Consider the following 144179-nt stretch of genomic DNA (forward strand, 5'->3'; position numbering starts at 1 on the left):
CTTACACATAGCTGACTTTCTCCAATACATTTTTGATCTACAGCTGTCCTCTTTTCTAAACTCTTAGCAATCACTGCCTTGGCATGCACACCACACACCGGCCCCCGCTACTCTAACTCAACTGCTCTTTTACCATTGTCACAAGAGTCTCAAATGCCTTTGGATGGCGATTCCTGGGTGGCAATTCTACTGTAGATTCAGGTCTACTTTTGTTTCTAATACGCTGTGTGATCACTTAAGATTCCTAGGGAGTCGCATTTGGTAGACCATGCAGAGTCTGCTTCTATTCGTAGTCCAGCACCCTCCTCTTCCATCCTCGAAGGCTGCTTAGCAGAACTGGGTTTGAAACACTGCTCCCTGTAAGTTCCCCCATCCGATAGCCTGGACTTTGGCTCTGCCAAATGCTATCACCTATTCCACATCCAAGAGGACTATCAGTGAGCCAGCCCCAATCTCTGGTTCTAAAAGAGGAAGACCCATCAACACTTCAGAAGAACCAGCTTTCAGAGATCAGGGGGGAAAAAGGAGGATAATAAGGCAGGGAATCTTGAGGCCTTTTGTCTTCATTGAGAAATGAACACTGCGGTTTGGACAAGTGGGTGTGCTGTGTTCCTGTCTTATGGGTTCAAGATTATATGAGTGGGATGCATCTAAACTAGACCACGAGTGGGTTGCCTCCTTGCTGGCAAACATGTATTTAGCTCTTTGCCACAAACATTTATGGATCCATTAAGCATCATAAGGAAGAGAGGGCTGCGGGATTTTTTTTTTAATAAGCAGATCATATACCCCGGACTGGGACAAATGCTGTCAAAAGGACAGCCAACACAGAGGAAAGTTTCATGTTCCTTGTGGGTGGGAACTTGACTTAGGATATGCTAGGTATCTAACGGCAGCCCAAAACCAAATGCACAGCTCAGAAAAGCAATCTGGGCAGGCAGGTACGCTGAAAGAAGGAACTGTTTCCAAAGCAACTCTTGATCTGGCACTTGGTTTTTACAGAGCCGTTGGGGGCTTTCGATGCAGACATACATTTCGGTGCATGGATAAGCATCCCAGCAGTTCAATGAGGGTCAGATTAGCATTGCACTAGAGATGGGACAGAAATATTGGGGGCGGGTCTACAAATCCACATCCCCCATTCACCCTGAACATTTCCCCACTCACTGACCATATGGGTGTTTGAGGTTTCACTATGGCTACAAAACACAGGAATGTGCACATTTACTTAAAAGTTAATTTCCTGAATTTATGGGGATTTCCTTCTTGGTAAGGACTGCTCTCTTAACCGTAACTAAATTTTACAGAGTTGTATCCTGGATTTCTTTGCTTTTTTTTTTTAAACTGAGTGCTGGAGATAAAATTTAGGAAGCTAGGATACTCCTCATTTCATATAAGCAGTAAAATAAACTTGGTAGCTAGTTAACTACAACTTCTTTGATCTCCCAAATTAGCTTGGGTTCAAATCCCCATAGTTTGCTGCTCTGTTTTACAGCTTGAAGACAATGCCCAACCAAGTCAAAGGTTTGGCATTTATCTGTTTTAAAGTCCTGATATCAGGATTTACTAATTTTATTTACTTTATTAAATTAATCAATGATTTTTAATGATTTTAATAAATAATTTAATTAATTTCAATGCTGTTCCTACTGTTTAAGAAAACGGAGACCCTGATTTTAATGATTACACCTGAATGCCAAAGCTATGACAGGGCTGGAAAGCTAACTCATGTTTTCATTACCTGCTTCAAGTTTACACTAAAGGCAACATAACGTAGTCAAGCCTAATCCTTGGTGTTTATTTTCTAACAGGTTTCCGAGTTAGAGTCTAACAAAAGGGAGTTTTTAATTTTACTTTCTTTGATTACTGCTACATTTAAAAATGGCCTCATTCTAAAGGTCCTACAAGCGCAGACTAAATTTTAATCTAAGAGTTGAATAAACCCATCAGATCCTTAGTTGCCATCATCAAATGCCTAAATATCTAGCATATTTCCCACTCCAATCTAAAATAGGGAGGGGGAAGGAGTGCTTGGAGGTGACTGAAGTTAAGTCTATTAACACAAGCCAGAAGAATCTTAATTGTAAACATATCAATTTGTAGGAATCAAATTTAAGGATCAGGAGATTCTGTGGACATCACCCTCTTTTTTTAAAAAAAAAAACATAGGTTTTACTAACCACCCACTGTTAATTATTTTAGCAAGATCTTGTAGCGGATTTGGACAAGCAGCTAAGAATCCTAACCTAGCAAGAAATTTGGCAGCACGAATCCTATCAAAACAAGAGGGGGAGTGTGTGCCTTTCTACAGATCTCACCCACTCCCAAGAAAATTTCATAGGACACCTTTCCTCAGCTTGGTGTCTTCCAGATGTGGAGCTGTGCTTTAACCCACCTGGAATGCATAAGAAAGAGTCCTGGGGATTAAAGAGAAAACTCAGGGTACCGAGGGTATCTGCTATAACCTTCCTAAAAGCTGCTAAAAAAAAAAAAGCTGGGGGGAGGGAGGCAGGAGAGTGGCTTGTTAAGGACCAGGTGTACCCCGATGTAGTCGGAGGTTGCAGCCCATATTTGGAGCAAACCTGGAACCAATTTCTCAAGTAGAATCCTTTTACAGCGTGCATTTACTCTGGGTGCAGATGCGAGGGGTTTCAAAGTTTCCCTGTAGTTTGGCCTGTGAGCTCTGCAGGCAAATAACGAGGGAAGGGTGGGTAGGTATCAACCCCCAACCTAGCTGGGAAGTTCTTTTACTAGTCCTGCAGAGACTGTGTGCTCCTTTGCCTTTGCCCCCCAAATAGTCTGAGTTAGTTGGAACCAGAATCTCAGTTACTGGTTTTTTTTTTTTTAATTGTTTCTCTAACTAGCTACCCCAACCCATTTTGGGACCCGACCCTGCAAAACTCCATTTGGCCATGGATAACGGCCCATTGAAGATCACATAACATAAAGATGAAGGCAAGCTTGCATGCCCCAAAAAAGGCACTTCAGTTTCTCTCAGCATTAGGGGGAGGGGGTGGTGGTTAGGCCAACCAGGAGGGTCTGGCCAGGCTAGAGAAAGGGGCACCAAACGTAGCCAGCCTTTGGATCCACTGGGCTCCTGCATTGTCGGTCTTGTCTCTCTATTCTGGGTGGCATCACGGTCGTGTCTGTGGGTCATCCCTCGTCACGAGCAATGCGGGAAGGTATCTAAACTAGTCTAGCTGAAGGATTATGAGGATACTCAACGAACTCAACCCTCCTCAAATCTCCAACAGGAAGTCAACCTGCCCTTGCTGGGTCAGGACCATGCTTTCAAAATGGTCAAGACGACAAAAGGATTCTGAGCAACGCACAAATCCAAATGACACTCGATATATTTATGCCACCTCCTCCAACGTCACCCCTACCCACAGATCTGTCTCCACTTCCTCAAAAGACATGGATGGTACGCACACAAACCAAGACAGATAGGGACCACATGCACACATACTCTCGCTTTCCTAGACTCACGTGACACCCGTATGGCCTCCGCCATTGCTCCTTCCTGATTGTCAGCTGCATAAGAGCCATTTCTTCAAAGGAAGGGGCCAGCAGGGAGGATGGGGGAGGAGAGGAAAGGGGGACAAGGTGATCACAGCCCACGGTGGGAAAAGCAAACGTCATCGGAACAACAGGATGGAAGGGTCAGCTACATGGGCCAGCTGGGCTGGGCTGGGGGTGACTTTATGGTGGAAGAGAGGATGACTTTTAGCACCATCTGGTTGTGGGGGGGAGAGGGGAAGGGAACATGCAGAGGTGTCTAAAGCACTTCAGGAGGCTCTGCAGGGAAACACAAGGTAGGAAAGGCTGAATTATTGCACATAGTCTCCTCCTATTGCAAATCTCAGGGCGCAGCCAGCAATCAAGGGCTGGGGGAGGGAGGGATAACGTGCATAGTAACTAGGGTCTCCGGAGGGGAAGTGGGAGGGGAGACAGACAGCGGGGAGCTGGGACATCCCCTGCAAGGTGCTCGATGCTCCTTGGTTGCTTGGTTCACAGCAATCGGGACGGGCTTCCTGCAGTCCCCACCAGTCGGAAGGAGAAGCACCTGTTCCCAGCTGAGTTGGTCGAGAGAAAACGGATGCATTGTGGACCTGGGCTTGGCAGGCATGCAGGAACTGGGGGGCGGGAGGGGGGGGGGGCTTACGGCAGCACAGTCCGGACCGCAGGCAGCAGAAGGCACTGTGTGTGTGTGTGTGTGTGTGTGTGTGCGTGTAAGAATGTGTGTGTGTTTGTGTATCCCGGGGATGGGGACGGGGCGAAGCACTGCTGCTGGCAACGTGTCCATTCAACGTCCGAGAGTCCAGAGGTGACGACGCATCACTGGCGGCAGATTCCTTAGTCCGTTTATTGTTCCCCTGGTCCAGGGCAGGACGGGGTAGGCGAAGGGGGGAAGCCTCCCCATGGAAGCAAAGACAGGTCTGCACAGAAGCTCAAATCAGAGTCCAAAACATCCAGCAAAAAACAGTCCAATTGGACAGAGGGCAGAAATTGAGGTCTGGCGCAAACTCTGTTTTTCTCTCTCTCTCAGCTGAGGCAAAATTTATGCCAAAAAACAAAAAAAGAAAAAACCAGGATTAAGTTCATCCGATGCCTCCAGCCGCATCATTTCATTCCAACATGACAAGCATTAAGCAGACCCCTCTTGCTGCCGCCAAAGTTCAACTTTTTTTTTTAAGATTTCCTTTTTTCTGAATTTTTTTTTTGTAAATTTCCTCTTTTTTATTTTTTTGTAAATTTGTCTTTTTTAGAAAAAAAATACCCTCTTGAAATAATAAAATAATCCTTTCAAAGCAAAATTCCCTCCCCGCTCCCACCCCAAGGAAGAAGAAAAAGAAGAAAAAAAAAAAAAGAATTCCGCACTGATTTTTTATCCTACAGCTGTGAGGTGGGGCTTTTCAGAGCATTTTTTTCCTTATAAAACAACAACAAAAAAAATATTCAAACACTTTTGCATATTTGTCCTTTAAAAAATCTTTTACATGACCAAAGAAAACAAAATGAATTCAAAGGAGCAAAAAAACCTTCCTCCCACAGAGGTACCGAACCAGCTTTCCAAAAGAAGGGGAAAAAAATTCATTTTCTTCTCTGGGGAATTCTGGGGCATCCAAAGCGTTTGACTTTGCTGTTATCAAGAAAATAAACACGCACGCACGCACACGCACACACACGCGCAAACATACACGCACAAATGTTCTCGTATTAAAATAGTCCTTAGTCCATCTGTACATCTAAGGGTTGGGGGTATTATTTTTTTTTGTACCCCCATTCTAACCTCCTTTGGTTCCTCGGTGACAAAAGTCTATTGCGGTTATTTCCTTTTTTAAAAAAACAAAACAACCTTTTTCTTTGCCAAAAAGAAAAAGAAGAAAAAAAGAAACAAAAATGGTTCCGACATCTTCTAAACGCAGCACAAAATTTTAACCAAAAAAAAAAAAAACCACGTTGTCTCCCTCGAAGTGATTGCTCAGAGTTGAGCTGCTCGGTGGCACTAGAGGGACGAAAAATAGAGGGAATTACAAGAGTGGGCAACAAAGACCATGGGAGAGGTAGTTAGCGTGGCACACAAAGTAGTAAGCAAGAAGAGAGACCGTCCCATTCCCAAGCCTTCCTTCAGCAGAGGTCTTCAAACTTGGCAGCTTTAAGACTTGTGGACTTCAATTCCCAGAATTCTCCAGCCAGCATAGCTGACTGGAGAATTCTGGAAGTCCACAAGTCTTAAAGCTGCCAAGTTTGGGGACACCTGTCCTTCCGCCTCTCTTTCCCCGCTTCTGGCAGCCGTCCTAGTGTCCAACATGTTAGGAAGCCTTTGAAGGATTTATCTGCGCACACACGACCTTCTCAGCCACTCGGCTTCAACCTTCAGCCACTTACCTATGTGGGAGAAGGACTTTGAACTGAATGGGCAGATATGGTTAGGTCTGAATTAATTAGGGCAGCTCTACACTGAACAGTTGCTGCAGGAAGCCGTGCCCTGCATTTCCTGCAGCGAACAAAGGAGACGCCCCTCTGAGGCACAGAACCATTGACCTCCTTCAAGTGTTCACTGTGGGAAATGTTGATGTCACACTAGGAGCACCTTCAAAAAAAAAAGGTCATTCTGAGAGTTGATCTCAGAATTCCAAACGGAGGGTCATATTAGCCTGCTTGGGAGAACCAACGAGTGTTGTGACACCTTAAAGATTAATATATAATATAAGTCTCATTGCACAAACGAGGCTGGCATGCAAAAGGTTCAGCAGGTGATCTTCAGTTGTTCCTGAAGGTCACCTACCTTTCAAGATCACTGGGTCACAAATTGCCAGGCTATGCAAAGGCGAGAATCTTTATTAGTCTCATTAACAATCCACTTTCTGCTCACTCAGTTTGTGGTTGTGCCCCAAGGTTCAAATTTGACGATTCTGATAGAAAAAACTGAAGCCAACAGAGACACTGGGCCTGTTCCTGGGACAAGGAGGAGATTCTGCATCCTATCTCAGTGAGAAGTTGGATTCTTCTTCATTCTTGGAACTTGGGAGGTGGGACAGCCTCCATCAACCTAGGTGATTTCCAGATGTGGAGACTTCAACTCCCAGAATGCCCCAATTACCACAGCTACCACTAAGAATTCTGGGAACAAAGGCCACACACTTGAAAAATGTCCGGCTCGTTCCATAAATGCTCTGTGGAACATGAGGTGGAGACTCAAGTCTAGCCTCTTGGCTTCCTTTTCTCTTATTTAGAGTAGTAGTTCAGAGTAGTTCAGCCCCCTGTCTGTCCTTAAAGCATCTCAAAACCCTCTTTTAAATTAAGCAGCAGGAAGAAGCACGGGGCTCTGCTACAAGCCTTCTGCTTGGCAACTCTCTTGTCTTCTTTTTAGAAATTAAAAAGCACAAGTCCACAAACCGGTTTCCTGCAGTTACTTGAATCACATGGGGTGGATTTTGACTTTGGGGAGTGTGTGTGTGTTTAATTTCCAAGCCACACTTGCTGTCCCTCTATGGTAAAGAACAGGGAGGGGAGGACCCTGGATCTCATTTTCCAATTGACCATGACTGGATGCTGTAAAATAGCGATCGAGGTTCCTCTGTCATCCTCCTCTATGACATATTCCCAGTTCTAGTCAATGTCCCAGTTCTCAAATGCCACGTTAACCTCCTTTAAGGAATCTTCCTGGCATGTGGATGAGACAAATCCAGGTTTCGGGAGTTGCTGGAGAAAATATCTTCAATGGACTCCTAACTCTTGCTTTCTCTCATCTTTTTTACTCTCTGCACCTCTCCTCCTCCTCTTGGGAGGAGACAAAAGGGGGTGAATCTATTCAGATTGCTCAAATTACCCTGAGAGGGACCCTCCTGTGCTCGAGGGCCAATGCCCAAGGCACCAGCCATGAGCTCCAAATTCAGTTATTTTCCGGAACTGGCAAAGGATCAAGTAAATGAAAAGAACGGAGCTATCTCTGGGAGAAGAAGACTAATATATCTATCTATCTATATATATATATATATGCCAGTGCCCCCTGCTGTCCTTACCTGTTGTTACTTGTTGTACTGATACGAGTAGGCAGCATGATCCGATGGAGACTCCACTGTCACGTGGCTCTGCTGGCCACTGTTCTCCTGTGACAAAATACCCATTGGGGGAATTGGGATGGTAGCCATATCTTCCCCAAACCTTTCAGCCCCACTAAGATGAGCAAGGTCAAATCGCTACGTGGCTCGGTAGGGAATGTGGACCTCTCCACTTGCCTCCTTAAGAGCTCAGCAGCTTGCCGTGTGCTTTTTCTACCAACAGGAAACTGGTCTCCAGAGACTCCTCATCTTACCCACAAACACAGACCCCCCCCCAACCCTGCGATGGGACTCAAGAGGCTTTCTCCACGTTGCCTTTTTAACGCTCGACATAGAAAGACGCTATGTGGCTGGGAAGGAAAACTTTTCAAGGGCCTCTGTGGGAAGACACCAGTGGGTAGAAGGAAGAGCTCATTTCAGAATAGGACCTATTGAAGATCAGCGGCTGATCGAATTCCCAGACTAACTTAAATTAGTTTGGTAAACGTCATTATCCGAAGCATGTATATGCCATAGCTCCTAAGGACAGAGCGGTGGTGGTAAAGAAGAAAAGGTCACAAAACTCATGGCAAGGGTGGCAGTGGAATATGGGAATCCTCTTCCATTCCTGAGCATTTAAGGGATGTCATTTCAAAAATCTATAAAACATGCTCTGGGTTTCCACCCACCCACTTACCCTCAGTAACCTGTTCCTCTTTACTGGAAACACACAAAACCAAAATGTGTATCAGTGCAAGGTGAGCAATCTCTGAATAGGCATGTAATATACCCCAGACAATATACAGTCCAGAGGCCGAGTTCACACAACACACCAAATCCCAAACCCAAGTTAATAAACCACGCTTGCTGTGTTCACATAACATGTTATGTGATTCACTCACCCACCCACCCACACCCCCAAATGGCTTAACGTTAAGAGCCAGTTGCCATGGCTAAGGTTGAGATTCCGGAAGAAAATAAGCCACGCATTTCCCATCCCCATTTTAGCTTACTCAAAGTTATTATGTGAACTCAGCGTGAGGCGTTTTTGTTTAAAGGCATAAATCTGTAACCAAGGAAGCATTCCTAATTTAAGCAGGAAGGACCAAAGGGCCTCTTACCTCAACTGCGACACTAGAGGAAGGCACCGGTGTATACTGGGGAATATAGGCTCCTTGCATAGCTGCTGCCGCTGGCATATACTGGCAAGAAGGAGAAAAAACATCAAGAGGCCGCAGCAGGACTGGGTCTCAAGCCCCACAAAAAAAGGGAAGGAGAATCCTTACTGTGCCAGCACTGCTGAGGGACAGATGGCCCAGCTGTTGGGTGAGAGGCCCCATCATGGAAGTGGGCTGGATGGAAATGGCGTGGTCCATGGCAGGTGTGAGCACCGTCCCCTGCTTGGGAACAAAATACTGAGTAAAAGAGGGCACCATTAGAGACAAAATGGAAAGTAATGAAGGGATGAGCCTATAGCAGGGGTGGGCAACTGTGGCCCTTTTACAACCTGTGGACTTCAACTCCCAGAATTCCTGATACAGCCAAACTGGCTCAGGAATTCTGGGAGTTGAAGTCCACAGGTTGTAAAAGGGCCACAGTTGCCCACCCCTGGCCTATAGACCAATAGAACAATGTGCATTACAATGGTATGAAAGTACTACATTTCCCAAAAGTTCAAATCGGGGGATAATTAGAAAAGGTGAGACATGCTGACCAGCACGCTAGGCCACACAGGACTTTGAATTAAAAACAAAAAAGTTTTTCCCACTGAGTAGTAAACTATATTAGTTGTTATTTTAACACAGATGACACATAAGGTTTTTTTACCCTCCTGGCCCAGGAAGACAAGCAAAACAAAACAAAAAACAATCACACAATTTAATCACTTTTCCTGTCATTTGGACTAGAAAGGAAGAAAGTCCAAGGTCTCACAAGTTTCCAAAAAAAACCCCCCAAAACAGCCATCAAGTCCAACTTTCACTGCTCCATCTGAATTCACAATTAAAAAGACTATTCAGCACCATGAGAACTTTGGCAAAGTTTTCCTTAATGAAGGATTCCAGGTAGGTAGGTAGCAGGTAGGTGGCAGGTAGGTAGGTAGTAGGTAGGTAGGTAGGTAGAAGGCAGGTAGGTAGTAGGCAGGCAGGCAGGCAGAAATAGCTCTCACCGTGGGCTGCATGAGGTATGACTGATGGTGCATCCAAGATGGACTGTGGACCTAGAATAAGACAGCAAGTTTTATATATGGTCTCTTAGCTAAACAGTAGATCCTAAAAAGAAGATTGAGTTATTCATCCCCATCCTGGAGAAACAATATCCAAGTAATGCAGGTAAGATTTCAACACAGGACTTCTGGTTCACAGCCCACACCAGTGGTGGGTTGTCCCCGGTTCGCACCAGTTCTATGGAACCGGTAGTAAAACCGGCGGGAAGCTCCACCCACTGACCCTGATGTCATCAAAATGCTTCTGTGTGCGCTGCCCCGTTGCGAACCGGGAGTAAAGGTAAGTAGAACCCACCCCTGGCCCACACCCTTGTAGTTTTTTCTGCTTTTTTTAAATTATTATTTATTTATTTTTATATGCCGCCCTTCTCCGTAGACTCAGGACGGCTTACAATGCGTTAAGCAATAGCCTTCATACTTTTGTATATTTTTATACAAAGTCAGCTTATTGCCCCCACAAACTGGGTCCTCCTGCTTAACCTGTCTTGCCCCACTCTGAGTTCCCTCCTAAAAATGGGGTTTTGGACTACAACTCCCATAATCTTTGATCATGGGTCATGCAGTTTGGAAGGCCACTTTAATAAAGGCAGATCTTCCCTGTCACACACAGAGTCAGCAGATAGAGGTGTTTTTTTTTTTACCATTTTCTCTCCTTAAACTACTTTTTTGTCTAGACGAGGTGACATCTGCTAGCTGAATAGAAGATATAACAGGAAAGTCAACCAGAATTACCCTCCATTTGTTCTAAAAAAAAAAAAATCAAGACATGTGTTCTCATTTTTCTCTGCTGGGGAAACACAAGGGATTGGACAAATGCATCAGCCCCGGCCGTGTTGGCTCGGTCCTTCACAATATTGTCACATCATTTCTTGCCATTTCTGACTCGTTATTAGTGGCCCCAAGCCATGTTAATCACGGAATCTTGTTATTGTATGTGGCCGATGCAACAATCCATTAAAGCCCTCTGAAGCAGGGGTCTCCAACCTTGGGCACTTTAAGACTTGCGGACTTCAACTCCCAGAATTCCCCAGCCAGCCATGCTTCTGGGAGTTGAAATCCTCAAGTCTTAAAGTACCCAAGGTTGGAGACCCCTGCTCTGAAGGGAAGAAAAGAAAGGTTGCCTCCTTCTCCTTCCCATTCTTAGTACAACTGTTTCCAAGCTCCGTCTTTTGTACTGACTCAGGTCCTGGCTTGTCTTTTCCAGTATTAGCTGCAAAAGCAACACACCTGGTAAGAGGAAACAGGTGATGGGAGATAAGGGGAGAGCGCAGTCTGGGCAATCATCCTGTTTGGGGCCAGGCTGTAGGGCGTTGTATAGAACCTGCAGAGGAAAATAGAAGTAGGCTGTTAGAAAAGTCTGTCCATAAACCGAGAGAGGTCTCAGCAGACCTCTCTTCCCAATGGTTGCCATGCCAGTTTAATTCTGCCAGGCCCCATTTTTCTATCATTTCTAATGGAAAATATTACTGTACCAATAAAAAGGTGAAGGCACAAGAGCAAAGACATACCCGTTTTGTAACGCTGTTGTAGGGTCATAAGTCAAGGTCATCCCACCCTGCAGGAAACAATAGTTAATTCACATATGGCTCATGCCTTTTCCTCTTCCCCAATGCACCACATTCTCAGCTCAGTGAAGCAATAGTTATGATTTACTCAAAAGCAGTAACTGTGAGAGGGATCTTGGAGTCCTAGTGGACAACCATTTAAATATGAGCCAGCAGTGTGCAGCAGCTACCAAAAAAGCCAACACAGTTCTAGGCTGCATAAACAGAGGGATAGAATCAAGATCACGTGAAGTGTTAATACCACTTTATAATGCCTTGGTAAGGCCACACTTGAAATACTGCATTCAGTTTTGGTCGCCAAGATGTAAAAAGGATATTTAGACTCTAGAAAGAGTGCAGAGAAGAGCAACAAAGATGATTAGGGGACTGGAGGCTAAAACATATGAAGAACGGTTGCAGGAACTGGGTATGTCTAGTTTAATGAAAAGAAGGACTAGAGGAGACATGATAGCAGTGTTCCAATATCTCAGGGGCTGCCACAAAGAAGAGGGAGTCAAAGCACCTGAGGGTAGGACAAGAAGCAATGGGTAGAAACTAATCAAGGAGAGAAGCAATTTAGAACTAAGGAGAAATTTCCTGACAGTTAGAACAATTAATCAGCGGAACAAATTGCCTCCAGAAGTTGTGAATGCTCCAACACTGGAAGCTTTTAAGAAGATATTGGATAACCATTTGTCTGAAGTGGTGTAGGGTTTCCTGCCTAAGCAGGGGGTTGGACTAGAAGACCTCCAAGGTCCCTTCCAACTCTTGTTATTCTAATTCTAATTTCACCTTTCCAGGAACAAGTTGCAAGCCTTCTCCAGGCCAGCAGAGAGCCTGTTCTCTCAACCAGCTTAGTGGCATGTCAGTAGAGCCAGTCAAGCCGTTAGGAAACGTTCTCCTGCCTCTGAGTTTAGCCTGCACATCTTGTGGCCAGTTCACAAAATCCAAAGGGAGGGATGGCAAACCAGTTCGCTTAGGAAGTTCCATGCCAGGGATGCAGCTGTAGACTTCCCGTGAGGAAATAGTACACTGACCTACCACGGAGCGGTGGGAGAGATTACAGTTGAAAATGGTAGCGGGATGTGGGATCCAAACAACCAAAATTTCTCCAGAGAAAGGAGACATTTGAGATTACTCATATGTATTCCAGACAGCTATTTTTTTGTGAGTACATGGTAGAAATCAAGGATTTTGCCACTGCTTGCTATCAGCTGGCAGTCATGGGATTACAGGTAGTCCTCGAATTATAAGCACCATTGAGCCCAAGGTTTCAGTTGGTAAGTGAGGCAGTTGGTAAGTGAGTTTTGCCCCCATTTTATGACTTTTCTTGCCTTAGTTGTTAAGTGAATCACTGCAGTTGTTAAATTAGTAACATGGCTGTAAAGCGAATCTGGCTTCCCCATTGACTTTGCTTGTCAGGAGGTCACAAAAGGGGATCACATGACCCAGGGGCACTGAAACCGTCATAAATATGAGCCAATTACCAAATATCCCAATTTTGATCATATGACTAAGAGGATGCTACAACGATCATCAGTGTGACTAACAGTTGTAAGTCACTTTTGGGGGGGCTTTTGTAACTTTGAACTGTCACTAACAAATGGTTGTAATTTGAGGACTATATGCACGTGAGCCAGAGACTTTACTGTAGCCTTTCCTAGACTCAAGGTTCAACAAAACCTCACATCTTAATCACTTTGGACTGTATTTTTTTATTGCTTTTTAAAGATTGAGAATCTTCAGAACCACAACTTTTATTGTATTCACTGGGTCAAGGGTTTTGTTCTTGAGTTTTCTTTCTTTTCTTTGGGAAAATCATGAATTTAAGATTTGAAATCGTGAATGTATGATTTCATGAAATCATGAATTTAAGAGTTTGTAAAAACTTTTTTTGAAAATACAGAAAAAAGTGATTACAGAAAATACAGAAAAAGGTGGGTTCTAGAAATTTTCAAATAGATTAAAGAGATGAATTTGAATTACTACTTTGAAGTTAATTAAAAGGATTTTCCTATGGGAAACATTCCATGTTTACTTTTGAAAACAAATAACTGATGACTTTTGAAGGCACAAGGAAATTAATGTATCAATAGATTAATTGAGTGAGCTACAGTATATGACTTTTGGGCGCAAAAATAACTTTAAAATAATTTGCCAGGATAGATAAATTAGATGGTGTTGCAGAGGAGAAACTGATTTTATTGACTAAAGTTGAAATTTATCTAAATGCAGATTTAAAAATGTATAAGCAGATGAAAAAGGTGAATAGTGGATACAAAAAAACAAGCTGTTGGACATACAAGTGAAACTGATTGATTGGGGAAAAAAAATGGAAATAGTAAACCAGAAGAGTGATGTGAATAGTCACTTCATATGGGATTTGTAAAAGGAATTTGTTAAAATTGTCAACATTTTTCTGTGAAGAAACATGGAGAATATGAAGAGTGATGTGGATAACCTCTTTACACTGGATTTACAAAAGGCCTTGAAAAAGATGCCAATGATTTGGTGAGAAGACATAAAGAGAGCATAAAAAGAAAACAGATGTTCGGATATTATCTGAGGAGACTAAAGGTTGTTAATGAGAAAGGGGAAAGATTATGTATTTGGTTTATTTGATCAAGGTTAAAAGAGATGGATTGCTAATTCTGATAACGTTTGATAGGTTTATATGGACTGGAACTGGACAACAATGTTTTAAAAGTTTTGTTTATTTATAAGCCAACTTGGTCTAGGCACGAGGTTAGAAAGCAGGAGGCCATGAATTCGAGTCCCAACTCAGCCATGAAAGCTGGCTGGGTGGCTTTGAGCCAGGCATTCTCTCTCAGTCCAATCCACCTCACAGGGTTGTTGTTGGGGAAAACAGGAGGAGGAAGGTGTGTTGGATATCTTTGCCATCTTGAGGTATGTGTAAAAATAATAAAGATGGGATACAAATAAATAAATAAATATTTGAAGAACTAAGACGGGGAGATTTGTTTAAAGAAAATCAGGAATAAATGTGAAAACGAAGAATCAAAATGGGTTTATTGAACATAGTTTACAATAGTTATGTTGCTACTTCTTAAGCCTTAATGGACTTTTGCTGGGGGAGATGGAGTGATGAAGTTTTAAAGATTTGTTGATAGAGAATGGGATGGATTATGGGATGAAGAAATTATTGGTTGTATTTTAAGAGAGGGTGAAAAGTTGTTAACTATACTTAACTAACTGGGCTTTAAAAAAAATCTTTTGTAGTTTGTATTAGTTTTATTTACACAATACAAATCTTAATAAAATTATTGCAAAAAAATGAAGTTCCATGCTAGGAGCAAACATGTCAAATAAACTTTTTATCAAGTTCTCGTTGGGCCACCGTATATGACCAAAGGGTATTCTGTGCCCACTGAAGCCCTCTAACCCCCTGCTGACCCCCCCACCCTTACCGTATCACTTTCCCTTGGCCAGGCTCGTCCATTTTGCACGTATTTGCCCTGATTCTGGCGCTTCTTCTGGCCACCATCAGCAAACTTGCAAAGCAGTGGATCTGGAGGAGCTGCAGGGGGGGAAAAAAACAAAAACAAAGCTGGGATTAGCCTTGGGACATTTTGTTATAACGTATCTGGACGCTCCTAGTATGAATGATATTCCTATGTCTCAGTATTCTCTTGATGTACTTGAATCTAAACCTACACCTTCTCTTCACTGACTGGATACACTGAATTCCACTCCACACACCGTTCCACTTGTGATGTACTCATTAACAGGAGGCTATTTTGCTTTGTAACAATAACCGCTATATCCAACCTGAAGATCTAAAATGGACATCCTTGGCTGATCACATTGGATACAGAGTTGAGTTGCTCCTTGTCTCTTCTTCTCCTTGACTTCATCCTACCTCTGAACCACAAATGATACCCTTCCTTCCTTCCTTCCTTCCTTCCTTTCTTTTTCTTTCTTTCTTCTTTCTTCTTTCTTCTTTCTCTTCCTTCCTTCCTTTCTCTCTCTTTCTCTTTTTTTCTTTCCCTTCCTTCCTTTCTTTTTCACCCCTCATGGCTAGAAAAAGAGAATGAAACCTTCTGCAAATTGTTCAGGATCCAGCCGTGCCAAGGGGCAGTCAGAAGAGCGAGCTAGCATCAATTCTGTGACTTTTATGAGACTATCTGCAGACTTTTATTTTAACATCAGTGCTAGGCCTATTAGCATTTTGTAGGGAATGCTACAGCTTCCGTCCACAGTGTTTGTGTGTGTGTGGCCCAGTCAGCTTTCCATGTAAAGACTTGCAGACTTCAGTGTCATGCTACTGCTTTCCTTGAACTCTTGTGGTTAACCTTCCTTTTTGTTGCCAAGCAACTGCTCTCTTCTCCCACAACTGGGAGAATGTACAGAGCTACATAGCATTCTGAATTACTACCACATGAGTAGCACTTATGTACAAGAGGACACTCCTGCTTCCCTCCACTGGGCCCTTGGCCAACAAGTCAGAAGGGCCAGCTGATACATGCACTAAAACCAAAAGAGCCTCTATTCTGTGAGTTATGGGAGGAAGGGGAGGGCACAAGGTATGGCCACTTTGGAAAAAGCACATTATTAAAATAGCTTGTCAAAAAGAAGGCATAAAATAGTTGGGAAAGAGACTATTTTTTATGGGTCTGCCCCAATCATATAAGCTTCCTCTGAGTAGAGGGGCTGTGTTCCCTCTCCCCAAATTCAGTTTCGTTATGCAGCCTAGTTTTATCGCAGCCTGCACTGAGAGAGTCTGTAGCTGTAGCCATTACAGCATCGGATGTGACTTGATCAAGCACTTCTCTGACACAAAGACTGTTTAGGTGATTTGGAGATAGCCATCTTCTCTAAGCATAATCCATCTTTATTGTTGTGGGAATTAAATTAAGGTCAGTCTCCATGTAAGCTCCTGGAGTGTTCAGACAAAATTGGGGACATAAATGCAATGAATAATAACAACCTCACCACCACAAGGAGCAACCTATAAAGGGAAACGAAGGGAAACGAGTGGAAGACAATGCAATATTGTATTTATCGGACATGATCAATTGATCACAACCTGGAAATGGCAAGAAACCCTTATTTCTTTTGGTAGATTCCCCTACCTTATTTGAGATGTGATGAGCTGGACACAAATATGAAAATAAAAATATCCCTCTTATAAATATAAAATACCTTTGTTGGAGTGAAGTCTAACTATTCCACAAGAACCACGCTGTGAAATGTTACTCCAGGGAAAAAGTATGATTCCTTAACTCTACTGCATATAAGAAATGATCCCAAATCTTCCCCCACACATTCCTCTTAGAGCAACCTACTATTCCAACTTGTTTATCTGCTGATTTATCCAATCCTGTCTTTTCCTGGTTGAAGTGTTTTACCCCTCCTCTCTAGGCCACAATTTTAGCACTGGGTCAGATTTAGATTATTTAAATCATACTTCACAGGAAGAGGCAGCAACCAAAATAATTTTAGCAGACCCATTTGATCAGAATAGCCATTCTGATTCAATTCCCTCCTTCCTTTATTTACTACTATTTACTTTCTCCCCGTCTCTTCTCATTAGGCTGGTAAATTGTTCTTTTTCAGTAGCTCTCAGTTCCTTCCCTGTCTCACCGTCAGCAATCTCATGGACCTGTTTCAATTGGGTTACATACAACAACTCGTTTTTACGCATTATAAAGGGAGAACTATCTAGCTCCAGTTTCAGCGCTGTAACTTCCTTCTGCTGCATTTGACCATTCAGCCACGCTGCCCTCTTCTGAAGTTATCTCCAAGGAACTGCTCACACTGCATTTCAATGGTTTTATTCCTACTTATCTCAGGACACTTTTTCTGTGATGTGAAATGGTACCATATCCTAGCTTTTTCCTTTGTAAGTGAGGGCTCCCAGGGTTCTTTTTATTAACGTTGTCAACTGCTCTTTTGGCTCCATTGATTTCTTTTAATCAGCTTCACTATGACAGATAAATGGTAGATAGATAGATAGATAGATAGATAGATAGATAGATAGATAGATGGATGGATAGGAACAGGGACAGAGAGAGACAGACAGACAGAGACAGACGGAGACAGAGACAACACACAGATGTACTTTTGAGTGAAGCAGCCAGGGGGGTATCTTTCCAAATGCCTTGATGGACGTTGATGTTGGGCTGGATGGTTCCCTCCATCTCAAACTAAATGTGAAGATTATTGTATTTTACCCCTTCTCTCTCTTTCTGGTTTTGGGCAGCCAGTTGCCACTAATGAGTCCAACTCAATGATCCATTTTCATTGAAAAAAAAAACACTGATAATTTTGTTCTCGGGAAAAAAAATTGTTCTCAAGGCTGGACTTGAATTGACCAAATTTTTAAAAAGAGAATAAAAATCAAAAAAAAAAAAAAGATTCACTAGAATATCTGTAAAAATGACCATGTATCAATAATGAAAAATTGGTGGGAACACAGAGGTGAAAAATGAGTTGAAAATGAGCAGGTTAAAATATTGTGACACTTCTGAGTACAAACTGACAATGATTTAACTGTGGTTGAGAAGAAGAAAATGTGGATAACTGATGTGACAATACCAAGGGATAGTAGAATAGAAGACAAAGAACTGGAGAACATTACAAAGTATCAAGAACTAATAATCAAAACTGAATAAATGTGGCATAAAAGTTGTGTCCCAGTGATTATTGGCACACTGGGTACTACACCAAAAAAAAACTGGGCCAGAACTTAAAAATCTGCACTTACCCAAAATTTCCACCTGTCATTTGAAAAAAATCACTGCTTGAATCCACACATATACCTATCCTAATGCTTTATGACTTCCTAGGTTCTTGGGAAGAACTCTGTGTATGAAGGCTAACACCAGTTTTAAAAAACTGTAACTTCACATTGTTGTGAATAGGCAATAATAAAAAACTTGGGAGTTTGCATTTAAAGAATATTCATTGGCTTTATCAGTTCCTCATCACAGAAACAGGAAAGCAATTGCTTCGTGCCCTGATCATCCCTTAGCTGGATTATTGCAACAGTCTCTTAGCAGGTCACCTAACATTTTTATTTATTGGATGATCTGGATAATGTGTGCTATTCTGGACCTTTCCTGAATTAATCCTTCCTTTCCTCTATCAGTGGTTATCCTGTTTTCCCCAAAATAAGACATCCCCTGATAAACCCAATCGAGCTTTTGAGCTCATGGCAATGAGGCCAAGTGCTTATTTCAGGGTTCAAAAAAAATGTAAGACAGGGTCTTATTTTTGGGAAAACATGGTAAGTATTTATGAAAAGTACCAACTCTAATTGCTGGCTAACTCATTGGATCTTGCCTTTTGGCTGTCAGGTTTTCCCAGGCACATCTACCATATTTTTCGAATATAAGATGCACCTATCTTTTTTGGTGAGGAAAAGAAGAAAAAAAAAAATCTCCCTCTGCCTCTGAGCAATTTTGCCATTGCAGCAAACAGCAAACTGCCTGCTTTACTTTCATTTTCGTTTTCAGCATAGCTTGATTAGCACAAGGAAAAAAAATATCTGCTCCAGCAATTTACCTCTTTGCAGCAAGCAGCAGAGCCCTGCACAAAACAGCTGAGAGCAAATCAGCTGAGAGTCGGGAGGCCGATCCAATCAACTTGTGCTAATTAGGCTGTGCTGAAGTTGAAAGGAGCTGTTTTTTCTTGCTGTTTGCTTGCAAGGAGGTAACTGCTCCAAGGCAGTGGCCAAAGGGTGGGGGCCAGTGGGTGGGTGGGACTACATTTAGTGTATAAGATGCACCTAAATGTTCACCCCCTTTTAGGGGGAAAAAGGTGCGTCTTATACTCCGAAAAATACGGTACTTAACTGGAAAATCTGATGGTAGCTCCTCTCTGTGAACATTTAGCTATGGGTGAATGGTACCACTTCACACTAAAATTGTGACATCAGATTTGAGATTTTTTTTTCTCATTTGAATGCCAACCCTCTAGAACCAACTGCTGCCAGAGCTATGCCCAGAAGTTTAAGCATTTGAAACAGTGCTAAAACCTTCCTTTTTTATGGGATTTTTTTCAAGCTGGTTTAAATATTAATTATTTGGGCAAAAATGTTTTGTTATTTAGATCTGACTTCTAATGCCTATTTTAACAGATATGGGCTAGTTACTGAGTCTTTATATAGTAGTTGTGACCTTAATTGCAGGATAGGGAGTTACCGTACTAATGTCTCGACATTGTTTTATTATTTTGTATGGTGCCCTTTTTTTACAGGTACAAGAAAAACACTACTATTCTTGCTGCTGCTCCTGCTTCTATTACTTTACATTTTTGTTCCTCTGGAAAGGGACCAATTCACCCACACCGTTATAGTATTTTCTCACCTGGAACCCCAGGAGGTGTCTTGATATATTTGCCATTGAAGTGGGTGATGATAGCTTCACACTTTTCTGTAGACTCCATCCTGGGGAAGCAATGACAAGAAATTGTCCATGAAGCTGGAATGGAGAAAATGCCAAATGTTTCTGTTCAGGAATAAGTACCCTGTTTCCCCCAAAATAAGACATCCCCTGATAATAAGCCCAGCCGGGCTTTTGAGCACATGGTAATAAAGCCAAGCGCTTATTTCAGGGTTCCAAAAAATATAAGACAGGGTCTTATTTTCGGGGAAACACGGTAGGGAGAAGAATGTGCTCGGTAACAAATGTTGTGGAATTCCAAGTCCCTCAGACATGGGCAACACCCAGGAGGGATGATTGGACAACCTCAGCAAGACGTCTAGATCACCTGCTCCTAATCAATGGGACCTGCAGCTCAAAATATACTAGATGTGAGCATTACCGACTCATAATTCCTATGGAGAAATTAATCCATTTATATACTTTGCTGAACTGAAGAGGAGCTGAACTGAAAAACAGCTCCATGTCAATTCCAATTCATGTCAACACGCATCTTCAAGTTGTCAAGATTGAGAAGCAGTGCTTTAAATGGCCCTGCTTCGATTTGAAGAAGCATTTCCCAATCTCATCAGCTTTAAGATGAGTGGACTTCAACTCCCAGAATTCACCAGCCATCAAGCCAGTTGGGGAAATCTGGAAGTTGAAATCTTCAACTACACATCAACACAAAGTTGCTGAGGTTGAGAAACACTGATTTAGAGGACTTTGCAGAGAGGAAGAGACAGGGACATTGGGATGAGTCCTTAAGGGAGAACCCTGTAATCAGAAATCCAGGTACTTAACTTTCTGTTATGCTCAGAGACTTGTGATAAGCATCAGTGTTTGGAAAAGGTAGATAGGAATTAACAATCCGCGTGATTCTTCTAGAATCTCCTAATCAAGTTTCATCAAAGCCAACAGATCAAATTTGGAAAATTTATGTGATAGCTAAGCTATAATTCTTTGGGGAGATTTACAAAAAATGAATCCAAGTATGCAAAATCTGACATCAGAATTAACCTGGACTTGCAAACCAATCCACTGGTTTTGAAATGTAGCCGTTTCCCAATCATTAGCGGGATATTAACTTAGGACTCCAAGTACTGTAGTTCCAATATTTCAAGGAGCTTTCAAAATGCTGGCCTGTGTTTCCACATGGCTCTGCTATGATGATTAGACACCTCATTTTCTTGTTATCCCTTTTGGCTCTCAAATGCTTCATCTAAGGACTCAGGAAAAATATTTTAGAACTATAGCATTTGATAGAAAGCGGGGGCGGGGGGGGGCAAAGCGGCTTTGACAGAGAGAGAAATAAGTGTTTTAGTTTCTCTCCTCTCTTGATGAGGACCAACCTCATCCATTACAACCAGCTGTAAGGAACAGGAATACGTAATTAATCAACCGGTGCTGATTCTACCTAACATCCAAGTTTACTTCTTCAGGTAGGAAGGAAATAAATATGGAGGAGCCAGGAAGTGTCTGCTGCAATGTGACAATCTACCAGTAGGGGGCAATGTAAGACAGAAGAGAATGGTCAAACTAACTCAGGAAAGGGAGAATGTGGAACTAAACTGCCCACCCAGGTGGATGCCTGAGCAGCTTGGATGTACACACCTATACCTAAAAATAATTCTACACTACAGATCTTTAGCAGTGATCTTGGATTAGGAACCAAATGCATACAGATGTATTTTCTTCCTTCTTAGCAACAACGCTCAACAACATTGTGAATCAGGAAGCTGTAGGCTCAAGGGTGCTTCTGCCTTGTTCAGCTTTCCTGTTCTACATCAAGCCGTTTCTAAATCACTAGTTTTCTGCTACCAGTTTTTCTCCCCTTCCCTCTCAAACAATTAACTAAATATCTTATCTAAATATCTAAATTGCTTAATGCATTGTAAGCCACCCTGAGTCTCCGGAGAAGGGCGGAGGAGGGCGGCATATAAATTGAACCAATAAATAAATAAATAAATAAATCTTGCTTCTACCTAAGGCTAAACTGAAGACTGAACAGCAGTTGGGTGCCAAGGGAAAAGCAAATGAGGTAGCCTACGGCTTTATAATCCACATCAAAACATCTGGCCCACAAGTTAGCCACATGTTGTAAGGCTTTAGGACAGACGAAGCGCCCACCGAAGTTCAGCTTTTTCTGTCTGCCAACCAAATATGGAAAGGAATCATTTTGAGTATTGATACTCTACCATCTTTCGCTGTAGCCTATCTTAATCTTTTAGGAACATTTGGTGATATAGTAATGGCACTTTTAGGGGAACGAGAAACGGAAAGACACACTGGTAATAAACCCAACATACAGCGAGCTAAAATAATACGGTTTCAGAGACAGGTAGAAAAACTTGCATAGAAAAGCCAAGTGTCCATATGTAGTCCCAGGGAACTAACTCAGAAGAAGAGTGTGGCTACAGCTATCCCAACCCTAAAACTTAGGGAATAGGGCATGGAACTGTAAAAAGGCAAATGCCCATCATCGCCTTAAACCAAGAGGGAAATATTTGCAAACGCTCAGCATATTTGCACATGCTCCATGCGTAAGGGAATATTTAGCCCAGCAAATTTCTGTGCAGGTATTTCTACAGAAAACCATCCTTGGGCAAAGGAATGGCTCAAGGTGCTTGCTCACATACGGGATGTGAATGGATCACATTTTGTAGGGTTCCCCGAGTGAACATAGAGGCTATGCCAGTTTGTCCTTTTAAGCAAGCACTACTGTGTAGAGCTGAAGAAGTGTACCATTAAACCAAACCATCCCCAAACCTGGTCCCAGCCATCCTGCCTGACCTGGCAAAGCCAACTCCTCGGCTGGTGCCGCTGGCATCACGTAGAATACGTGTAGAGATGACTTGTCCGAATGGTTTCAGCATCGACTCCAATTCAGCCTCATCCATGCCCAAAGGCAAGTTTGACAGGTAGAGGTTGGTAGGATCCTGCTCCTGTTGCTATGGAAACAAGAAGTCAGGCTGTTGCCTAGCAATAGTCCATCCCATCCCGGGGACGCATTCCTTTGGACTCTCCCTTCCCTTCCTGAACGGTGTCACCTGCCTCCGTTGAGATGCTTGCTGCCTCTCTTTCTCTAGGCATACCGAGGCCTTTCCATCTATAAAGAGAACTCAACGTATTATCTCGGTAGAGAGCCCGGCTTCTGCTCTGAGCAACCCCACTGGGGAGACTCACTGCTGTGAAGCAGAATGAAGAGAAGCTGAAACATTGGAAGGATCCAGCATCCAAGGAGAGCAAGTGAGGCAGCAAACATGGCCTGTTGGCTACATCACATACACAAGTGTGCTAACTGCACACTGGGAATGACATACATGCCCTACATGCATGTGGGAACGCTGTGTGTTCTTTCCAAATAGATATATACTCGGATTGTCAAAGACAATCCCACTGCTGGCCATGGCTTTAATTTACCAAAATGTAGAGGATCACAGGTTTCCCCAGTGTAATTCCCCAATTACACAGATTACAGTGTAATTTACTCTTAGTAAATCCAAATCTACTGGAGTACTGGAGTACAACATCTGCCACCTATCAAATGTGAAGATATTCTTGGGCTAAGAGAGCATTACTTATTTCTTATACAGAACCACAATGATGGAGCTCTCTACTTCGAGTAGTAACTTATTTAGTCTACAGAACAGTGGACCCCAATCTTTCTGTGGATCGGCACTGGCGGGAGGGAGGGGAGGGGAGAGAAGATGGTTTTCTGCATATGCCCACCGCTTGCATGGCCCAGTTCCTAAGGGGCCACGGCCTGGTTCCCAAAGGGCCGCGGACTGGTACTGGGTCATGGACCCTTGCTAAAGAAAGCTTTCTCTCTCTCTCTCTCTCTCTCTCTCTCTCTCTCTCTCTCTCTCTCTCTCTCTTTCTCTTTCTTCTCTTTCTCTCTCTCTCTCTCTGTTGGGAGGAGAAAGAGGAACTGTAGCTTGTTTCAATATCAAAATTGCCGGCTGGTTCAAAGCAACCAACCCCAACCAAATGGCAGCACCCTAATTTCCGGAACATCTCCCAATATATCTGGAAAGCACCAGCTTGGGGAAAGCGGAATTAAAATGATCAGCAAGATACAAAGTGTGTTTTTTTAAAAAAGAATTAATACATCATATAACTGAACAATTTATTTTCAGTCACTGACACCTCTAGTTTTAAAGACTTTTTTTTGTTGTGTGTGGGGGGGGGGAAGTAGTCTTTTCCCAGAGAATTTGGGAAAGGAATCATGGCCTGACCAAGTGAGATGGAGTAATACTGGAAATTATTCTGGGATTCCAAGGCCAGGATGTTGAACTTAATGGATAAATAATCCGATCTGCTATGGTAGAATCTCACGTAACAGCTGGAGTCTGATTCCCATTCCAATAATACTAAGGTACGTTAGCTGTGGATGTTGCTCGTCTGCTTTAGGCCTTAACTGAATGATGGCTTGAATAGAAAACCCACGTTTATGCAGAATTCACCACCAGCTCTACTCGTAGGGACTGTCCCCAGCATCACCACTCCCAACCAGATGGAGTGAAGCATCAGTGGTACCCTTGAAATACTGGGTAACACAGTAATGCTGGAGAATGTACTCTGGCGAAAAGCATCTCCATCATGGCCAGGTTATGAGAAGGGTCTTGCGTCAACAGGGCTAAATCACAAGGTGCATCTTGTTGGTGTAGGACTAGAAGTATAACTGTGATGATTTGAGTCAGGCACTTTCCCAGTCTTGTTCATGGAAGTGAGGAGTGTCCTGCTATGCAGGGCTGCAGCTCAAGGCTTACCTTGGCCATCTGGGCTTGAACCCCACTGGCCTTGAGTGCGGTCACGGCTTTCTGAGCTGCTGTGGGGCTGTCAAAATCCACGAAGCCATATCCTGAATGTTCAAGGAAAGGAAAGGTAAGTCTTATTGGCCTCGGAGGTTCCGTTTCCAGCTTGTACAGGTAGTCCTCGACTTACAACAGTTTGTTTACTGACCAAAGTTACGACGTCACTGAAAATAAGTGTCGTATGACCGTTTTTCACACTTAGGACCATTGCAGCATCGCCATGGTCACAAATTGAATGCTTGACAACTGACTCATATTTATGACGCTTGCAATGTCCTGGGAATCACGTGATCCCCTTTTACGACCTTCAGACAAGCAAAGCCAATGGGGAAGCCAGTTTCACTTTAACGACCGTGTTACTAACTTAACGATTGCAGTGATTCACCGGACAACTGTGGCAAGAAAAAGTCGTAAAATGGGGCACACGTTTCACTTAGCAACATAACGTTTTGGGCTCAATTGCAGCCGTACATTGAGGACTACCCGTATAGAGGATCCTTCCTACAGCCCGGGTGAGTAGCGGAGAGACTCACCTCTGCAGAGGAGAAGGGCCCTTCTGCCTCACCCACCTATTTTACATTCTCAGCTGCACCACACCCTCTAGCACACCACAAACAGCAATCATTTTTGAGGGGCAAGGCTCATGTTATCTGTCGGGTTAGCAAACATTGGCACGGAAGCCAGAGAAGGAGGATCTGCCTCACCGTTAAGCCATACAGACTGCAGGACTCCCTTTCTCTTCTTCCTCTTCCCACCCCTCCTCCTCCTCCTTCAGCTTGTACTCTGAGTGGAGGCTCCATCTTTTTTTTTTCCTTCTCCCCAGCAATGTCTGGCATTTCAGGAATGCAACTCCTCCCCCCCACAACGATCACCCTCATGCCAATAAACCATCCCCACCTTCAGACTGAGCCCCTCCTCCCTCAGGATGCTTGGCTCTAGAATCCGATTCTGAAGCTGTCCTGTGCCCCCCCCCCCCCCCAGCCTTACCTGGGTTTCAACTTTGCCAGCCTCAAAGCTGTGGAAGGAAGAAACCCTCTTTTGGAGAGATTAAATTCTTAGGCCACTGCAAAGAGGTGTGTGTGTCGGGGGGGGGGGGGTGTGTATGATATAAGGATTTAGCGAACAGGACAGCTCTGCACTCCCCCTTTGAGGAACCCCCCCCCCAAACAAACCCCACACATTATCCAGACTCTGATTCAGGTCCTGCGGATACCACATAATATACTCCATACGAGAGGAAAATCCAGGCTGAGCTCACCTTTGCATTTATTGGTTGTTTTATCCAGGATGGCCTTGGTGGAGACAATTTTGCCGTATCTGTAAGTACAGAAAAGCATCAAGGTAAGGGATAGAACAAGCGCAGCAATTAAAGCAAATTTGAGAAATGGATACAATGGTCCTAACTATCTTCCCTGGAAATACTTCTCCTTCATTGACTCTTCCCCAAACCCCCACCCAAGATGACTGAAAAATAACAGTTTTTCTCTATTCAGGAATTAGAGCTGCTTTGCAATTAACCGCAGGACAAGCAGGGTCCACTACTGGTGAGAAAAGAATGTTTCGCGGGTGATATTTGGCCCTTGGTTTCCCACCCATATCCTACAGAAGAATGGTAAATTCTTCACCATAACAGCCAAGAAGCTGAAAGTGGCTAGAAAAGTTTGTTCAGATTTGTGTAGTCCCCTGGATATCTCTGTCTCTGTCACATATTTGTACACTTACGACTTATATACCGCTTCACAGTGCTTTACAGCCCTCTCTAAGCGGTTTACAGAGTCAGCCCATTGCCCCCAACAATCTGGGTCCTCATTTTACCGACCTCAGAAGGATGGAAGGCTCAATCAACCTTGAGCCTGATGAGATTCAAACTGCCAAACTTGCTGGTAATCAGCAGTCAGCAGAAGTAGCCTGCAGTACTGCATTCTAACCACTGTGCCACCACAGCTCATGTCTGTGAAGAAGCCCTTAGCCAGGAAGGTGAACGAAACAAACAAAAAATGGTAACTAATATAAATTACATCTAGCACAGCCCTCATCTCTACTATGCATTTTTTAATAGGAGAAGACCTATAGGTGCCTCTGTTTGGAGAGAACCTGACAAATCAGTTGCTTCCTTTTGGGGAGGGGATAAAAAGAAAAAGCTACTGGGTCTCCAAATGGATTGCCATGACATTAGAATATATAGCTGGAAGACATCAGGGAAGTGAGAGTGGGTGGCCCATCTTGACCAGTGGTTAGTAAAGAGCCCAATAGGTTCACAGATACGGAGCAGCCTTATAGATAACTCAGCTGTCAAAGAGGTATCACTAATTAACTGCAGGCTCTTCCAATTGCAAAGACATTAGGCCACTAGTTCTGACAGCAAATGAATGGCAAAGTGACACTGGATTTCACTTGAATTGGATTACAGATAGTCCTCAATTTATAATCATTCATTTAGTGACTGTTTGATGTTACGACGACACTGAAAAAGGTCACTTACAACCAGTCTTCATGATTACAACTGTCACAAGATCCCCACAGTCACGTGATCAAAATTTGGGTGCTTGGCACATAGTTACAACAGTTGTAGCATCCCGGGGTCGCCCGGTTGCCATTTGCATCTTTCCTAGCCAGTTTCCCACAAGCAAAGTCAATGGGAGAAGGCAGATTTGCTTAAGGACCACATATAACTCATTTAACGACCGCAGCGATTTGCTTAACAAACTGTGGCCAAAAAAAAAGTTGTACCCTCAGATGTGACTCACTTAACGTCCACCTGGCTTAGAAATGAGATTCTGGTTCCAACTGGGCTTGCAAATTGAAGACTACCGGTAGGCTAGGACAGTTTGGTGAGGTAAGCCATACCCCACGGCTTTTGAGGAGTGAGAGCTACAGAGAGCTCAGTGATACAAACAGGAAGGAGACTGGTGGCTATGCACCAGCCTGAAGCTGAACTTCCATTTTTGAATGGGAATTTTGTGTTTTTTAATATAAATCCTATTCCACCCTCGAGTGTCTCCAAACGGTGGGAAATCGTGTTGCTCAAATTCAGTAATCAAGCAGTCAGTATTTGGTAGCATGGTCAGACATGAAGAAGCTTCTTGGATGAGAAGCAAAACGTCTTCAAAGAAAAACCAGAAAGTCCAATTGCCTCTTGAAAAAAGCACCTTTGGGACAACCATGATCTGGATGACTGAGAATCTCTGTAGACTTCCAGAAACTGTGTTAGTTGAGGTTACCCATCTCTGCACTAGAGAACATTCGAAGTTGGTGCGTCCAATAATTTATACTGTGCACGGTAGAATGACTTTTGTGATATTTGAGGTTTAGCTTTGAAAGGAAAAGAAAACTGCACACTCCTAATTACAATTTACAAATAAAATGTCAAACTCTGGAAGATGGGCAGTTCCTCACCAGATTTGAAATTCCAGTCTTGCACAATACAGTCCCAGAAGTACAGAATGCTGAGTCTGGGTGGTAGAACACTTCCATAGATATATATAAAAGCCTGAATGTTGTCCTTACAGGAGCCTATATTAAAATCTCAAAAGGTGAGAGCTGGGAATATTAAAATAGCAAAGGCACAGCTGAGGTTCTCACCAGTCCTTGAGCTAGCAGAAAACTATACCAGCATAACATAAGCTGCCTCTGGTGATCTCTATCCTGCCACAGATACGATGTTGACAAATGGTGCTGGTTCTTATTAATAAGCAAGCACGACACACTAAAAACAGGGATTAATATGTTTTCTACTGACTTTTATTCCTTCCCCTCTCCAGGCATCACAAAGTCAGAAATTTTCTGAGAGTGAGAGCAATTGACCAATGGAACAGCTTGCCTTCAGAAGTTGTGGGAGCTTCATCACTGGAAGCTTTCAAGAAGAGAATGGATTGCCACCTGTCAGAAATGCTGTAGGGTCTCCTGCTTGGGCAGGGGGTTGGACTAGATGACCTACAAGGTCCCTTCCAACTCTGTTAATCTGTAATCTAAGAAGCGGGAAAAATGCTTGTGGGTGAGGTATGAGGCAGAGGCAACTTTTGACTGAGGACTAAATAAGTGAGCAGGGCTACCTGTGAAAACTTGCTTTGGTTTTGCACGCACATTTTGTACAGGTGCCGTCAAAGGGAGCCCAAATATCAATTGGCTCAAGCTCATTTCAAATATGGGTTTAGAGCTGTTCTAGCAGGGCACGAAAACTATGTTCAAAAGTGGCCTGGAGAACAGTTCACAGGGAAAATTACACTGGGAAGCAGCCGAGAGAGGGCTGTCTGTCTGTCTCTCCTGCTTCACTATGAAGCCTAGCCCACCCCCACCATTTAGGCTGATACAGATCACCAAACATGGGATCGGAGGGCTGGTACAGGATGAGAGCTCTCCTGCTGCTTAAGCGGAAAGGTTTTTGAAGAAAACGCCCAGGGATTAGAGGAAAGTGGTTATGCCATCTCGCCCTTTAGGGGTGACCTCACGGCAACACTAACCAAACAGCTAGGGAATGATATCAGACACCTCCCGTGTCAAAACCAGCTTACCAAATGCTTTAAGAGGTAAGTAAGATTTTTAACTCTGGACCAGCTAAGGACAATTTTGAACTGCTTCAGGTACAAATCCTGGAGGGGAGGAAAGGAAAAGCAGCAGCACCAAGACCGGGCCAGGAAAGATGGTTACTAGGATATGCTCCTAACCCAGTTTCCCATGGAAGTGAAAAAAAGAGGGAATGGTTATCCCCGCATCCTCTGAATAGTTCTGGGACAATTAGAAACAGCCTTGGTGGTGTAATCATTTGCTAAGAATGGCTCTAATAGCCCTTTTCTTTTAAACCCCTTCATTAGCTTCCTTATCGCTATCTTGCAAGGGAAGTCACAGTTATGCATGCAATTCCTTGGTCCAGTCTTTCTAAGACCGTCTTAAATTCCTCCAACCTATTACAAAAAAGAAAACAAACCAACCCCGGTGTGAGCCCTGAATTAGTTTCCCTTTAAAAATAGCCAGCGGACTCTGGCTCTCTTCCCCTCCCCCAAGTGCTGAGCCCTACAGAGTCCATCCCAGCTGCCCTCTGACCCCACCCGCGATGCTTCCTGTTCACCCCGAGCAGGATTTCCTGCCCAGGGAAGGACAAGCCCAGGAAATCCGACCGGCGCCAAGAACAGCCAAGTCCTGGCGCCTCCCAGCCCCGGACTCAGGGGAGTCCAGCTGCAGGGTTTCAGAGTGAGATGAATCATACTGAATGCTGTGGTTGTGGTCAGACCTCCAATGCAGGGAGGGGGGAAGTTTCTATTGCTTTGCAGATGTGGGAATGAAGGCACAAAGGGAGGAGGGCACCGGACACAAATGTTGCAAGATAGGGGCAGAATCAGGAATGCCGCCCAGAATTCCCAGATCCCAGCTCCTGCCAGTATTAAGCTCTGGACTTGTTTCCTTCCCTTCCCTTTGGTCCTCCCCAAGCTCTCCGCCGCTGGTTGCAGCTCTCATCCATGATCCCTTCTCTCACACATTCCTGGTATGAAGTAGGCGTGTTTGTCAAGTGTGGCTTTGGGGCCAGATCCAGCATTCCAGACTGGGGTGAGCTGAGGTAAAGGAGGAACAGCCCCCTGCCCACCCACCCCTCCTGGCCTCCTAGTTTCAAGTACTATATAGCTTTGCTCCGTCTCCTTCAGGCAAGGCTCGGAGACGGAAGAGTAGAGCAAACCCTGGCAGGCAATTAGGGAGCCACAGACTTCACAACGTCAATATGTTGCTGCAGGCAATGTGTACGTGACTGCACTCTACTTAGCCCCCTCTAACTCTTTTTTCCCTTTTTTTCTTTCCCCTGGAAGTCACTTTCAGAACTCTTTAGCTGGGAGTCAGGCGCCTTCCCATTACTGTTTAGATAACTTTGGCAAATCAGGAGGATACCAAAGCAACACTGATTATTAGTCAAGGTTGGAGTATTGCACTGAGCTTCTGGAAGATGTGGGAGTTCAATACAGCAGATAGCACTAAGATCTTAGGCTTTTGATAGCCTTAAAACAAGGACACTGAATTACAGATTTCCATGAGTATCCAAGAAACAGGTGAGCCACAGCAATAGCAGCACTCCAAAACCTGAATCCTACAAATAATGACCTTCCTGTTCAGGCTGTACTTCAGTTCAGGAGACCCAGAGCAGAAGGGCTGAATTCAGGCCAGCTTCCCATCCTTACAAAGAAGGACATGGTCCTTCACCAAAGTGACAGAAAGAGCTAGGATAGTGCTTACATTTATTTTATTTTTTGACTTCTCACCCAAAATATCCTAAATGGCCCAGGTAGAACAATGTCAAGCTGTGGTCCATACATTTTCAGGTTTGGCTCCAGTTTAAGTTGTGGAATAGGGATAGGAAAGGAAAATGGGTGAAGAACCGTAGGGAGGAGATAGGAGAATAAGGCAAAGGAATAATAAACATTCCTGATTCCGATCTTTTTGAAGAAAGAGCTGCTAAATCTGTAGGCAAACTTGACTTGCCCTGGTTTGTTGGAAAACAGTCCGGAATTGATCCCCACAATAGCTGGGTGATCACTGAATCTCTGAGAGTTCTAGATTTGTGGAAAGCTTAAATGTCTTCAATTTTAGTGACATGACTAAATCTCTTTCTGCTTTCTCTTAAGTCTTTCCTTCTGGCCCATGAAGCCCTCCAGACATCAACATAGATAACCTCATGGCTTCAACATAAGGCACATGATGTGAAAGTGGCTTAATGCCTATGTTTCTTAGTAAATCATACATTTGGCTTGTTGCCACATCACTTGAGTCCATCTACCTTAGCAGGGAGAAGGAACATACTTTCTCCAAGAGCCTGATCCAACCCTGATCCAATAAGGCACAACCTTGCCACTAGCCCCCAAACATGTACAAATATTTTTGTACATGCTATGTCTCACATGACTGCCTTCATGTTGCCATAACAAGAGACTTCATTCATCCTTAGCTGTACTAGTGTTACAGAACTATTTTCTTTCTTCCCCCCCCCCCCCCAGCTCTATCCAAGGGCTGCTTCACTAGGATTGTGAGGACTTGTCACCTGGAGGAAGTCAGGGACTGCAGTGGATTGAAAGAGCAAGTTGTACAGACAGGATAGGGATTAGCAACAGGGATACACATTACATGCCAGTGTAGTTTTTTTGCTGAATTCAGGAAGGGTGGATAGCATTCAGTAGCACCATGAAGGGTAGGGGTAAGAGGAAGTCTTAGCCATAGCACTAGCAATAGCACTTACGACTTATATACCACTTCACAGTGCTTTACAGCCCTCTCTAAGCAGTTTACAGAGTCAGTCTATTGCTCCCAACAATCTGGCTCCTCATTTTACCTGCCTCGGAAGGATGGAAGGCTGAGTCAACCTTGAGCCTGGTGAGATTTGAACTGCCAAATTGCAGGCAGTACTGCACTCTAACCACTGTGCCACCATGGGGGGGTGGGGGGGGCGTACTGGAGAAGACCGCTATGTTCAATTCCCACCGGCAACAGAATACCACAGACCAATGTGTAGCTGTAAGCACACAACATTTAGGCACCCCTGGATCATTTACTTCCAACCCTAGGATTGACCATCAATGTTTCTTGGATTATGGTAACTTACGGTTGGCAGAGCTTGACGAGATCCTGATCAGTGGTACCAGGATGCAGGCCCCGGATGTACAAGTTTGTTTTGCTCAGCTGGTCCCCGCCACCTCCGCCACCACCTGGCCCGCTGCTGCTGCTGCTGCTACTATTGTTGTTGCAGCTGCCACTGGGGCTTGGAGGTGCCATCTGCTGGGCCACTGAGACATAAGGCTGCATGGCAAAGGAGAGAGAACTCGTTAAAATGGCTGTTGGGGGACAGGCAAGGCAAAAACAGCTAGTAAGACAACGCTCCATTGTAGATGACGGAGACACAGTGAGCAGGGTGGAATTCCCACTGCACTGTCTAATTTTTCTTTTCAGTTCTTCACAAACGGGCAACTTTGACCTCTCATCATGATGAGCATAAAGAAACTGCAAGTTATATATGCAGAATGCCTTGCTGAAAAGGTGGAAGATAAGAAGAATTGTCTTGTCTCCTTTTGGTACAAAGACCCCAGCTTACTGGGTCTGCATCAAAGGGAGAGACCCTTGGGACAAGGGATTCTTCTGTTCTGCTTCCTAGAGGTGGAAGCCTTCACAAGTTAAATACAATTAAAACACACAATTGTTAAGATCAGATCAGGGCAGAGGGGTTTTGCTTCCTCTGAGAGTTTCAAGCCCTTTCCTCCTCTGAGGACTACAATCCCCTCACACCACCCATCCCTGCCCCAAAGCGGTCCCTGATCAATTGCCTTCAGTCCCCGGAAGGGGAGAAGTAAGGAGGTTTCCTCATCCAGGATGATCAGAAGTTCCACCCTCCCGATGGATCTGAACCCCTGAATGTAACAAAGGCCCCCAAACACTGCCACCATCAGAGAGGATAGTATAAAAGGAAGGGGGGAAAAAAACAGCCTTGCTATCATTGGTCAAGACACTTTTGATGTCATAATCAAAGTCAGCAAGTAAATTTGGTTAGAACATTCTCAGCTTGGACTCTTTTTACAGACAATTCTTGTCTCTGTGCAATGAACGTAGAGCTTTTGCGTTCATGTTTCAGAAGAACAAGGGCTCTTCCATCCCAAAACCACCCCAATTTTCAGGACCCAAAGAGCAATTTTGCTGCAGAACTTTAGCTTTCTGCCTAGCGTAGTCATTCTTATTGGTGAGTGTGATGGCCCCGTTGAATATTGTTGCTTTTAATATAGTGATCTTGCATCAAACCATAATAAGCTCTATTTAGGTTTGACTTAAGCATGTTGTAGAAATCCAGCAATTTCTGGTTGGTTAAGCCATAGTTTCTGGCTTCTCACCTTATACAAATCCATCCAATTGTGTTTCAGTACACCAGATTTAAATCAAGTATAGCTTAATGCAAGGTGTGAATGCCACTGGTGGTTAATGTTCAATATGATCTATAAAGCCAAAGGATGCAGCTTGTCCATACAAGTTTGTTTATGGGACCATCTCTACAGTTTTAGGAAGCAAATACTCTGATGCACCATTCTGTTGCCACTAGCGTGTGACTGGCCCTAATCTGGCAGTAAATACAAATAAATTTACTTTGCCAGATAATTCTGGGAATTTTGTAGTTCTAAGAAAGAGCACTAACCATCACTTACCGGTAACTTAATACACAGCACATCAAAATACAATTTCCAGGATTTGGGGAGGCAGGGGAACTTTAAACACTATAAATCCAATATATACTTGTAGTGAAAATATCTTTTATCTTTTAAGGGTTTTTTTGTTAAAAAAAAAAAAACCTGGACAATCTCTTGGGAGACGTTAAAATGCAAATAATATTCATATCTGAAATGGTTACCTGGCCAATATGGAGTGGGGGGTGAGGGGAGAGATTTTGCATCTATTCAGACATCAAGCAACATTAGCTTCAAAAGTCAGGTGATTATTCTTTTCACAGTATAATCCTAGCAGTGCCTGCTAACATCTGCGAATCAGACTGATTTTAAAGGCCCAGAAGCAGAGTTCATTCTCATTGCAAGCACTTTCCTATTCTTATATACTTCGGTTTACTTTTAAGTACGGTATTTTCAGAGCTACGATTTTTGTCAAGTTCACTTGCTTGTCCAAATGGTCGTTTGGACTCTTTCTAAGATCCCTGTATCCCGTTATTCCTCATGCACTTTTTTTTTTTTTTACAAGGTCCTCCGATTGTGGGAAGCAGAGGAGGAGATGCAAAGGGAAGAAGGTGGAGCTTTTCCAAGTTATTTCTCCGCTTCGGGGCATGTGCAGGACAAGTCCAGATGTACATATGTTTGGCTGTGCATGAAGAGGCTGCACTCCCAACCTTCCCTTGCAAAGTGCTGTTGAAGTCACTGAGTCTGCCCTACCCACAGGGACACTCGGGGTGGAGTACTTCTATTGCAAAACTGCTCAGCTATTCAGCAGGCCTGGCTCGACACTCAAGAGAGGCCATAGGCTGGGATCAGAAGGGGCTTTAAAGGAAGAAAAGCAGAATCAGAATGGATACGAAACTGAGAAGTAGGCCACGGCCTACATGTGTCCTGCTCCATGTTAAAAAATAAAAGCAGAACAGTTTTTGGCTTCTCATTTGGCTACCACACTTTGATTACAGGCAGTCCTCGGCTTACAACCATTCTTTTAACCACCATTCAGAAGTTACAAAGGCTCTGAAAAAAGTAACTTATGACCGTCCCAAAGGTGCTTTTTTTTCATGAGGCAACTGGACTTTCTGGTTTTTCTTTGAAGACGTTTCGCTTCTCATCCAAGAAGCTTCTTCAGCTCTGAGAAGTGAAACGTCTTCAAAGAAAAACCAGAAAGTCCAGTTGCCTCATGAAAAAAAAGCACCTTTGGGACAACCATGACCTGGATGACTGAGAATCTCCAGAGACATTTAACTTATGACCGGTTTTCACATTATGACTGTTGCAACAGCCCCACGGTCACGTAATCAAAACTCAAACACTTGGCAAAATAGCATGTATTTATTTATAGTGGTTGCAGGTTCCCAGGGTTGTGTGATTATCTTTTGCAACCTTCCGACAGGCAAAGTCAATGTGGAAGCCAGACTCACTTTAACAACTACATTACTAACTTAACTGCAGTGACTGACTTAACAACGGGGGCAAGAAAGATAATGGGGCAAAATTCACGTAACATGCAACTCTCTTGCTCAATTGTGGTTGCAAGTCAAGGAATATTTCTACATGGCTATAAATCTACTAAAGAGAACTGGAATGACTACTTTAATTTATATTTTAATTTACAGGCATCCATTGATAAATAATGGATACTCCTTTGTGAACATTGTACTAAAGCTTCAAATTTCCAATTAAAACCTTAGTTTAAAACAAAGGTTTGACTTCAATAAATTAACGTAGCGATGGTACCTTTACTCTTAAGGGACAACTCAAATTAAATTTCAAAATAGGATAAGGACAGACCACAATAAAATAAAACAACTAGAAATTGTAAAAATATAGAACTAACTGGCTAAATAAATAAGTTAGTAAAAATGAAAGGAATAAAATATTTAAAATAAAAAGAATTAAATATCTAAATTTTAATTCAGTTGCAACTAAAAATTTGAGCTATTTCCGTAATGAGTCTAATATATTTAATTTTAGACATCAATGAATGAATACAAGTTTATTAACTATCACTGACTGTTACTTAGCACTGTAAAATACTAAGATTACAGTTTTAAAATTCTATCCAAGCCATAAGTTTCTAAACAGGGAAAACTAAACAACTGCCTGCTAAATAGAATTACTGTTTCTATTGGCCACACCTGGAGGCCACTCTTAAGTTCTGCTCGCCAGGATAGAGCAAGACTGGCCTTCGATTTGCTAGGACTGGATGCTGAAAGAAGTTAAATTAAAATTTTAATGCTAATTTGGCAGAAAAGTCAATACAGAAGGATATGTATAATTGATAATTGATTTTTTTCCAAGGTACCTGAGTATAAACCATTTTATATGAATCTTTTCTTAAAGAAGCTAAAAGTAGGACAGTTTGTGTGATTGATACAAAAGTTTTTTTGAGTTTGGGGCACAAAATATTGATAAAGTCTTTGTTCCTTGGCATGCCTTCATTACTGATTTTTGGAGTAGAGTTTGGATTCTTTTGTAAATCTAACTTGAGAGTCTTATTTCTGATAGACAGAATTTTCTCAAAGCCAGTCAAGACCAAATATTACATGAAAATTTGAGAAGATTTAGATCAGGCTTAATTTCTATTAGCCATAAACACATACAGTTATCTTGGATAATCAATAAGATTACCATGTTTCCCTGAAAATAAGACCGGGCTTTATATTAATTTTTGCAGACGCATTAGGGCTTATTTTCTGGTTAGGTCTTATTTTTGGGGAAATATGGTACTAAATGCATCCATCTGGCTGACAATCTTAATTGGGGCTTATTGGGGGGGGTGTATTACAAGCATCCTGAAAAATCATGCTATGACTTATTTTCCAGTTGGGTCTTATTTTCGGGGAAACAGGGTAACTTGACGAAATGTAATCAATAATCTCACAGCCTATCAAATCAGTGGTCAGTAAAAGAAGACAGAAAAAATAGAAATCAATAGCTAAACATGAATTTTCTTAATGTACAGTTGATATATTCTGTGCTTCCATGGCTCAAAATAAGGGATTATTTAACAATTCATATACAAGCTTGAGATACAGGACTTTTACCCAATTTAGAAGTGCCATCCAATATCTTGGAAGGTCCACAGTGGTACTTGTTTTAGTTACAAAACACTAGCTCTTTGACAGAGGTGATCATCTTTATTCCATTAATATAATATTCAGGGTATATTGTTCTTTTGTTTTTGAATATTTAAAATCTTAGCCCCAGATCAGTGGCACAAGAGGCTTCTTCCTTATACTGCTAGCTGGCCTGCAATTAGGAAATATAAGCAGTAACTGAATAAGATGAAATCATGATGGGGTATGGGGATGTGTGAATATATCAACTGTGCCTGAACTTGATTGAGATATGAATAATCCAGTATATTGAAGACTTACTATATGTTTGCTCTGTCCAAACATAGTCCCCCAAACTATAACAATGGATTGTTATCTCGGGGTTGTTGTGAACTATAATCTTCGCATCAGGCCCATTCCTATTAACAATGGAGGAATAATGCTAATTATTGATCAGGCGGCAAAATTACCATAAACCATTGTCTCCATTTGTAATATAAACCACAATTGCAGATTTGTCACAAATAATTTCTCACAATCCCCTCCAACATGCTATTGACACTATTTTTAAAAGATGTATTCTGAACAATTTGACCAAAAGAAAACCTAAATTAAAAAAGAGTGCAGCCTTTCTCTATAGCTATTGTTAAGTTGGCCTGGGCATGTTTGCTGTCTCATCTCACTTTTTCTGATAAAGTCTTGGAGTAAATCCACTGATTTTTTAAAGCACTTCCAGGGGAAGGGACATTTAAAATACCCTCTCAGCAGGATGGATTTGATTTAAATCGAGTTGATTTAAATCACAATTTAAATCATGATTTAAATCACTAGTAAAAAGGCTTGATTTAAATCAACTCGATTTAAATCATAATTTTTAAAGAGCAACTGCCATCTCTGCTACTCCTTTGACCCACTGTTGACTCACCGATAGTCCCAGTGTTGCAGAATATACAGCCTCATGCTACATAACTAAGCTCCATTTCATGCTGAATAAACTAAATTATTTATGTATCTTAAATAGAAAACTATCTTACAATAGATTTTTACCCCAAAAGTTTTTTATTAAAATAAATTCAATAAAAATCAAAAAAATCCGAATTAAATCAAAAAAATCCGATTTAAATTTTAAAAAATCTGATTTTTTTGATTTTTTTTAAAAAAATCATTGATTTTTATCCACCCTGCCTCTCAGTGCTGATGAAGAAGAAGATTAATCAGTCATACAGAAAGAGAGAAGCTCTAGCCAGCGACATTTTTTTCTATTTAAAAAGCTAGCCAATTTCTCTATTCTTTCAAATCAATCTTTTGGATGATACCCTTTCTTTGCCCAGCATGCCACCATCTCTAGTTCTTCAACCAGTTTTTACTGCTGTAGAAAGTCAACGGGAACTAAATCTCCCAGCAGTCCAATCTAGCAAGTGATGGGGAGGGTTGCAATTCAGCAAATTTCTGCAACTCCCCAATGGGAGATCGTAGGCATCTTTTTCCTGCTATGTCTGCATGATGTCACATTCCTCTCATCCCCACCCCTTAAGCGAGGCAGGCATGAAGATCCCTTAGCTGAACAGGTTTTGAAATATTTTCCCCCTCTTGATCTGGCCCTGTCCAAGAACTGCCTCAAGGTGTATAAAACCTGTTAGGCTGAAGGAAGGCAGGGGACTGCAGAGACTTGAAACAGAGACAATAGAGACAGGATAGGGATTGCCAATAGGATGCATATTTCACACAAGCATAGTTTTTTGCTGACTCAACAATGGCCAGAGAACATTTCAATTCAGCGGGCGAGAAAAGCCCCAGAAAGATGGTGACATGGGTGTCTATTATACTGATTGCTAGACCGTGGGCCGATAGAGAAGGCTGTGAATGCATTATTATTCAAATCCAGCTGAGGTTCTTTCAGTAAATGAAACATTCACATTTCTTACAATGTTTAAAAAGAGAGGAAAATAAACAAAAAAATGTATGGGTAGTCCTCGACTTCAACAGTTCATTTAGTGACCGTTCAAAGTTACAACGGCACTGAAAATGTGACTTATGACCATTTTTCAGTGTTACGACCTTTGCTGCATCCCCATGATCATGTAATCAAAATTCAGATGCTTGACAACTGGTTCATATTTATGACTGTTGCTGTATCCCTTTTTGCGACCTTCTGACAAGCAACGGGGAAGCCAGATTCACTTAAAAAACTGGGTTACTAACTTAAAAACGGCGGTAATTCACTTAACAACAATGGCAAGAAAGGTCGTAAAAGGGGGTAAAACTCACTGAACAAATGACTCACTTAACAACAGAAAGTTTGGGCTCAATTGTAGTCATAAGTTGAGGACTACCTGTAATTAGTAAATAGAAACATATAAAATGTATAAAATTCCAGTGCAGAATAGGCATTAAACCCAGACTATATACAAAATTATGTGTGTTACATCAGGGGTAGGCAAATGTGGCCCTTTTACAACCTGTGGACTTCAACTCCCAGAATTCCTGGCTATCTCAGGAATTCTGGGAGTTGAAGTCTACAGGTTGTAAAAGGGCCACATTTGCCCACCCCTGCGTTACATATATAGGATGTGTTTGTGTGTATCTAAGATTTAGGTACCCAGCCCAGAAGATTCAGCCTGTAGTCCCAGAAAAGTTTGCTTTACTCCAAAATTCAGAACAGTCCCACATAAATCCATGTTCTTTTAAGGGAAGGAGATTATTCATGCCTTTCCCCCATTGAAGAAAAGACCTTCAAATACATAAGAAAACATTTTCCTATTTATACAGTCAGTGACACTAAAAAAAATTCTATCTAGGTTACTTGTAGATACGCTGTAACAGCACTTCACAGAAGATTGGCTGGTAATTCAGAAAGGTAACCACCGCACATCCCAAAGGCCTCAGTGGGAAAAGCTTAGTGACTGATTTAAAATGGAACAAATGGTTGGGGTTTTTTTTTTCTATGGAAGCCTTGCAGCTTGCTGACAGGAGGCCAACTGGAGCTTTATGAAATCTTCAGGCTAAGCCCTGTCAAAAGAAAGATATAACCAATATTTCCTCTTGGAATTCCTATGTCCGGGCTCATAGTTTTGGACAGGATCTCCCTTGTGCCAATCCATATTTTCCAAGGACAGGATGAGGAAGTATAAATGAACATCCACAAGGTCAGCCGTTTTATAAAACAACACAACTATCTCACATACTCGACAGGCTCAGCTCAAGATCTATGCTTAACTATTTCATCAGCCACTGGCCTGACAGCTTAGCATTCCTCAAAGGAGCGTGAATTCCCCTTCTCAGCCATATAGATCCGTCTCACCTGAGCAGTCCTTAGATGGCCAGCTTTGATGAAGCAGCTTGAGCTCTAAAGCATTTGTAACAACTTCATTATTATCTCCATCCTGGTAAATACTGTAACGCTCTCTACATGGGGCTCCCCTTGAGGAGCACCCAGAGGCTCCAACTGGTCCAGAATGCGGCCGCACGGGTGATTACAGGAGCAACATGGCGCTCCCATATAACACCTCTCCTGCGCGAGCTGCACTGGCTCCCGGTGGTCTTCCGGGTGCGCTTCAAGGTGTTGGTTCTCACCTTTAAAGCGCTCCATGGCTTAGGGCCAGGGTATTTACGAGACCGCCTTCTGCTACTGATAACCTCCCACCGGCCAATACGCTCTCACAGAGAGGGCCTCCTCAGGGTGCTGTCAGTCAAGCAATGTCGGCTCGCGGCCCCCAGAGGGAGAGCCTTTTCTGTGGGGGCACCCGCCCTCTGGAATGAGCTTCCTCCCGGAATACGACTGATCCCAGATCTCCGCACTTTCCGTAAGGCCCTGAAGACGTTTTTATTTCAACAAGCCGGCCTAGCCTAATTAGGTTTTTTATGGGTTAGTTTTAATTGTATAGCTTTGGGGTTTTAAATTGGGGGCCGATTGATTTAATTTATTTTAGCTATCTTAACTTTTATATTATATGTATTTTAATTTCGGCTGTTCACCGCCATGAGTCCCTAGGGGGAGAAGGATGATATATATATATATATATATATAAATAAATAAATCAGAGCATTTATCAGGGGCAATAGCCTTGCAAAACCAAGAGAAGCCCACTGCATGTCATGGTTTTAGTGTCCTAAGCTAACATAGGTGCCCCCTTTTCAGGAAGGGTGGACAGATGGACCGATCAGTGGTTGCTAAGGGGAAGCAAAAGACAGATCTAGGAGAGTCAACTTGAAATGGACACCAACTAGCTGGATGCATTCCTAGGACAAGCCATCTGTTGTTCAAATTCTTGGACTATTCTCTACCTAGTTCTCAAGATTGTTAAGAGCACTTTACATTCAAGATCCGTACCTTAAAGACTTGAAAGGAAAGAGTATGAGATACCCATATGTTACGGCAAAGAAAAGGGGTTTTTTTTTCCCCCCCAAAAATTGTAAACATACCCAACGGAATGTTCTCCTTTGGCAAATTAGGGAGTACAGAGTTTCTCTTCCCGTAAAGTTTAGTCTGTTTTCCAATGGGTGCACGGATGAATTAACCCAGTAGGATGAAAAGGAAGCATTGCTCCAAATGGACAAATGATGGCTTACATTAACACATATACTTTGAAGAGTGGCAGCTCTAACAGCATTATTTGCTCCAGTATCTAAATAAATATGAACTCTAATGCCACAAAGAAGAAAAATTATAGGGCTTTCCTAGGGATGGCCCCCCGCGCAGTGGAATTTTCCACCTGATGGAGATCTACAAGACCACTTCTCTTGCAGGCCGAAAATAGAACAATCGTCTAAGAGGAGAACTCTTTAACAGGTGCTTTAACCACACTGCATACACATCTTCCCAATGGAACTGACAGATGCATAGACAAATGAAATGCTAGCTCAGCTGTCTTGGCCCATCCCCTTCATTTGTTGGCAAGATGCCTGTTCCAACCTGCTTTGCTGATTCTCTATTGTCTCCCCCAGCGAGAGACAGTCATCCAAATGTCTGGTGGGAGCCATCTTTTAGCTTCATATGGATGGATGTAATGAAAAGAAGTTGTGTATTTATTTTCCTAATAGTGGCTTTGAGGAAAGGGACTATTTTCCTTAGAGAAATGGATAGGAGTTTTTAAAAAAGCAACACCACTCCGAAACAGGTTAAACTCCACCATTCCAACTATAGAAGTGCTAAAAGGACACATTCACACAACCAAATTAGCAAAACACCAGAATTCTGGCCACTTGCACAAGTTTTTTTCCAGCTGACTGGTTTCACGTCTTTCAGGACTCAAGAAACCTCATGTTCCAGAAGGAAGATAGATTGTATTATTACTTCTTGTTATCTCATTTTAAATTCAAGACCAGTCTCAAGAATCCAAAACCTCTGAAAAAAATAGATGTGGACACATCTTTTCTATTTTTGTAAATTATACCCTGCACATTCAATATAAGTGTATTCTCCCACAATGTTTAACAACTTCATAAAACAAAATACATATACTGTGTTTCCCCGAAAATAAGACCCTGCCTTATATTTTTTTGAACCCCGAAATATTTATTTATTTATTTATTTTATTCGATTTCTATACCGCCCTAGTCCCAAAGGACTCAGGGCGGTGCACAGCCAAACAATAAAACACATCAATACAAAATTTAAAAGTAGAATAAAATCAAATTAAATAATTTTGGCTCCGACAAATTTAAAACCCCGAACTATTTAAAACCAATTTTAAAATTGAATGTATAAAATACTAAAAGATATTTAAAATTAAAAATCTTTTATGAAAGAGGGAGAAAATTAGGCCAGGCCCGCCTGGTGAAATAATAAGGTCTTTAAAGCGCGGCGGAAGGTGCGCAGATCCGGGATGCTCCGTATCTCTGGGGGGAGCTCGTTCCAGATAGTAGGTGCCCCCACAGAGAAGGCTCTCCCCCTGGGGGCCGCCAGTCGACATTGTTTGGCCGACGGCACCCGGAGGAGCCCCTCTCTATGGGAGCATACCGGCTGGTGGGAGGCTATTGGTGGTAGCAGGCGGTCCTGCATAAGCGCTTGGCCTTATTTTCGGGGAGGTCTTATTATTTTGGGGTGCCTGGAGCAAGATGAGGCTCCTCTTGCCGTCTTACCTGATTTCCAGCTCTGTGTTTAAATATTTTTGGGGAGGGCTTATTTTCGCGGGGAGGCTTATTTTCGTGCATGTGCTCAAAAGCCCAATTGGGCTTATTATCAGGAGATGTCTTATTTTTGGGGAAACAGGGTACCATTTTAAAAAACATGTGACCCTTCCTGATCTAGGGCACTGGGGTTGGTCTTGTTCCAGCTTTTGTCTGCTGGACCTCCGAGCTTTAGCATCCCAAGGGGGAACGATTCTTATTCTGCTAGAATAACAGACTCATATTCTTGCTTGAAGAAATATTCCGATTTAGGTATGATGGAATAGATGGCTCTTCTAAATGTTTTTACTTGAATCAGAAAAGGGTGCTGGTCCACAAACCTGCAAACAGGAACTATATAGCACTTAAGACTATAGTTCTTCAAATTCCTCACCATCAGCTGTAGTAGCTGCTGCTACTGAAGCTAGTATCCAAAAACATTTAGAGGGCAGCAGGTTTTCTTGAGCTATCAAAATCGTGAAAGATAAACATCGAAAGGCGTCTTACTTTCTCTTTTGAATTTTGTTAGCATCATTTTCAGGTGTATCTCCAGATCTTCTGCTGAGTTTAATCCTAGGAGCTTTCCTCTCCATGCAATTTTGCTGACAGCAACAAAAGACAAGACAAGCACAAGAGCAACCCTGCAAGCTGAAGTCACTGCTCTTAGCATGAGCTTGTCCTTTGCAAGGTTAAGCTAAATTTTGCAGTGGGTCAGCTGGTATTATTTAGAAATAAAACATGGGAAGCTATATTAGGGATGTGAACTCAAATTAATATAATGGACTTACATTTATGCCAGGAGTCCACAACCTTTCAGGCAGCTGAGCACATCTGGAATTTGGAAGCCGTGTGGGGATATTCTACCTTTTCATAAAACTGCTGCTAGGGCAATTATAAACAATTGCAAAGCACTGATTTGCCAAACTGCTACCTTTGTCTACTCCTGCAGGATTCTTTCTACTGCTCCAGATTAGCTTTATGCTTGGAGGGATGGGGAGATTTCAAAGCACTGTTCAAAGCACTGGGTTTTAGCTCTCTGTTGTTTTTACTTTCCAAGAAACCTTACGGGGCTCACAGGTATTCCTGGAAATCATAATGATGCCAAAGGCTGGCAGTTTGTTTTCTGCACAAGGCAAGGAGCCAACAGGCACAATGTTCAGCAATCAGCTCTGCAGATTGTATTCTGAAGACAAAACATGATGGGCACACGCCATCTATCATGCACTCCCCTTCCTCAAGTTTCAAAAGTACAAAAAAAATGTACCAGGCAGGACCCTTTCAGATTCCCTTTTTAATCAGCTGGCAGAATATATATCTGCTGCTGGCACTTTGAGTCATGCAGCCATTATGCCATCGCTAATGTGATGTATGCGGCTCCCTTCTCTGTCAATTTCTCTAACAAGGAAACATCACTGTTACTTTAAAATCCATCACAGGCCACCATTACTAGTAGGCAGAGTAGCTCAGCCAGGGTTCTTTGGCCAAAGTGGATGATCTATTTCATTGTGAAGGAAATTCTTGCACATTGCTCACCCCCATTGCTGTTCAACTGTTATGGGAAAAGAGTGGAGTTAAGAGGTGAAATGCTACCGGTTCGCACTGGTTCAGGTGAACTGGTAGTGATAAAAATTACAGGTTCAGCCCAACTGGTAGTAAGAAAACCAGTATTTCCAACTATTAGCTCTGCCGCGCGATTTAAAATCACTAGAAAGCAGGAAACCCTGCTTTATAGTGAATCTAAATTGTGTGGCGCAGCCATTACCTCCCCATCGCTGTTCTACTTACCTTCCGAAGTCTTTTTGCGCACGAAACGCGCATTTGGTGTGTACCGTGCATGTGCTTGCATGCACCATGCGTTTGATGTGTGCTGTGCATGTGCGCACAGCATGTGTTTGGTGTGCACTGTGCATGCGCGTGAAGCGTGCGTTTGGTGTGCAATGTACATGCGCACTCAGCGTGCGTTTGGCACGCACCACACATGTGCAGCCAGCGAACCGATGGCAAACCAGTTCAGATTTCACCACTGGTGGAGTTGTACATTGGAAACTCACCTCCAATAGCCTGGTTGTGTATGTGTATCACAGAGCAGATTTTCACTCTCCTAGTTTACTAACAAGCCACCACAAACACAGCCAATGAGAAAGGCAAGGCCTTTGAAAGCAAGGTCAGCCACACGATTCATCTGGCTGTAATTTTGGAACCATGGTGAACATACAGAATCCCAAGAGTTCTGTTTACATTTTTACAACCTCCTTCACCATCCCATCTCTATACCAGCCTTTCAAGATTTTCCTCCTCTCCCCAAACTACTAGATACTAAAACACATGCAGGCAAAGATATATGCATGTGTGAGGGGTGCTGACAAGTTTCCTTTTTTTATACTACACAGACAGACAAAAGGATGTTTGTTAATCCACACATCAAAGCTCAGGAGAGCCCAGTGACTTGGAGATGCCATAAAGTTGTTACCTGCTCAGGTCAAACAGCCTCCTGAAAGCAGTCTTTGCCAAATGCAGCCCTTCAGTAGGTCCAATATCGTTAAAATACATTGCTGAACTGAATTTTGCTGCCTGAGTAGCTGGCAAACGGAACAAGGTAAATGAGCCAAGGAATTGGTTCTGTTTGTTTGTACAAGTGAGGACCCATAGTGGCCTTAAAAAATGTTTCTGCTGAAGACTCCAGTCAGCATGCTGTAGTCATCTTGAAACCCTATTCAAAGTTTTGCCCACTGAGGGAGTAAAAAGAAAGAAACCAAAAAATTAATCTGTTTTTCCTTCTTCTTTCTACCTTAAATCTTTGCCTTTTGTATTAACCACTAAATATTACCTTCAGGACTCTCTGATCCAACGAGTATTGGGTTGATTAGTTAGAACAGCTGGGAGAGATTTCTTGCACATCTCCATTTCTAAAATATTTGTGGGGTGGGGGCTAGACAGCTTTTCTCTGGCTGTGCTAATGCTCTGGAACATCCTCCCAATGGAGATGAGGCTGGTCCCTGCCTTTTCAGACTTCCAGAAACTTTTAAAAAATGGATCGTTTTGGCAGGCCTTTCCTCAAGTCCATTCCTAATGCCATCTTGCTTCTTCGTTCTCTGTTGTTATTATTTTGTCCTTCTTTCTACATGGGAGCTGATACAGTTATTATTGTTAAAATTGGTTTTATTGTGCACATTACATTTCAAGACTGGTTTGTGTAGCCTTTAGGCCATCTAGTCTCATTTGATTGCAGCAGGTTAGATGTATTATAAACAGATAAAACATTTGGGCTTAAGACTGCTGCAAGCAAGTTACTCCAGGAGGCAGGGCAAGAAACAGTAGGTGTCAGTCACAAGGAAGTAGACATTGGTTAGATATCAGAAGAGGCATCTTAAGCTGCTTGACTGCCTTTGGAAGTGGTGGCCTCTCCTTTGCATCAGGTATATAAACAGATTGAGTGGCCATCCGCCAGGGATGGCGTAGTAGGAGATTCCTGCATTTAGAGAGATGGAAGATAAAATTACTTTATGTCCCTCCAACATCTCTTCCAGTTCTTTCATTCTAGGTTTCTATAAACCCTGGTGCTTATCTTACTATGTAGCAAGGAACACAGGCAACGGTAGATTTCACATTATGTTACTACCGGTTCACCGTGCCCACGTGCGCTCACTTCGTGCGCACGTGCACCCGGTTCGTGCACACACCTGCCTTCCGCACATGCACCCGGCCTTCCGTGCATGCGCTTTGCTTACGCGTGCGCTTTCCGTGCATACACCCAGCCTCAAAAACGTGCCTAAATAGGATGGCATAGAACCAGTTCTGGTGAACCGATCCATTCCGTTACCGGTTCGGGTGAACCGGTCCGAACCGGCTGAATACTACCTCTGAACACAGGTTTCTAAAGCGCAAATATCAGAAAAAGAGCCTTTCCCCATTTGCATCTTACCATTGTCTGAACACTCCCCCTGGCCACATTTTACTCTGCTATGATGTTGCCTTATGTTACCTTCAACTTGTACACAGCCCGTGCATGAGGCTGCCATATGTAATCTCTAACTACACCAGTGTTAAAGACAAGAGTTTTCCCTTTCAACCAACAGCAAGCAATGGCTTTTTCAAGGCCTGCCAGGTCTGAGCCCCATCACTATCCACGCGGCTGGCAATGGGAGTCAGATGCCTTCTGAAGTGTGGAATCAATGAAGCGCCTGTTAGTCACCTCAACCAGTGCAGGCACACAATCCTCCCTCCGGTCTCAGGGGGTTTATTTCCAAAATACAGAAGACTGCCATTGAGTTCAGTGCGTGTGCAGAGGGGAGAGGCTTTGAAAAGAGTCACTCTCCACCAAAGTTGAAGACTGCAGTTCTTTCGAATTCAGTGGGCTTGCAAAGATGCCAGGTTTTTGAAAAACCTCCGTTTCATGGATTTGTGACTTTTTTTTTTCAAAGCTCCATGTCTCCCCGAATTTCTTCAACCATTCAGAAGGCTTGCAGAAGCACAGAAAGAGCACTCACCTGCACTCTCCCGAGAGAAAGTAGGAAAACACAGGTTGAGCCACTTTCAAATCCTGCCACCCAAACACCGGCCCAATGGGCTTGCAGAGTAGATGAGAAAAACTCTGTGCTGCTTTTTTTTTTTTTTTTGCTGTGCACAGGAAAGTCAAGCCAAGTCACCTGCTAAAACTCACCACTTCTCCAGGCCCCACCTCTGCATCATGATTGGAAGATGTTTCTCACTGATGGGTGACATTTGCAAAGGGAATGGCAGTTAATCTAGAAGATTTAACGAATCACTTAATAGTTCACACACAAATTGCACATGCATTATCAAGGCAACACCAATCAACAACAAACCAAAAAAAAAGCAATTGATGCAAGGCAGAGAGTGCGAACAGCAAACCAGAGGCTTGAGTAGACTTCTGCCAATTCAAGAATGGTTGGATAGTAATTTAACTCAGCAATAGGTACGGATTATCATCCTAAAATTTACACAAACAATATGGAGTTTTTCATTATTATGGCAGATTCTCCTCTCCTCCACATGTTTAATCCTGCTCTAGAAAGCTCCCAGACTGAGATTCTTTAAACCTCAGGTGCTGCCCAGCTGCCAAGAAATTAGAGCCTGAGAGGCGCTGAATTAATCCACTGTTTTTGCAAACCGCTATCAGCTGCGATAGGCTCCTTCCCTTTGCAAGAGCTGCATCAATCTGAGATTGGCACCATGCTTTTATGCCTCCACAATGCTATGGACCTTGTGTGGGTGACTGCAAGCGGAGCTGATTAACTTTCAGCTCAGCTACTGTCCCAAAAGAAATGCCGCAAACAGTTTCGCTGTGCAGTTTCTGGAGCTGCAAAGCAGGTGGTTTCCCTATTGGTGGGAATTGTTTTCTTCTGCCTCTTTGTGTTTCTTCCTTCTGCCAGACTCAAGAGTCAAGGCAATGCTGGTATCTTCACCTCGTCCTTCCTAGTTCTTCTGTGGAGTGACTTTGCTACCATCCCATATACTGGCCAGTCAGACTGCTTTTTATTTTTAACCAAGTTTTTCACATTTTGTAGCAGCCTGCTGGAAGGAAGACTGATAAGCCTCATGAGAGGATAGAGCAGGGGTGTCAAACTCGATTTCATTGAGGGTTGCATCAGGGTTGTGTTTGACCTTGGGGGGCCAGGGTGGGCGTGGCCAGCTCGACATCACTCATGTCAGGGGTGCCTGTGGCGGCCCGAGCACTCTATCAGCAAAAACGGAGCTCGCGAGGGCCACCTGCAGCCCTTCCGAGCTTCGTTTTTACTGGCAGAGGCACTGCCCTGTTTCCATGGCAACCCTACGGGCCAGATCTAAACACCCGCAGGCCGGATCTGGCCCCCAGGACTTAAGTTTGACAGCATAATCAATAGCAAAAACACTGGTGTGGCAAAACTGCTTAAAGGGAATAAGGAGTTAAGCTGGGTTGTACAGGTAGTTCTGGAGTTATGACCACAATTGAGGCCAAAATGTATGCTGCTAAGTGAGAAATTTGTTAAGTGAATTTTGCCCCATTTTAGGACCGTTCTTGACATGGTTGTCAAGTGAATCATTCCAGTTGTTAAGTTAGTAACAAAGTTGTTAAATGAATCTGGCTTCCCTATTGACTTTGCTTGTCAGAAGGTTGGAAAAAGGGATCACATGAACTTGAGATACTGCAACTGTCATAGATATGAGTCAGCTGTCAAGCATCTGAATTTTGATCACGTGACCAGGGGATGGCTGCAACAGTCACAAGTGTGAAAAATGTCCAAAAGTCACTTTTTCAGTGCTGTTGTAACTTCGAATGGTCACTAAACGAACTGTTATAAACCGAGGACTACCTGTAGATGGAGTTGCCCATAACTTGTTGGTTATTTTCTTATAGTGGTCACGTGCCTGGCCCAATTTCACACCCTTGTATCCCAGCTACTGATACAGCTCCACGATTTTCTGTGGGAGTTAGCCAACGCGTATTAAAGAGTAATGCAATTATTACAGAATAAACTGTCCATTTGATGAAGTGATGTGAAGAATATGAATACAGTAATGAATTAATTAGTCTTTAAGGCGCTAGAGGATTCTCAGTATTTTTTAATAAAAAGTCAGCCAGACAGGAACGTTGACACTTGTTTACGATGGATGACAATGCTCCGAATTCACAACCTTTAAGACAGCTTGTCACATATTTTCCTTTGTAATCCGCTACAATACATGGCGAGATACCTTTGAAAAATAGGCTAGTTTCCCAGTTCCAGTGTTATGGTTTTTTTTAAAAAGCAACTGTCGGTAGCTGTAAAAAGGCAGAGGTTCTTCTGGCAGAAATCACCATCCTATATACAAATAAGTCTTCTAGAAGGTTATAGGATTGCCATCCTCCAATCTAGAAACTGAGGAAAGGCTCCCTGTGGTAGAAACACTGATCTACAGTTAGCCAGCAACAATTTAGCCTAGCATGGGCAAACCAACCCTATGTCATTAGCACACCAGACTATCTAGAAAATCTAGAAAGCCAAGTTGAATAAATTACAGGCAAATTAGGTAGATGTTATATGAGCAGAGCCATCACTACTAGTGGGTTGCACATTGTATGATCACGACTACTAAAACCACACAATGCAACGTACAGTAACACAGCTAGCCCCAGCTACACCCACGTATCCCCTCCTTAATTTTTGTTACCTACCCTACTGAGCCATGCAGAAATCCTGCTTCTAGCAACCATAGATAGACCTGAGAGTGAACAATGCTATGATGGCCAGTTTAGAAGATGGTCGTTCTCTCTTGGTGAACTTCCTCTTCCCATTCTAATTGCAGGATCCTAGTCCTGATGTAGATGTCCAGAAATCTACAGGATTACAATCAGTACTCTTTCCAGTGACATGATGAGTATTCTAAACGAGGGGAATAAACTGAACCATTCCTAGTAGAGTAAGGCTGCAAGTGAGAAAGCAACAAAGATAATATCAAAACGCAACAAAAGAAATCCTGTGTGTGAATGTTGTGATATACCTACAACTGAACTGAATTACTAATTACTGTATCATACACAATACCAAAACCATACCAAGAACCATGGTGGTACAGTGGTTAGAATGCAATATTGCAGGCTAATTCTGCCGACCGCCAGGAGTTCAATTCTCACCGGCTCAAGGCTGACTCACCCTTCCAAAGTCGGTAAAATGAGGACCTAGATAGTTGGGGGCAATATGCTGACTCTGTAAACCACTTAGAGAGGGCTGTAAAGCACTATGAAGCGGTATATAAGTCTAAGTGCCTGTCCTGCCTATGTGGCATGATTAGATTTAAAAAACACGAAGATGGACTAAGAGTTGTTTTAGAGGTCGGCTGGTGAGCTTCAAGCAGCCATGGACAGGGGTGCTTTTACTGCATAGACTTCAGCACTCACTGTTATGTTGATCACAGGATGCCATGAGCTTTAATCAAGGATGTTTCACCTCATACAGTGACTAGTGCTTTGTATATGAATGTATTCCCTCCCCCCCCCTAATCATTTGTGAAAAATATTTGGTTTGACATATATGGTAAAGAATTCCATTGTGCAGAAACAAATAATTCTGCAAAATGCAAACTCTGTTGCAGGAAAGCAGACGTACAAAACGCAAAGGTTAGCAAGACAGAAACACAAGGAGTCTCTGTTGCTGGGCAGAGTGAGGAAATGGTCGACCAGACAGAGCATTTCAATTCTACTCAGGGCTACGTGAATTCTCCTGCGTTTTAGAATTACTATAAACATCTACAACACATCACAGGTGTGTGAATGGAAACAGGCATGGCAGGGAATTTTGCTTTTCATCACCAATGAAGTCACGGGAACAATCACACCGGCTGCTCACGAGAGTCATATTCCACCCAGTCCTCATGCAGTTAAAGGAAAGGGCCTGCAAGTCAGTTCTGGGTAAGGGCGGAACATCTGTTTTTCGCTGGAGGACAAGTCTGTTGCAAGAAAGGCGGTCATTTCTGCAGCTGTAGTAGTAGCAGCGGCAGCGGCAGCAGCAGCAGCAGCAAAGAATAATAAGCTCTTTCCAGAAAGTTTACGCCATGCACAGAGTCAGCAACATGCTTTTAATTGGTTACCCTACTCTTCTGTTCTTATGCTTCAGGGGGAGTTTGGTTTAGGTTATTATACTGAAGAGCTGAACCAATGAAAATACTTAAGCTAGTACAAATGGCTGGAGGGGGGAAGGGGGATTGTGACATTGTGCCAGTGACCAAATCCTGACCTCCAGGGTGATGACAACAGTGTTTTTTGTTTGTTTGTTTGTTTGTTTTTTGTTTTTTTTTCAGTGAGAGCGGTTCACCGAAAGAAGATGCAAAGGTTTATCTGAAACGCCAGACGTTCGCATAGACGTATCCTGGCAAAACCCTCAAAAACTCTTATGGACATTGGTGCAACTCACCTCTTCCTGCTTGCAAAGACCTCTTCATTGAGAGGGACCTGGAGGACTTGTGGATGGGGCTGAGGGGAAGAAAAGAGGATGTGCTCTTTCAGGAAACATGCTGGGGCTGAAGGTAAAAAGAGGGCAGCCCCTGCGGCAGGGGGTGTTGGCAACAGGAGGAAATGATTCATAACCTGCTGCTGCTGCTGCTGTTGGTTTTCAGTTCAGTCTTAGCCACAAAGACTGCCAGATCCTCTGAGGGCCGGAGTGCCAGGCAGCTCTTCGGTCCTAGTGCCCGTTTTGTTTGATGTTATTCTCCTTGCAGCAGCTGGGAGCAGCTGTGGCCTTCTGATGTACTTCATGCTCAACAGCCACAAAGCGGTTGGTTTTTTTTTTTTTTTTTTTTGCCAACATGGCAAGAATATGCAAAGCTGCCAAATTCTGGAACAATGTGTATGATTATAAAAAATCTGCAAAATGATGAGAAAGAGCGGCTTGGAGCAAGCACCTTTGAAAGCATGGATTTAGCAGAGAAAAAAAAATGTTTAGTGGAATCAAGAGCAGAGATACAAGGAGTTACATGAGACTGACTCAGACCGACACTCCATTCAGTCCAGGCTGTCACTATTTTAAAGCTATCTATCTATCTATCTATCTATCTATCTATCTATCTATCTATCTATCTATCTATCTATCTCTATATGTCTGTCTGTCTGTCTAGAGATAGATAGATGATAGATAGATAGATAGATAGATAGATAGATAGATAGATAGATAGATAGATAGATAGATAGATAGGATAGGCAGGCAGGCAGGCAGGCAGGCAGGCAGGCAGGCAGGCAGGCAGGCAGGCAGACAGACAGAGACAGACAGATCTAGATATCTCTGCTAGCCAACTAGCAGCTGGCTAGTTTTCTCTATAGTAATCAAATATGGCACTAATCTCTAAAATAAGAAATATGAAGGAACAGAACTCCAGCCAGCATCATTCATTAATTCCCAAACTCTACCTCATCTCTACGATGTATGACTAGTTTACAGTTCTGTTGTGCAGCACAGCTTTTCCCAACAAGTCCTGGCCTCCAGAAGTGTTAAAAGTTATTCTGGGAATTGCTATTCAGCATTTCCCGATAGCGCCAAATTGAGACTATCTAATTTAATGCATATAGTTCTGTAAAGAACCATTCTTGAAATACTGTTGTCCTTAACTGGACAGCACAAGCATACTACTATTAGAAGTAAGCTATTATAATGTTTCTCTTTCCCTCTAACCTGTGGCTTTGAGAAGGCTTCTTTGGTTGAACTGGTGATTCATTCTTCAGGGATTTAATCACTGCTGAGTCAAAAGAAAACCCACACAAGAATATCCATGGAGATTCTCAGTCATCCAGGTCATGGTTGTTTGAAGAGAGCTGAAGAAGCTTCTTGGATGAGAAGCAAAAAGTCTTCAAGGAAAAAACAAAGTCCAGCTGCCTTTTGAAAAAGCACTTTTGGGACCACACAAGATTACCTTACAGAGCGATCACTATGGATCAACTGAGAGTTTTAAAAGAAGCCGCTACTTCTTGGGATCATTTCTCCTAGTCTTCCTTTCTCTTCTCCACCTGGCAGCCCCTCCCCAGAACTTTAGGTACTCCTTTCCAAACTTTTAAGGCTACGTTGACGTCCACGAAGGAAGAGATAGCCAAACTTGCATTAGATAAGAGTTTTTCTCCAGTGACAGCCCTTTTGAACAAATCTCAGGACGCTGAGAAAAACCTATTTTGTGTCTCTGCAGACCTCTCAGTTTAGGGACAGCCTACTTAAGCATGACATTTTATCTCCTCAAAAAAATCTGACTGAGCCAATTCCTACAAGCACCTTCATTTTTATCAGCCAACTTCATACATACATGACAAGAAACAGAAATATAATTTTACTACGCAATCCCATAGGTTCTCTGCAGAAAGAAGTCCCTGTAGCTCAGGGGTGTCAAACTCAAGGCCCGCGGATCAGATCCGGCCCGCAGGTGCTTAAATCTGGCCCATGGGGCCAGTCTGGAAATAGCAAAGGACCAGTCTGCGGTGCCTCTGGCAGCCAAAAAAGGGCATGGGAGGGCTGTGTGTGCTCCCCCGCACCCCATTTTGGCCAGCAAAGTGCTGCAGGAGGTCGTCCAGGCCAAAAATGGGACACACGCAGCCACTCCCCCACCCCACCCCACCCCCGTGTCCCATTTTAGCTGCAGGATGCTGGAGGAGGCATCCATCCCATTCGCCACCTCCCCCCCAGCTGGCCTACAGAGAACTACAATGCTGATCCGGCCCTCAAAGAAATCCAGTTTGATAACCCTGCTGTAGCCGAACAGGACATGCTCCCAGGTGGTGCAGCCTTAAGTGATATTTCACCAGGAACCTTCATTAACAAATAGGTATGGAAAAAGGTATGATCTTTGCTGCAATTTTTCTGATAGCAGAAACAGTATTTCTAGGATGCTTCTAGGATGAGAAGCAACACGTCTTCAAAGAAAAACCAGAAAGTCCAATTGCCTCTTGAAAAAAGCACCTTTGGGACAACCATGACCTGGATGACTGAGAATCTCCATAAATATATTTTTATCACAGAACAGTACACATTCTGGAAAGGTTTAAAGAAAAATATTAATTTTCTAACCTCTCTTTCTGGCTCCTATTAAGATACCCTAACCAAGCTACATGCTTTTGTCCTCTTGGCAATGGTTACAACTGCAATCATCTTAATTTACAAAACACTTGAAGGAAAAACAAGCAAACAAAAAGAGAGAAATTATAGCAATATCAGCAGCAATCATCTCTTGTTCTTTCCTAAATTTAAAATATACATGCCCAGTCCTTCAATTAAAATAAATACGAAAGAACAGGGCAGAAGATTGCTTGGTCTTCTTCTGTGCCAGTTGATAATTTAGCTGGAAACTCATCCTTTAAGAATTTTCTGCCAGGGAGAAGTAATGAAGAAATGTACCACTTCATCATGTTACGATGGAGAAATGCATTAAGTTCAGTGGCACTTTTGGCTGAGGGAAAAGGCAGAACATGAAGCAGTGATATTTAAACCAGAGAAAGTCTATGACAGGAGTGACAGTCACAAGCCAATATTCACAAGGACTTTACTATTCATTTCACCAGAACATTTATGACATGCTTTTCAGAGTTACAGCTTCCCCAAAGTGATGGATACATGCACGCATATATAAAAATGCGCACTCACTGAGGAAATTAAAGCTGAGATTGTTGAGAATGGAGTGCCTTTCTTGTGAAAGGCCCTTTGGAACAAAGACATTTGTAAAACTTTCTTAAAGGCCAGCTCCAAAAGCAACAGGAAATACATAATTCAGAGAGCATTTCTGAGAAAGCTTTGTTTCTCTAACCAGCGAATATAGGAATTAAGTCCTATGTAACAGATCTGTGGACAAGCTCCATTTTTCCCACAGACTTATCATGTAGCTTTTGGCGAGACCACCTCTGGGTCTTAGAGGAATCTTTATCCAAGAAAATTATGCCATTATGGAGCCAATTCCAAATCTCGGCAACTGTCTGCTGCTTCTGACAGCCTGGTTACGGTCTTTTATGGCTTGTCGGTAATTTGTTTGAAAATTCCATTCTATTTGTTGGAAAATTCTAGAGGTAGCATTTTCTTTGCAAAATTCTGAAAATTTGGAGAGGCCCTAACCAGAAGTCTTCCTGTCCTTCTTTCCAGCCATGAGCCTTCTGTTTACCTTCCTCCATTGCAAAACTCCTTCACTTTACTTTTAAGGTTGACAGAGAGGGTTTAAAGTGAAGGAGTGGGCAACTAATGGCAACCTGAATGTTTCCTTTTTAAATCCAGGACCAGTGGTAGCCAAGGGGATGCGTGACACTCTACTGAATGAATGCTTTTACACTCTTAGGTTAGCTAGCTGGAGGGAACTTTGGCTAGCTCATGATTTTTCCATGTTTTCTGCATTTATATATATAAAAAAGATTTTTCCATGTTTTCTGCATTTTAAAGTTGACAAGAGCAAAGGCAATTGCTGGTCCATTTCAAACAAGAGACCGGGGAGTAGAAACTGAGTGAACTGGAAGTATTCTTAATTTGTTTTCACTGAAATGAACACTCGTCAGATAATTATTGCAAAGGCAAGCATGAAGACAGCTGTAGTAATGTTGCATAAATGACAGCATATTTCCTATGATTCCCTTAAAATTCTCAACATAAGGAAAAAATGGATAACTTGCAAATTAAATTGTTCTTCAGTCCTTTTATTTAAATCATGCAATGTGACCCAAATTTGAAAGATCCTTGCTTTGGCCATCTGTCATTTCGTTCAGACAAACTGATATTAGAAAAACCACTGTTAATTTGGATTTTATAAGCTGGTTTATCAGTATTAAAATGTAAGCAAGATGAATCTAAAAGTGCATTGTTCAGATGGGAAAACATAACCCAACTGAAATGAAAGTATTTGTGTTTGGGTTGTTTTTTTTAATATATTATGAATGAGATAAAATGCTAATAAATTCCACACACCCTCAAAAACAGTAATATTTTGGGGATTTCTCAGTGAAGGAAAGATGATCCTTAAACAATGAATGTTGAACCATTTGCAAGCATGATCTGTTCTGTAATGCAGACATGCATCCATCTGAACAAGTTATATTTTAATCATGTGCTGAACTCTGTTCACAGATGCAGAAAGTTTATAGCTGCATCTCTCTTGGGGTTTTCTAATAAGTGAGTAATATGTAGATATACATATTTGCATATAATGATGACCTAAAATCACTTCCTGTGCAATTGTAAAGTTCTATATGCTTGATAGCAGCAACTTTATTAGTTACGGGGAAGCACATTTCTAGCTTCCATAACTACATTTTTAAAAAACAAGTACAGCTCACAAGAAAGATTACATTTCTTCCCCAAGGAATGCAAGCTCTCCTACCTTTATAACAATTCAAATGGGTCAGGCCGAGTGTGTGATTAGTCCAGGATCACCAGTGAAACTGAACAGTCTGAATGGCTGAATAGTCCTAGGTACTCTCTAAAACTCATATGCCAGTGATTCCCATGGGGTTTCCTTATTTTTTTCAGTCAATATAAGTTTATGCCAACTTAAAAAAGCATCATGAATCAGACCTCCCACACCAGGATGAAAGTTGCTTTGTTAAATCACTCCCCAAGATGACTGGGTGATGATTCATGCATCAGACGGACAATGACCCATGAACCCACACAACAGACTTCAATTGCTTTGGAGAAGGAGAAGAGAATCTGGTCAGCAGAGGAAACAGCCAATGACATCACAGGTTCTCACAAGATGCCTGTGTGGTGATGCTTTCAGGGTGTGGTGTGGAATGGCTGATACCATGACATTCTTGGCTTGTGGCTTCTTCTTCATGTCCCAGGCCTGAAGGCAATGTTTTAATGCAAAAGCCAACCTAAAAGCTTTCGCGGCAGGCTGAGTAAGACAGCAACCAAGAATGCTCACTCACTGATCCAAGCTGGGGACTAAACAATCCTAAAACAGTGGAGCAATCAGAGACACTCTGCTCTTTCTCCTCAGTTTTCAACAGCTCATTGCCAACCAGATCATGTGCGTCTGAATCTGCCTTTCTTCTGGTTAGAAAAGAAGTCTCTATATGCTTAAAGTCTCCCCACCACTACTAGCATAAAATGTGATCAGGTTTGTCTGGATCCAAGAATGGGAATCCATCATAATTCTGAGACATTCCAGCTTTGATCCACCTCTGGGTTACTTTGAAGCCTTTTGTGGCAGGTACATAAGTTGCTTTGAGGGGAAAAAGTGGGAAAATAAGTCTTGGATTCAATAACTGAGAGATCTGCTTTTCCGTCATATGGATCCTTCCCATCAGATCCCACCGATCACCCCAATCGCTCTTGGAGTTGGAGAATTTGTAGATGGTAAGATTTTACCATTCGCCTCATGGTATCTCACTCAAAGCTCTCTCATCTTGAGTAGTAAGTGGCACAATGTTTTTTTTTTCCTGAATTGCATAAACTAATTGATCTAGCAGTTGATTTATTTCATGAAAAAAACCACTGAATTAATCCTTAATAATTGCACCATATCCCACAAATCAGCCCTACCATAGCTACAGAGTAACTTGAAAATACCTATTCCTTTTTGACCAAAAAAAAATTTCAACATATCTCTCTGAAATTTGGCATGGGTGCTTCCATTGGGAATATAATTACATATTTTATGGACATTAAAAAAAACTTTAAAAAGCTGCACAGATAGTGTGTGTGTGTGTGTGTGTGTGTACGTGCACGCGTGCATATGCCTTCAAGTCAGTCTTGGTCTGGTGACTGCCTAGACCTAGACAAATCCCTGCAGTTTTCTTAGGAATATTTCAAAAGTGATTTGTCATTGTTTCCTTCCTAAAGCTGATAGAGAATAATTGTTCCATTCCAAAGGTGCTTTTTTCAGGAGGCAACTGGACTTTTTTGTTTTTTTTTTGAAGACGTTTCACTTCTCATCCAAGAAGCTTCTTCAGCTCTGACAGGATAATGGGAAACTTCCCAAGATCAGCCAGCTGAGGTAGGACTAGGGATCATGGACTCCTGATTTCTAGCCTACTACATTAATCATTATACCAAACTGGTTCTCTACTAACTTTTACATGCTTATAAGAGTCCGTTCGTTGCCAAATTGCAAGAGATCTTTTTCCAAAACACAAATTTCAGGATTCAGTTCAGATTATGCCATGTACACAGCAATCTAAATTTAAGTAATGTCATTTCTGGAGCTCTGGATCAGAATCGGGCGCTCTTATTCTGAATCTAATGAGTGCTGCTTTCCTATTCAGCAACCTTTATATCTGAACATCTGTTTAACAGATCTACGGCTTAATTGCAGATATTACTCAATTTACCACAGTTTGTTTAGTGACCATTCAATGGCACTGAAAAAAGTTGATTATGAACTTTTTTACATTTACAACTGTTTAGGCATTCCCAAGGTCACATGATCAAAAATTCAGTTGCTTGGCAACCAACTCATATTTATGACGGTTGCAGTGTCTCTGAATCATGTGATCACCTTTTGTGACCTTCTGACCAGCAAAATCAATGGGGAAGCCGGATTCACTTAACAGCTGTGTTTAAATTTAAGTTTTAAGTTTAATGCGATTTATATGCCACCCTATCTCCAATGGACTCAGGGCGGCTCACAACAATAAAATGCACAATTGCACATTAAAACAATATGAAATTAAAGGTCCAAATTAAAACAGTTTAAAATCAATTTAAAACTATTAAGAAACCCCGCCCCCCATCAGTCCAAGCTACGAAACAACCAGGTCTTCAAATCACGGCGGAACGAGAGAAGGTCAGGGGCCATCCGGAGCTCCAAAGGAAGTTGGTTCCAAAGGGTGGGTACACCCACAAAGAAAGCTCTCCCCCTGGGGGTCGCCAGCCAACATTGTCTGGCCGACGGCACCCTGAGGAGGCCCTATCTGTGGGAACGCACCGGGCGATTGGAGATTGTTGCTGGTTGCAGGGGGTCCGACAAGTATCCCGGGCCTAGGCCATGTGTTACTAACTTAATAACTGCTGTGATTCACTTAACAACTGTGGCAAGAAATAGGGTCAACATTCACTTAACAAATGTCTCAGCAACATAAATTATGGGCTCAATTATAGTCATACGTTAAGGACTACCTACATTTCATATCCATGGTCTTGCATTTTGGAATCTTAAGCTACCTTTGTTCCCTTGTTCCATTTTTTTTTTTAATTGCATGGTATTTCTGTGGCCAAGACTGTATTTGCACAGACATTTTAAAAATAAGAAAATTATTCTTAAGCATTTAAAATTACAATTATACTTTTAATACTGCTTGGTTTCATTTGGTTCCCTTCAATGCATTCAATTTTAGGTTGCTAGACTATATTTAATTTTTAATCATGACGGTGTTAACAGGAGAGCTTAATCTTCAAAAATTAATAAACATTTCCCCTTTCCCAAACTTCCTGCCAAATCAATTTTCTCTGAGTGATTCCTGAGTTGATAAACCTCTGACAACTTTCCCTTTTCCATTGCCTTCTTGCCCCATTAAAGCTAGCTGTTGAATCTCTTCCCCCTTATTTCCTTTTTGTAGTCACCTAGAAAATCCCTGTCATTCCTGCACATCATCACCTGAATATGCTTTCTGATCTTATGTGTAATCCCAAACCTAACACTGCGCCTCTCACTGCTTTCTGCATTGGGACAGGACTCAGCTGCTGATTAGCAAGAGCTGCTTTTGTCTAAAACAAGTTCTGTACAGACCAAGACGTTTATTTCCTAAATGGGCAAATAACCATGAAGGTGCTTTGAAGTGTGCAGCAGCGCAGACATTCAGTTCCTTGAGGGCACATGCCCCATCACACAAAAGTTCTTTGTTCTTAGGGTAGACAAAGAAACATAATAGTGTGACAGAATCCTTACAACAAAGTAAGACCTGAACCATTAAAAGGCACGTGTATTGTGTGACCAGGGTTACGGTATCTATAATCCATGAATATATTTTATATTCACCCATACAAAAATGTGGATACAAATACAGCAGGGATTTCTCCGAGGGTGGAAAAACCACACCTGCAGATGCCAAAGTATCTAAGACATTTGCAGAAAGTTGGATTATGCAAAAACTCATTATTTGGAAAAGGATCATTCCAGAGAACCAGGATCTGGCTGTTCTCAGGAGGACTTCCGGAAACCTCTGGACTGGTCCTGGCAAGAGCCTTAGCATAGTCCAGAGAGGGAATGGAATGTTCTAGACTTCTCTGGAACATTATGTTTCTCAATTGATGAGTTTTACATATCCCCAGTAGATAGCAAATCACAGACGCATCAGAATTAAATTTCAAAAAATTATAATGGCGAAAAATCTAATAATAATAATAATAAAATGCTGGAGTTCAAACTAAGAATCTCACAAAATGTCAGGCAAGAACACCAACATCTAATTAGATTTTAGATGAAAATATAAAAACCCTGGTTTTGATCTTTGCCCATAATTTGCTGCTCAACCCCTGAAAATACTCAATCCTTGAAAAGTTTTTCAACCTGTCTTAACTATAGTAAACTACTCTCAGAAATTCTAATCTGGTAACCCAATAGTAGAGCATGCCTTTATTGAGGGAATGGAGTGAATTTTCCCTCCCACACCAGGGCTCTGCATACCCCAGATCTGCTCCTAAGGGCAAAGGAAGAATTGAGAAATCAGAAAGAAAGGTTCCTCACTGTGTCGTGCAAATTGTTTCAAATTCGAACATTTCAAGCGCAAATTAGTCTCTTTCAAGCTGCTCTCACACATACAGAGCTATTTCAAGCTTGGAATACTTCTGGAGTAGTAAGAATACTAGAATGGTGTCAGTAAACACAACTGTTTTGAACTCAAAGTGCCTGGAGCTCAAAACATTTAGAAATGGAAATATTTTTATATTCTGGTTCCACAATCCTTAAATGGATAGGTCATTTTGCAAATGAGGATGATCTGTAACTTTTATCACGGTTTTCTTCTTGCTCTCTGAGACCTAAAACAGCCACAGAACTCCCAGCCAGAAGGAATTCTAATTCCCTTAATGCAGAAGGGGAGAAGACTGCTCAGCTCCTCTTGACATTCCCCAGAGCAGCAAGATTGTCTTTTGGTGCTAGCAGAAAATACAGAGACTTTCCTGAGATGGGGAAAAAAGAACTTGTGCCTCTTTCTCAGCCAACAGAATGAGTTCAGTTGGAGGAGAGGTGGCAAAATAAAGGTTCTTCTGAAGCAGCATCCCTCTTCCCCATCCCCAACTCATACCCTAGATAGCTTCTTCTTGGGAGTCTCTCAACCTACCTGGACTTTTTGAAAAAGAGAAAAAACATTTTCTTAATCCTAGGTGCTTCCTAGGACTAGGAAGAAATTTCTAGCTACCATGACTGCATACTCATTCCAGTGAGAAATATCTAGAGATTCTCAATCATCCGAGTCATGGTTATCCCAAAAGTGCTTTTCCAAAAGGTGGAAAAGCACCTTTGGGGATTCCAATGAGAGGGCATTAGATTGGGAGGATACCTGCCATCTTCAGTTCTCCTATTTTTATTGGCTGCAATATCTTTCAGCACCATAGATAAAAGATTTGACCCTAACTGCCCAGCATCCCTCTTCTGAACTCTTCTCAGGTCTATATATAATAAATGATCAAGTATGGGCAAAAAGGATTTCATGCAGTTCTTTGTGCAATATAATATTTTCTGTAGCATTTTATATAGCTTTCTTTAAAAAGACAAAAAATGAAATCACCCATCCCTACTTTAGAATTACATTTAATGAGAAGCAGACTATTACAAGTATCAAACATGTCTTTTTTTTTAAGGATTCCCAGAGAAATCTATGAGAAAAGTTATGATTTTTAAAAATTAATCTCTCTTATCAAGATCTCTCTAACACTGACTCTTTCTGGACACACATTGCCTCTGTTTAATATGTTTCATAACACTTCATGTTTGGACACATCATTTTATGGGCAAATGCATACCAACAAATACTAAGCCCTTTTCTTGAGTATAATCTAGTAAGAAAATCTTCCCAGGTTCATAAACTTTATTCTACAAATATTTATTTATTTAAAGCATTTTAATGAAATTGCTACACTTGATTTACAATAAGTTTCGACAGGTCTTCAAATTTACAGTCGTAAAAGAGATGATCCAGAAGAGAAAGAACTGGGAAGGAGAAGGGCAAAAAAGCAAATAGAGGCACTATGTCAAGATCTTAAGTCATTTGGATTCAAAAGAAGACAACTTGCAACTGAGGATTGGAAGAAGTTCTGGTCTAATAATGCAGATTCATTTAGATCCAATAAAGATAATATCCAGTAAACTGGATCCAACAAAGGAGTCCACACCTCATCCCACTTTCCAACAGCAGACACTTTGTGACAGCATCCTGCCCCACCCCACCTAGCATTCCTTCAGCTGTACCATCAGCCCTTCCCTCCTGGCTTTCAGATAATTGGCAAAAACCTGGGTGTTTCATCAACTTTCAGGGGTTGGGTTGTTGTGATTACCTCTCAGTTCAGTGGATTGGGCTCATTATAATTGTCAATGTATTCATGACTCCTTGCTTCATAGGAATACTATGTAATTGTTATGTACTGAGGAGTTGCACACTGCTCAGAGTTGGTGGGTCAGCCTATGAGCTGTGACAACAAATTCCTAATGTTCCCACCAATCCTTCATTGTTACACTGCTATGTTAGCCTCTTGAGATAGTCCAGACAAGAAGCATAATCAGAAGTACTACTCTATCTTCACTGTAAAATTTACATTAAAATAATCTTCCAAGACTGAAAGTATTTCTTTCCTCATTTCCTTTTACTCTCCAGAAAACTAAGAAAGGTCCCTTCTCAAACATTTCTCACACCATCATCTCCTGGGGCTGAATTCTTTTACATCCTACCCATCTTTACTCTCCCTCCCAAGGTCATTCCTACTTACCACACAAGGGATTCACTTTAAAAAAAATCTCCCTCCCCTTTGGGATTATCCTTTCTCCTTCTTCTGAGAAATGATCACAGCCCAGATGATGATAACCTACATACAATACCTGTATCAAGGATTTTTTTATTTATAATCTTTGCTTCCCTGAAGATCAAACTGCACAGACAAGACATGCTTCAGATTCTCCCTCTCTGAATGTTTGGGCTGGAAAACCGGCAATTGCTGTCCCACCCTTTGGAACAATCTCCATCAAGAGATCTGGCCCCCCAAAATTAGAAGAGTTACAAAAACTGTTTTGTGATGTCATCCTTGAGTAATAGGTGATGGTTGGTGTTATTGCTGATTTCTATTTTATTGGAAAACCTTTAATCTTTGATTTGTTTTACTTTGGATAGTTTTAGAGAATGTTTTGATGGCTTCATTTTTTGAAGAAGGAAAGAAGGAAGGAAGGAAGGAAGGAAGGAAGGAAGGAAGGAAGGAAGGAAGGAAGGAAGGAAGGAAGGAAATTATTATGCTAAATGAAACATACTACGAAATATTCATTACAACAAAATCAACCAGCCTTGGCTTGGATTACTGTTATAAACTTGCTTCCAGCAGGCTGGTGGGATCTATTTCTCCCACTAATGGGGTTAATAGACAAAAAAGCAAGAAAGATCTGATAGGATCCAGGTACAGGCCCCCATTTCTTTGGAATTAATGAGCTCTTCTGGAAAATGAAACCATGGCAGCTGAGGGAAAGGCTGCCTAGATACGAAATGGTTGCTACAAGTGAGCATGTCTGGTCAACCCAACTCTGAATTACTAGAAGGCTGTTAATTATTGGAGCACTGCACACACACACACACACACACACACACACACACACACACACACTGTTCTTTACCCCTGGGGCTGATCTTTGAGTTTCTTCCTCTGGGCCAATGGGTAAAGTTTTAAACAGCCGCCCATCTATTTTTCTTTTCTAAAGAAGCCTGTGAAGTCTATGTGGGGACCAAAAGTGTCATTAAATGATGATGATGCTAGAGGCTAAACAAGCACATAGAGTTAAATATGCACCCAGAGGTTCATCTATCTGACATTGGGTGGGTGTTGCTCCATTTCCCCAATATTTTGCACTTAATGCAAAAGCAATGTTGCAGATATAGAAGTTAGGTAGACAAGTTCATTTCTAGCAACACTTAAGAAATTTGATTTTTGCATATCCATATTCAGAATGAACTAATTCGTACCTTGCAGATTCAGGTGCTAATTAGAAGTTGATAATACCTACTTAAATACCCTACTTTGGAAGGATTAAAAAAGAAAGATGCCAGTTTAATACAGAATAATGGATAACATGAACACATATAGAGCTTGGAGTAGTATGCGACATAATAGTAAAATCTTAGTTGGATGAGGAACTTAACTAAATTGGTAATCATAAATGTCTGTTTTTGTTTTCATTTTTTTCCCATTGCTAAATAAGTCAGTTGTCAAGTGAGTTTTGCCCCATTTTACAACCTTTTCACCACAGTTGTTAAGTGAATCGCTGTAATTGTACAGTGAACCATGTGGTTGTTAAGTGAATCTGGCTTCCCCCATTGACTTTGCTTGCAGAAAACCAGCTGGGAAGGTTACAAATAATGATCACATAACACTGGACAGTGCAATTGTTAGTTGCTAAGCACCAAAAATTTTGATCACATGAACTTTGGGATGCTGCAACTATCCTAAGTGTGAAAACGGTCATAAGGTACTTTTTTTCAGTGCCATGGTAACTTTGAACAGTCACTAAATGAATGGTTCTAAATTGAGGACTACCTGCATTGTCTCAGGCTATGGTGGATTATAGGAAGAGCCATCCCTCCGAAACATATGGATGAACAACATAGGATTGTTTCAACCAGCAAGTCCTCAAGTACAAAATTCCCATGCAACTCAAAAGTCATGTACTTAAGCCCTACCCGTTATTTTTAGCAGCTGTGCTCAGTCCAAAGGATAAAACATGAAGTAACTTTCCAAAATTCCTGGGTTAAGGAAAAATTATTTTCATAATGAAAAAGGAATGAAGCATTGGGATTTCCCCTTTGGATAACAAAAAACAAACAAACGTTGGGATGATACCATCAAATACTATTTCAGCAATTATGACTACCTTCCTGGGATTGTTTGGAAGACATCATGAAATAATATTGTTTTCTTGAAGGAAAGGCGGGTCATCAATCTGACAACTAATGTAAACAAACTCACATGTAAACATAGTTGTGTAAATAACCTGTATAATTATATTAATTATGGTATATTTAATATAATAACAAAATAACTTATATAATAAAAAATTTGTACAAGAACCTGTTTGGTGTAACATTTAAGATGCTGGTCTAGAAACTAGGAGGCTGTGAGTTCTAGTCCTGCCTTAGGTATGAGAGCCAGCTGGATGTTCTTGGGCCAGTCAATCTCTCTCACCCCAAATCACAGGATTGTTGTTGTGGGGAAAACAGGAGTATTAGGTATGCTTGCTACCTGGTGTGGACCATATATAAAAACGGGATAAAATAATAATATCCTGACCTCCCTGAGAAAGAATACAGGTTACTGAATTAATGAATATATAAATTAAATAGTATGTTTTCCAATCATACAGACAACTCACTAAATCAGTTAGGATAAACAACAACAACAACAAAAATTGAGCTCTCACAGAAAAAAATGGAAATACATTTCACAAAGCGACTTAAAAGCCTGGAAACTCTTTAGGCAGAATGAAAGTTGATTTCTCCAAAAAGAAACTATCAGCTGGCCTTAGGGAAGGTCCAGTCTTTCCATGGAAATGAGAGGATTGCTATGATTTGAGTCCAAACAAAGGTTCCTTTCCCCATCTCTAAGCTTCCAAGAGGAAAAGCAGGATACCAAAAGCAATCCATTCAAAGCTCCGTAAGAGTAACCATTTGTTGCATCTTAATTACCTCTGATCGGAGACATCAGAGAAAATAACCATTTGGAAGGCAGTGGGTGTGAATAAATAAAGCCAAAAACAACCAAGACTTTCCAAGAATGAATATATCCCGAGAGAGGCATCAGTTCACATAGATTTCTTTTGCGGGCCTATGCTCAAGCAATCTTCTCAAACAACGAATAAAACTGAGGAACCTATTTACCATTGTCATTAAATGTACACTCTTTGAACAGTAACCCTTCTTTAACTTTTGGAAAAGGCTATTTGAAAAGAAATGTGAGTACCAATCACTGGGCACAACAATACCCAAAGCCCAGAGACATTGGCCAAGTCTTCAGAGAGTCAAAATGGGTTTTGAATTTATGCAAAAAATACCTTTAAAAAATAACTTTTAAAAAAAAGTAATGTCCAGTGTACCTGTGGAAATAGTCATGATTGAAGCAGGTATATATATATATATATATATTGGATCATAGATGTTCTGCATACCCACATACTTCAAAATGCAGGAAATGTTTGACACTGAACTTTGTTACAGCAAGAAAAAAAGCAGCTATATGCACAAAAAGCTGGGCTGTGAGAAATGGCAGAATATATAACAATCTTATGTCATATAATATACATCTAAAGAACCACCGAATAGAAGTACTCTGTAGTTTTAATATTTTGTGGGCCTGGGTGCACACATTACCCTAACGCAGAGTGGGGAACCATGTCCCCTTGATGACTTTTGGACTTCAACTCCCAGAATTCCTCAGCCAGCATGGCTGGCTCAGGAATTCTGGGAGTTGAAGTCCACAAGTCATAAAAGGACCATAGTTCCACACCCTTGCCCTAAGGCAGGGGTGGGCAACTGTGGCCCTTTTACAACCTGCAGTCTTCAACTCCCAGAATTCCTGAGCCAGCTTGGCTGTCTCAGGAATTCTGGGAGTTGAAGTCCACAGATTGCAAAAGGGCCACAGTTGCCCACCCCTGCCCTAAGGCATAACATAGTTTCTCTGGCTGTGATGCTACATAGTCAACAACCAATATTAAAACAAACCATGGCTCAAACTAATGTGTCACACACACACACACACACACACACACACACACACACACACAGTGCTTAAATTTCCTTTCTACTAGCAAGGACGATAAAAACAGAACTCTGTGGAGCAAATGGACAAAAAAAAATCTACATTGTGTATTATTCTGTCTTGCAACAAAAGTTGAAGAGGAGAAATGTAAACTGTAAACATTCAGCATTACTAACTCAAACTGAAGAAAATTTGACTATGGAAGCTACCCATTAGTTATCACTTATAAAGTTGACAACTCCATCACCACTCCATGTTTATATAAACTATTAGAACATACAAAGTGCTTTACCACTTTATTTCCTAAAATCTCTCAGGGAGAATAAATTGGGAGATACTAATATCCCTGTTAGTTTATTCCTGCAATTTTGCTTTTCTGCAACTATAAGAAAGTAGAATTAAAACATGGGCTCCATATAATCATTTCTTAAAATGCTGTTCTATCTAGCAAAGACATATTCTGTATAAATACCTTCTTATATGTATTTAAGCAAACAGAGCAACTTTAATTAATACATTAGTTTTCTGACTTCCAGTAAATGTAAGAAAGGTCAGTTTCTTGCAGTTTTGACCTGCAAGAAAACGGAAGTTGTATTACCCCTTTATTCAGATTACTTTTTTCATTTCTTGTCAGAATAGGATTTCTGTATTCTAAAATGAACTAAATTAAACAATAATTAAATATTTCTCCATTGAATGTTGGTAATTTAACAGAGGCTGTTCAAGGGGCAATACAGTAGTGGATTCATCATTAATCTTTCACCCCTATCCATCTGAATTGATCAAATGGGCTGAAAATAGGGAATGTTTTAATTAAAGATACAAGAGGCTTAGAAAATTTAATACTCTTTTGTCCATATCTTTTGTCCATACAAACTAGGTAAGAATGATTGTACTTCATTTTACTTTTTAAAATGCCACAAATATAATAACAAAGTGAAAGAAAAGGGATAACATAAGAAATCTTAAAATGAAGTAAAATGAAAGTTGCTAGGATGTACCATAAAAAGTAAACGAACAAAAAGATAACGATTTCAGAGAAGAGACTATTGAGGAAAATGCCTAATTCAGTTCTTCCAAATCTGTTGCCAAGCTGTCTGGGAATAATACTAATTTTAATCAATAGATCTAAAAAATGAAAAGTTAAAGAAATGACACCTAGTTAAGTGTCAGACAGCGGGTTGGGATTCTAACCTCAATGTTTTACAATACTTACTAAATATGCACCCCATCCACTCCTCTAAATTTAATATAGATGCTTTACAATGCCCATTTATTACAAATTAAAGAAAGCAGTTACAGTAGAACCTCTGGTCACGACCATAATTCGTTCCATAACTTTGGTCGCAAACCGATTTGGGCATGATCTGAACCTAATTTTGGAAGTTTGGCGCTTACAAAAAAAAATGGTGCGGAAGGGGAAATTGGCTGCGGAAAAAAAATATGAATTTTTTGGTCGGAACCCGATTTGGTCATTGTCAGAAGTGTTCGTGACCAGAGGTTCTATTGTACGTGAAGAATGCATCTGTAAGATGAAGAAATAAATGCAATGCAATGCTTGGGGAAAGAAGGGAAAGTGACCAGACCAGTTCACGAACAAATGAAAGGCAAGGCTTGAAAACTGATTAATATTCAACATGCAAAACATATACAGTGCACATCCCTACTCAGCCATGATGTTCATGAACATCACTATCCTTCAATCTAGTTTCCCCAGTAGTACTGGTAGTGGTACTTTTGTCTGATAGCAAACAAAATTTCTATATCTAAGCATAGTAGAAGCACATAGCAATTAAACGAGCACACAAAAATAAGTGCATGAATTTAACAATTATCTAACCCCAGCATTATCATAACATATTGTAGCCAAAAAGAATCATTCTCTAAGTTTCTGAAAATAAGCTGAACAAAAGATACATTTAAGGGCCTTTTAAAAGTCGACTCAATTGGATGCCATACAGTGCGGTACCTCATTTGAGGGAAGTCAATTTCAAAAAAAGAGTCCAGAGAATAAAATCTCAAAAATATCACATGGATGTTCCAACAAGTGGGTAAACAGGATGTTGTAGGAAAATGTGAAAGGACAGAGTTGGTTCTACAAAAGAAATGCTATCAGCTTAATAATGGGACAGAGAAGATCCACTTGTTTTGGGTTTTAAGAGCTGAAGAAGTTATACTTTATTGATTTAACTTTATTAAAGCCCTGAAGTCCTCTCACAAGCAGATGGTATAAAAAGACATACCTCAATAATAATTAAATTATGAAACAAGAATCTTGAGTATAGATTTTATCTCAGAGTTCGTTCATATATCCAGAATAGGTAATTTTGCTCCTGCGATAACCTCATGCATTTATTTCAACCATACTAGATTGGTATCTACCACTAGATACTAATCCATTGTTTTCTTACAGGTATATACTTGGACAAAGAAGCTAACAACAAGCATCTATGTCTTTTAGATCTGATAAGGATATTCATATATGAAAACCAACCAGTCAACCAACATTTATAAAATTTTATTTAAATTTTTTTAATTTTAAACCCCCTTTTCTAGGCCCAAATTGCTTGAGAAATCCAGTCAGGTGAATCTGTACCTTGCACTAAAGGCATTGTGTAGTTCGTGTGGTTTTAAAATTATGACGGAAAAGATTATTTAACAGCTCACAATTAAGTCATGGTTATTAAGATTATTAAGTCAATGCAACATGGTCAAGACTCAGATGGATGCTCAAGTTGTGACTCCTGTTGATGCTAACACCAGACACAGCAGATCCATGGTAAAGCAAACTGAATGTATAATTTCCACAACAGAGTAATGAGAGAAACATGTCCACCAAGTTCATTATTAATCCGATTTCACAAAAGGCCAGTGCCATTGATATGCAGGTTGAGATCTCCTCCTCTGCATACAATGGCATTATTTCTGTTACTTGCATTCAGGTAAACAATGAAAATGAATGAACCTGTATTTAAAATAGCTTCTCATAATCTAAGAGCCATAATTTTGTATTATTCCAAATCAAGGAAGATTCTTCAATTAACATACACCTTAAGAGTAATATTGTTCACACAAATGGGGTCATGAATTCAGAACAGAAAGAACCTCAATATGAGACCTGATTCAGAGAATCACAGGATGAAACCCAGACCTTTCTTAAAATCAGTTTTTGTGCCTAAGCCAGCACACACCCATTGGCTACCATTACAATCCTAAACATGCTTCCCACCCCCTCTTTCTCCCTCAATTAGGACAAGAACAAGAACAGATTTAATTCCAATTTAACTCAATGTAAATTCAAAACAGTTAATGGGATTACTCCCCAGGTACTTGATAATTTCCACTTCTGTAACAAATTACAACTGCAATTTGGTCACAAATTTTGCAAGGGCTCTGGGGATTGCACCTAAAGCTTCTGCTGGCTACAACTGGCTCTGAAGTCCAACAGAGATCCGTTGATTTTAATGAAATTTATTTCTAAGGAGCACCTTTGTGATGGGAAAGTTGAAGTTTTTCAGCTGAAGTAAAATCTGTATATTGTACTTCAGTGGAGCCAAAGGTACAGCCAAGGAACTGTCTATCAATAGCCTACCAGTCTTCCATATTGACGCTGCCAGAGCATAACATGTGGCCTTTTTTTCCTTTTTTTTTAAGTAATTTGGAGAGGAAAAGGGAAGGGGCAAAATTGGTGCTTCAAGTTTTGCAGAGACCTTTTCAGACTCACAAGATCCTCAGGGGATTTTGGCCCAGCCCCTTTGGAGTGCTGCACTTGACATGCCAGGCAAGCCTGCAACTCTCCAGCCCACAGATGGTGCACTCCTGTTGTAGATCCAAATCACCACCATGCACAGATACCATCAGACTCATTTCTAGACATGTATCTGTATACCTATATTGTGACACTTCGCCTGATCAAATTCTATTTATGTACAGATACGCACACCCATATCTTTGCTGTCATACAAATTCAATATTGTAAATATCTAAATGGGATTGCACACCTATATCACAGTTACACCTGTTCATTAGTGCACAGAAAGATGCATTTCCTCCATACTTACTGTTGGTAATTGCTAGAAAACAGGCACTTATACATGCACCAATTCCATAAAACCAAATTTTAGCCCAAATAAATTCAATTACAAACACTCTAGAAATACAGCAATATAATGAAGACATTTTTAAAATCACATATGCAACTTACACATATAATTTGGATTCACGTGGTGGGAAAAGTGAGACATGTACATCTTTATACACAAATCTGCAGAAGTAATTGCAACTTTACATCAAATCTAAAAGATGCCTGCTGGTTTTGTCCTTAAGTGGGCTTTTAGGACATGTGAATGTGCATATTCATAAACAGCATATGACATACAAAAATCTCTTGAGCTTTTCAGGCCTACATCTCTCTTCCACCATCCTATAAGTTCAGCCTGCCTACTTGTATATATTTCCATCATCCAATAAATAAATCAGAATGAGAAATTTTAAAAAATGTGACCCAGGTTCAAAGACAGGCTGCCCAGGGAGGATAAAAAAGCTAGAAATCCTTCTGCTGCTACCCATACCCACCCCAAATATGGACAAACACAATTAATAATCCAAATTTAGCCAGCCTCCTACTTGTCAGGTTCCTGCCCATCCTCTTTATTACAGTGGCTTTAATGTGCCCATTCATTGATTGTAAAAACCGTCAGCTCCTGCTTTTGACTATGGAGAGGACACGAAGGAATTTTTTTTTTTTTTTTTTAAAAAGCAGAAAGTCCCTCCCCCCTCCGACCCACCCCCTCCCCACCCACCCACCCCCGTTTCTTTTAAATTCACAACATAGGCATACAAGGTCATTCAGTGAATCAACAATAGAGATAAGCTCTTCAAAATGCTGGAAGTCTTGATTCTCAATTCCTGCCTTTGCACCCCACCTTCCCAACCCCGGCGGAGAGATAAGTTAGGTGCCTCAACGCCCTATACCCACACTAAACCACACTTCTTGCCACAGGGGAAACTAATCCACGCCCCAATCTTCAAGCCAAGCAACCAACCAACCAACCAACCAACCAGGCTAGCCAACCTGCATTTTCCCTTAGCTGACAAGGCCTTTCAGGTTTCCAGTGATAGCCTTGGTTGTGGGTGGGGGTAGTCACACAACTCCCACCCACCCCCACCCCACCCCCAGGCCAACACATTTGCTACAACTCCCTTCCTACAAGCTGGAGGTTCCATCTTCCTAGGCACACATACTCCTGTCTCCGTTCCCGAGACATTTTGGGGCGGGGGGGGGGGAGACGGACAGAAAGGGGGGGAGAGAAGAGGAGCCTTGTTTATGGCACAGGCTGCCTGAGAACACATGGATGCCATAGAAACCACATCCTGGAACCCCACCCTCGAGAACACCCAGTGAGGGGTGGGCTCAGAAGTCTTGTCTCACCCTGGAAAGCATCAGGAGAGGGTTAAAAACCAGGCCCTTTGGCGTGATTCTGACTTGAAGCCCACGTCTTTAAAAAAAAAAAAAAAAAAAGGGAAAAAAAAAAATCTCTCTCTCTCTACTGCGACTTCTTTCCAGAAACAAGAGAGACCACCCCCAGTCTCTTGGGGATCCCATCGCCTCCTTCGCTTCCCCACGGCAAAGTCCTTGAATCCAGGGGTGCTGGGAAGAACGTAGAGACTATCGATGTCCGTGGAAAGTCAGCAAGTGTGCTGTGAAATGGGATTTTCGCTGCCTGGGTTTCAACGTCTCCCCGGCTCTTCTGCTTCATTTCCCTCCCCCACCTTTTTTTTTTTTTTTGATAAATTTAATTTTTTTTTAAAATATATATATATATATATTCCGGACTGAAAACTCGCCCTTGGGAACACTCCGGCCTGAGCAAGAGGGCTCGCCGAATGTGGGGGGGGGGGGGGACGACACAAGGGGCTGGTTTCCACCAAGGGAACGGAGCTAAGATCAGCCAACCCCCGAGATTTGTTTCCCCTTTTGAGAAGGCAACCTTCTTAGTCTCCCCAAAAACTGGAAAGACCCAATTTCCTTCATCGCTGCCACCACCCCCTCCCCCTGCGGTACCAGGATTTTCGGAAGAGTGGGGGAAAAAAAAAAACCTTCGCAGCCCCCCCCCCTTTTTTTTTTTAACCTATCCTCCCTGTTTAAGCCAAGGACGTTTCCAAGATCTTGGGAAATAGGAAGCGGGGGTTGAGGTGGGGGGGGGGCACGGGGTGGACGGCTTCCTTACCTTCTTGTTGCTCTTGTTGTAGCCAAAAGTGGCAATTCCTGCACGAGGAGGCACAGAAAGAAGCATTTTCGCTTAAATGTTAGAGAGCTTGGAAAGGGAGGGGAGGGGGGAAGAGAAAGAGAGAGACACACACACACTCACAGAGAGAGAGAGAGAGAGAAAAAAAGAGAGAGAGAGGGAGAGAGAGAGAGAGAGAGAGAGAGAGACAGGGCTTCTGGCTTACGTCACCAAAGCAAGCCAGCTTGGAATCTAGGACTAGGGTGCCTGCGTTCCGCCAGGTCCTAGTGCCTGCGCTTAGACAAGAGAGGTTCCTTTTCAAAAAAAAAAAAAACTGGAAATTTTGGAAAACTAAGTGCAGAAGTTAAACCATACGTGCCAAGAAGCATTCCTGTCACTGACTCTGGCCTCTGGCTGCACTGAAAAATAGAAATGTCATGTGGCTAAGCTATTCATCAGGTGTCCAACAAACCCTGACAATGCCCTCTTTTTTCACCACACACGATGCTATATGCCAATAATTGCCCAAACCATGTTATATGATTAATGAACACCCTGCAGGAGAATATGCCTTTATTCCGGATTTCCTGGGATAATCAGTTTCCAATAACCCATGTGTCTTTTGGACCATGCCTTTCTTTCCTGGATAAAACTGGATTCCTATGTGTCATTTCTACAATTAAGAGTAAATAGAATCTCACAGCATTTTACTGATGAAAGCCATCATACGTTTTTCCAAATTCTAGAACAGGTTTTCTTTTCCTAACTCGGGAAAAAATCAAAAGAAGTTTACCCTTAAACAACCAAGGTTCAGATTCAGAGGAGAGAGACTGTTCTTTGTTGACTGTAGACAATGCATTGCTCTGGAGGCAGCTTCAGTCTGAAACAAAAGCAAGTTTTTCATTATGGGGATAGCTTTCCCTGATGGCCAATAATTCTCCTGTCCCAATATGCGAAATAATTAAATGCTCTGCTACATTCATTGATAAGTTTCAAATGAATTACTCACCCTCTTGTGGAGATGAGGATGGCTCCACAAGGGCAAGGTAAGATCATGTCATCATGCAGAAATGCAACTTCCTCTCAGCTCAATTGACTTTAAAACAAATCAGGTAGTTGTCTTTCATGCTATTGAACTGTGTTCCACAATTGTGTCCAGGTAGTCCTCAACTTATAACAGATCATTTAGTGATGGTTCGAAGTTACAACGGTACTGAAAAAAGTGTCTTATGAACATTTTTCACACTTATGACCATTGCCCCATGGTCATGTGATTTATATTCAGATGCTTGACAACTAGTCTAGTGATTAAGGCATCAGGCTAGAAAATGGGAGACCGTGAGTTCAAGTCCCACCTTAGCCATGAAAACCAGCTGGATGACTTTGGGACAGTTACTCTCTCAGCCCCACACACCTCATAGGGTTGTTGTGGGGAAAATAGGAAGAGGAAGGTGTGCTATTTGAATTATTTGTAAAAATAATAAAGGTGGGATACAATAAATAAATAAAATATAATAGACAAAAATAAATAAGGCAGGATAGTAAAACAATGCAGTTTCTCCTATCTGCAAATATTCCAAAGAGAATAAGTGGTACCCCCCCCCACACACACACATACCCCTACACTTCTGTTTTAAGGAAATCAGAGGATTTAGCAAGTCAGGACAAATAAAGAAAAGGTATAAAAGGTCCATTACGGTGTTTCTATAACATTAAGAATGCAAAATTTCCCAGGAGTTTCTTTGTTCTGCACTAGGGAAAAATACCTTCTCTTAAAACCAAGCAACTTGTAGCTGTTTTAACTGGAGCCTGTCTTTTGCACGTTTACGGAGTTTTAAATGTCCATTCAACTATTTCATATACAAACAGACATGGCTCACATCAGTATACTTTTGCTGGGAAAGTACATTTCCCTTCTTTCCTTGGTATGTGTTGTGGCCCATCAGCGGTACTGACGGTAACTGTTGCAACCGAGTACTCAGAACCAGCAGAGACAACTGGTGGCAGGCAATTGCTATTAAATAAGTCCTGAAGTTTTGAGCTGCCTTCAAGGATCTCTTAGCAGTTTTTGATACTCCTGGACTGGCCATTAATCTTGGTCTTGGGAAACACAATGATATGATGCTTTCAGCTCTGCCTGGAGGAATGGCTTCTAAAAGTAGAACTGTGTTAAAGGGTCTTATACGACACCACAGTAGTCTGTTCTATCTGCTTCAACTTTTATTATCTGCATGAAATCACTAAAAGCTTTGGACTGACATTCACCTCTTTCCGTTTTCTGTTGTGCAACTTTTGAGCTGGTCTCTGGAGCCGCTTCACAAGCTAAGACTTAACTCAGGCAAGTGGAAAGTACTGTGGGTAAGAAGACCAACACTTCAAGGATGGTGGCTTACAATTACCTTGATAAATTCCCTGGAGTATCGGAAATCTATGGGGCCTGCAATAATTCATAATTCTTACCAGTTTAAGCTGCATACTGAGGTAACATCTGGCCATTTTATTTCAGTTTTAATGTTCTATTGCAATCATCTCCAGACTTAATCCTGACCAGTATATAGACTACAATCCCAGCCTATTGCTGGCTAAAGTATTCTGGAAACTGGCCCATATTTCTGTAAAGCTTCCTTTTAAAGATAGCTCAGAAAACTTGTATCGATACTGGTAGGTGCAAAGCAACTGAGCAAGTATATTATTCACTGGTGGCAGTGATTATACTAATGTTTCCAATGTACAGGCATTGGACTTTAAAGCCCAAAAAATTTTATGCCCACTTGATGAATTTCAGTAGCACAGATTCTAAAGCACAGACTCAGCCTGGCAAAAAGATTAGTTGATGGACATGAGGAATAGGGCCTTCTGAGAATAGCCCTTCTGTTCAATTTGATTTCAATTGATACTTATCAGGCTCAATCATTGCAGTTTTTTCAATGGGTCAGTCTTGTATGTTCTGATTATACTGATAGCTTAATTTCACAGTTTTAAAAGTTATCATTATCTAGTTCATATATTTCTATCATCTTGGAAAAAATCAAAGTGATTTGGAAAACTTCCACTGAAATAACTAATTTATTTATTCACTTACCTTTCTTTCCCGTTATGATACATACTGCATTAAGAACTAACAATAGCAGTTTGATGATCTGTCTACAAAACTTCTGCAATCAGTTGAAGATTCCACCAAGGCCCAAAAACTGCTCAAATGAACAATGTGCCATTAGTAGGTACATTCTTCATTTGCCTTCTCCTTCCAGTTTCCTCTTGATTCATGATTTAAGATGAATAAGTCTCTAAGGAGCATGGATCCTTTTTCATCTTGGAGAGTTCCCTTTGCTACATCTTGACCTGCTGGAACATTCAAGTGTAAGGAACATATAAGTCATGTAAGAATATCATCTAGAAAGGCATTTCAACATCATATTCTCAAGCTGATTGGGGGGAAAACAGCAAAGGAATAAGCAGATTCTCCTCCCTTTATCTGGACACCCTTTTATCACATTCATATCTTCATTTTTGTGAACTCCCACAGTTCATACATTATACTAATGTATTGCTTGTTTCACCATATTTACTCTATAAATCACAATTGGCTGGTTTTCACAATACCCTAAGCTTGTGATGGCGAACCTATGACACACGTGCCATAGGTGGCACGCGGAGCCATCTCTGCCGGTACGTGAGCCATCACCCTAGGTCAGCTCCAACACGCATGCGCATATGCCTCCTGATTTTCGGGTCTCTGCAGAGACGCGCGTGCATGTGTAGGGGGCGGGGGATCGCACACGTATGTGTGGGGGTGCGGGGGGTTGCATGCGCATGCACGGGGGTCGTGCATGCATGCGTGGGGATGGGGGGTGCAGTGCCCCCCCACACCCTGTTTTGGGCCTAGCAGGCCTCCCTGAAGCCTCCTGGGACCAAAAACGGGCCGTGGGGGGGTTGTTCGTGCATGCAGGTGAGGGGAAGTATGGGGGGGGGTTGTGTGCGCATGTGCAGGGAGGCAGAGGGCACAGGGGGCATTGCATTATGGGTAGGCACACGTGTGCATGCTGTCGCGCATGCATGCATGCTTTCGGCACCCGAGAAAAAAAAGGTTAGCCATCACTGCCCTAAGGCAACAAAAACTTTATAACAATATGCAAATTCAGTATAAGTGAGTACTCACAAGGGTTACTTGCTTTTGGTCAGCAGTGCAGAGATTTTCCACTTCAGGTATGTTCAAAATTTTCAAAGCTGTGTGACATCTGTTATTCAGGTGCTTGTTCTAAAAAAAACTCAGAAACTAAAAATGCATCGTAACTGCATATTACTTTACTATCCCGCTGCCCAATATTGTTTCAACTTCTCAAAGAAAAATATTTTTTCTCCATATGAAGTTTTTAAATGCAGACCACATAAAATACGCTAGATTTAATGTTATTTTCACTCCAAAAAATAATCCAAATATTTGACCAGATCATGGAATCAGGTAGGATAATTTAAATCCTATTCATTTCCACAAGAAAATTTTTCCAACTCAAAGCATTGCAGAAAATTTATATACCTCTAGCATTGGGCAAGTTTAAAGGGATTTCAAGTTTATTCATTAGCTGTTACTTTAGGGAAAGTTTGGAGGAGATTTTCAATGGCCTTTCCATTCACACGTTGGTCTAGATTACTAACTTTTATTGGATTAAACATATGAATTGAAGTATCTCCTCCAGGTTGGGAATCTCTGGCCGAGTTGCAGCTTTCAGCAGCATCAGCGGGATGGCCAACTATGAGGGACACAGAGAATTGTAATTCTGCAAAAGAGCCACGGCTCTTTCCCTGCCTGCATTAGGATATTATCTAGAAAGCACTACAGTAATCAGGTTCCAATTTCATAGAATTGTTTCAATAACTCCAGCATCTTACAAAGGATTTAAGGATGCAGTCCAGGGCTATGTTCACATAATATACTAAGCCAAGGTGGTGGATGCTGTGTGAATAATATAACACACTAATTCAGAAGTGAACCGAAACATACAGTATTAAGGCTAAGGTATGGGAAGTGAACTAATCTAACTCATGATACACTATTAAGCCATCCTTCCATCTCCTCTACCTGAATGGGTAATGTTATTTGTGTCCCCCACAGTTTTAGTCCAAGTAGAAATATGGGTAACCAAGGAGCAACCTTATGTTCTATTACCGATACAGCCCTGAGGAGCCCTTACTAAGCATCTGAAGAATCTCAGAGTTGTCCAGGAACAGTATGAAAACCATTAGCCTAAAGGCATCCACCCTCCTCTTGCTACCATAAACTCCACAGAGACTTGATTTCCCGCAATTCATAAAGGCAACAAGCTTCTCTTAAGCACTCATCTTGTTCCAGATAATTATAAACACTTCAAATCTATTTGCATGGCAAACCAAAATAAAAATAGGTTCCCCTGTAACCAGAATTATAAGCCCCCAAACCAGAAATATAACAAGCCAGAATTAGCTCAATACCATAGGCTAGAACGTCTCCCTATGTCCTACCTTTCTTTCTTCATAAAGGCTGTGTTTGCTTACTGTACTGCTAAACTAAACGTATGATTAATAGTGGGGGCCATTTTAGATCTTAATAGACACATGCCTCTTTAGCTTGCTATGTCATCCAAGCACAGATCACTGATCACATGGGTCTAGTATCAACCTACAAGCCTGGATTTTAAGTTATAGTGTGAACACAAATAAAATAGTACCTGCCATGGTACCTTCCTTATGAAACATTCTCCCTCCAGAGATCAAATCTACTTATTTTTGGTATGTCCTTAAAAGCCTGGCTCCATGCTCAGGTCTGAGGCCCTGAATATGTGAAGGTAGACTTTCATTGGCTAATTTATTGATGAGTGATGAATTCTCGGCTGATGTGTATTTATCTTTTATATTACTGTAATTGTTTTTATTTTAAAATTTTGTTCACTGCCCAGAATCTCTTGGTCAACCATAAAAAAATAAACTCACTAAATAAATAAATCCCTTGTAGCGTGTGTGTATGTGCACATGGTCACATACACAGAGTGTACCTATACAAACATGTGCCTGCACCACTATCAAAACCAGGATCATCAGTTGTTTTAAAACCAGCTTGATATTCAACAATGTCTGGATTCCCACATTTTATAAGCCATCAATCAATCATGATTTACAGATGACTATAGCTGCCTTCACACAATAAGCCAAATCCAAATCCACATTTAGTTTAGTGTAATATATGACATCCACACATTATTAGGCAATAGCAGTTATATATCTATGTTAAGGAAAGCTTTGCAAACTAAAGTGGGCGGGTTTTTTTTAAGATCAAGAACAGGCTGTGATATTTTTCTTTCTCATTGGCTGGCAATTCTTGCTCCCTTATTAGCATACAAATCCAGCCTTCCTTATTTAACAAAAGTAATCATAAGTAAAATGGAAGGTGTGATTAAAGAATACGAAGTAGTTATTAATCTTCATTGAACGAATAAGGGAGCTTCTCTTACATATTTTGGCACCATTGGAAGAAACATTTTAAAAACCCTTTTCTTTTGATCTCTTGATTGATTGAGCTTTGGTGCACATCCCACTCCTTGCTCTGCAAAACATCTCTCTCTCACGCCCTTTGTACCCCAGATTCATTAATGCTGAATCTTACTTATATGTTCTCCTTCAGACTTAAGGGATTCATCACTTACCTTTATGAGTACTGTCTCCTATCTTCCTTCTAATAGAAGTGGATTATCCTGGAAGCTGCTTGCCAGGCAGAAAACACAACTGAAATAGCAAAGGGCAGAACAACAACCTTAGCCCAGGGAAGACAGAGAGGTGGTTTCCTGCTTGTGACTTAAATTTCCACTTCATTCTTGGCATATGTTGGCAAGACCGTGTCTCCAACCTGGAGGTCTTGTATTGTGTGGAGTCCACTAGCATTGAGTCCCTAATTATCAGAACCCAGATAAGATTGGTGGGGTATGTCATCAGAATTGATGCCTCACCAATTTCTCCATAATGTAATGGAGCCTGGAAGAGACCCAAGGTCAACCATGCCCAGCTCTACAAAGACACTGTGAAAGAGGCGCTATGCCATTGTGACATTCAGCCAAGGAAACTAGAAGCTGCAACTGCTGATTGAACCCACTGAAGAACCCTGTGCAATAAAGACTCTACCAGCTTTAAAGACAGGTGTCACGCAAAACTAATAAAAAATAAATAAATAAACATTAACATCACAGAATAACATTCAGTTACCACAACAATGGACTACCAATGGCCCCAGACTCTGCATTTCTAGGCTGGGACTTCAGAGCCACTTCCATGTCCACAGATGAACTGCACAACAACATGTTTTCTTGAGACCTGGAATGACTATATATTAATAATCATTCCCTTCACCTCCTCATCCAAGTTATTAATGAAATATTGAAATATAGAAGTTTTCTGGCCATCAGCAGTTCTCTAGAATCTTGTTAAAACTCCCACTGTCTAATTAAGTTAGATACTAGATTAAGAAATTAATATGGCACTAAACAGTTGAATCAGGGACAGTTGCATCCACTGATTTCATTGATCACCTTAGGGCTTTATCCACTGGGACAAAGTATTCAGCATCCTCTCCTTAATTTATATTTTTTGGAAATGGGAGTATCAGAAATGCACCACCAGTACCCATAATCACATAAAAACCATAGGAAGAAAGCATACAAAGAACTGTGCATTCTGAAACATATCCACATTTGCCCCAAAAGCAAAAAGAAAACTCTCAATTTAAGACAAGCTCCCAGAAGAAAAATCTAATTTATCAATATAATTATATTTTTGGTGACTTTAAGATAGCGCTCCCATTTTAAAACTAATTCATCTGAGGAAGTAAATCCACCTTTCCTTTTAGGCAAATTCATACAGAGCCTGACAATAAATTGAATTTCCATTCTGATATCCTTTATTCTACGTGACTTGATTTCTCTCCATCAGACACTCAAAACTTTCAATGCTGTAGCAATATCTGAATACCTCCATCCAGATCATGTCATTTTCAACAGGCTTGGAAGCTAAAAGGCTAGGTTTGATGCTCCACTGAAACTCCATCATTGAAAAAATCCTGTTTACCAAAATTAGTCAGTGCCACTTGCTATAAAAGTGAAGGTGGGGGGGCACAAAGTCTGAGAAAAGGGGCTTTCAGGAGAGGTTTTTTTTTTAAATGATACAGATATTTCCTTATATTTTAATGTAAAAGAATAGTTAGAATGTGAAAAATATGAAAAATGTTTGGAAATCAAGAGCTAAACTAAAATGTGAAAGAGGAGTCAGGAGTCAGGCAAACAAACCTTTAGTTTGTTGAAGTTCAAGAAAATTATAAAAATAAGGATCAGAAAAAAGGGAAACTGCTTACAAAATACTTTAAAGTCAGAAAATTAGACAGTATATCATGTGGCAAATGCGTATTCTGATACTTGGTTTTCTTACTCTACCTACTACCCATCGACTTTTTTGAAAATTTAGTATTTTCTGTGAAATCTTCTAGTGTAGGTCCTGATTTTTGGGTGGGGGTGGGTTGATCACAGGACATGCTATTTTTAACAAAGGAAGATCAAACTGAGTAGAATGAGAACTTGGTTACATCATCATACTCAGGTGTGGTTCCCTTAACTATGGTTTCTTAAAAGACAAGCTATTTAGTTCACACGCTATGGCTAAATCAAAACAACTACAATATAGTTTTTAGTGTAATATTGCCAGACACCATTTTTGGACCAGAGGCCTAAAGATTCACTCAAGAGTTGAATCTGCTACAATTTGCTGAATTAGTCACAATTGGTTCACATGCTAAGCCAAAATTAATTAAACCACTTTATGATTTAGCATGCTGTGGAAATATGGCCCAGCTTCTGTAAGAACAGAAATCATGAAGTTGAAAGTTCTTTTCTCTGCTACTCTATAAACCTACCAATAAGACAAAGCTCTCTTGCCATGTGTAAAATTATCCACACAAAGCTCATCCGAATCCCAGAGAAATTCCAACAGAACAGTCTGCAATGAAAGGGATTGATGCAAAAGCAGAGAGAAAATATTCCAACCATTTTAAACAGAGGTTCTGACTCCAGTTTTAGATAGAAAATTTGACCTAGTTAAATTGTAGAGTGACCTCATTAATATTTATTTTAATAGTTGGCAACCTATCTCTTCTGCCAGAAACATAGCTCTTCTTTTCCTGTCATTCTTAGCAGAATTCCCAGGCCAGTTTACAAAATCGAAGATAAAATAGAGCATTCACATATATTATTAACACATTATTAAAGATGGCACACCTTACCATTAATTATTTGATGACCCCAAATAATTGCAGCAACCCTGTTCTTATTTCCATTGTTCCTTCACCTCTACACAGGGTTGCCATAGTAGCATGCTTTCTCACCCTCCTTTTCTCACTAAAAGGTTACAAGCGAAGTAATAGCATCTCTAAATCAGGGTGGGAGGAGACTGTTGTAACCCCACCTCCAAAGCCTATTTTGTCTTGTCCTTCTCTTTTCTTTTCCCCACAATACAGGATGGAACATGGTGGTCGTCTTTAAAAGCAGGGTATCTTACAATAACCAAAATATGAGGCCAGCAGAAGAACTTACAAAGGTGTCCATACTGTGAGATGCAGCCTTTACAAGGACTGAGCTACTGGACTAGAAGTTTAATAACACTAGGATTCATACATGGTGCCAAGTTGAACAACAACTCACATGATGGTTTATCACAAAGCATATACCCGTACATGTCCTCAGAGTTATAATGTAACTTAGACCTGACGCATTGTCATAGTGTAACTGTGTGCAAATGAGGCAATTTTGTTTCATAAATGTGACCATATGTGAGAATGACCTTGGGAGAAAGGAGGAAGGCCTGCAGTCTAGGTATTAGTTTGATAAGAGGCAGCTGGGTCTGCAGATGAAGGGGAAAGCATGGGAAGTGTTTCAGAAGGGATCCTCCCTAATTTTTCACTCAGACAAAAAAAAAAGGGGGGGGAGGGAGTTATTTTCAGTTTTGCAAGAGATTAAATATAATCTAACAAAAATGGAGCTACCGTACTATGCCTTGATGTATTTCTTGTCTGGAGTCAAAGGCCTAATCATGATTGAAATAGACCTATGCAACACAATGCCTATAGACACCAATATATCTACAAAGGCTTTCCATTGTGGATATCAGCCTTTATATTCTACCTGATGTTCTTTCAAATATAATCAAACATGAAATTGCCCCTCCCCCAGCTGATTCTTTATTTAAAATAAAAACCTTGGATTCTAACAAAGATCTCACTGCAATGACAGAAAAGATCCTGGGAAACTACTTCACCTTGTAGGAAACAGGTGTTTTAGTGATTAGCAATGTCTACTAGAGCAGTCATTTTGTGAGCGATGATTCACTATTGACAACCATTTTCTACACGTGGCTCAAAAGGTTTGGTCTATGTTGTATTTAAATAATCCTGGCTTATTTAAATCAAACACATTTGATTTAATTTGTGAGCACAATCTAAGATCAGTTCACACTTCAGACAAAGACTTCATTTATTCCCCCTGCCAAGTTGCAGCACTATCCAGCCATATTTATTTATTTGTTTATTTTTTGTTTGTTTGTTTATTTGTTTATTTTTGTTAGCTGAAAACATTGCCAATTCCCATCCTGCCTCTTTTCAAACAATTACAGTCCCCTTATTCTCCTGCAAGAAATGGTTCACAAAAGCTAACTGATCTTCTTGATTGGCCTTATGTCTATCCTTGGGTAGTATTAGCAGAAAGGAGAAAATGCCAATCTATTATCTGCTTAAAAAGTCTCTGCTGGAATAACACATAATTTCCACCTGGCTTATCTAAACCAATATCTTTCAAAGTGTGGTCCGAGGCCCCTTCAAAACATTCAGAAGTGCACAAAGTCAAAATTATTTACCAACCGAGGCTGAAAAATACTGTAATACAATATTAAAATCCCATCAAAAAACAGTAAGAAGTTGTACAGTAGTGATAGCAATAGCATCATTTTAAACTTTAATATAGTAATTATTAATATATATAAAATCCATGCAAACAAAAGCTCTTTTGGGATACTCCATAATTTTTTTTAAGTGGGAAGAGATCCTAAAGGTTAAAAAAAAATATGAAATACTGATCTAAACCATCCTTGGACTGTCTTAGTAGCACATTGACAGATAGAGGGAAAGTTGTAAGGCAAATGTTCAACAAACAGTAGGTGGAGCATTTTTTCCTGGGGCAAGACTGGGCATGGAAGGGCTCAGTATGTGAACCAAATCTAGCCACTGAATTCAAGCTGGGTACTTAAGAACTTCTGATTCAATTTATTGCCACTCTTGCTGATACATGAATGTAGCTGTGCATGGCAATACAGATAGTCCTCAACTTATGATGAGAACTGGGAAAAAAATTACCATTGTTAGGCAATGCGGTCATAAAACATGACTGCATCACTGCAGGGATGACAATCCCTGCGATCTTGGTTGCCATCATTAAATGAATCCCATAGTCCTTAGATGAGACAAACTACCTGCTGGATTCCCATAATGAAAGTCAGTGGAGAAGCCATCTGGAAGTTGCAAGTCCCAGACTGGCAGGCAAGTAAGCGGCTATTGCCAGGTGGGGCAGGGAAGAAATGCACGGTGGGGGGGGGTGGGGGGGTGAGAAGCACCTTATGGCTCAGAAAGGGTGTGTGAGAGGTGCTGCGTTGATCAGGAGGGAGTGCAAATATGTGTGAGAGATACCATGCAGGTCAGGGAGGTTGCACGAGGTTCAGGGCAGGTTGGGGAGGTTGAGCAAAGATGCAACAGGGTGCGCAAGGCTGCAAAGGAGCATGGTTCAGGGAGGTGCATGGTGATTCGTGAGTGGCCAGTGTGACTGCAGAGGGGTTGGGGAGAGTGCATGGGGGAGGGGGAGACCACCCCAGCAACTTGTGACCTTTCCAGCTGTCTTTCCCATTGAGTTTCTGGGGAAGCCAGCAGGAAAGGTTGCAGATGGCAATCACCTGATTGTGGGGTGCTTGGCAACCAATCATAAGTGTACACAGGTTGCTAACTGCCCAGATTATAATCACATGACTATGGGGTTGCTGGGATGGCCAGTTGCTGAACGAATGGTTATAAGTTGAGGACTATCTATAATCATTTGCAGGTTTTATTCCTCTCGCTATTTGAACAACTGATTTCTTGCCTGTGGCTCTGTTGTTTATTTATTTTAAATATGGTTCCCAAATTACTCTGGTTAGCTTATAACTAGGAACCAACATGCATATTAGATAGATAGATAGATAGATAGATAGATAGATAGATAGATAGATAGATAGACAGACAGACAGACAGACAGACAGACAGACAGACAGACAAATGAAAGATACAATTGACTCTGAGATCAAATATTCAAACTAATACCCATGCAAAACTAAACAAGCAAAAGGATAAAAGCAGGCTCCCCTGTCATCCTGCATCTGCAAGGCTTGGAAGAACAAGCAGGATGGGATGAATCCTGATGGAATATCTGGGGGTGGTCATTCCAGAGGGCAGGAATTGCAACTGAATACTGTAGATGTGCTTCCTGTGTCCCATAAGATGACACCCTGGTGCACCAAACTGGATGGGCAGAAACCATGGGAGTTAGGCAGTCCCTGAGGTATCCAGGCCCTATATCTTAAAGGGTTTTAAAAGTGATAACAAGTACCTGGTTATTGCATCCAATTCTGCTGACACTATTTATCAAATCTCTAAAGCCACTAATACCAAAACAAATCTGGGTAGCATAAGGTATTAAAATCAAATTTAAAAAAACAACTGTTCAAATAAGTTAATGAAACATCGAGAAAGATAAAAGCCTTTCAACATACATACATACGTACAGCTTTCCCACCTGTGACCCACGTTCCAAACAAAAATTAAAGCCTAGGGGCAAAACCAAGTTTTAAAGGCTTGCTTGAATGAGGTTAGAGTAGGGGCCACACAAATCTCATGGGGTAGGGAGAAACCAGGGGTGAAATCCAGGAGGTTCTGACAAGTTCTGGAAAACCGGTAGTGGACATTTTGAGCAGTTTGGAGAACCGGCAAATACTACCTCTGTCTGATCCCAGAGTGGGGTGGGAATGGGGATTTTGCAGTATCCTTCCCCTGCCACGCCTGCCAAGCCACACCCACAGAACTGATAGTAAAAAAAAATTGGATTTCACCACTGGGGGGAACCTTCCTTTTAATCAGGATGAGCAGCTAACTCAAGTGTGTGCCTCTGACTCCAAGGTTTATATTTCTGGAGTCAGAATAGCAGCCCCTTTGTAGAAAGCTGCTTTTTTTACTTTTAGAATTTTGCTGTGCTAGAGTTATCATAGGCATCCCTATGTATCTTTTTTCTCAAATAAATCCCACTGCATTCAGTGAGATTTACCAGTAAGCAAATATGGAGATGATTATAAACTCAGTTTATTATACCAGAAGTAAATCCAATTCGATACACTGAAAAAATAGGCATATGTAAGCAACTACTAAGCAACGTTATGTATATTTCTTTGGATTTAATGATGCTAGACTAAAATTATACTCTAGTTAGAGGTGGGCTGTACATTTCTAAATAAATAAATGATATTCCAGCAAGACATAAATAAACAATGATTGATTTTTATCCATTAAATTATGAATTCCCTTACAAGCTATAATGGCTAGTTTGCCCAGGATGGTAAACCAATACCAAATCACATTATGAATTAGCATGACTGATGAATCAGCATTATGTGACGAATATTGCCAAATAAATTAGATTAAAACTGAGTATCTTTGAATACATTTTATGGGATGGAATCATGGAACATCTCATTGGCCAGCTGAGGAAATCTCCATTTTTACTGTAAATAATGCAACTCTAGAGATGAACGCATTGTTAAGTTTTATAAAAGCGGGATAGGGATTTGGAAGCAAGCCATCAGATTTTATGTTAATCTAAAACAATACAGTAGCAAAAAGTGGGGTATAAGTCCTACAGATTTGCCAAACTTTCTCCCCTATTTTTTTTTTTTTTTTTTTGGAGCTTATCTTACAATTAGAAACTAACTTGCAGATCTCTGGGGTTTGTAGGCCAGGGAGGGTTGTTTCTCAAGACTACAGTTCTCAGTATTTCCTGGGAAGAGAAGGAAATAACTATTAAGTCAATGTTAGTATTTGCATGGTGAGTTACACAAACTTTAATTATACCTTCACTTAAAAAAAAAAAAAACATTTCAGGCTTTTATGACGCAGGCTCACAAACTAGTCAGCCCCATTCCAACCTAGGATGTTTTATGAATCCAGTCTCTGTGGTTAGGTTATGGTTTGTTGTGTAATGCAGACACATAAGTTGGGTGAGTAAACCACATCTTTCTTAACTACGGTGAAGCACGGACACTGTCTGGAAAGCTCTGCCCTTTCATTCTTGATTTACGAGAGTTGGCTATGATGCTGTAGCCTTGCTGGAAACATACTAAGATCTGCTGGTGGTTATTACTCCTTTCCAGATCTTTTAATGTGCCCTTAAATCAGTTCTGGTGCTGAACCCAATCTAATCTCTCTGGAGGCAGTGTGTTTTCCCAAGAAGGTCCTTACTTTTACCTTGAAGGGAAGCCTCCTCTTCCTCCTTTCCCCCCACCCCCACCCCCGTGCCCCCAGAGTAGAAAGGGTGAAATCTGGGGAACCGTCAGGCCAAACAGCTTTTGCTAGCGTCACAGCCTCTGGTTTTCCAGCTGGCAAGACTGACCGTAACTGCAGATGTGTTGGATGCCAGCCCAACTCTTCATGAAGGAGGGGGCAAAATGGTTGGGAAATATGTAGCCAGTTTGTTTTGGCTGAAAGACCAGTTTTCTGTCCAGGCAGAGAAGAGAGAGAGAGAGAAAGAGAGATGGGTGGGTCCTATTTTGTAGTGACCCCAAACGGCTGACTTCACAATATGTTGCTGGAAATGGGACTCGAAGAGGAGCTGGCTTCAAGGGAACAACAGCAAAACAATGGCAAACCCCAGCAGTTGTTTTATTTAATCCCTTTACACTTGCACTGCTTCCAGATAAAGGAAATCCAGGCCAGGAGTCACTTTTTAAAAAAAGTATATTATTGGTTGTCTGCATTTCTTGGCGTGGAAAAGCAAAAGCTGGTATGTGTATTGTATAGGCTTGCCTGAGATAGGAGCAAAAAAGCAGACAGTATTTTTTTTTAAAAAAAAGTCTTTTAAAAAATTAAGCACATTGTCAACTTAGAAGAAACACCTTTCAAATATTTCCTTTTCAAAGCTGCATTGTACCAAATTCTAGAGCTCCAAAAGAGATCTTCACAGGATTTGAAAAAGAGAAAAGGACGTCTGGCTATTGTGCCGTAACTCAGTTTTGGAGGCAAAGATCAGCAATGAGGCTGCAGCATAAAAATCAGAATTATCACAGATAATGACATTAAAGTGTATCGACAGGGACTGGCTGAAAAGTCTACAATTTTTCCATTTTCTTCGGCCATGATTTGTATATGCCTAAACACATAGCTTGCAGTGAAAAAGCAAAAAGCAGTAATGAGACTTCCTGTTTTCAGGTATAGATTTTTCAGAATATATCACAAGAGAAAAAGTAGTTGGGAGGGATGAGGAAAAAAAAACATATGCAGGTTGAGAATTAATTTAAGGACTGTCCTGAGTTCATCCTATTCAAGAAAAAGAAGAGCTAAGAGATGCTGGCCTTTCAATGAAATTATAGTAGTGTGACATTTTTTCTGCTACAACCTGACTGAATGACTGCTGCCAAAGGGCAACTGGAAAAAAAAAATAGAAAAAAATAAAAGCAATGCAAGTCCTTGACTTGCAACCATTTGTTTAGTGACCAAAATTACAACAGCCCTGAAAGAAAGTGACTTATGACTGTTTTTCACTCTTACAACCAGTGGTGGGTTTCAAAATTTTTTACTACCGATTCTGTGGGTGTGGCTTGGTGGGTGTGGTGTGGCTTGGTGGGCGTGGCAGGGGAAGGTTACTGCAAAATTCCCATTTCCTCCCAATCAGCTGGGACTCGGGAGGCACAGAATAGATGGGGGCGGGGCCAGTCAGAATTTTTACTACTACTCAAAATTTCTACCGGTTCTCCAGAACTAGTCAGAACCTGCTGAAATCCACCTCTGCTTACAACCATCACATGGTCACGTGATCAAAATTCAGATGTTTGGCAAATAGGTTTTTTTATGATAGTTGCAGTGTCCTGGAGTCATGTGATTACCTTTTTCAACCTTCTGACAAGCAAAGTCCATGGGAATTAAGTTTCACTTAGCAACCATGTTACTAACTTAACAACTGCAGTGATTAGCTTATACTAACAACTGGCAAGAAAAGTCATAAAACGGGGCAAAACTCACTTATAACTTTCTGGCTTTGGCAACAAAAAATTGGGCTTAATTGTAGTTGTAAGTCGATCTGTATCTGTTCATATCATGTCTAAAAGCCCAAGAAACAGAAATCCAAATAGGATGGGCAAAAAGAAACAAGGATGATTCTCAGTATTTGAGATCTCTTACACACACACACAATTGTTACAACAGACACTCTTTCATAGCTGACCTTTTTCCTCACAGATGGTGCCAGCCGTATAGATTCTAATCACAGAGAAGAATTGCTAGGTTAGAGAAGTACTGAAGTCAAATCAATATAATGTAACTACGGTTTATTCAATTTGCTAGATTTGCAAGACACACTGAATTATAAAGTGTCGTACACTATGTGGGATTTATTAACACCATCTTCTCTCAAAAAAGATAATGGATCTACAATGCACAAAGTTTCTGATTTTCATGAAAATGTGAAATTTGAAGCATAATGCAGTCCCAGGCTGAATTAATAGAAGGAGAGAATCAAGTGAAGCAGAGGTGGGTTTCAGCAGGTTCTGACCAGTTCTGGAGAACCGGTAGCGGAAACTTTGAGTAGTTCGGAGAACCGGTAGTAAAAATTCTGACTGTCCCTGCCTCCATCTATTCTCTGCCTCCTGAGTCTCAGCTGAGCGAGAGGAAATGGGGATTTTGCAGTAACCTTCCCCCGGATTGGGGAAGGAATGGAGATTTTACAGTATCCTTCCCATGCCATGCCCAAGCCATGCCCACCAAGCCATGCCACGCCCACCAAGCCACACCCACAGAACAGTTGTAAAAAAATTTGAAACCCACCACTGAAGTGAAGTGTTAATACCCCTTTATAATGCCTTGATAAGACCATCCTTGGAATACTGCATCCAGCTTTGGTTGCCACAATATAAAAAAGTTGTTGAGACTCTAGAAAGAGTGCAGAGAAGAGCAAGAAAGATGACTGGGGACTGGAGGATGAAACATGAAGAACGGTTGCAGGAACTGGGTATGTCTAGTAATGAAAAGAAGGACTCAGCGTGATATGATAACAGTGTTCCAATGTTCCAGCGTGCATAAGTGCACCAGCTTGCCTAACGTCCCTGTCCTAATATTCCTTTTTTACTTACTCTTTTCATGTATTCAAATTATGTTTATACTTTTACCTGTTATCTTATATATGCTTGACAAATAAACTTATGATTATGAATATCTCAGGGGCTGCCACAAAGAAGAGGGAGTCAAGCTATTCTCCAAAGCACCTGAAAGCAAGGCAAGAAGCAATGGATGGAAACTAATCAAGGAGAGAAGCAATCTAGAACTAAGGAGAACTTTCTTGACAGAACAATTAATCAGCAGAACAACTTGCCTCCAGAAGTTTTGTGGGTGCTCCAACACTAGATGTTTTTAAGAAGAGATTGGACAGCCATTTGTTTGAAATCATATAGGGATTCCTGCTTGAGCAGAGGGTTGGACTAAAACACCTCCAAAGTCCCTTCCAACTCTGTTATTCTGTAACTGCTTAAATTTTTTTTCATTTAGCTCCTGTAATTCTGGAGCCCTATATTGTCCAAACCGATAGTTCTCTTCGGAACTCTTAATAAAAGATACTTGTCAATTGATTGGGAAGCAGGAGAACTATCACCATCTAGTGGCATGTCTCAATGCAGTAGTGAATGACCACACGATTTTAAAAATATTTAAGGGATTTTGGAAAATGCTCACATCCCCTCCACTACCAGATGTTGCTGAACTATGATGTGCAATAACCCCAAACAATATGGACAATGATGACTGATACTGACATAGGTTTTGTGTCCCAGGTTGAAATAGGATATATAAGGAAATAAACATTTTGTTTATTATGTTAATTCAGACAACTTGAGCAAAATAGAATTCAAGAACAGTTTTTTGAAACCAGCCAAGAACAGGAGCAAATGGAAAGAGAAAATGGGTGTGTGGCCAAGATTATTAAAATACATGCTAAGTTTAAATATGGTTTACTTTGTTTTACCTTTAGCAGATTGTGTGAACCCAACCAATTGTGGATTGAAAGAACCATGATTAAATACAGGGAATCCTTGACTACTATTCATTTAACAATGGCTAAAAGTTACAACTTCAGAAAAACTGACTTGTCCTTGAAGATACAACCATTACCCCACCCTACAGTCACAAAATCACCGTGCAGCAACTTATGGTTATGTGATTGCAACTTTCCCTCCTAGCTTCCAACAAAGTCAATTGGGGAAGCTGGATTCTCTTAACAGTCATGTGATTCCCTTAACCACATGACTCACTTTACAACCACATTAACATTGCTGTACAATTGGGTTTGGTAATGTGATGCCTCACTTAACAATTGCATCATTTAGGAACCAAAATTCTAGTCCTAACTGTGGTCGTAAATCGAGGACTACCTGTAAAGCTCACAATGTGAAAAGTATATCTATAATGCCGGGTACAACTCTTTAAATCAGAGGAGGGATTAGCAATTAATCCTAATTACAAAACTCTGTCACACTCAAATAACATTTGAAGTTGTGGGGATGAAATCAGTCCTTGAGCCCAAGTGACTTTGGTCTCTGGCAGCCAAAAGGAAGCAGGGAAATAAGAGATGGGAAAAGAGGGGAAAAAAGGATTAAAAAAAGACAATATGTTGTGGCAGTGGGGATGAAAAGGAGGCAGTTGGGTTGCAACCATTTTTACTTAGGTCATCCCTGTTTCTGTTTTTGGTCTTCCCCACAGCTAACATGGTTTTCTCAGAGGCAATGACAGGAAAAAAATCCATTCATTTGATGAATGAAACGACTGTGAGGAGATACTAAGTTTTTACACAGTATGCCTCCCTAAGGCCAGAGAAAGGAATCAAAGTTTTTTTTTTCTGAATGATTGTAAAGCTATAAACACTGGTTGAATCTCATTAGACTATGTTGTTGCCCCCAATTTTTATGATCTGAATAACTGTTTATGAGTAAGAAGCTTAAAGCAACTTAACATAGTATTGGAAATGACACCATTCAGGCAGAATTATCTTTTCAGGAATGACCATTTTGAATACAAGCAACTGCAAGATTTTGTGTTACTTTTTAAATCCAACCCCTCACCCCAACTGTCCTCTCACTTGTCTTTTGTTATCAATATAGGTAGTCCTTGACTTATGACAACTGAGCCCAAAATTTATGTTATTAAGTGAGACATTTGTTAAGCGAGGTTTGCCCCGTTTTATGACCTTTCTTGCCACAGTTGTTAAGTGAATCACTGCAGTTGTTAAGTTAGTAACACAGGTGTTAAGTGAATCTGGCTTCCCCATTGATTTTATTTATTTATTTATTTATTTATTTATTTATCATATTTGTATACTGCCCTACTCCCGAAGGACTCAGGGCGGTGAACAGCCAAAATAAAATACAGAGACATACAAAAGTTAAAAAACTATTAAAAACAGATTAAATAATTTAGGCTCAAAAAAAACAAATTAAAAAACATCCAATTTATCTAAAAAACATTTAAAACCCAATTTAAAAGCCAATTTAAAAGGGAGAGTTAGGCCAGACCAGCCTGTTGGAATAAAAACGTTTTTAGGGCGCGGTGGAAGATGCGTAAGTCTTGGATCCTCCGTATCTCCGGGGGGAGCTCGGAGCTTTGCTTGTCAGAAGGTCGCAAAAGGGGATCACATGACCCCGGGATGCTATGAATATGAATCAATTGCCAAGTGTCTGAATTTTGATCATGTGACCATGGGGATACTGCAACATTTGCAAGTCACTTTTTTTCAGTGCCGTTGTAACTTTGAACGGTCACTAAATGAACTGTTGTAAGTCAAGAACCGCCTCTACTGGATATTCAATACTGTAAGTTAAAAAAAAAGTGGATATTTAGTCTCTAACTTTCCGCTTCTCTGCATCCAAAAGATTTGCAGTGTTTATAAATATTTAAGCCCTCTTAAAAATCAAAATGTAAATGTTTGTATTTGCTTTGCTGCATGATGGGTTGTATGAATAGAAGCTATTCTTTCTTGAATTTGGTTAAGCTTCTATTGTGAACATATGCTGTGCAAGTAGTCCTTGGTTTACCAGCACAATTGTGACCATAATTTCTGTTGATAAGCAAGGCAGTTGTTAAGTGAATCATGCTCAATGTTACACTTTTGCCATGGTTGTTAAGTAAATCACTGCATGGGTTATGCAAATGAGGGGGTAATTAAACATATCTGGCTTCCCTCATTGACTTTACTTGTCAGAAGCCATCTGGGAAAATCACAAATGGTAACAATTGACCCCAGGATGCTGCAACCATTGTAAATACATGCTGGTTGCCAAGTCCCTGAATTTTGATCAGATGATATGAGGCTGCAATGATTATAAAAATGAGGACCAGTCATAAGTCATTTTTTTCAGTGCTGAACAACCACTAAATGAATGGCTGTAAGTCAAGGACTATCTGTATGTTCTCCACATTTTATTCACAATTGGATATCAGAGGTGTTGTATCTTTCTTCCAATGTTGGGCAAAGTTTATCACTGAAGCTGTGAGCGTCTGTCTCAGCATTCCATCCCCCTTTTCTTCTCTTTTCTTTCTTTTAGTTTATGTAATTAAAAATACAGAGGAGACTTCTGGCAGAAGATACAGAACAATTAAAACTCGGACCACACGTTTTCTGAATAGTTTTTATCCCAGAGCTATAATTGCACTCAACAATGAACTAAAGGGCCACCATCAGTGAGCTGTTGGACAGCATTACTTGGTCTGTTGTGTGGATGTTTGGGTGGTTTAGGAGTGGGGGATTTGTGGTGGGTGGGAGTGTGTTTGGGGATTGTTATGTGTGTTAGACCTGGTCTTTGGGTGTTAAGTGAATTTTATTGTATGGGTATACTATGTATACCCGTACAATGACAATAAAGTTATTATTATTTTAACCTCAAAGATCTAAAAGTTCATATTACAAAATAATTCAGCGTAATTTGCAACTTGTAATATTCAGCATCAACTGTATAATTTGAGCAGTTCTGTTCCATTTACATCTCAGAAATCTTATTTAACATTGATATACATTTTCTATTTTGAAAGACAGTTTAATCATTACAAGTAAATGTACCACTTTACTTGGCTATTTGTATTCTATAATGTAATAAAACAATTTAAAAAATAAAATATTTCTGAATAAAATAAAAAACCTCCCTCCACAATATATTAAATAACTCTAAGGTAGCATGTCTTTATTTTAGACTTCATTCTACTCCCTTGGCAGTGGGGGGGTAGGGGACTATCATTTTGTTCTCATGTATAAAAGGAAACATTCTTTGAGATTCTAGGAAAATGCAAGATATATATAGCTTGGAAGCACTGGAAGAAAAATTGACTTTTTAAAAACTTGATAGAACAATGAAACATATGGTATAGCATGAGTTTAATTCAAGAAAAGAAGCTAGATATCAAGATTATTCAAGAAACCATTGGCCACATTCAGAAAATATGTTGAAATGAGCACAACATGGAACATTCTCTAATAATCCATCTTTCACTGCAATGCATGAACCTAATAATCTAAGAATGTCAACATATTCAATAGAACAAATGACAGATGGGAACAGGTTTCGTATCACATAATGAACAACACTTTTGTCCATCATATTACAGTCATGAGTATTGTATAAATGAGGCCATATGGTTAGGATAGGGTTGTTTTGTGTCACATGAACCTCGGAAAATGTTAATTCCATAACCATGCTTAACATACACATATTAACACATCTGCAAATTTATATTAAAAACCAATAGGGTGCTATGGTTAAGGTGTTGGATTAGGAACAAGGAAAGACAGCTTCCATTCCTCCCTTAGGGGCAGCAACCATCTGGATGATTTGGAGACAATTCTTTTCTCTCAGCCATAGACTAGGAAGCCGAAAAACATCTATGAACTCATACAGAACCAGCACAACGGAGTGCAGTCCATAGCCTTCAACGAAGAGACCTTCGAACCACGGGTGAAATCCAGCAGGTTCTGACAGGTTCTGGAGAATTGGTAGTGGAAATTTTGAGTAGTTCGGAGAACCGGCAATTACCACCTCTGGCTGGTCCCAGAGTGGGGTGGGAATGGAGATTTTGCAATATCCTTCCCCCAGAAGTGGGGTGTGAATGGAGATTGTGCAACATCCTTCCTCTGGAGTGGGGTAGGAATGGAGATTTTGCAGTATCCTTCCTCTGGAGTGGGGTAGGAATGGAGATTTTGCAGTATCCTTCCCCTGCCACGCCCACCAAGCCACACCCACAGAACTGGTAGTAAAAAAAATTTGGATTTCACCACTGCTTCAAACCTGTAAAGCCGGCTAGATGACTTTGGGCCAGTCACTCACTCTCAGCCCAATTTACCTGCTATTTTGGGAAAAATACAAGGGGGAAGGAATATTAGGTAAGTTCCCCACCTGGAGTTATTTATAAAAACAATGAAAGCAGGGTTTTAAAAAAAACAGTCTAAAAAGTACAGAAGTTTTATATCCCCATAAATTTCAATCACTGCATCTCTACCCCCTAACATTCCAAAGGAAGGGTCGTGTTAGCAGTACCTCGCTATCCCAAACAGTGAGTACTACAAAGCCAATGAAAGATGCCTATATCATATCGTCCCCTCGGGTCACTGAAAGAGGGGCTGCCTTTAGAGACCCGAGAAGCATTGTCTGTATTTTCCCACCCTACCTTTGGAGGATAGGAAATGCAAAGCCCATGCAAAGCCCCTTCCTCCCGCCATTCCTCATTGGTTTTCTATAGTTCCTTAAAATCGTTGTTTTGCTGATTGGCTGGAGTTCCTCCTCGCCCCTCCCTCCGCTTTTGGAAACCACCGGCCTGATGTTTTTCTTTTAAAGGGGCAGGAGCCGCGGGGGGCGGCAGCCTTGTCCTTTGGCGCTTCCTCCCCGTACCTTCAAGGTGCGCTCCCCATCTGGAGAGCCGGAGGCATCGGCTGCAGTCATGGGCGCTCTCAGGATCGTGACAGGAGCGCTGCAGCCTCGGGAGATCCGGCGCCACTGGAGAAGAGGGTCGTCGGGACACGGTTTGGAGCAGCTGGTCCTTCCCGTGGCTTTGGGCAGAGCCCCCTACTCCACCGGAGGGAGAGAGGCGGTGATGAATGGCCGTCATCAGCAGCCGCAGCCGCCTAAACAGCGCCTCACTGATCAGTAAGGGCTATCGCTTGTCACGCTGTAGTTTGGGGGATCTTAAATTGGGGTGTGTGTGTGTGTGTGTGTGTGTCTGGCCATTCCCAATGGCGAAATGTGCAAGATCACGTTACTTCCAACCCTTGGAGTGCAGCTCCTTGCCTTGTACTAGCCAACTTTCTCCATGTGATAGATCCAGAGCCCAGACTTTTTCACCCAGGGACAAATGCGGCTTTCTTGCTACAGGTAGTCCTCAACGTGTAACAGTTTGCTTAGTGACCATTGAAAGTTACAACGGCACTGAAAAAAGTGTCCCGTTGTGACCGTTGATCACAGTTACCGCCTTTGCAGCATCCCCATGGTCATGTGATCAAAGTTCAGATGCTTGGCAATTGATTCATGCTTATGACCGTTGTTGTGTTATGGGGTCGTGTGATCACCTTTTGCGGCTTTCTGACAATAAAAGTCAATGGGGAATCCAGAATCACTTAACAACCGGGTTGCTAACTTATCAACTGCAGTGATTCACTTAACAGCTGTGGCGAGAAAGGTCATAAAATGGGACAAAACTCACTTAATAAATGTCTCACTTAACAACATAATTTTGGGCTCAATTGTGGTCGTAAGTTGAGGACTATCTTTACTCCAGCTTTATTTATTTGTTCAGTCAAATAAATGAAGTAGAGAGGCAAAGGAGATGGGGTTGAAAAGGAAACCTTGCCCAAAGCCTTTCAATTTGTTTAATTCAGTTATTCTTTTTTTTTTCTTTTTTTTAAATGCAACTAGAGCTTCACACTGCCTGCGCAGCCACAATCCAAGAGTTTTCAGTCCAAGACACAAAAGAAACATTAAGATTTCTGACTAAATTATTTAAATATACAGAAGTCATTGTCACTGTCTTTTAGTTGGTGCCTATTGATTTTTGGCATTTCATGTTCTATGGCACGCTAAGCATCTTCAGTTCTGCCAGTCTGGGGGGGTAAGAACTGAGTCTGTTCCCAGAAGAAATGCTGGCTGCCATAGAAACATCCCCTCAGCAGCGGAATTGCTTTTGATCCAAAATGCAACTATGGAAAAGGAGAAACAAACTGAGCCTTGGTGCTATTTTATGATCTAAAATATATCAGGCATGGTTAATACTTTGGGGGATTTTTTTCCAGGGCATAAAATCTCCACCAAGTACTAAATGACGGTGATTATGTTTCTGTAGGATGCATGATCATAATTTGACTTTGTAGGTTAAAACATAGAAATACGCATTTTACTTTTGAATGCATTTTTCTAACACTCAAATAACATTTGAAGTTGTTGAGAAATATTGGAGGCTTGTTTTAAACATAATCTTTCTTTTGCCACTTGTAGTGCAAGGCTGTTATTCTTGATATTTTGTCTTCCTTTTTTCATATTTGATGTGCAATACAACATGCAGCTACCTGATTGTATATTGATTAGTATCCATTGTATCAATATTACAGTGGCATGTTTCTTTCCTTGCATTTCTGAAAATAATTTTAAATAGGCTTTTTTTTTTGTTTTAAATTCATTCATCTAGAAATTATTTTTCTTTCAGACCAATTTTAAATAATAAATAATAAAATAATAGCATTGGAACATAATGAATTATTATCCACTGTACAATTTATATCTCAACTATCTCTAAGGCTTAATTAATTCTTCTTTTCTTCTTTTCCCGATTCTTGCATATTTTTGTATATTAAATAAAATGCTGGAACTGAATGTGTTATATAGGTAATAATCAAATTTCCTATATCAAATACTTGCCAGAAATAAATTAATAAAAATGGAGAAGATAAAAACAACGGGCCATGTCACTTAGTACCAAAGAATTATTAAACATGAATTTGAATGGGGTATAATGGATTTTTTTAGGAATAAAAAAATACAGGGATATTTTTGAATCCACCTTTATGACTAAAAAGCAAAAGCCAGTTTAGAGTTTTGTAGGTAGATGTCAAGTTCCATGGGAAACAAAAAGACTTGGTTTTTTTTTTTTAAAAAAAATATTGTTTGTATAGCAATACAACAGAATCTTAAAGGCATAGCACAGTAATTTTTCTCCACAACTTATATCTAGTGTAATTAAGGCAGAATTACTCTCTTTCTAATGGTTCCCTGGGATTCAAGAATCTCTTCTGTGCCAGCCCTCCTTCCTCCCTTAACTATCTTGTTGTCTGTTCTGTGTTCCCATGGCCCATGGCAATAGAGAGAATGGAAGCTAAATGGCTAGACTGAGAGTTACCCCAGTACTATTACACAGAAAATCCTGATTATGAGGCATTTCAATATTTAGCATAGACTCCCAGAATTCCTGAGTCAGAAGAGTCCTGATAAGTAGCCTACATAGTTAACTTCAACCCCATGAAGTTTCAGGTGTTTATCAAACCTATAATGAATGTTTTTCATTATATGAAAATAATGTAATAAATGCTATTTTAATGATATTACAAATAACAACAACATTGATCCCTTGTACAGTCCCATCAACCCTGCTCTAAATCATCCCTGATGCTGCTGACTCTCCGACTTCACTGAGGGGAAATCTACTTTTCCTATTGTCTGAGTACTGAGAAGAAGGCCCGTAGGAGCTAATGAGGAGAATAAATTGAGTGTGGAATTATGTTTTCCTGTGGGGAAAATGTTTCCTGTCTCTCTTGGTAGCATGGCTTTAATTTGCCCATATTCTTTTCTTTTAGGAGATACTTCTCTTCCCAGGAATTAATTAATTTTGGTACATAGGAGCAGAGAGACCTATAGTAATTCTCCTTTAGGCATGGAAGCTGGCTGGGTGACTTTGGCCAGTCACATTTTCTAAGCCCTAGACTGGGAAATTGGAAAAAAAAAATCTATCAAACCGCATTGGCCCACCATGGTAGATTATGATCTATAATCTTCAATGAAGAAGACTACATCTTGCTACGGGATGATGATGATGATGATGATGATGATGATGATGATGATGATGATGATGATGATGGAGGATGGACGATAACAATACATATGTTGTTCCCATCTCTCTCCAGGGACCTCTCAGTGAATGGGATGCTGCCACGTCTCAGTGATCTGCTCTTCTACACAATAGCCGAAGGACAGGAAACCATCTCTGTTCATAAATTTACCACTGTAAGATATGCCCTTAAGAATGGCTAGGATTGCCTGGGTGGAATGTTGGACTGCTATCCTGATTTCTAATACAAATGAATCTTTTCAGTGTGAATTTTCCTTTAAATTGGATATGAAACCTATAACTTTCCATTAATCTAAGTAACTGATATGTTTTTTTTTTGTTGTGCATTGCTAATTGCATCATTACATACATGCAGCTACATTTTGCTCCTCACAATTGTATGATTGTATTATATGATTGGTAATGCTTTTGAATCACAAATGTTGGTGAATATAAGTGAAAGGTTCTGTTTACTAGATAAGCACAGAACAAATATCATATGACAGTGTCATATATAGAATTCCTGTGAACCTAAATTATGTATAAAAATATGTGATAAAATGGGTAGAGTTTAAGGATGCGCACAACTCCTGGGTAATGCCTCCCAAATTCCGCACCATCAGAAAATAAAATAGATCTCATGGCTTGAAATGATGGAGCATCCAGTATGACATCAGACACTCCGAGAAAGCCTTTGTGCAAAGAGCCTTGTCTGTGATGCTACTATGATGCTACTGTCACAATTTCTACCCCATAGGAAAGAAAGATTACAATAACATCTGCTATTCTAATACCGGTAGAAATAGAGTATCTATGGGTACTGTTTTACTTATAGGTCAATTTATTCTCACAATTAATTTTTTTGGGCAATATGCATAATTTTTCATTGGAGCATTCAATTTCCTCTTAGTAGAGATCCGTCCACCCTCTGAAAAACAGCATGTGGACGTTTTCCATACATGTAAAAGCATATATATGCATGTACCAAAGTGTAATTAAGAATTCACCCTTCATACTGCTGAGTTCTAAAGTACTGGGTACTGCATCCAGTTCTAGCAACCCTCATCTTGAGCTGTGGTGGCTCAGTGGTTAGAGTGTAGTACTGCAGGCTACTTCTGCTGACTGCCAGCTGATTGCAATTTTGCAGTTCAAAACTCACCATGCTCAAGGTTGACTCAGCCTTCCATCTTTCCGAGGTGGGTAAAATGAGGATCCAGATTGTTGGGGGCAATAGGCTGACTCTGTAAACCACTCAGAGAGGGCTGTAAAGCACTGTAAAGCGATATATAAGTCTAAGTGGTATTGCTATCTTGCCGTATATTCATCCATGACTGGTTCTTAATTCAGGCCTTACAGCGCACTGGTCTTTGGACCTCAGATCCACGTCTTCGCGACTGCATGAATCTGATGCGGACTGCAACTCAAGGAGCTAGCAGTGAAGGAATGCTGAGTCGAGAACTTTTTCGGAGGTAGGAATTACATTGAAGTGTCCCCAGTGGTGTTGTGGCTGTTCCTTTGCAACTAGAGCCCTGAATCTATGTTTGTTTAACAAAGCATATCAGCTTCTGCAGGCAAATGTAGTTTTTGTTCGTCATGTTGCAGACAAATTTTGTTCTCTAAACAATCGCACGCCAATTCACAGAATTCCTTCTGCAGTTCTAGTCTCACATATTTCCTGTTTGCATCTCTTCCTCCTTCGTTATATCTTCTTCCTCTCAGCTCACCACAATTTTTCATAGCCTAAAAATATGAAACACTACCTTGGTTAAGCAATATACATGCTACAGTATTGAAATTTGCCTGTTCGGGAACAGCGAGTATGTAATAGGGATAGCTTTAGAATGTTAAAAAATGTCCAATTATTTTGAAAAAAACTTCAAGTCTTTATTGGGACATGCTGAATTTCTACTCCATTCCTAACATCTGATTTTATGGTAGCTGCATTCAAACAACATACTGAGTTTTCATGTGGTATTTTTCGATTGGGCTCTTTGTTGGACGAACCCAAACCGGGAAGTTTTGTCAATCACAACATAGTACATTGTGTGAACCCAGATAACTGTGGTCTAGCAAACAAACTACAACTAAGTAAACCATACCACAGTGCAATATACAATTCAACCAATATATGGGAATGGAAGGTTTATTCTGTGTCTTCTTTTTGCTCTGGACTTCACACGTGGCAGCTAGAAACTGCAGGAGATTATCTCAAAAAAGAATTATAAAGATAGGAGAGGAGATAAATCAGTTAGCATTTCAAAACTGGAAGCTTTTTTTTAAAAAAATTGGCTAACTTGTTAAGTTTAGATGTTCAAAGTGCAAGAAAAAAGAAAACATACTTCTGAGTTGTTTGGTTGGTATTGTCAAGTTAGCTGCTTTTCTAGGCAAAGAAGTAGAAGATAAAATAGTAATTACAATGTTCATGTCTGCTTGGTCACTAAATAAGACATCTTACTTTCTTCTCCTATGTGCCATTCAATATTTCATCTACAATTTTTGCTTTCAGGTGTGTGAGTAGCAATATAGTTCTCTTGACCCAGGCTTTTCGGAAGAAATTTGTCATCCCTGACTTTGAGGAGTTTACATCACACGTGGAGCAGATCTTTGAGCGTACCAAAGGACTTAAGGAGGGCAAGGTAAAAAGATCTGATTGCACATAAGTAAAGGTTCCCCCTGAACATAAGTGCTAGTTGTTCCTGACTCTACGGGGCAGTGCTCTCCGTTTCAAACCCAAAGAGCCAGTGCTGTTCGAAGACGTCTCCATGGTCATGTGGCTGGCATGACTAAATGCCAAAGGCCCATGGAACACTGTTACCTTCCCACCAAAGGTGGTCCCTATTTTTCTACTTGCATTTTTTACATGCTTTTGAACTGCTAGGTTGGCAGAAGCAGGGACAAGTAACGGGAACTCATCCCATTATGCGGCATTAGGGAATCAAACTGCTGAACTGCCGACCTTTCGATCGACAAACTCCACGTCTTAGCCACTGAGCCACCACATCCCCTTTTTGCACATAGCAGAGGATAAATGATATAACCCCTCTGCTATCTTCCAAAAAAAAATCTGTATGGAAAGCTCCTCAGTGCTTGAGTAGAATATGAGTATGGCAGATAAGAAAGCAAAGAGAGTGGCTGTCTGGCCTTAGAATTAATGAGAGAGGTTGTCTTATGCAATCTTCATAGGAAGAGGGAATTTGAATATCTCCCCTTAAGTACCCTTAACGCTTACTAAAATCCCTGGAAAACCTTTTTCAGTGCTGTTGTAACTTCGAACTGTCACTACAAATGGTTGTAAGTCGAGGGCTATTATCATGGTAAAATAAAACCACAAATGTATGTGGCAGTCTAGGATTTCTTTCTTTGCAGCTGATTTTTTTTTTTTAATTTGATTTATATGCCGCCCTTCTCCGGAGACTCAGGGCGGTTTACAGTGCATTAAGCAATAGCCTTCATACTTTTGTATATTTATACAAAGTCAGCTTATTGCCCCCACAAACTGGGTCCTCATTTTACCTACCTTAGAAAGAATGGAAGGCTGAGTCAACCTTGAACCTTGGCGAGATTTGAACCTGCAGTAATTGCAGGCAGTTGTGTTAATAACAGGGTGCTTTAGACCACTGTACTACCAAGGCATTTTGCTCGTTAGTGCACTCATCCAGGCTGCTTCTCTGAGTTTCAGTTTAATCCCACAATCTCACTGGTGTAGAACGGAGGCCGAGGGAAACTTCCTCCAATGCCCTCCGTTAGATGGGCTTGCAAAGGGTTAATGACTGTTTCCAGGAGTGGTATTCACTTACCTTTGCTACTGGTTCGCAAATGTGAGCGTGCGCACGCATGCGCAGGACCTTCCACGTATACTCAGAGCGTCAAAAATGGGACGTGATGATGTCCGGGTGGCTGGGTGGGGCCTCCCGCCTCCGCCACCGCTTCGCCCAAACCGGCCGGCTGAATACCACCACTGACTGTTTCCCTAGGGCTTGTCCCACATCTGAACAATTTCTCTTTCCCTTTATATAGGTAGCAAATTACATTCCACAAATGGCGAGATATAATCCAGACATCTGGGGTGTATCTCTCTGCACAGTGGACGGACAACGGTAGGTATAAAGAAACGAGATGCAACAAAAAAAAAAGGGGGGGTGTTGAACATTACAGAATACAGAAGAGCCTTGATAGTACAGTGGTTTAAGGCACCCTGTTATTAAGCTGGTTATTAAGACCAGCTGCCTGCAATTACTGCAGGTTCAAATCTCGCCAAGGCTCAAGGTTGACTCAGCCTTCCATTCTTTCTAAGGTAGGTAAATTGAGGACCCAGTTTGTGGGGGCAATAAGCTGACTTTGTATAAATATACAAAAGGATGAAGGCTATTGCTGAGCACATTGTAAGCTGCCCTGAGTCTCCGGAGAAGGGCGGCATATAAATAATTTTTTTTTTAAAAAAGGGAAAAATTATTTTCCCCAAAACAATAACTCGGTGAGGTGAGTTGGGCTTAGAGAGAGTGACTGGCCCAAAGTCACCAAGCCAGCTTTCCTGCCTGATGGGGACTGAAAACAATCTTGTGGTTTTTAACCTGGCGTTTTAACCATCAGCGCAAACTCAGTGGGATTGTAAAACAGGTAGTCCTTGACTTATAATCAGGCCCAATTGGGCCCCACATTTCTGTTCCTAAGTGAGATATTTATTAAGTGAGTTTTGCCCCACCTTCCTTGCCCCAGTTAAGTGAATCTCTGCAGTTGTTAAAAATTAGTAAAACAATTGTTAGGTGAATCTGCCTTCCTCATTGACTTTGCTTGTCAGAAGGTTGCAAAAGGTGATCACCCTTGGGACATTGCAATTGTCATTAATAGGAACCAGTTGTCAAGCATCCAAGTTTTGATCTTGTGACCATGGGGATGCTGCAATGGTTGTAAGTGTGAATAACAGTCATAAGTCACTTTTTTCTGTGCCATTGTAACTTTGAATAGTCACTAAATGAACTGTTGTAAGTACCTGTATAAGACAAGTTCCAATGTTTTTGGAACAGCATTCCAACCTTTTCACAAGCATCAGGTCACTATGTCTTTGTCACCGAGTATAAGAGGGCTGACATTATTTCTCTCTCCCCTCCCCCCAATCTCCCTAGGCATTCCATGGGCCACACTAAGATTCCCTTCTGCCTGCAGTCATGTGTCAAGCCCTTAAAATATGCTGTTGCTGTCAGTGAATTGGGCACAGAGAGAGTCCATCAATATGTGGGCAAAGAGCCCAGTGGGCTGCGTTATGACAAACTCTCTCTCAACGAAGAAGGTGAGTAGTGGAAAGGAACCCCAGTGTGCTGAGGAACAGGAGGCCACCCAAATATGGACCACCCAGACCGTATTTGCACACCCAGTTGTAACACAGGTGTTGTCCTTTGTCAGCCCCTTTGACAACTAAAAGCCTTACTGTGTGAATGAGACCATTCCAGTTGTGATGAAAACATCTGTATACCTCCAATGTGTGAGCCGCGGTGCAACTGCTGTTGAAAGATAAGCCAGTTTGCTTTTGTGTAATGTGTGTGAAATGCTTGTTTTAACCTTCCAGGATGGTAACATTGTACAAGTCCTGGTATACTGAAAGGTGGTATGGAAATGCTGGTCATAAAATATCTCTATTTTCCCTATTAATATTCCCATGAAAAGTAAGAAGGAGAACTTTTCCTTGAATCTTTATCTATCCCATTAAAACTTTTCCTCTTTCAATCCACTTTAAATTCCATGCAAAATTCATAGAACATATGCAAGGGGGAAATGAGAACATTTTACAAACATCTTATGTTTATTTTGCTATGTGTTTGATCATTGGGTAGATGTTTAACAGTTCATTGCTCCTACTTTTTATTATGATTTGAATAGTAAGTGAATGGTATTTAACGAACCTGTGAAAAAATATGCATCCTTCATTAAAGTAATTGTGAATTTTTTTCTTTTTCAGTAAAGCCTCCATAATGGCATATGAAGAGACAATAATTTAAGATCACATGAAAAATGAAAACAATAGTTCTTGTTATACTGTTAATAAGACCACAGCAAGCAATAGCACTAGCAATAGCATTTAGACCTACATACTACTTTATAGTGCTTTACAGCATTCTCTAACGGTTTATGGAGTCGATATATTGCCCCCAACAATCATTTTATTGGCCTCGAAAGGATGGAAGGCTGAGTCAACCTTGAGCCAGTCAGGATCGAACTGGCTGTGGGCAGAGTCAGCTTGCAATACTGCATTCTAATCACTGCTTTTCCCCAACTCAGAGGTCCTGCACATCAGTGGCTTCTATAGATGCTAAAAAGTTCAGCCAGAAAAGTTGGTCAGTACTGAGTGAGGATTTGGGAATTGTGGTTCCATCGTATTTATTTAAAAACATTAAGAAAGTCTCCCATCTTTCAACCAATTCTGGACAGCTCCCAATGAAAAATTAAAAAAACATATAAAATCACTTTCAAAGCTGTAAAACTCAACCAATTAAAACGTTAAAAACAACAAAAACCTGGCACCAATCAGACCTCTTGATGAGAGTATCCTTTTCTTTTCGTTAATTTTAAAATGTAAAATTAATGAATTTTAAAGTGCATCCCATAAACTCTGCAAGATCGCTGCAAGATCTATTTGTCTTCCTGCCATGATAACCCTGCTGAGGTTTAGAAATTCTCTTTTTCTTTTCTTAGATTTATAAGGCTGTCAAACTAGAAAGACTCCAGGCAGCTTTATTTCTCATTTATTTCTGAAGTAACATAACTAAAGTGGAACATGTGGGAAGATAACGGACAACTGTTACTTGGCTAACTTCAACATAAAGAAATGAATGAACGTACATTAAATAACTTTAAACAGTTTTATTAAAGAAGTTAACCTGATTCTATAGCAGGGGTGTCAAACTCAAATCCACTTAAATCTAGCCCGCGGGTCCAGCCTGGAAATAGCAAAGGACCAGCCCGCTGTGCCTCTGGCAGCCAGAACGGGACGTGGGGGGGGGCTGCGTGTTCCCCTCCCTCCGCACCCTGTTTTCAGCCTGGACTGCCTCCTATAGCATTCTGCTGGCCAAAAGGGAGCGCGGGGGGTAGGCATATGCGCCCTCCCGCACCCCATTTTGGCCAGCAGGGTGCTGCAGGAGGCATCTGTTCTGTGTTCCCCCGCTAGCCGGCCCACGGAGAAGTACAGTGCTGATCCGGCCCTCGAAGAAATCCATTTTGACACCCCTATAGTATAGTACTATAGTAACTATAGTTACTACTGTAACGCTCTCTACATGGGGCTCCCCCTGAGGAGCACCCGGAGGCTCCAGCTGGTGCAGAATGCGGCCGCGCGGGTGATTATGGGAGCAACGTGGCGCTCCCACGTAACACCTCTCCTGCGCGAGCTGCATTGGCTCCCGGTGGTCTTCCGGGTGCGCTTTAAGGTGTTGGTTCTCATCTTTAAAGTGCTCCATGGCTTAGGGCCAGGGTATTTGCGAGACCGCCTGCTGCTACCGATAACCTCCCACCGGCCAATACGCTCTCACAGAGAGGGCCTCCTCGGGGTGCCGTCGGTCAGGCAATGTCGGCTGGCGGCCCCCAGGGGGCGAGCCTTCTCTGTGGGGGCACCCGCCCTGTGGAATGAGCTGCCTCCTGGAATACAATTGATCCCGGACCTCCGGACCTTCCGTAAAGCCCTGAAGACGTTTTTATTTCATCAAGCCGGCCTAGCCTAAATGGTTTTTTAATTGGGATTTTAAATTTTATGGATTTGGGGTTTTAAATTTGGGTAGCCAATGATTTAATTTTTTTAATTATCTTAACTTTTGCATTTGTATGTTTTTTAATTTTGGCTGTTCACCGCCCTGAGTCCCTTCTGGGAGAAGGGCGGTATACAAATTAAATAAATAAATAAATAAATAATATACTATACCCCTATAGTATAGTTATAGCCAATCATGACTTGCTTACCTAGCACTAAATAGAGTCCTAATCCTGTCTCCCTGACTGATGGAGGATTGCCAGGGCTAAAACTCTCAGTCTTCCTCAGATTTGCCCATCCACTTACACCTCCCAAATCCATGATTCCTCAGTTTCTCTCTTTACATTTCTAGAATGTAAACAGAAAGCAGGTGCCCTATATGACCATGTTTTGATTGGCAGTTCCACCTCCCAATCAACACAGATTACACTATATTGGGAAGGCCAGTGAGTTAAAAAAATCTTAACTGAGGAGGATGAGGATGCAGAATTAAAAGACTTCTGTTTTAATTCATTCCTTTGCATTCAGGGATTCCACACAACCCTATGGTGAATGCAGGAGCCATTGTGGTGAGCTCTCTTATCAAGGTAAAAGTTTATTCGGCTCTAGTACTGGTATTAGACATGGGCTGGAGTCCCCTGACAGTGGATACAGCTCAGATTAAAGACATTATCATCTCTGGACTCACTTCACAAATGCTGGAATGTGGTTTGTTTGGTTTTGGCTTAGCATGTAGCTTGAACCCATTAGCTGCTGTCTTTGGTAAACTATGACTTAGCATACTGTGTGAATAACTCCCATTGCCATATAAGGGGTTCTACATAAGGTGCAAAGTCTATATTGCAATGCACACATTGTCGCTTCCACTTCCCCTATCCCAGAAACAATATTTGGACTATTCCATAAGGATCAGTTTTGATATTGTCCTACAAAGATGGATTCTGGTTCCAATTTATCTCCAGGGTGAGGGATTATAGAATATTTGGGTTTGTTTGCTGCATTCTAGTCATGGCTGCTATTACCAATAGACTATGTAACATGCTGTCGCTACAATGATCTTCCCATTATGGTTTTCTTCCTTTGTCAGAGTTGCAACTGTCCTACTTTCTCACTCTTGGCCAAAGTTGAGGGATCCCTTGTTTCATAGGGCAGATGCATATGGAAGTCAAGCCTCTTCTCATCTACCCAATACTCTCTCAAAGCCAAAATATTCCTCCATGTCCTTAAAGTTTTACACGAGATTGAACAGCTGTTCTATCCATTTCAAGAACTGATCTGGGACCCCTGTAGCTATCTTAACTAGAAGTTTTAGAATGCATTCCTAAACGTATAATGTATTTCTAAACTTTCTAACAAATGCTTACATTTGTCAAGATTAAATTGTGTCTCAAAAGGCATTTGATTCTTTTCTCTCTTTTTTTCCCCTTCCTCTTCCTCATCAGATGGGCTGCAATAAAGCAGAGAAGTTTGACTACGTGAGTGTGATCTTCATTTCCCTGCTGGAAAACTCCACAGTGCCCTTTCTCAGGGTTGGAGGAGAAATTGATTTTCTGGCAACGCTGGCTGATCGAGTCATTTATCTTGCAATGCTATCCTGCCATTTGGTTTAGTCATTTGTTTAAAAATCTCCTAGAGTATTTAGCAATGAAGGGTAAAAAAAAAACATGCAGAACACAAGGGCATGCTTTCTAAATGACAAAGTGGCAAGCATTATTTCTAATAGACTCAATTAGGACGGGGAAACTGCAGCCTGCAGGAGCATTCAATTGTCCAGCATCCCTTTTGCAATCCCAATTTTTTTTTAATGTGCTTGGTTTTTTTTTCTTATTATTTTGAAGGATGGGTGATAATCAACAAAATGGGTACCGAACTGTTACATGAAATTAAAAATACTGCAGTTAGCTATACAAATAAATGACCGTCAACAGAAAAAGAAAGAAGGGTTGCGGGAAGACTGGAAAAATCCAGATTGAAATAAAAAAAAAGAGCTGGAACATAGAAGAGATCCCTTCCGGATGCAGTTTTTTTTTTGTTTCTGTTCTAGGTGGTGGATTATTTGAAGAAGATGGCTGGAAATGAATATGTGGGATTCAGCAATACCACGTAAGGCACATACATTGTGTGTGTGTGGGGGGCTTGCGGTTAGAGCAGGGGTGAAATGTAAAATCTGTTACTACTGGTTCTGTGGGCGTGGCTTGGGGAGGTAATGTGATTGGGTGGGCATGGCCAACTTTTTAAAAAAAAAAAACTTTTCAAAGCATTTTTTCTAATGCTTTGAAAAGCCTCTCTGCCAATCAGGAACTCAGCTGGGATCGTCAGAGAGGCTCTTTTAAAAATGCCTCTCTGCCGATCAGGGAACTCAGCTGGGATTGTCAGAGACTTTTCAAAGCATTTTTTTACCACCTCTTTGGCCAAGAGGTTGCAGAAAAAATGCTTTGAAAAGCCTCAGATGATCCCAGCTGAGCCGTGCGATCATCAGAGGCTTTTTTTTTTTACTTTTAAAAGCATTTTTTCATCGGAAGAGGTTGTAGAAAAAAATGCTTTTAAAAGTAAAAAAAAAAACCTCTGATGATCGTGCGGCTCAGCTGGGCATGGTGGAGTGGGGGAGGGATTTTTGCTACCGGTTCTCCGAACCATCTGCTGCCAAGGCTAGCGGATTGGGCGATCCGGTCCGAACCAGGAGCATTTCACCCTGGGTTAGAGTGCCTAGCAGTATGTCACATTTCATCTAAATGATAGTTCTCCAAACGGAGACATCCAGAGGCTGGGAGAAATGAGGATCTGTGCACATTTCTTTGCAGGTTTCAGTCAGAAAAAGAAACAGGAGATCGGAATTATGCCATTGGCTACTATCTCAAAGACAAAAAGGTAACGAGACGGAAGGGGGGAAGAGAAATCCTGGGCTTTCTAGCAGATCAGGATAAACACGGTGTTGTTCGTTGAAAGAAACCCCTCATGCTGCGAAAGATCCATTTTGCCAAGATCTGACCCAACTTTATTGTCTTTGATTCCCTACTTGGCAGTGCTTTCCACGTGGTGCAGACATGATGGCAGCTCTTGACTTATATTTCCAGGTAAGTTGCATTTTGAACTGCAGCTGAGCTGGTGTGTTGGGTCCAAACAAACACAAGGGTGAAATCTACTTACCTTCCCTACCGGTTTGGAAGTGTTCTCGCGCGCGTGCATCACATGCATGCACAGACCCTCTGTGCATATGCAAACCCTTCTGCGCATGCGCAGAGGGTAAAAAACAGGTTACTTCCTGACGAACCGGCGGGTGGGCGAAGCCTTGTGCTGCCATCACTACCGGTTCTCCGAACCACCCGCTGCCATTGCTACCAGTTCGGCTGAACTGGGCCGAACCGGTAGCATTTCACCTCTGAAACAACCCTTTTGAGTTTGAAAGAGAAAAAAAATAAACCATTTTACAATTAATCTTTTGTTTTTTTAAAGTAAATATTACAGAGCTGGATTGCAGTTTGGTGCTTGTTGCTTTTTTTCCCTCCTCCTTCCAAACCTATTCCTCTAGATCAGAGGTGGGGAACTATGACTCTTTTATGACTTGTGGACTTCAACTCCCAGAATTCTGGGAATTGCAGTGCACAAGTCATAAAAAAGCCATGGTTCCCCACCCCTGCTCTAGATTAATATTCCACAGGCCAGTGTCTTCAAACTGCAATATGCTATAATCATCCCCAGTTGGCAGATTCTTGGCACTGACAATTTACATTGATGCATATGACAGGTATCAGGTCAAAAAGGTTGATTTTGGATATTTGGCCAGAACCTTATTGTCAGGGTTCCAACCAACGCCCTAATTAAAACATGAATCTCAAGATGAGGTTCAAAAGAAATCCAGTTATTTATTAGGAGCGTCATGTCAGCACAATCCTGTTCACCGCCCTGAGTCCTATTTGGAGAAGGGCGGTATAGAAATTGAAACAAACAAACAAACAAATAAATAAATAAATCCAAGAGAAGCCAACTCTGACCTCACTTAATTCGCCTCTTGGCTCTGACCCTGTTTCTCGCCCCCCTAAGGTGTGTCATCAGTCACATTCTCCAACGAAGCAATTTCGCAGGTTGTAGAAGTCACTCCCTCCGGCCACTGTGGATCTCCGTGGAGATGGCCTTGACATTTGCTGGCTGGAATGTGCTTTGTTTTGACTGAGGTGCAAATTCCTCAATACAGCTGCGAGGCTTGATTCCCCATCCCCCTGCCTATGGCAACTCGAGGACAGGTCGGGAAGGCTTCGCAAGTTGACACTTATTCTTTGTTCCATTACATGTTACTTTTTCACCTGAAAAGAGACCTTCACATAATCAGAATTCACATATGCAATCCTTTGTTTTTCAAGAAATGTTATATCAGGTGTTTTCTTTGTGTTTAAACCACATTTGTGTATAGACCCTGAATTTTCACTCCAAGCAGAGGTTAGGAATGATTTCTGGGCTTATTACTAAGATGTTATTAAAATTAATTTCTCTCTCTTTTTTTAAAATCTTTTTTTCCCCTTATGAAGTTGTGTTCTGTTGAAGTGACTTGTGAGTCTGGAAGTGTCATGGCAGCCACACTTGCCAATGGTGGTATCTGCCCTATCACAGGCGAGTGTGTCCTCAGTGATGAAGCCATCCGCAACACCCTTAGCCTCATGCATTCTTGTGGCATGTACGACTTCTCGGGGCAGTTTGCCTTCCATGTAAGTTTCTGCTCTGTTTTGGGTGGGGTTGGAAGAAGACACAGGAGTGAGCATCCAGAAAGAGGGTAGGACTATTTTCATGACAACTGGTCTCAGTGGGGATTCTCTTCTAAAGGCCATTCCTATCCATTGAAACTGTCAGGTGAATGAGGTGCTGCATCACATGACCAAAAAAATAACCATATGTAGATAGAAATGAAGCGGAAACAACACTTTTGAAAGTTCCTGTACCATGCTGAGGCCTATGCCATGGATTGCCTTGTTTAACAAAATGAAGGTAGACCTCTACTTGCAACCATTCATTTATTGACTGTTCAAAGTTACTGTTGTGACCTAGGCTTACTGAGTCACTACAATATACAATTAGTCCCAAAAAAACCTATTTTATTGTAACAGCTGAGAGTTACGATCATTCCCAACTGAGTCCCAATTAGTTGCAAAATAAGTCCTTCGGAAGAAGTCCTTCGGGATAATCACCAACCTTTATCTTCTTTGACATCCTGCCAAAGGACTTACTTGGCAAAGCCCCACAGAGTTCAGAAACAAACAAGAGATGCCAACTGGAAACAGAGTTAGCAACGCTGCTTTCCTGCAAAAGGCCCGAGAGCCTTTGTTTCTCTTTTAAGCCTTATGGGAGGGGCCAATCATCTCCTGGCCTTACTCCTGAGTCGTCCCTTTTGCTTTAGCTGCTCTTGCCTTCTGGCAGATCTGTACATGTGTGCATTAGGAACAGACTCTGGGGGTTCCGGAGTCCGCACATCACTCCCAGATGGCCCTGCCCCATCTCTGCCTCCGACTTCCCCAGACTCCAGGACTGGCCCATGTTCCTCCCCAGCCTCCTCACTGTCTGACTCCGCTGCCAGCTCCGCAGACTACTGGCGGACCACAACAGTTACAACAGCACTGAAAAAAGTGACTTATGACTGTTTTTTACACTTATGACCGGTGCAGCATCCCCATGGTTATGTGATCAAAATTTGCATGCTTGGTAGTTTATTCATATTTATGGCAATTGCAGTGTCCCATAATCATATCATCACCTTTTGAGACCTTCTGACAAGCAAACTCAATAGGAAGCCAGATTCACTTAACAACCGTGTCACTAAGTAAACAACTGCAGTGATTCACTTAACAACCCGGGGCAAGAAAAGTCATAAAATGGGGCAAAATTCACTTAACAACTGTCTCGCTTAGCAACAGAAATTTGGGGCTCAATTGCAGTCATAAGTTGAGGACTACCTGTACAGTTGATGAGTTCAAATGTCATAGTCCACTAAAACCAAATAAGCCACATTATATCATAGTATGAGGTGTGAATTAGATCTAGGAAGGTTGAACCAGCTGCCTCATACTCTATTTGCCTCACACAAATATTCAAGATAATCAGGAGATGGTACATTTTGTCTAGAGAGGTTTATGTCCATGCTGGAGTCTTGGGGTTTGGCAGGTGGGAGAGACACTTTGCTGCTGTAATGTGCTGAGGCTTGAGATGTTGTAGGATGTTTCTTGGCTTGTGTTGATCTCAGCTCATTTCTGACAGCTGTACACTGACGTTCTCTGGAAAAATATAGGGCACTTCTTAGATTTATGCAATGCAATCTCCTCTCTTGGGCACTTGTTTCTTGATAGATGTTCTGTAGCATCTATCCACTCTTTTCAGTCATCCTGGCATGGAGCTTTGCAAAGGAGAGACAACCAGAAATGCACCATTCTTAAAAATAGGTGTGCGTATAGCACACCAGAATTGTGGTTACAGGACTTGTATACACATCCACTTCTGCTTTCCGAAATGCTTCTCTCTAGTGCTATTTTCCTGCTTCATCTGCATGGTAATAGCCACCAGTTTCATTTTCCCAGCCCAGCATGAAATGTAATTTTGCACCAGGCAAAGCCCAATTTACACCTGCAAAGAGCTTCCAGAATTAATAATGCAACTGGAATATACTGCAAATTGGGTATCTGCTTTGCCATTTGCAGTGATCAACTTTATCTTTTTGTCCCTCAATTGTACTTACTTGGTTTAACGCTGAATAGGAGGAAGAGTTTTGAGATACTTAAAATGTGACTCGTCGTATCCTTCATGTAATCTCTTTCTCATTACCAGGTTGGTCTTCCTGCCAAATCTGCAGTCTCTGGGGCTATCCTGCTGGTGGTGCCCAATGTTATGGGAGTGATGTGTCTATCGCCCCCTCTGGATAAAGCTGGCAACAGCACAAAAGGAATTGGGTTTTGTCAGGTAAGTTTCATGAAACTACAGACGTGACAGAAGGAGCCTTTTTAAAAGAGCCTGTGAGAACCATGGATGGAAAGGTGACAGAACTGGATTGATGGGTGGGCAGAGGTTTTGTGCAAGCCCCTCTCCCAGTCTTGGTGGTACAGGGGTTTAAAGCACCCTGTTATTAAGCTTATTAAGACCAGCTGCCTGCAATTACTGCAGGGTTCGAATCTCGCCAAGGCTCAAGGTTGACTCAGCCTTCCATCCTTTCTAAGGTAGGTGAAATGAGGACCCAGTTGTGGGGGCAATAAGCTGACTTTGTATAAATATACAAAAGGATGAAGGCTATTGCTGAGCACATTGTAAGCCGCCCTGAGTCTTCGGAGAAGGGCGGCATATAAATCAAATTAAAAAAAAAATAAAAAAAAAAAAATAAAAATAAAAAAAAAAAAAGTCTCCGTTTCTCATGAGCAATACTATAATAAAGATAGAAATGAAAAGCACTCTCCATATTAAATGAAGAGTAATTGGGCGGAAAATGACAACATAATTGATGTGCTTCTGGTATTTATGGGCTATATTTTATGTCATAACCATGAAAACATATCAGAATTAACATCTACGAGAAAGTACAAATAGTTTTACCATGAAGCACTTGAACAGCTGAAGTCCCCCACTTTTTTATGCCAAATTTTGAAATTCTTGATTATATTGATATTGATAACCAAGTTAATGTTGATTCTTAGGAACTACATAATAAAAGTTCTCCAAAGATGATCTGTTCCCAACATGGCCCTTCAGGTCTTCCAGTGATGCATTCATGGCTGCTGAAATCAAATCCATCAGCCTTGCTACTGGTTGGCTTTTCTTTTTCTTTTTTGTTTTCTTCCACTTTTTCCAGCATCCTGGATTTCTCAAGGGGCTAAGTCTTTGCATAGGTAAAGGTAAAGGTAAAGGTAAAGGATCCCCTCGCACATACGTGCTAGTCATTCCCGACTCTAGGGAGCGGTGCTCATCTCCGTTTCTAAGCCGAAGAGCCAGCGCTGTCCGAAGATGTCCCTGTGGTCATGTGGCCAGCATGACTAAATGCCTAAGGCACATGGAACACTGTTACCTTCCCACCAAGGTGGTCCCTATTTTTCTACTTGCATTTTTTACGTGCTTTCAAACTGCTAGGTTGGCAGAAGCTGGGACAAGTAATGGGAGCTCACTCCGTTACGCGGCACTACGGATTCGAACTGCCAAACTGCCAACCTTTTTTTTTTTTTAATTTAAAAAGTTTTAACAATCATTACAACAATTTTCCCCAAGGATCAAGATTGCCTCTTGATTCTTGGCTTCTTCTAAAATGAACTTGAATATCTGGTATTTCCCTTTTCATAAGGGGCTCCAATCTGCATTGGATGATCCTGAGCATTATTTTTTGACATATGGAGTAAAGGATCCTGGACAATTGTTTGCACATTTTATTAATATTAATTATTAAACATATTAATATTATTATTTCTTTCTTTGATATTGGTACTAGAAGACTGAATCTGTTGGCTAGGGTCTTATACTTCAGATTTGCTTGGTTTTTGTTGTTGTTAGTTGCGAAGTCGTGTCCGACCCATCGCGACCCCATGGACAACGTTCCTCCAGGCCTTCCTGTCCTCTACCATCCTCTGGAGTCCATTTAAGATCACACCTACTGCTTCAGTGACTCCATCCAGCCATCTCATTCTCTGTCATCCCATTCTTCTTTTGCCCTCAATCGTTCCCACCATTAGGCTCTTCTCCAGTGAGACCTTCCTTCTCATTAGGTGGCCAAATTATTTGAGTTTCATCTTCAGGATCTGGCCTTCTAAAGAGCAGCCAGGGTTGATCTCCTCTTGGACTAACCAGTTTGATCGCCTTACAGTCCAAGGGACTCACAGGAGTCTTCTCCAGCACCATAGTTCAAAGCCCACAATTCTTTGGCACTCTGGCTTGGTTTGGTTAGAGCCAAACTAGAACTGACTGTTTTTCTGTTTTTTGCCACATATCTGTATCTATTTCATCAATTCCTATTGTCTTTGGACTTGGTAATGACCAGAGTGCTGATCTGACTTCATCTTCTAATGTAGAGATTTTTGTAAGTAGGGAATATCTTCTAACACAATGATTCTTAAACCAATTAACCTAATTACCCCTTTTCCTGGTCTCAAATGTCATTACCCTCACACACACACACAAAAATCCCCAGATTGTTGTTTTACATAAGCATTTTGCAGCAGGAGTTCCAAACTGGAACATCAAGTCATTAACAAGCAACTACAAATTGTTTCATTACTCCCAGGATATGTTCAAATTAGCCTCTTGGAGGAAAATGCCCAGAGTTTAAGAACCACTGTTCTGTGGCGTCTTGGATGCTGATCTTGCTTCCATCTTCTTTGAACCAATTACTAGAAAGCATTACAGTTTATTTTATAACTTTTCATTTCATTCTTTTTTGATGCTTATTCTTGTCTTTTGACTGTTATTTCTTCAGGAATTGGTGTCCCTCTTTAATTTTCACAACTATGACAATTTGCTGCATTGTACCCGCAAGTTGGACCCACGTCGTGAAGGAGACGAAGTTAGGGTAAGAGACCAAGGGCCCTTGTATTTGGAAAGATACTACAGATTTAAGTGGACTAGAGTGGAAGAGAAACTCAGAGGACTTAAGAGGGTTAGAATAGCAGAGGTAGGTGAATGGCCCAGGGCTTAAGATATATAAAAGAGAGATTTTATCAAGAAACAGATGCACTTGAAGTCCTAGAGAACACAGAATAAGAATTGATCTGAGCCATGATGGCACAGTGGTTAGAATGCAGTACTGCAGGCTATTTCTGCCGACTGCCAGCAGTTCAATTCTCACTGGCTCAAGGTTGACTCAGCCTTCCATCCTTCCGAGGTTGGTAAAATGAGGACCCAGATTGTTGAGGGCAATATGCTGACTGCTTAGAGAGGGCTGGAAAGCACTGTGAAGAGGTATATAAGTCTAACTGCTATTGCTATTGCCAATTTAAAGAGGTGAGGCTCTCAGTTCAGGAGGACTGTACAGATATTAAAAACATGAGAGATCTTTGCCTTCTTGGTTTCAAGAATTCATTTATCCATCCATCCATCCATCCATCTATCCAATATGACCACCCACTCTGGATCTCATGTAGCTCTGATTTGCAACCTTTGCTGTGCTCTTGCTGCTACAAATAAGCTGAAGAAATGGATGTGCAGGGATGCCTTTCCATCCCCAATTCAGTTACACAAACAGTTGATCAGTCATGATATACAAGAAAACTGTGAGGAAACAACACCAGGATTGCCTGCAATGAAGATGTTTTCCTCCATTCTAGTCAACTAGAAGCTTCTTTTAGCTACATTCTAAGTTGTGGAAGATTTTTGTTTTGGGGTATATATTTGGAATATTTCATTATGAGAGTTTTTAAAAGCCTCCAAAATCATGAAGATGAGAGATGTAATCCAGATGCGCTCGATATATTTCTTTTTTTTTTTTTTTTAGAACAAGACTGTTGTGAATCTGCTGTTTGCTGCTCACAGTGGAGATATCTCTGCCCTTCGGAGGTATAACTTTACTTATCCAGGGAAAGATGGTGCTGGAGAGAGATCTTGAATGTAAGTGAAATTTCCTTCTATGACATTTACCTCTGTCCTCTTGGCTTTCTTCTAGGTTTGCCCTGTCAGCTATGGACATGGAACAGAAAGACTATGACTCTCGTACAGCCTTGCATGTTGCTGCAGCTGAAGGTATCATATTCAGGATCTGCCATGATTTCTAGGCATCTGCTCTATATCCACATTTGCATTTGGAGGCTTGCATGATTTAAACCAGGGGTCCCTAACCTCCCGATCTGTGGACTGGCACTGGGCTGCGGCATGCCAGAAACTGGGCTGTGTAAACAAGTGAAGCCCCATCTGTGGGATGCAGGCAGTATGCGAAGGCACGCCCCCTCTGGTCCATGGAAAAATCTCTCTCCACAGAACCGGTCCCTGGTGCCCAAAAGATTGGGGGCCACTGGTTTAAATATATACCAGACCTTTTGTAATTGGTGCTTCACTGGGGCTCACCTCTAACAAAAATGGGGAAGGGGGTTTGTGAAGGGAAGGCAATGCTCTCATTCATATACAGTAAGTTCAATATAATATTGATTCGTCACCATTAGTCAGTGTGCACTTTAAAACAATAAGCCATTATAAAAAAACAATGTATTGGATCTGAGGGAAGATTCTGTATAAAAAATATCAGTAAAAGGTGAAAAGTATTTAGCACGCAGTAAATATAATACTGCCATTGGAGGGAATTCTATCAATTTATGAATTTTCCTACATTTAGATCTCTCTAAAAATCCATAGCAATTTCAGGTGTAAAGATAGGAAATTCTATGTTGTCCCAGACATTTATTATGGAATTGCTTTGCCTTAAACAGGTGTCATTATCTTCTTGGTATCTCTTCCATCTTTTCTCCTACCACCAAACAAAACAAAGAAAGGAGAAATGAACTGTTCAGTGTCATATCACTGAGACTCCTAGAAGCTCAATCCTTATTCCTCTAACTGCAAATTGTACTCAGATCTGCAAGATTTATGTTAAACGAATTTAGATACTATATATTTCTGTCTCCAGGCTGGAGAAATTTTTCCCAAACATTGATATATAGGCAGTCCTCCACTTACAAGTTCATTTAGTGACTGCTCAAAGTTACAACAACACTGAATCATTTTTCAGTTACGACCATTGCAGCATCCCTATGATCACGCGATCAGAATTTGGATGTTTGGCAACTTGTTCATATTTATGACCGTTGCTGTGTCCCACGATCCCCTTTTGCAACCTTCTCACAAGCAGTCAATGGGGAAGCCAGGTCCATTTAACAACCGGGTTACTAACTTATCCACTGCAGTGGTTCACTTAACAACTGTGGCAAGAAAAGTTGTAAAATGGGGCAAAATTCACTTAACAAATATTTCACTTAACAACAAAAATGTTGGGCTCAATTGTGGTCGTAAGTCGAAGACTACCTGTATTAAATGGAGGAATTTTTAAAAAGAGTTTTAAAAGTAAAGGTGTAAATAAATCATGCTGCCTCCGCTCCAAAAAAAAAAAAAATCACTCTTACAGCGAGTATGGGACCTCTAAATGTCTACAGAGATTCTCAGTCATCCAGGTCATGGTTGTCCCAAAGGTGCTTTTTTTCAAGAGGCAACTGAACTTTCTGGTTTTTCTTTGAAGACATTTCACTTCTCATCCAAGAAGCTTCTTCAGCTCTGACCTGACTTTTCCTAGAGCTGGAGAAGCTTCTTGGATGAGAAACAAAATGTCGTCAAAGAAAGTCCAGTTGCTTCTTGAAAAAAAGCACCTTTGGGACATGGGACCTCTAACTGCACAATCACAATAATTTCCCCAAAGTACATTTCCTAAGAGATGGTGTAAGCATTCTGAGAAACATATATATCAGAATAGCTCTTGATTTGTCAATTCTCCTGATTTGCGTTGCTGAACACCAAGAGACTCTTTAGAAATCTGCAGCCTGCAATGGGAGCGTACATAGCTGAACAGAAACCAACTTTTCCATCCTTGAAATGTCTGCTCAGACTTTCTTGGTAGCCCCCATTCTGCAGTCCTGTCCCTTGAAGAACTCCGTAGACTAGGTTACATGTCGCATGATGTGTTGGGAGTGGTTCAAAAGCTCATCTTTGGAAAGATAGAGGAAGAAACTCTTTTTAAATTGTTCCAGTTGTATGATTCTCCACAGGACATCTGGAGGTTGTGAAGTTTCTGATGGAGGCCTGCAGAGTCAATCCTTTTGTCAAGGACAGGTGAGGAACAAATGGGCTGACAATTACAGATTCAAGATCTTGCTTTTTACGTACAGAATTATAAAATCTTAGACCCAGCTTCTCCTTATGCTAGACAGGGACCATATTCAGCTTCCAACAGAACTGCCTATAATACATTTCCCCTTTCTCTGTCTAGAACTCCTCGATCAGGTCAGTTTCTTGTTCTTGTTACTCAAGAAGTTTGCATACTGATAACTTATTTTAGGGCTGGTTAGCCTCTGTTAGAACAGGACTGTCAACATAATAAAGTTTAGTCAGATGCAACTATCGTGATATCTGTGCATACCTAATTGCCTCAACTGTAATTTAGCTTCTCTCACCTTTTGTTGTATCAAAAGGATGCATTACCGTTAATGATCCAGAGTAGAAAGGAGGTTCATATATTGCTAAACTTAGGTCTAATTTGTTGTTTCAATTTAGCACACTCTGTTAATTTAGAGTCAGATGTTGACAAGTCTCTTATTATATTTTTCCCTGGTACATTAGGAACTGCCATAACAGTACTAAAACTGTCAGATTCCTTGTGCCAATAAGGTGTGCCATAACTTTGGGGAAATGTTATCACCTGGCATATCATGCTTTTGGGAGAGATTTTCATTGAACAGTAATGGCCTAAGAACTTACATTCTCCTACCTAGTGCAAGGCAATATGATTTGATACTCCAGAAACAAAAAGCTCTACTTGTTTTAATAGTGATCTTTATTTTGTAACATAATATAAAATAATCTTGTAACGTAATACTTTGGGGGAGGCATATAAATTGTCCTAATTTTAAGCCAATATGGAACCTGATACACAAATATTTACTTTTTGACCTGCTTAGTTGAGAAAGAGGTGATTCAAGCTTTCGGTTGTTCCTCAGCACCTGGAACAGTCTTCTCCATTCTGGCATCTTCAGCATATGTTGGGAAATATAGTTCCTAGGGTTTTTAATCATTATGGCCTTTGGTTAGAAATTACAAGAGTTATAGCCTCAACCCATTAGAGGCCATCAGGCTGAGAAAAACTGCTTTCAATAGACAGCGATTACAGCAGTGGTGGGTTTCTATCGGTTTGCCCCAGTTTGGGCGAATCGGTAGTGGTGGTGGCAGGAGGCTCCGCCCACCCGCCCGGACATCATCACAGACGCTCTGTGCATGCGCAAAGGTTCTGTACATGTGCAGAAGCGTCACATGTGAGTGCACACTCCCGGTTCTGAACCGGTAGTGAAGAGGAACCCACTACTGGATTACAATATACAAATCTTCATAGTGTTGCCTTCTTTGCAGATGGGGAAACATTGCCTTAGATGATGCCATCCAGTTTCATCACCTGGAAGTGGTGAAGTTGCTCAAGGATTATCAAGAAAGCTACATATTGGGTTCCAGACAGGCCAAGGAAGCAGCTGAGGATCTCTCCAAGGAGAATTTGGAAAGTATGGTGTGAGAATGGTAGTTTTTTATAATTGCTTTGTTAAGCCCTGCTAAGAACTTGAACAAGAAGAGACATACATAGAGAGAAACTACATTCTCCTCATTCCAAGTACTCCATCCGGTTGAGCAATGCGGAGTTGTATTTTTCCATAACTGTCTTGTACAAGAGACTCTCTCTGGTGAACCTTGTATGAAAGTTCAGTACTCCCTTTTGACAGCACAAGTAAAATTTATAAAAATCCCCAGGAACTGAGTTAGTAACTTTTGGTGAGAAACAAATTTTAGCTGCAGAAAAAAAGGAGAAAAAGAATGCTCAACTGACATTTTGGGTTGCCTGATAAAATCCAAGTAGCTATCACTATAAATATTGAACACATTTAAGGAAAAAGGGTTCAATTCCTATCTCCTTCAATTTTGTAACTTAATGAAGCCTCCACAATGAATGTTTTCATTTCCTCCACTATTAATCTATTCTCTCTCTTGTCCAACCATTCCCCCAATAGCTATTTAAGCAAGAAGGGAAAACATACTTGTAATGTTTTTAAGGAATTGACTTTTGTCTGTCCCAGGCGTGGGTTCTACTTACCTTTACTACCGGTTTGCAATGGGGGCGCGCACATGCGCAGAAGCATTTTGATGACATCAGGGTCAGTGGGCGGAGCTTCCCGCTGGTTTTACTACCGGTTCTATAGAACCAGTGCGAACCAGGGGTAACCCAGCACTGGTCTGTCCCCACCTTCAAAACTAGTCAACCATTTCTGCTATTACAGCTTACATTCCCTTTCCTACACCCACACCATCTGGAAAGGCTGCAGAGCTACCTCATAATAAAGTTGTGCCACTGGAGGGTGTGGAGATATAACTGTTGCTTTTTAGGGAATTGATTTTTAAAGCCCAGTAACTGATGACCAAATTAGAAATTTAGTGCATCTATTCTGCTTCTCGTTTCCATTAAAAAAAAAAAAGCATGATGCCAAATGTTGATTGTGTGATTTGATAGAATGGTGGAGGCTACAAAAAGGGGATGCAGTCTATGCATTTCCCAGGTCTGCCTTGCTTGCTAGAAGCCATACAATATATTCTGCACTTGGAAGCAAAACTTTTCAGTATAACACTGCACAACTTCTTTTAATTTAGTACCCTCATTGTGGCATTTAAGAAATGAATTACAGCGATGTAAGGCACATGCAGCAGAAAGATACAGGTAGTTCTTGGGTTACAATAGTTCATTTACCTGACGTTCAAAGTTATAAGGCACCGAGAAAAGTAATTTGTGACCATTGCAGCATCCCCATGGTTACGTGATCCAAATTGAAATGGTTGGCAACTGACTCATATTTATGATGGTTGGAGTGTCTCAGGGTCATGCAGTCACCTTTTGCGACTTTCTGATAAGCAAAGTCAATGGGGAAGCCAGATTCATGCAACCGTGTTACTAACTTAACAACTGCAGTGATTCACTTAAACAGTGTGGCAAGAAAGGTCGTAAAATGGGGCAAAACTCACTTAACAACTATCTCGCTTAGCCAACATAAATTTTGGGTTCCATTGTGGTTGCAAGTCAAGGACTACCTGTACACATTTATCTCAAGCAATTGGGATAAATTTAACATTGGCATGTTAAAGAGATATTAAATTGGTAATGATGTTAACACTTTTAAATCAAGAAGGCATGGTTAATAAGCCTTTGTCTTAGCTTCTAAGGAAAGTCCAAGGGTTTATGGACGAAATTAACTTGCAGGGCCTAAGTAACAACCAGTAGGGAGTTTTCAAGTCGCCAATCTCTTCAACATTTGAATACTGAAAGTGTTTCATGCACAAATATCTCTCAGACTAACAACAAAATAGTCCAGTTGCAATGATTCAGACAACCTTCAGACAACTCTACTGGATAATTGAATTTTTTTATCAACATGTTACAGGCACAGTTACAACATGACTGCTATGATACTTGCAACCACTCACAAACCTCCATTTTGAGAAAGCCAAACTCAAGAAGCTAAAAATAATTTACACAAGCACCAGAATGGAAAGCAAAAATGGGGAAATAGCTTATCTACACTGTTGCTCTCTCATATTTTGGGTCATTACTTCAAACACTTGTTCACACTCCAATCAGTCATTTCTCTCCTCCTCTCCAAAAACTTAATCACAAGTATGGGGAAAGATACTTCCAGGTTCAGTCATTACCCCTATATATAGAAAACTACTGCCCGATCCTAAGCACATTCATTACCACACAGGAAATAAGTCCTGCTTGAGGGCTAATATGTGCAATCTTGCAATGTCCTTCTAACGTGGCATAAGACATTCCATCAGCTGCTTGAAATGGCACCATCATTTTTCCTGCACCTCTCTTTTCAGCAGCTGCTCTACTGCTCCAATAAAAGTGTTCAGCTATTTTGGAATAGAATGGCAAAATACCTGTCATAAATCAATCACTATGGAACAGGAAAAACTGAAACCTTGAAGCAGTACAGTGCCATGTTTCAATGTTGCTGCCAACAAGATGGTAGGCTACTTTATGCATCTAGATATTTTAACTACTGTGTGCATTTCCAAACAGTGGATATTTGCAATTAGAAGTCCAGATAAAATAACATTTTGTTTTAGATGCTTTTATTTTTACACAGTATACAGAACTGCTCTTGCTACATCTAACACCAAGAAAAAGAAAACACTGCTTAAATATTTGTTGATTTCAGCTAATTTTAATTATGGTGATTCTAATAAACTGTAGCAAATTCTTTATCATTCCTTTTTGATGAATATATGTAACTGCAGATGTATATTGGGTTGATTCTTGTTCTTTCAACCAATCTAACACAAGATAATCTGGGGCTGGTATTAATAAAGTAATTCCTACATTAATTTGTGCACAGTATTGTTTATGAATTCAGGAGAGTTGGATTTTCACTGGTCCTGAGATGCCATCTGCTTAATTCCAAGCTAATTTTGTCCTCTGACCCCACCAGCAGGAGGCAATAGATCCTTTGTGTTAAAAATCATTGTTCTTATCAAAATGGAAATCTCCTTTAAGATTTCCTTTTCCTGTTAGAACAGATATTTGAAGGAGATTTCCATTTTGATAGGCATAAAGTGGTCCGTTAGAGAAACAATCCAAACATATTCACACAGAGATGCTCCAGAGCTTTCCTGATGGAGGCCATTTACAGGAACAGAATTTGTAGAGATCTTGAAAACCATCTATCCCAAGGCAACTACTCTTCGTAGGAATGACTTTGACTGGCCCTTTGATGGCCCTGAGGCAGAACAATTTCTGGAATGGTTGCTCCAGAGCTTTCCTGATGGAGGCCATTGACAGGAACAGAATTTGTAGAAGTCTTGAAAACCGTCTACCCCAAAACCGTCTACCCCACACTCAGTCAGTAATGACTGACTGGCTCTTTGACTGTCCTGAGGCAGAACAATTTCTGGAATGGTTCTGCAACACAGTGGGAAAAGAGAATGTCCTGACTCCTACAGAACTAGAGGCCTATGAGGTAAGGTATCAAATGGTGCAATTGATTACATAAACAATTGCTGCCTTAAGAAAGCTCATTTTTTTAAGCAACCCTTTCCTGACAAAACCAAAATAGCAGTGCAAGATAAATATGGCACAAGTAAAGGATGCCAAATTTCACTCATAAAAGGCAAGGAAACAGAAAAAAAAAAATCTCAGTATCAATACTCTTGAATAGATTTCAATTTTGCTTGAGCTTCTCGGGTACATCCAGGCCTGAGTGAGTGAGCAATTCACCATCCCAGAGGGCAAAGGCAGGCACCACCGGACCTCGGAACTCTGGCGACGTATTGTGGATAAACATGTGTTGTCGTATATCTATCAAGCTGAATCTTTTGCGGTCATAGTCCAAGAATAGGCCGACTCTTTCTGGTTGGCCAATGTTAGTGATTGGAGTGGTTTCATTAGCAAACATGGCATTCCAGCCGCGATTCCCATAGGCAAAGACCCAGGAATTGTCATCCATTCCTATGCACACTTCACGGGAGATGTCCACATCTGCCACCCCAATGCGGAACTGTTGTGATCGTTTCACAGTCACTTCCCAGTAATGGCAGCCCCTGGAGATGGTGGTGTCACCCAAAACTACAGCCCAGTCTCTGAAGCGTTCAGGGTTTTGAGGCACTCTGGTGGGGTCAATTCCCAGCATGCGATAGAGGACCCCAGTGTCCTTTTTGAATAAATCCAAGCTGCTGTGGGCTGTTTTCTCATCTAATTTGAAACTGATCTCTGAAATAAGAAAAAATATGTATAAGGACCAAACTTTTGGCTTACCTTTATATGTGACTCCTTTGTTCTTAAGAATTGTCTTCCTAACTAGATAAACAATTTACTAACTCCTGTTGACAGCAGCACATTTCTATTAATCATTCAATGATGTTATATTTTGGCTAACTAGCCTTTCCAATTTGGTGTCCTTTGAGAACACCCTGAATTCCCAGCTAACCTAGCCAAAGGCCAAGAGGTCTAGGAGTTCCAGTTCAAAGTATCAGGAAGGTATGGGACCAGGAAAATTGTAATACATGATAATTAGTTTAGCAAATGCATCCTTTTCATTCAATTAAATATACTTAGCTGGTTGAGTTAAGTTTGCAGTTATAGTTCAAAAATATTTTTTCTTAAAATTACGCATCTGCACTTTATAACTAAATTATTTCAGAAAAGGCTTGCTATAATATGTACATATGTAACCAACAGTTTTAAAGATTTAATAATTAAAATTAAACCAAATATGTTTGAAAATGGCATCCAACTAAATGGCAATACGTTAATAGCAAGCTTTATCAAGAACCTATATCTCCTGTAGGATTGATTCCCACAAGCGCTGCAATTGTTAATATACTAATTTGGAGGGAATTCAATATTTTGGAGTGGAATGCCCAACTGTGCCCAAATCTTACATAAATAAATTTTTAAAACTTGTATGCTGACTCAATGATTCTTGACAGCTCACAGTCCAACAAGTGAAATGTAGAGCAGAGAAGTATAACTTATGAAAACTTATGCAATGGCAAGGCATTCATTAACTGATAACAAACATTTAATATTTAAAAAGAATTACGGTTACATCCCACCGAAATTTCACTTTCTGTCACCAAATAAAGAATTTTATTTAGCAAATGAATTGTTATGGATATCCACTTTACAGATGAAATTCTGTGTGGTTCATAACATACTACAAAAAATGAAAGAGAACAGTATCAACAAAACATTAAAAAAAAACTGTTAATACAGTAGTTGCCAAAAGATTCAACAAGATTAGGACCACTCAGGAACCATATAATGTTCTGCTCCTGTACCCTGGAGCACATCCAGTTCTGCAATGCTTTACTAGGAAATGGTAAAATCAAGGCCAATCTAATCTTGGAGGGGGGGGGGAGGTGATGGTGTTCCAGAAAGGAGAAGCTAATAGTTATAATATATAATATAATAATTATTTTTCCATCTCAGCATATATAAAGATGGAAGATTTTTTTTATTATGGACAAGTAAGCAGTCATTGGCAGAATAATAGTGTATTAATATTCTATTAGTGGCCACCTGATTCCAGGACAATTTTTGAAGGCTATCCACTGTATGTTAATTGGGAATAGATCTGCCAATTGTTACTGATTCGAAAATTCTTTCTAGGCAAGAAATGTTACTCATAGCAATAAACTAGATTATAAAAATACAGTGGAGCAAAATATAAACAAGTTAACCATTGGTAAAACAACAAAAACAGAAAAAAATAAGTTGCCTTCACAGATAAGTTTCTAGTGCATGTAATGAATATAAGGAACTATGTGAGAATAGAAAGCTGTCAACTCAAGGAAGAGTTTAGCATCAGAAATATTTTTAAAACATCTTTAAGTATCACTCTCGTTTATTGCATAAATTTAATTAAATGCTTTAATATTCATACAACCTCGCTAAGCAACGTCCTTGGAAACAATCGCAATGAAACTTAAGATGGTTATGAGTAGGTTCAGTTCACATCTCAGGATTTGCACATTCACTTGAAAAATACACATTTTCCCAAACTAGAAAAATCTGCACTCTTTCCCCCTTTGCCTATTCAATCCTGGAGCTCTGCCAATAATCTCGCTACTAAAAGAAGTAAACTGATATTCGCCTCAACAAAAATTATTGTCGGATCAAATCCTTTAATTTCCAAAAGACTATAAAAGCTTATAAAAGACCTAGCAGAAAAAAACGTCCATGCATCCTCAATTTAAATATTGCGTCTAACTTTAAACAGCAGCGTGACTGGAATATTCAACAGAAAGCGCTGAGATTTTTACAGAAAAGCACAGAAGCATTTTAAAGGAGTAAATCGGAGTGCCAAACACGTGGCCAAAGTCTTGAAGGAACGAAAGAAACCGTGGAAGTGTTGGCTGCAGCGTTAGTCGCTCACTGCCACCAGTCAGTTTTCTATTAGGCAAGGGACAAAATTTTCTACCTCTCCGGAACATCTGGCGATATCCGAAGCTGCACAAACCCCAGCCCTGACCTCTCACGCCTCTCAGGATGGGCGCCGCCATCTTGTAATTCATAAATCACGTGAAACTGGCGGTCTGAAGATAAATATGGGAGCCATCTTGGAGGCGGGCATAACTGAGCCAACCTATAGATCACAACCGCCATCTTGAAATTCAAAGGGCTGGGTTGTGGATACCGAACGCGTTTTAGGGGCCGCCATCTTATTTTAGGGCGCGGCATCTTCAAAAAACATCCCTGCGGAGCCATTTTAATCTGAAAAGAAGCTTCTTTTCCAATGGACTATTTGGCATCACGTGCCTACATTGATTAAATGCTCGATGAATGGCTTGTTAAGAGTAGGCCGTTTTACTCGAGAGAGAGAGAGAGAGAGAGAAGAAAAAAAGTTTATATCCACTTTAAATCTACAGTAGGTTAAAAAGCAAACTGTGGAGTTTTGTCATAATTTCATCAGACAAAATGATTAAAAATCTTAAAAGGATAAGGAAAGAAGGAAGGACATGCTTCTATGGTTTGGAATACAGGTAGTCCTCAACGTACGGCCGCAATAGAGACCCAAAATTTATGTTGTTAAGTGAGAAATTTGTTAAGTGAGTTGTGCTCCATTTTTTCTCGCCACATTTGTGAAGTGAATCACTGCAGTTCTTAAATTAGTAACACAATTGTTAAGTGAATCTGGTTTCCATATTCACTTTGCTTATCAGAAGGTCGCAAAAGGGGACCCCAGGAGTCTACAACCGTCATAAATGTGAATCAGTTGTCAAGTTTCCGAATGTAAATCACGTGACCTATGGGGAGTCTGTATCGGTCGTAAGTGTGAAAAATGATCATAAGTCACTTTCATCAGTGCCATTGTAACTTTGAACAAACACTAAATGAACTGTTGTACTACCTGTATCAGAAAAAAATTATACTGTGTCTGAAAATCTAGCAGTTCTATTAATATAATATAATAAATGTGAAAAACACATTTGTCTAAATGGGTGCAAGGTTTTTCTAAAAATCTGTATAAAGAATTATTAAACTTGGGAACCAAAGATCATAATATTGTATTTGATCCTTGGCCTCATAGCCAAAAATATATTGCCCAATACCTCGATTTCCATCTTGTAAGTTCATTAAGAAATTGAATGTCTGGAGGAAGGATCAGTTTTTGTTTTCCTAAAACAAGATTTTAGCAAAATTATGTAATTCAAGTTAGGGGATGATTTTAAAATGGGCCAGTTTGCACGCTCTCAGCCCAACTCACCACACAGGGTTGTTGTTATGGGGAAAATAGAAGGAGAGAAATGTGTGTTGGATAAGGGAAAGGAAGGGAAGGGACAATATTATACATAAAGGACCTAGGAAATACTGGTGGACCCCAGCCAACATGAAGTAGTGTCATGGAGCAAAGGCTGTATTATAAAAAAAAGTATTGCATTCCCAGAATTAATCATTCCTTTGCAAAGTGTGCTGGTTAGATCACCCTTAGAGTATTGAACACCATCTCTTAAAGATTTGGAGAAACTGGAGTGGATTCAGATGAGAGCTGCCAAAATGATCAACTATTAAAGGCCCTGAACATGTTTAGCTTGCCCAAGAGAAACCAAATGCAAAACATTACTTTAAAACATCTAAAGCAGGGGTGAAATCCAGCAGGTTCTGACAGGTTCTGGAGAACCGGTAGCGGAAATTTTGAGTAGTTCAGAGAACCAGCAAATACCACCTCTGGTTGGCCCCAGAGTGGGGTGGGAATGAAGATTTTGCAATATCCTTCCCCCAAGAGTGGGGAGGGAATGGGGATTTTGCAGTATCCTCCCCCTGCCACGCTCACCAAGCCACACCAAGCCCACCAAGCCATGCCCACAGAACCGGTAGTAAAAAAAATTTGGATTTCACCACTGATCTAAAGGCTATCATATGCAAGAGAGAGGCAGGCTTTCCCTATGTTGAAATCAAGAGTAGGACAAGGAGCAATCTGCTGAAATTAAAAGAAAGGACACTCAGCCTGAATATTAGGAGGAATTTCCTGATTAAACAATGGAATCATCTACTTCAGCAGTCCCCAATCTTTTTCGCAGCAGGGATTGGTTTCTGAAAAAGGCAATTTTTTCATAGATGGGGGGAGGGGGCAGCAGAGGGGGATTGTTTTGCATCCTACCTAGACCCTGTGTATAAACAGATGTAGCTTTACTAAGGTCTGCGGCCTGGTTCCTAACACTTGGAGGTTGGGGCCCCTGATGTGCACAGAACAGGGATGAACTCCCTTGTGGGTTTTTAACATACAACTGGATAGCATTTGTGAAGGATCACCTAGAATTCTGCATAGAGTAGAAAATTGGATTATATGATTTATAAAGTTCAACCTACCTCATATATTCTAGGATTGTTGCACTATGAGAATCTTTGTAAGCCTTTTCTTTGTGCTATTTTTCCAACATGAATTACTCCCTCAAGATGTTCATTTTCTGTGGGGGTGGGACGAAGTGAGACTCTTTTGATGAAGAAATCTTTTAAAGAAAGGAATGGTGACTTTTGGCAGCCGTAGAAAAATCTTCCAGGATTTCAGGGACTGGATTGTACTACAACTTTTTAACTGGTTTCTTTCTGAATCAACAACTAGAAATGTACAGCTTGCTCTTGCTTTGGCTAGCAGAACTAGTGTTAAATGAATTCAACAGCAATTTATTCCTTTTTCCCATGGGCTGCATGCAAGAAGCAGTATTGTGTATGAAGAATAATTAATCCTGTCATCCTGGAAAGAAATAATTTAGTAAAGCAGCAGCTTCTTCTGGATAGATCTTTTAATATTCATTGTGCATGCTTCATTATGATAATTTGACAAGGCACTGGAGATATATAACATAAAATCCTCCAGCCAACACCAGGGCGATACAAAGCCTGTCCTTATTACTGATATATTTGCACAGCAATGGCTGGAGAATGCTATAGAGTGCAAGAAATCATTAGTATGGAAATGACAAACATTGTTAGTCCACATTTTTGCCCTTATCCAAAGATAATCTAAGCACAACAGCCCAAACAGAAGCTCTACATACATAGTGTAGTAGAGTATTATAGTTCTGAGATACATGAATCTTCCTCCGACTTGCCCCACATCTCTGAACAACTAAATGTTGAAGATATGCAGATATTTTATATATCAGTGCATGCGGTTTCAATTGGAGGATTTGGGGTATCACTGTTACAGTACAGTAATGTGGGTATGGGTGTTACATGTACACTGTAATGTGTGGCAGTATAAAAATACAATATTATATAGAAAATAACAAAATTCTTGCTTTCTACAAAATTAATCCACTTCACCCGAATGTGCACGTTCTTGTAATACTTGGGACGCTTCTCCATTTGAGATTGGTGCACAATCTGAGGGTCATCTTGAATTTACAATTCCAACTCAAAACAGCAGTTAACAGCTATAGCCAAGAGGACCTCCTCATCTAATGCATGGATGTCAAACTCGCCCCGTCCCATTGCCATCACGTGACATTTCTTGACGTTTCCCCCATTTACGGATCTGGGGTGGGCATGGCCTGCGTGTGATGTATCCAGCTTGTGGGCCGCCAGTTTGACACCCCTGATCTAATGCATCAATTATGTCTGTTCCTAGATTAGAAGGCCCTTCAAACTCATGCTCCAGTCACCTCACAAATGCACTTTTGCATTGTGCTTTATATGGAACTGCCCTTGAATATCACTTTGAAACTACAACAGGTCTAGAATATGGAGGTGCAGGTAGTAAGGGGCAGGTAGTAGACCGGGGGGGGTGAGATCAGGGGTGGTGAGATCAGAGGTGAAATGTAAAATTTGTTACTACCGGTTCTGTGGGCGTGGCTTGGTGGGGGGATAATGTGACGGTGGGCGTGGCCAACTTTTTTTCTTTTTAACTTTTTAAAGCATTTTTTCTAATGCTTTGAAAAGCCTCTGCCTATCAGGCAACTCAGCTGGGATTGTCAGAGAGGCTTTTTAAAAAATTCTTTGAAAAGCCTCTGACGATCCCAGCTGAACCACATGATCATCAGAGGCTTTTTTTTTTTACTTTTAAAAGCATTTTTTCGTCGGAAGAGGTTGTAGAAAAAATGCTTTTAAAAGTAAAAAAAAAAATCCTCTGATGATCGTGTGGCTCAGCTGGGCATGAAGGGGGGGGGCAGGGATTTTTGCTACTGGTCCGCCAAACTACCCGCCACCATCGCTACCAGATTGGGCGATCCGGTCCGAACCGGGAGCATTTCATCCCTGGGTGAGATTCAAGTAATTTAACAACCGGTTCTCTGCCCTAATGATTTCTTCCAACAACCAGTTTGTCAAACTGCTCAGAAAGTTAACAACCGTTCTCCCGAAGTGGTACGAACTGGCTGAATCCCACCACTGGCCTTAGAATAGCCACATGACAGCAACTGCTCCATGAGATGCAATGATCTCCAGTCAGCTTTTGCGTGTAATTCAAAATGCTGGTTACCATCTATTAAGCTCTTCCTGTCATAGGACCTGACCACCAATGTCAATAGTTTCTGCTTTTCTGGTAAGATCAGAGAGGTATGATTCAAGTTCTATGAATTAAACATCTATTGGTACATGTCATCTATTGGTACATAGGAAGTCTGTCTTCTCTGTCTCAGCACCTGTCCTCTGGAACAGCATCTCCCCAGAGTATGATGTCCAGAAGGTCATTGAAAACCTGGTTAGTCTCCTAGGCCTTGGATATCTTATGTTTGTTATAGATGATTTGTCTTCTGGAGTAGATTTTCTGTATTTTTGTATTTATTGTTTCTTGCTTTTTAAATGTAAGCCACCCAAAGCAGTTTGGTAGCATGATGACCTCTAAATCTTATAAATAAAATAAATCATGTTTGCAACAAAACACATGGTAATTGTGTATGTAAGCAACTTAGAATATTAAACTGCAGAAAGATCACTGTGACAATAAATATACCTATTATCAAAGCCATAATTTATCCTTTTACTATGTAGTTATAAAAGCTGGATCATCAGTAAGGCTAAACAAAGAAAATGGGTACTGTACCTTGGAATTATGGTGCTGAAGAACACTGATATGTAGCGGTGTAGTGAATGGTATGGGGGTAAACTAGATTTAGCTAGATTTCCTTTTTCTTGTATTATGCTTTTGATTTCTTTGGCATATTACTTTTTTATGCACCTTGAATAGCATTGATTCTCTTGAAAGAATATATAGCAATACTCATTTCTCATGAGTATCAGAACTCACCTTTGTCAGGAAGACACCAACTTTTGATTTAGAAGTCTTTTTGTTTGTTTGTTTATGGAATTTATATTGCCGCCTATTTGCACATGGCAATTCAAGGTGGCTTACAGAATATAAAACCCCATATAAAAATAATAAAAGTAATAAGTCATATAATAAATAAATATACTAAAATCACATACACCCCACCCCAGCGACAGCACCTCACACAATCCATTTAATGGGATCCATCCCGCTCTGGGTTCCCCAGGCCCGCTGGCAGAACCAAGTCTTCAGCGTCTTCCAGAAGAGTATTAGAGTGGGGGCCATTCTCATCTCTGGGGGAATGTTGTTCCAGAGAGAGGTGTTCTTTTGTTGGTGTTCCCTGGTATTACAGATTTAATGTGGAAAATATTACTCCAAGTTCTTGAAAATGTTTGGCAACCTCATTTTTTGCCTCTATTTTCCGGTGGGTGGTTTCAGAATTGCTCCCTTCGTTTTCCTTGTGGCTTTCCGAGTCTCCACTAAACCCTAATTCAATGCAACAAGGACACATGACTGCAATAGGGTGTGGGATGGATGACTTTGGTTGCTACCTTTTCACTGACAGGATTGTTCTAGCTGTTTGTAGTAAGTCAGCAAAGACCAGGCACAGAAAGGGGACAAACAGAGAGATGGGGGAACCTAGCTCAGCCAGAGGTCAGCACCAGACCTTGCTTTTGCTGAGTCAGATGCTGACATGACAACAAACAACATGGCAAGCAAAGGCTGGAGCCTCTCAGTTTCCAATAGCTGTTGAGGTAAACGCTCCTGTTGCTGCCTAATCTGAGCTGCCCTCAAGTACAGGTTTCCTCTGGGGACAGGCCTAATAGTGAACTTTGGATATTGGGGTACATTTCCTTCCTCCTTCAATTAAGACAGAAGCAGCCACACTCTTTGGGGAGCCGGGGGGGGAAGCAGGGAGGTCTCCAGATGTCAGTTTAATAAGGTATACCAGATTAAGAAACCAATGCCATGTAGGTCAGGACTACTTTTATTGTACTGCAACAGCATCTGAATGTGATCCTCCCTCCCTCCCTCTATCTTCATGTGAGCTTGGGAGCGGCTTGTCTGAGATGTTTTCTCATGTATTTTTGGCCCAGCTTCAATCCACTTGAAGGCAGCTCTTCCTCCTGCCTTCAAGGCCATTCCCTCTTCCCCACTATACTGGGAAACAGGAAGGTTTTAAAGAAGGTAAAACGATCCCACTCCTTTTTAATATGCACATAAAAAGGTGTTTGATTGCATGGTTGGGGTTACCACAGTTTGACTCCCCCCCCCATCTTATAGCAACCTGCTAGACAAAGTTTAACATACTTTGTCAAAAGTAAGAACTATTCATATTCAAAGGAGCCTCTCCTATCTTCAGAAGATTGATTCCTACAGAAATGGCTGCTCTAGAAAGGGTTTCTATCAGGAATTAGTTATTAAAAGGTTCCAAAAGTGTTTCTTAAGTGTTTTATGGCCATAAAATGGTAAAATATATATTAAGACAAACATTTGACTGATGCTAAATAACTGTTTCCACAAACCATCAAATTTGACTTAAAAGACAGTCCTAGGAACGGACTTCGTTCATAACTCAGGGACTGCCTGTATTTATTTACAGTATTTATAAGCCGCTCAAATGTTGTAGAACTGAGTAACATGCAACAACAAAAATAATTTTTAATTATTATTAAATATTATGATTTGCATGATTATTGTTCCAATGCTTTTTATGTTGCTATGAATTGCTTAGAGTCTTGATTATTAACATAGTATAAAAACCTCTGTGATAAATAAGTATTCTACATAAATAAAATCAATTTGAAGCAATTTGGAATATGCTACCAATAGAATTGGAGTACTGTGTTGTGCTTTATGGAATGAATAATTTCTTGCCAAATTTCTCTTTCCATTTGGCAATCAAAGAAGAGCTACTACTGTATACCAGCTGACAAAACAGACTATATAGTGGGGACAATTAGACCCACAACAGAGAGTTTAGGTCCGTAATGTCCCTGTTCTAAAATACTACCTACATTATGATGCATTGAATGCTGTTCTTTACCAGAAGCAATACACTGAACAGGCAACAGAGGCTTGTCAGCAACAGAACAAGAGTGTGAACAATTATGGGCCCTGAAACCAAAGCACAGAGCAGAGATAATTATAACAGCTGTCCCCCTTTAGCACACTGAAATGAGTAAAGGATATGATGGTACACACTTATAGAAATAAACTGAGAACTGATACTGTCTGGGAGAAGCCCTTATGTTGGAAGATGCACTGAATTGTGTCTTCCTGCCTAGTTTTGGAAAAGATGAAGAGACTGATTCAATGCCAATTAAAACTATATAAATTATATAAAACTATATAAAGCTACAGATTAAAGAGGTTGAAGATCAAGTGGTTGAAAAAATAATTTTGGAAGGTTGGCCTATAAATAAAAGTCAAATGCCCATAGGGACAAAAATATATTTTCAGTTTAAGAAAGAACTCAACATAAAAATAGGTTAGCAATAGTATCATGCTAATAATATAAGATGATCTTATATTCTGTGGATAGATGCATAATTCCAACTTCAGTTTATAATAGATATATGGAAAAAATTATTAGTCACACATGAAAATTGAAGCTGCTTGTTATGAGCTTAAGAATGTGTTTATTGGCCTGGGAGAAGAACCTAGAATAAAGGAGAAAGTATGTATGAGAAGGTATGAGACCTGCCATTCATGTGACAACCATCAACAAAAGGAGACCTTAAAACCTAATTAACTTTACACTAGACCACTGTTCTCCAACATTTCTGGACGGGGGGGGGAACAGCATGGTTCTGTGTGAGTGGCCAGCAAGTGTGCACGCAGGTCCATTTGCACGAGTGGTGTGCACACATGCCTACCGCGCACACAACTGGCTGTTTCCTTGGCCCAATTGCAAACACTTCGCAGCCCACTAGTAGCCCACATATGGACCCCTGCACTAGACCACTGAAGAAGAGCTATTCACTTTTAAAAGAAATCAGTACAATATCTTACTATTACTATTAGTCTAATTTCTGAGAAACTTATGAATAGAATGGTTTGACTCTAGCATGGGATTAACATACCATGAAATCTATCATCTATACCCTAGGCCCTATATAACAATCATGTTTGTTCTGACCCACTAGACAGAGATGCTCAATTAATGGGATTAAATCCATATTCAGGACACTGACCTACCCACCTAGTGGGATCAATCAATAGTCAGCTCAATTCCCAAGGAGGGCCTGTTAAAGGACAGATCAGAAAAGCAGAAATACAGAACACAATTGATTGTCACCTACAGTTTACATGCAAGTCTCTTCCTCTTCCTTCATACGCATAGCAATATTGATAAATTACACCAGAAATTGAGAGGTTTACTTCAAGTCAATGAAACTGTCAAAGAAGAAAGGCTTACGTTGGCTGATTACATAAAAGACAGCCAAGAACAAGCATTGATGCAAGTTAACATTTGGACTTCTTGAATGCGCAGGAAACAAAACATGAATATTAAAATTATGTAATAAAAATGATAATAATAATAATAATAATAATAATAATAATAATAATAATAATAATAATAATAATAATAATAATAATTTTATTTCTATACCGCCCTTCTCCCGAAGGACTCAGGGCGGTGTACAGCCTATTTAAAAACACAAAAAACACGACAACAATTTAAAATTTAAAATCATTAAATAATTAGGCTCCAATTAAAATCCCAGAAATTTAAAATACCCCAATTTAAAACGTTATGTTAATAGCCCTGCCTGGCGGAACAACAGGGTCTTCAGAGCGCAGCGAAACACCCGGAGGTCGGAAATCTTTCGTATTTCGGGGGGCAGTTCATTCCACAGGGCTGGGGCTCCCACAGAGAAGGCCCTCCCCCTGGGCGTCGCCAGCCGACATAACTTGGCTGATGGCACCCGGAGGAGACCCTCTCTGTGGGAGCGGACTGGTCGGTGGGAGGCTATTGGTGGCAGAAGTCGGTCTCGAAGGTACCCGGGTCCTATGCCATGGAGCGCTTTAAAGGTGGTAACCAACACCTTGAATCGCACCCGGAAGACCACTGGGAGCCAGTGCAGCTCGCGCAGGAGGGGTGTCACGTGGGCGCAACGGGTTGCACCCATAACCACCCGCGCAGCCGCATTCTGGACCAGTTGGAGCCTCCGAGTGCTCTTCAAGGGGAGCCCCATGTAGAGAGCATTACAATAGTCCAACCGGGAGGTGACAAGGGCGTGAGTGACCGTGCGCAAGGCGTCCCGATCCAGAAAGGGCTGCAACTGGCGAATCAGGCGAACCTGATAAAAGGCCCCCCTGGCCACGGCCGTCATGTGCTCTTCTAAAGACAGCCATGCGTCCAGGAGGACACCCAGATTGCGAGCCCTCTCTGTGGGGGGCAAAGATTCACCCCCAATAGTCAGCGATGGCACCTGCTGACTATATCGGGGCGCCGGAAGCCACAGCCACTCGGTCTTGGAGGGGTTGAGTCTGAGCCTGTTCCTCCCCATCCAGGCCCGCACGGCCTCCAGGCAGCGGGACATCACATCAAGGGCATCGTTGGGGTGGTCTGGGGTGGAGATGTACAGCTGAGTATCGTCAGCGTACAGATGACACTTCACCCCGAAACCACGGATGATCTCACCCAGCGGCTTCACATAAATGTTGAACAGGAGAGGCGAGAGGACCGACCCTTGCGGCACTCCCCATGCGAGATGCCTCGAGGTCGACCTCTGTCCCCCTGCCAACACAAACTGCGAGCGGTCGGAGAGGAAGGAGGAGAACCACCGCAAAACGGTGCCCCCTATTCCTAACCCCCTCAACCGCTGCAGCATGATACCATGGTCGATGGTATCAAAAGCCGCCGAGAGGTCTAATAGGACTAGGACAGAGGAGCAGCCCCTGTCCCGAGCCCTCCAGAGATCATCCACCAATGCGACCAATGCCGTTTCAGTGCTGTACCCCTGCCTGAAGCCCGACTGGTACGGGTCTAACAGAATGCTGCCAAGAAAAAGCATTCCATGGTCAATTTCTACAAAAGATCAGGGGGAAAGTGGATACTATATAAATGCATATGGAAGGTGGATGTTCTGGAGTATTTCAAGGCAGGATATTACAATTCTAGGTGTGTCAGCTGAGACTGCTTCATTATTCCCAGTTTGACTTCCTTTTTCTGCACTCTCGGGGGATGAAAATAGGCTGTATTTAAACTTGAATGCAAACAAACAAACAAACAAACAATACATTATTGCTCAGTTCCTACTGTGCATTTTCAGTTAGACATGCTTCTTATGCTAACACTGTTGGAAACCCTGCAGCATATTTAATTGATTAATGTAGGATTTTTCCTCTTTTAAATAAAGTGAAAATTTCATTTTCCATGTAAATTCATTGAAATATGATTGCAGCCTCCTTTGATCATATGAAAATAAACCCCATGCTGGAACACTGGTAACTGTGACAACCCCCTTCAGATGACTTCCTGATGAAGTTCAAAGAGCCCGTTGCCTTGACACTTAACTATTGAGATGTGCCAGAAACTCATTACTCACACATCCAGGCAACTTGCTTTTTATTTATTTATTTTATTATTTCTAACATTTTTGTCCCAAGTGATTTCTCTCTTTTACTCCAGAAGCTGGAAAGGGAAGAGATGAGGCTACTTGTAGGTTATTGATTGGTGGAGCTGCATCAAGGGCATAAAGTAAGTTGATGATACATGCCAAAGAAAAACAGGTTATTGGAATGTCTTGAGTATCTCAGAAACTCCAATATTAAGTCCTTCTGACCACCAGATTGCTGCTTGAGAATTTTCTTTTTCTTTCCTGCTTCACCTTTTAGATGTTAGCTGATAACAAGAAAGGACGAGAATGCAGGTAATGTGGGAAGAGGACAGTGTTTGGTCAACCACTAGATGACAGCAGCAATGCACTTTCTTTCGCTCAGATCAGACTTGGAAGGACACCATGGGCATCAGGGAGGTAAGGAGATCCCTCTTTAAATGTTGAGATACCGTAATGATGAAGACTCCGTCAAGTTTACCTTGATTCCTGGTAACCACATAGACAGATTGAACAAATTGAACAAATCTCATATTATCTTTTGGCCCACCTGGCTTTTTTTCTTTTATAAAAAATGTATTTGTTCATAAATCTACTCACTATTTTTTCTGAATTCTTTCTAGTGTCAAGAGTTCTTTTCTTCCTAGCAGATTCTACCCTTCTTCCTGTATTTTGCCCTCCTACCTTCGAGCACAATCTTTTCCATTATTTAGAATTTAAGTTCAACTGTTGAATTTTAAAAAGTTGACAAACCTTTTTAAAATGGATGTTTCCGTTTTATTAATCAGAATATTTCTATACTAGCTATTTCAAAGTGTATTTTCATTTTCTTTTGCTATTTTTTAATGTGCTGAGCCAATTACAAAGGTATTAAAAGAAGTAATAGCAGATATATTTTCCAAGAACAACTATTGGATTGTTATTCTATTATATTGAGGGTTTGTTTGTTTGTTTGTTTGTTTGTTTGTTTGTTTAACAGTCTGCCCAATTCCCAGAAAACTCTGGACAGCTTGCAACTATAAAACCAATATATAGAAAATACAACCAACCAGAAGAGCATGATAGAAGAGTTCATTCCAGAGGGTAGGGATTATGCAGAATAGGTGCATCTTCTGAGGTCCTGTCAGAATGTCTTTCTTTAATGGACAGGATCCCAGTGCACCTACCTTTGCTGGATCAAATCGAATTAGACAGAAATCGCAATCTTTTCTTTAAAAATCTCTTTGAATCTGTTCGACCATAGGTATTCTGATTGGTAGCAATAATCTCACTGTATTTGTCTGAATTGGGTTATTTTAGTGGCATATCTCAACAACCTATCAATCTTTTTTGTCAAGTTGTGTCTTACTTTTTCCTTGCTCCTTCCTCTCCAGGAACTGCAGAGCCGTCAGTTCTGGTGTAGCCTTTTGGCAGAAGCCACAGGCACCCTTATCTTTGTCTGGATAGTGCTGGGTGCCTCATCCCCCGCTGGTCCTAAAGATGTGCTGCCTACTTCGCTCCAACCAGCCCTTGCTGCAGGACTGGTAGCTATCAGTTTGGCACACTGCTTTGGTAAAATCAGTGGTGCCCAAGTCAACCCCGCGCTCACTATGGCCTTCCTGTGCACTCGTAAACTGGATGCCCTGCATGCCTCAAGCTATATTCTAGCCCAGTGTTTGGGTGCCATCTTAGCATCAGGCTTTTTTTATCTCGTGTTACCCAGCTCAGCCATTGGGCAATTGGTCACAAAGGTAAGCTAGTTATTTCTCTTCCTTTTTCTTCCCGATGATCTCCCTTCCTGTAAGGCAGTGGTCCCCAATCTTTCCAGCACTGCAGACCAGCAGCGGTGGTGGTTGTGGTGGCAGCAGAGCAGGGGTAGGGGGGGAGGATGGTTTTGCATGCACACACACCACGGGCGCAAATGGAGCTTCACATGCTCACCCGCCACTTGCCTGGCCTGGTCCCCAACGGGCCATGGCCCAGAGGTTGGGAACCCCTGCTGTAAGACATCCCAGGAGATGGAAATTAACTTTGTTAGGAGTTCTATGTCTCTATGTCAGGAGCCCACAGTGCTTGTTCTCTACTAAGTAACCTGGTTCAATATTACTATCACTGGCTAAAAGAAAATGGAGCAGAAGAAGTCACCTTCCTTCATTGCGTCAAAGCATGCTACTCCTGTCAGTTGTTTATTAAATTTATTTCTTTACAGTGGGATCTCTCTTTCTTCCATTCCCTCAACTAAAACTTTATAAAATAGGGTGATGTAAGAGAGTGACTGATCCCAATCATTCAGCACATTTTCATACCTGAGGATGGACTTGAATTTGTGGCTCACAGGTTCTAATTCACTACCTTAACTGCTATCCACCAGCTACCAAAAGTTCTTTGATTCCTAGAAAATCTACTTGGGAAGCCTGATTTTGCTAACTACACGTAACATTTGTGAATTGTTTTAATCTTTGTTGCTTCCTAACTTCATTCTCACCTGTTGGGATGGTCATTGTATAAACTTTCGACAACCCCATTGCCTTCTTGTCCTTCTCCTATGCATCAAAGTGCAAAGTAATTGGCTGTCGCAAGGGCTGGAAATGTATTTAATTTTAGATTTTTATCCAGTCTATTTATATAACTCAAGGAAGCTGATCCTGGCACTGCATTGTTCTGGACAGAGAGCTACGATGTTGTTCTTGGGATCTGTTGGAGTCACTCTTCCAACTTAGGAGTCACAGGTCCAAGTGCTTCTATCACTACTGGGAACCACTTTGGCCTTTACTTCCCACATCCCCTCCAGAGCCTTCTTTGGGTCCTGGTACGTCTCCAGCTTCTCATACTCCTTCTTCTTGTTATTGCTATCTCTTGGCACCACTACATCCATCATCACCACCACCACCTTCTATTCTTTGTCTTCTGCCACAATTTTTGGTTGATTGGCCAGTACCTGCCTCTTTATCTGGATCTGAAAGTCCCATAGGTTCTTAGCACTGTTATTCCCCATGACCTTCTGTGGAATCTTCCATCTGGATTTGCAAGGATATAACCCATACACTGTGCAGATGTTCCTGTACACAATTGTCAGCTACTTGGTTATATTGTTCAGTGCATGCAGTTCCTGCCTGCACTTGCACCTTGCCATTATGTGTTGGATTGTCTCTGAGACCTCTGAACAGTTTGCATCTCAGGTCTTGTTTAGGGAGGTAGACTCCTGTTTCTATGGATTTGATGCCCAGTGCCTGTTCTTGTGCTGCTACAATCAGTGCCTCAATGTTGTCTTTTAATCCAGCCACCGATAGGATTTCCCAATGTCTGCCACTTCTGCTGTTTGTCAATGGTACTTCCTATGCACCATCTTGTTCTGCCATTGCATTGCCTCTGCTTGATCTTCCTCCTATGCTGCTACTGATCTTCTCCAAGTGTGCTGCTGCTTCAGGCATTCTCTTAGCAGCTCATTTTTGGCTGCCATCTTACTGAGGTATTCCTGGATGCTCTTGGTTTTGGAAGTTGTTTGAAATTGCTGCTTTGCTTTTTTGCAATTAAAATAAGTACCTTTATTTTTTTCTGGGCCTCTTTTAATGATGGTTCATGACTCAGCTGGGCTTGTCAGCTGGAAAAGCTAGCAGCCCAGGTTCAAGATAGGTGCATAGGATGTACCTGAGCACCACGTGACAGGGTGAGCTCCCATCCTCACTCCAGCTCCTGCTAACCTAGCATTTCAAAACATGCAAATGTGAGTAGATAAATAGGTACCAGCACAATTGGATGGGAAGATGACAGCACTCCATGATATCATGCTGGAAACTACGAAATGTCATTGGACAGCGCTGGCTCAATGGCCTTGAAACAGAGATAAACACTGCCCCTTATAATCGGCAATAACTAGCAGAGTAAAATACGCAGGGACTCGTTTACCTTTTTATCTTTCAATGGCTCTAGTTTAGCCTGCTGGGCAAAAGTCTGACAGAAATACAATCTACTACAATTATCTATATAGATTTCTCCCTCTGCCTTGCCCTCTACTCACATTTGCATGCTTTCAAACTGCTAGGTTGGCAAAAGCTGGAGCGAGGATGGGAGCTCACCCTATCGCGTGGCACTCAGGTACATCCTACGCACCTATTTTGAACCTGGGCTGCCAGCTTTTGCAGCTGACATACCCAAGTGAGCCACTGAACCCCCATTGAAAGATGTCCAGAAAAAAATTAAAGATACTTATTTCCTATGAATATGTGCAATTTATAAAGGTTATGTTTTAGTCTTAATCTAAGATGGGCATCGCATATTTTCAAGCATAGCAAAGAATAAATCATTAGCTGCCCTGTTATAATGACAAAATAAGGAGCAAACCTATTTGTATGAGTTTAATTACATCTTTCCCATATCAAGTTTTTGGTGGTCATTTAGAGTCTTCACATCAAACATTAACTGTGCCAGCCTATCCATTTTATATCTCATCAGTTAATATCTGAATCATTTATCTGAATCATTTATCTGAATCATTATTACACCAGTTCGATGTAATATGGAAAAATAAAAAAAATATTAATTTTTAATAATAAAAAATAAATAAAAATACAATAAAATTTTAAAATCATAAGGTCTCTTTAATATAACCTGTCTAAAAAAATTGTAGATTAACTACAATAGCCTGAGTGGCATAGGAGGCTAATGCCTCCTAAGGCAGCATTTAACATCCAGCTGCCTGCAATTACTGCGAGTTCAATTCTCACCAGGCTCAAGGTCGACTCAGCCTTCCATCCTTTCTAAGGTGGGTAAATTGAAGACCCAGTTTGTGGGGGCAATAAGCTGACTTTGTATAAATATACAAAAGTATGAAGGCTATTGCTTAACGCATTGTAAGCCGCCCTGAGTCTCCAGAGAAGGGTGGCATATAAATCAAATTTAAAAAAAAAACTGTTTTGAAATCATACAAGTAAACTGTCTCTGATTTCTGCTGAATTCATAGATTTCTTAGCAACAATGTGAAAATAGCTTGCCACTGCTTTCTTCTAGGATGTATACCCCAAGTAGTCTTGCATCCAAGTGGCCTGTGCA

The 144179-nt window shown here is 41.1% G+C and overlaps 4 protein-coding genes and 1 long non-coding RNA gene across 8 annotated transcripts in view; 3 read left to right on the forward strand and 2 right to left on the reverse strand.

Annotated features, from left to right (window-relative positions):
* Nucleotides 1-4969: 4969 nt before the first annotated feature.
* Nucleotides 4970-73657, reverse strand: RBMS2 (RNA binding motif single stranded interacting protein 2). 4 transcript variants are annotated; one of them, XM_070937829.1, is made up of 15 exons: nt 73455-73535; nt 37070-37167; nt 32093-32286; nt 25775-25833; nt 24472-24563; nt 22493-22650; nt 19646-19725; nt 14744-14853; nt 11280-11326; nt 10999-11092; nt 9715-9765; nt 8834-8947; nt 8669-8749; nt 7530-7616; nt 4970-5509 (listed from the first exon to the last, which is right to left on the reverse strand). In XM_070937829.1, the coding sequence occupies exons 2-14, from the start codon at nt 37091-37093 to the stop codon at nt 7536-7538; spliced, it is 1185 nt and encodes a 394-aa protein (XP_070793930.1). In that variant the 5' UTR covers nt 37094-37167; nt 73455-73535; the 3' UTR covers nt 4970-5509; nt 7530-7535. The 4 variants fall into 4 exon arrangements, with proteins under 4 accessions (XP_070793930.1, XP_070793929.1, XP_070793928.1 ...); XM_070937828.1 differs by lacking the exon at nt 37070-37167 and having other exon boundaries at nt 8834-8944; nt 73455-73657; XM_070937827.1 differs by lacking the exon at nt 37070-37167 and having other exon boundaries at nt 73455-73657.
* On the forward strand, nt 29618-34549 carry LOC139312768 (uncharacterized). Its single transcript, XR_011600030.1, has 3 exons — nt 29618-29703; nt 30312-30548; nt 34219-34549. It is a non-coding gene; the product is annotated as an uncharacterized lncRNA (long non-coding RNA).
* A 23102-nt stretch (nt 73658-96759) lies between the features above and the next one.
* GLS2 (glutaminase 2) lies at nt 96760-122068 on the forward strand. Its single transcript, XM_070934864.1, has 18 exons — nt 96760-96965; nt 99986-100085; nt 101257-101378; nt 102416-102545; nt 103927-104006; nt 105033-105196; nt 108173-108231; nt 109087-109119; nt 109689-109747; nt 110446-110512; nt 110668-110718; nt 112168-112344; nt 114449-114580; nt 117069-117161; nt 118083-118144; nt 118251-118327; nt 120334-120397; nt 121688-122068. Exons 1-18 carry the CDS (start codon nt 96760-96762, stop codon nt 121842-121844), a joined length of 1833 nt encoding a protein of 610 aa, XP_070790965.1. The 3' UTR covers nt 121845-122068.
* A 2488-nt stretch (nt 122069-124556) lies between these two features.
* Nucleotides 124557-128389, reverse strand: SPRYD4 (SPRY domain containing 4). The gene is made up of 2 exons (XM_070934865.1): nt 128296-128389; nt 124557-126083 (listed from the first exon to the last, which is right to left on the reverse strand). The coding sequence occupies exons 1-2, from the start codon at nt 128387-128389 to the stop codon at nt 125536-125538; spliced, it is 642 nt and encodes a 213-aa protein (XP_070790966.1). The 3' UTR covers nt 124557-125535.
* Nucleotides 128390-139556: 11167 nt separating this feature from the next.
* The window catches only part of LOC139310665 (aquaporin-4-like), a 7810-nt gene continuing 3187 nt past the window's right edge, over nt 139557-144179 (forward strand). Inside the window, exons 1-2 of the mRNA XM_070934867.1 lie at nt 139557-139571; nt 140525-140881. Of these exons, the coding sequence (XP_070790968.1) occupies nt 139557-139571; nt 140525-140881 (372 nt within the window). The remainder of the gene's footprint in view (nt 139572-140524; nt 140882-144179) is intronic.

Source organism: Pituophis catenifer, unplaced genomic scaffold, assembly GCF_029215685.1.
Source record: "Pituophis catenifer annectens isolate HBS135680 unplaced genomic scaffold, rPitCat1.0.hap2 SCAF_2, whole genome shotgun sequence".
Classification (NCBI taxonomy): domain Eukaryota; kingdom Metazoa; phylum Chordata; class Lepidosauria; order Squamata; family Colubridae; genus Pituophis; species Pituophis catenifer.

Excerpts from the sequence above, each read along its gene's own strand:
- GLS2 (XM_070934864.1), top strand. The coding sequence starts at position 96,760 with ATGGGCGCTCTCAGGATCGTGACAGGAGCGCTGCAGCCTCGGGAGATC. Across the intron at positions 114,581-117,068 it reads AAGGAATTGGGTTTTGTCAG|GAATTGGTGTCCCTCTTTAA; the intron begins GTAAGTTTCATG and ends TTATTTCTTCAG. Across the intron at positions 117,162-118,082 it reads GTGAAGGAGACGAAGTTAGG|AACAAGACTGTTGTGAATCT; the intron begins GTAAGAGACCAA and ends TTTTTTTTTTAG.
- SPRYD4 (XM_070934865.1), bottom strand. The coding sequence starts at position 128,389 with ATGAATTACAAGATGGCGGCGCCCATCCTGAGAGGCGTGAGAGGTCAG. Across the intron at positions 126,084-128,295 it reads TCGCCAGATGTTCCGGAGAG|AGATCAGTTTCAAATTAGAT; the intron begins GTAGAAAATTTT and ends TTCTTATTTCAG.
- RBMS2 (XM_070937827.1), bottom strand. The coding sequence starts at position 73,520 with ATGCTTCTTTCTGTGCCTCCTCGTGCAGGAATTGCCACTTTTGGCTAC. Across the intron at positions 25,834-32,092 it reads CTCGTCAAGCTCTGCCAACC|ATACGGCAAAATTGTCTCCA; the intron begins GTAAGTTACCAT and ends CTGTACTTACAG. Across the intron at positions 22,651-24,471 it reads TTCAAGCCCAGATGGCCAAG|CAACAGGAGCAGGATCCTAC; the intron begins GTAAGCCTTGAG and ends TTGTTTCCATAG.